Source organism: Vombatus ursinus, unplaced genomic scaffold (genome assembly GCF_900497805.2).
Source record: "Vombatus ursinus unplaced genomic scaffold, bare-nosed wombat genome assembly UNPS02014786.1, whole genome shotgun sequence".
Lineage (NCBI taxonomy): Eukaryota > Metazoa > Chordata > Mammalia > Diprotodontia > Vombatidae > Vombatus > Vombatus ursinus.
This window is the reverse complement of record NW_020954564.1, coordinates 43,048,987-43,193,165: the sequence shown is the minus strand read 5'-3', so window position 1 is coordinate 43,193,165 and position 144,179 is coordinate 43,048,987. Positions and strand designations below refer to the sequence as shown.

The 144,179-nt window shown below is 41.6% G+C and overlaps 1 protein-coding gene across 1 annotated transcript; it reads right to left on the bottom strand.

Moving 5' to 3' along the window:
* Positions 1 to 28,818: 28,818 nt before the first annotated feature.
* LOC114047246 (disabled homolog 2-interacting protein-like) lies at positions 28,819 to 92,868 on the bottom strand. Its single transcript, XM_027868028.1, has 5 exons — positions 92,506 to 92,868; positions 63,550 to 63,653; positions 29,418 to 29,536; positions 29,059 to 29,152; positions 28,819 to 28,896 (listed from the first exon to the last, which is right to left on the bottom strand). Exons 1-5 carry the CDS (start codon positions 92,780 to 92,782, stop codon positions 28,819 to 28,821), a joined length of 672 nt encoding a protein of 223 aa, XP_027723829.1. The 5' UTR covers positions 92,783 to 92,868.
* Positions 92,869 to 144,179: the final 51,311 nt, after the last annotated feature.

Here is a 144,179-nt window from a genome sequence, read left to right as displayed (position 1 = left end):
TGCCCCCACCCATCGGTCCCTCCGGGAACCTCAAAATAAAGCTCTTATCTAGCTCTCCACAGATGTGGGTAAAAGGGCCCAACTCCTGTGCAATCATTCAAGCCAATAATACCGTGATGCTTTATTTCATTCCACAGTCAAAAATGCAGAAAACACAAAGGATTCACAGGAATACACAACAATCAAAATATTCTCTCTTTTTCCAGCGAGCTGCTTCAGAGAACCTGACAGACCCCCATCCTTACTAATTCATGGATCTAGAATCTCCTCTGGAAGTCTGGAAATTGACGAGGATATGCTAGAGAGATAACTAGCAGATAACTTACATTCCAGTAAGTACCACTTTCCATCTCAGGGATCAACATAGACATTCTGAGTTACAGCATTACACTAATAGATTGGAATTAATTTTAACTCAGAGGCAACAGTTTTCCTACAAGATGTGTACCGATGGAAGAACTTACTGTAGTCTTAGAGGGCAAGGTTCAGGTTTTCCTTGAAATTGAAACTTAATCACTCTCAATGAAGTGTGAATCTTGGAAAAAGGAAATGACTTGTTCAAAGTAGGCAGCAGGCCCAACATTTGAACCTAGGTTCCCCCAACTCTAAATCAAGTGTTTTCATGTTCCAATAATACTACTTTTAGGATTATATAATTGGAGCTGGAAGGTCAGTCAATCATTCAGTCAAAGAGCATTTATTTATTAAGCACTTACTACGTGTCAGGCACTATGCTAAACACTGATGATACAAAGAAGGGCAAAAAAGAGGAGCCTCAAAAATCATCTAAACCCAACTCCTTCATTTTACAGATGAAGAAGCTGAAGCCCAAAGACATTGTGACTAGCCCAAGGTCACACAAATAACAATAACAACTTATATTGATGCTGTTTTAAGATTAAAATGCCCTTTCTAATAACAAAGTGTGAGGTAGGGGCCCATATCCTTTGATTCAAAGTCCAGGGCTCTTTTCACTCCACCTTACTAGGGCTCAACCACAAAACTAGGAGGTTCAAGGTGGAAAGACTCAAGTATATTCTGCCAATCCAACTCATAGCCAAGGCTTATCCTACAGAAATGTGGGATCGTCCAGTTTTACTTAGAATCGTTGACTATTAAGAGCGGTGAACAGCTCGGTGTCAAGAATTAGGAGAAATCTTAGACAAAATTTTGTCTAGCCCCTTAATTATACCAATGGGGAAACTAAGACCTAGACACTGTCTCTAGATCATACAGAGCCCAATATTATACATGGATTTACTGGCAGAGCTAGGACTAGAACACAGTTATCACTATTTCCACTCACTTCACTATTTTCTTCACAGTACCACATTCATCAGTCTGGAGGCAAGGGGAGTGTCTAGAACAATTCTGACAGGTAACATGTGGTTACCTGGTTTCCAGGTGCTCTAACATCCCTAGATTTAACGGGAAAAAAAAAAAGATGTCTCATCCTTCGCTTTTTCTTCCCTGACCTGAGAAACCTGTGCTTCCAGAGGCCACCAGAGGTTTTCTTGACTGACATGCCTCCTTCAGGGGCTTCATTCTCAGTCCCTATGAGCCCTGCACTGGGCCATTCAGCAAGCAGCCTGGTGGGCTCCGAAAATGATAGGCCCTCAAGGATTAATGACAGAGTATAAATCAATTCACTTCACGCCGGGAGAATGTGTTTGATCTGACTGAGTTTTTGCAAAGGGGAGTAATTAGTTGATCCGGCATTTTAATCATCAGAAAATTACCAAAGTCATTTTGCTTCTCAGAAGCACTGAAAACAGCAATAAAGGTGGCACTATTTTTTTTTCTCTTGTTACTGTTGGAGAGTTTTCAGTTCCAGGGAGCTCAGCATGAGTGTGGATCTCTATCATACCAGCTCCAGCTGGCTCATCTCTGGAGAAAAATGACTCTCCTACCCTCTCCTAGGATCACAGGGCTTTAAACTACTATAGAGCGTAAGAAAAATGTAGAGCTGAAAGGGCCTTCAGAACACATAATGTTAGAATGTAGCTATACAACGCGAGGACTGAAAGGAACCCCAGAACACAAAATGTTGGCACTCTAAGAGACCTTAGAAAACAAAATGTTGGAACTGAAAGGGATCTTGGATCAAAGACTATTAGAACTCAGAATGTTTGAACTGAGGCAGTCCTTGGAATATAGAATGTTAGAATGTAGAATATTAGAGCTGAAAGGGATCTTAAAACAATGAGTTTGAGACCAGGATGAGACCTGAGACTCATCTATTCTAACCATCTCCTTTTGCAAAGGAGAAAACTGGGGTATGAATATGGAAAAAGACTTGTCCAAGGTGTACTTTCAAACTATACCCTCCTTCCTAGATTCTCGCCTATGTAATTTTTTGCATTCATCAACTCTAAAAATTCCTGATAACCTAAGGCTCCCCTTCCAGAAAATCTGGACATGCCCAGGCCAGTTATGGGAGATGAAGTTTCTGAGTAGGTGGAAATAGGGAAAGTTTCTCAAAGTCCCTGATATGTGGGGCTTGTCTCCGAGGAAGAGTTCACGGAGGACCTACACTCAACCCACAAAAAGAATTCATTCATTCATTAATTCAACAAATATTTATTAAGGGACTACCATGTGCAAAGGAACTAGAGTGATATAAAGATGAATGAGTGAGTTGGTCTCGTTGGTTTGTAAGGTTCCTTCCATTTCTAATATCTTCTGTTCTAAGTTCCCTATCAGCCCTTACATTCTATGAGTCTAGAATGTACACAGCACCCTCAAGGATATCTATAGAAGAGAGATATTGTTTCCCAAATGTATTGGAACTCCCTTTTCGCCGGGTCCTAAACCCATCAATGGGAATAGTAGGCAATGTGGGCATTCACCTGTGGTGCTGACCAGAACTGGTGGCATCTCATGTCTTCTGCACCCTATCTGCTGTTATTCTAGCTAGTCAGATGCACTCCTAAATCTTGCAGTGAATCTTCCCCCACCCTCCACCCCCAAAGCACAATGAAAAGGTCAATTTTTTGTCTGAATTCCTTTCTTCCATTCCATCCTCAGGCAGAGCTGATCCAAAATGACATACATACCTCTCTATCTCAGCTGGCTCAGGGGCTTAGTAAGAAACCAGGCCAAGCTCTGCAGCTGGCTGACGGGGGGCTCTTGGTCACTGACTGGGAAACTGATGATTTCAAGTTTTGGAATGGTCCCAGGCAGGACTGGTCAAAGGCACAATCAGTGCTACTCCCTAAGATCTAATCACTTTTTAATGACCTTACTCAAGGCTTCTTCACCCCAATGATCTTACCCGCCTCTCTATTTTGTGTCTCACTCTTTCTTTTGTACATGGGGAAGATCACAGAATCAAGGGAATATTAAAGTCATGTAATCATAAAATTTTAGAATATTACCTCAGGCTAATAAAAAGATTTGAAAACTGTGAAATCCTAGAATGAGAAAAAAACAGAATACCATAACCAGAGAATCACAGTACCATAGAATCAGAGAACTCTATAATTAATAGAATCTTAGAATCATGAACTATAAAATCTTTGAATTTCAGAACTTTAGACTCATAGACTCTTAGACTAATAGAATCACAGGCTTTAAGAATCATAAAATCTCAAAATATTAGAGTCTTAGACTCATAGTATCATAGGATTTGGAATTGCAGGCTCGGACTCAAGGAACTGTCAAATCTTGAATTCATATTATATCACGATGCTTTAGAACTATAAAAATTTGAGTCAGTATCTTAGACTCACGGAGGAGATCTTGGAGGTTACCTAGCCCAAAGCCTCTCTGAAACATAAATTCCCTCTGATAAATACGCTCATACTAAAGTGGTGAGGACGGAATATGCTCCCTTCTGGGGTGTGTGACTCCTATGTTTTCAGAGTCTGGCTAGGGCACTGCTTAATCCAGGTGCTTTGGCAGTAGGCCAGTGTGGTGCAGATGATTAATCAGGGTAGACATTCAGGTGGCATTCACATCACTCTATTTGGATGGGTGCCCACTTGGCCTATGAGTAAGGTCATCCTTGGTCATTAGCCTGGGGAAGTGTTTACTGGGAGGCCCTGGAGTAGGCCAGAAGATCCACCTTAAAACTCTTAGTCCTGGTATTTCACACATTGAACCCTCTCTTTCTGAGGCAAAGGAAAGTCACTTGCCAACTATTTCCTCCAATCAATCTCACAATGCATTTGCTATTTTCCCCTCCATAATGACTCATTTAACAGCAACAGAGCAATTAGGCAGACCACGGAATATTGATTTTCTAAGTGAAAGAAATGTCGACAGAAACATCATTTTGTTTCCACTAAGACTCAAAAGCTAATAATGCTAGTAGCCTCCTGCCTTCCTGGGGTGGGATGGAGCCATCTGAGGGCTGGGCTGGGTACTGAGGTTGGACATTAGGTCACTTACACCAAACCTGAGACAAAAAAGTACTCTGTGACCCTGAAAAAAATATCTGTGTGTGTGTGCATGTGTGTGTGTGTGTGTGTGCACGCACGTTGGTATAAGCTACAATTGTGTTACATAAGCTACATATGTGTGTCCTTCAAACAGCTGCCAAAACAATCTTCCTAAGGCACAAATCTTGCTTAAAAACAAACAAACCCTAAAAATCATCAGTGGCTCCTTTTTTGTACACAGAGTAAACTACAAACTCCCCAGCCTGGCATTTAAGGTCTTCTACAATCTGAATCCAATATATCATTCAGATCTTATTTCATATTTCTCCCCTAAATATACTCTATAGTCCGGCCAAACTGGCTAATTATTGACTATCCACTGATCCTGACCTGTCCTCAAACAGTCCGTCTTCCAGTTCCTTCAGACCTGGAATGCACTGTCCTTTCCTCATCTCTGCTCCCTCTTCATCTCTGCAAATCAAAATCTTTCTCTTCCTCCAGGTCTCAGCTTAGGTGCTACCTACTTCATGAAGCTTTCCCTACTTTTCTAGGTGAAAATGCTCTCTCCCTTACTCAAATTTTCCTAGAGAATTTTATGTGGATCAGCTAGGCAGCTAAATGGTGTAGGAGATAGAGCACTGGACCTGTAGTCTGGAAGACCTATGTTCAAATCCATCCTCTAATACTTACTAGCTAGCTGTATGACCCTGGGCAAGTCAGTGAAATGCTGTCTGCTTCAGTTTCCTCATTTGTAAAATAAGGATAACAACAGTACCTACCTTCCAGGGTTGTGAGAATGAAATAATACTTGTAAAGTGCTTTGCAAACTTTAAAGCACTATATAAATGCTAATTATTATTATAGGTATTATCTTTCCTTTATTCTCTTCTGTAAGTCTTATACATACCTTATCTTTGTATATTTCATTTCTCTTCCACATACTGCATTCTCCTTGAGGGCAGGATGCTTTTCATCTTTATATCCCCAGTTCACAGATTAGTAGTAGGTCTTCCATAAACATTTACTGAATTTGTGCCTTTTTGTACCTGTATTATAAATCTTCCATATGCATGCAGCATATCTACATGTGGTCAAGGCTGGTGTGTGCTGTAACCTGTGTGTGTGAAGGGGCAGATGGGGTAATTTACGTGTAGGTAGTATCCATTAGCATGTGTCTGAGTTGTAAACTCTCTGTGTATATGTGGTATAACCTGTGTGCACAGAGGTATACACAAAAAGGCAGAAGCAATATTCCATGGAAACTCTACCTGCTTTATGGTTTGACACTTGTTACCCACTGAAGGAAAGAAATACTTAACTCATGTCCTGAGTTATTACCTTAGGATGGCAAAGACTGACAACATCTGGGGGTGGGTGCTGATCTCACATACTCTTGCCACAGCAAACTAATCTGCAGCTAAAAGATGGACCCTCTATAATAAACTGTTGGCCCCTCAGGTGTGAGGGAGCAGAGACTGTAACAGGATCAGAAGGCCTAGGTAACAACAGTTCTCCCTTTCCCATGGACTTGTTATGTAACTTTAAGCAAGTAAGTCACTTTCCCACTCTGGGCTTTAATTTCCTTATCTGTTAAATGGGAACAAAATCTCTATCCTCTATTCCTCACAGAGCTCCCTGAGATGGATTCTGTTCATTCTGAGCTATGAATGAACAGGTTTGACTAACAAAAAGTTTAAGAGGGATTATAAAGGCCCCAAAACAAAGACATCTGGTATTGTTACGACCTCATCTCAGCAGCATTCCAAACCCAGACCCTGTGGTAGGGAGATCATTAAACCAGTATGTGGCTGGCCTGAAGGACGTTCCAAAGTCTCTCCTTCCACTTATAGGGTGGTTTTGTATAAACTGATCAGCTTGGAGGGACCAACCCCAGGATACTTGTCCCTAACTGTCAGTCAATCAACACCTATTTTACCAGACATCCACAGAAGACTTAACTTTAGGAGAGAATTTGTGGGGGAATAAGAACCACAGATTCCTAGAACTGGAAGGGAAGATCTTACAACACAGGATACAAGGAAATAGAACAAGAACCCAGGCTCTCTGAAACCCAGGCCAAAGCACTAACTGGTGGTCTCCCTTAATGTGAATGAAGTGATCAGAGCCTGTTCCTTAGAACTGAGGTGGGCACAGGCCTGGGGGGGAACACTGAAAGAGGATAGCCCTGATATAGACCTAAATTTCTGCCCAAAGGAGAGAGCTACAGCTCCTTTCCAACAGCCTGGTTTCCTAACAGTGGTAGCAGCCTGGTCACAACCCCCCATCTCAGCCCCAAACTGGGCCCAGTCCTGGTTGGCCCCATTCCCAGCCAAGCTCCTCAACCTTTTTCTCTGAGGGCTTCTTGATCAGAAAAACCAGTAAGTCCAGGAAAGGGGAGAGATGGGAGAAAAGAGGGAGACAAAAAAATTCCCATGAAAGAACTCTTGACAGAGCACAGCTGTAATGGAGTAGCACTCAACTAGCTCCTAGCAAGGACAGAGCTTTATTAATTATTCAAGGGACATCGTGATTATGCAAATCGTCGGGTAACCATTGCTGGGCTGCTCTGCTCTCTTCTGCAGAGGAGTGGAGGGAGAGGAAGGAAGCAGAGAACCTACATATTGTGCCCAACAAGAAAAAAAGGTAAACCCAAGATGGATTTGAACACAGATAAGTCTCTCCAATGAATTCTTTCCAAGAAAGCCTAGCTTGCATTAGAAGGCTATGTGACACGTGCAGTGGAAAGATTGAATTTGTAATCAGAGGACAAGTGTCTGAATCTCAGATCTTTATTAGCTGTGTGACTTTGGGTAAGTCAAGCTCTCCCTCTCAGGACTTGTTTACCCCTCTGCAAAGTTAAGGGATTAGAATAAATGATCTCAAGCTGTTTTTGTTTTGTTTTGGTTTAAAGAATGAAAAAAAAAAAAGGAAATCATGCGATTACAACAAATCCCGCCCCCTTTCCTTCTGGTCTGATGGATGAACTTGACACACTTATTCTGCATTTGCCTGTTGCCAGCATCATTATATCTTGAGCTGTAGCCCTGGAGCAGCTGGCTTCAAGCTCTCTGCATATGCAGCCTGCAGCTACAACCCGTGGATTTCTCTGTGTGGGTATTCCAACAGGAAACTGGATAACTAGGTCTACATGTCAGCTTATGCATCTTCTTGTAGAATGCTGAACAGAACTTGAAAACACCAGCCGGTCTGGGCAGTTCTATTCTGATGCTCAGATGACTCCATTCCCTCCTTGCTCCTCTACCAAGTGGGACAGAAGGGAGAAGGATTAGCAGCAGGGTACAATGCTAAGAGCCCTGGGTTCTAGTCCTGGTTTTGACACATTAACTGTGCAATTACACAGAAGCCATTTCAGCTTCCTAATCTGTAAAATAGGGACAGAAAATAAAATATGTACCTCAGGATTGTGCTTACTAAAGTGCTTTGTAAACAGGGTGTGTATGTCTGTGTGTCTGCGTGTGTGTGTGTGTGTAAATATATATACACAAATGATTATGAAATATTTTTTAGTTAGCCTGAACCGAACCTGAAATTCGGCAGCTAGGTTGCTCTGGGCCTAGAGTCAGGAGCCGAGTTCAAATTTGACAGTAAATACTTACTAGCTGTGTGATCCTTGGTTAAGTCAATTAACCTCTGCTTGCCTTAATCTGCTGGAGAAGGAAACGGCAAACTATTCCAGTGTCTCTGTAAAGAAAACCTCATGGAGAGTACAGTCCAAGGGTCATGAAGAGTTGGACACAACCAAATGACTGAGCAACAACAAACCTGAAATTCCTCTTTTCCCTGATCACCTCCTCTATCTGGCCTGGCTCATCCACATGGAGAAAGTCAGTGTGGTCAAGGAGAAAAAATATTGGAAACCTGAGTTCAAATTCCAGCTGCACCACCTACTACCTTGATGACTTGGGCTAATTGTGGGCCTTGGTTTTTTTAGATATAAAATGGGAATAATAATGACTCCTATTTCCATAGCACTTGAGGGTTTACAAAGCACTTCCTTCAAACAACCCTGAGAGGTAGGTAAGTGCAAGGATTATCCCTACTTTACAGTTAAAGATAATATAATACTTGGCCCTAGGAACCTCTCATTATCGTGGTGAAGAAATCCTGGGTGCTAAAGAAATGGGAGTAGCTATCATTATCATTGTGATAATCAGAAGGAGGGAGAAATTGGTCAGGCAGAGGGTAGGCTCCTCAGTGTATGGGATAAGAGAAGGAAGATGTGGGTGGAGGTGGGTGAGGAATTGGAGACAGCCTTTGGTCAGGGTTCTTGCCAGTTGGGGCAGAGTGGATAAGCAGATTTATTATATGTCAGACAGGGTGGGCTTTCTGGTAGGGGGAGTGCCCAAAACAAACTTTTCCCATTCCCACTTACAGTTTTCCCAAGTTAGAGAATTGGGTATAAGCCTAGAGACCTAATGGTGGACTTTTGGTTTTGCTTAGGATGAGTAAAGCTGGTGGGGTCCAAGAAGTATAGGACCTAAATATAATATAATCCCAAAAAACAATGACCTACAAAAGAGGAAGATGCTCCTCTTCCCCCCCCCCCACTTTCAGAGCTTAAATACAGTACAAGTGATTCAGACAGAGGCCCCAAGGCCCAGCCGAAACCTCTAGGTTACTTAGTGAATTAGTATCTTCAGGACCTCTTTCCTTTCTTTCCTTTTCCTCCTTTCCCCCTTTTCCTTCTTCCTCTTCTTCGTTTCCTGTGGAATCATAGAACCTCAGAGTTTGAAGAGCCCTCGGAGGTCAATGAATCCTGAAAGAGTATCTGAATAGGAAATCTACTTCTCTTCCCCCTTTTCCTCCAATGTACATCAGGCCTCCATTTGAACAACTTCACTAAAGAAGAATTCAGTAGCTCCTAAGGTGGCCTATTTCACTTTGGGATCACTATAATAGCTTTGCCTGATACTGAGCCCCAATCTCCTTCTCTGTAATTTAGCCCCATTGCTCCTGGGACTGAGCAGAACAAGGATAATCTTCCTTCCACATGATGGCCCTTCAAAGGCAGCTATAATTTCCTCCATAAGTCTTCTCTTCTCCAGGCTAATCATAACCAGTTCCTTCAAATTGATCCTCCATTAGCCTGGTTTCCAGTCCCCTAACCATCCTGCCCTGGAATCACTCCAGGTCTGGTGAGGAAATTGAGGGGATTAAGGACAGCAAGTGGTTAATTTTGGGAATTGAGTGAACCACACTGACTCCCATCTTGTGACTCAATTCTGGAGTTAGCTCAGTTCCCTTTCTATTCAATTATGAGTCTACTCCAATTTCTGTCCTGTGAGAAAACTTTATTCAATTGTGGGAACTGGGAGAAAACCTTATTGCATTGTTTGAACCTAGCCCTGTATGGCTGGGAAGCTGGACCACCTCTACCTGCTGCTTAGAGACCCTTAACTAAGGAACTAGGTTATGCTGATCAGAAACCCAGTCAGACCCAAAGATTGAAGCAAAGAGTTTTCTCACAACTGTACATCTCAAGCAACCTATATGTCTTATCTGAAAACTCACCCCATAATGATCAATTATGATTTCCATGTTCCTTTGATTGTGTACAGATACTTCAGGGGAGGACACCTCTTTTTCTGATTTCAGGGAATTATACCTGTTCACTCTCCCTGTCCCAACCTGGAAAGTCCCTAATCTTTTTTTTTTCCTCCTAATCTTTCATACAATTAGAAATCAGACTACCTAATGTTGTATCGTTTCCTTTTAATTAATTGGCTTTGTTTGATTATTTTTAATGTATAAAAGTCAGTCTTCCCCTGTTTTCCGGGTCCAAAGCTGAGGAAGTCCACTGCTCCTGATTTGTTAGGCAATTGGCATGCTTGCTTACTAAATCAATATGCTGCTTGGAAACTCAAACCTTTGCTTCTCAGTCATTTCATCTTTCACTCGCTATCTTGGTGCAACCGAGGCAGACTATATACCATGTGAGACTGTATACCATTTCCTTATACTGGACAATACGTTCATATAAATTGTAACCTAAAACTTGCCTTTTTGGTTGCCATGCCAGGTTGCCAACTCATACTGAACTTGCAGTCCACTAAACTCCCCCAAATCTCCTTCAAAGGAACTATGATCCAGCCATGCTTTTCATTTTCTTCTTCTTTTACTTCCCTTGTTTCCACTTTTACTTCTCTTTCTTTCCCATATCCCTCCCTCCCTCCCTTCCTCCTTCCTTATTCCCTTCATCACTTTCTTAAGATGATCATATCATCCCCACACATATATCTCAAAAATCTTCATGGCTCCCTGTTACCTCCAGGATAAAATACAAAATCCCTAGTCTGACATTTAAAGTTCTTCACAACCTGGCTCCCACTTACCTTTCTAGTCTTAGTGCACATTACTTTCCTTTACCCACTCCCTGTTCAAGTCAAACTGTCTTGTAGTATAGTAGCTCCTCCATGCACGCTATTCCCTCTCCCGCTTCCTGGCCTTTGCACGTGATCCCCTACATCGGGAATACTCTCCCTCTTCACCTCCATCTCTTAGAACCCTGAGCTTCTTTCAAAAAGCAGCTCAAGTACCACCGCCTCTCATAAGGCCTTTCTCAATTTCCTCCTTATTGGTACTCTCTTCTTCTGTAAATTACTTTCTATATACTTTGAATTTACTTATTGGTGCCTATGTTGTATCCACAAGCAGACTGTAAACTCCCTGAGGGCACGGATCATTTTGTTTTTACCTTTGTAACCAGAGTAGCCCTATAGGGTCATGCACATTTGGTAGGCATTTAATATTTTTTCCCTCAATTTAATCATTAAGTTCCTTGAGGACAGGGAATGTGATGTTTTTCATCACCTATACACCCTGGGTACTTAAACAATGTTTGAGGAATTGAATTCATTTCCTACTTCCTTTTCTTGTCCATCCTTCCTTTTCATCTCTTTCTTTCCTCACTCCTTCCTTACTTTATTCTTTTTGACTTCCATAACCTTCTCCTTCTCTTCTCTACTACTTCATGAGAGAGTTCTTAAACACCTGCTGCCCACCAAGCCCTAGTGATGTGGGAGACAGAACAATGAATAAAGAAGGGACCTCTGCCTCCAGTGTTTTCCAGATTATTCTCCCACCTTCCTAAATAGTTTACCCATAGAGAATTCTCTGACTTCAATGAATCTTCCTACACAGGAAATCAAGGAATTACATTTCTCTTTTCCACACATGAATCCATCCATTTCCCAGAGGGAAACGGCAAGTAAGGAAGCATTTTAAGGGATACATTCAATTTCTTACTCACATTCCCAGAACCAGAGAGTAATGGAGCAAGAAAAAGACCTTAGAACACAAAATATTAGAAATCATCTAGTCCGATGCCTTCATTTTTACAGATGAGGCTCAGAGAGGGAAAATTACATGGTCAAGGTCATACAGCTTAGCAAGAACTAACACATATAAGTATCAGCTATTAAATAGTGAGTCATTGGTAGAACTCTGGGTCTCCTTAGTCCCAATTTAGTGGATCTGTTTTCCTATGGCACCATATTTGTAACCAATTGATTCCATAGCCACATAGTCTTTACTAAAATCTGCATTTAGCCCCTTTGTGAATGCAGGCAGGTGTAGGATACAGAGAAAAAGGTGTGCTAGAGTGGAAAGAACACTGGATTTGGAGTCAGAGAACCTGTTTTTAAAATCTGCTTACTACATATGTAACCACAGGCAAATCACTTGCCCTCTCTGGGCCTGTTTCCTAATCTGTAAAGTGGGAGGGTGGTAGGTAAGGGGTGCCCTGGATGGCCTCTAAGGGCCCTTTGAGCTCTAAATCCACAGTCCTATGAAAACCCAAACCATCAAATGCACAATCTCTTTCCTAGAGAATCCAAGAATCCCAATGATGGAGACACACTCAGTCAGCTTACCCAGGAGCTATGCTCTCTGGTGGCAACAGATTCAAGAAAGGCAAAAGTCTGGAGGGGAGAACACACACACACACACACACTTTACTCCCTCCTCCCCCTAGGGTTATCTGCCTAATTTGGCCAGGATGGCATTTCTCTGACAATATAAGGCATTGGGTATCTCTACCTTCCCTCGCTTGCTTATTGAAGCCATGATCCTGTACCCTCAGGTATGAGACAAAGCCAACCTGGCAGTGTTGACCAGTTCCAGCTGGACTGTGGTGCCTGGGCACAAACCAGGCTGGGCCCTTATTCTTACTGTTCTTCAGCACCCCACCTCCACCCCCTTTCTCTATTTACTTGCTTTCCTTCCTGATGTGCACAGCCAGGGACACCTCTGTGTCAACTCAAGCACAATAAAATTCCAAGGGAGGAGAGAGATGCTAATCCAAGTCAGTGCACTAATCTGAGTCAGGACAAGTGGTGTCACTCATTCTTTATGAGGCAATTGAGATGGAAAGGACTCTCAGAAGCAAATGCTAAGTAATTCTTTGGCTCCCTACTTTTTCCCTTTCAGAGTCCTTTACCCCACTCCCTGGGCACCTACGTCTTTATGTCTCTTCCTAGTATTGATGGATTAAAATTCATTTCAGCGTGGACAGCTTGAGCTCTGTGTACTACTTACTGTTCTGTCTGCTAAGACTCCTTTGAGCTTCAAGACTCTGTTCTATTTTCTAACCCCCTATGTATTTATGAAAGTGTTTGCAAGGCTGCCAATCCATACAGCCTGGTTGTTGGTCCTGGACTTTCAGACTGGGCAACACCAGGGTCACCCCATGGTTATTAAAACCATGGATTCTTCAGAAAAGGCCTCTCATTTCTAAGCCTTTTCCTCCTTCCCCTGCTCCATAGCCAACTGGTGCTCTCATTCTCTGCCTTTCCCCTTACCACCTACAAGCCTTTATTCACTCACAGATGTATGTGATAAATAGCAGCTTACATTATAATAATAACAAGAGTTCTCATTTATATGTGGTTTGTTTTTATATACTTTATCTCATCTGAAAGTCAAGACAACCTCAAGAGGCAGACAATACAGGTATTATTATACCTGTTTTACAGAAGACAAAACTAAGGCACAGAGAAGGAAAGTGATCTACCCAAGGTTACTAAGAAAATTAGTTGAAGAACCAGAACAAGACCAGTGAGCAGTGAGCTCCTAATACTTTCACTTAAACTCCTATAGGGATTTGCAATGTAACAAAGTCCAAAGACTTAACTGGGAGAATCAAGAACTATGGAACTTCATAGGCAGCTAGGTGAGGCAGTGGATAGAGTGCCAGTATTGGAGTCAGGAAGACCTGAGTTCAAATTGAGCCTCCAGACCCTAGGCAAGTTATTTACTCTGTTTGCCTTGGATTCCTCAACTGTAGGATGGGGATAATAATAGCAATTATTAAAAGTAAAGTAATTAAAGTGCTTAGCACAGTGCCTGGCCCTACGATCTTAATAAATGCTTATTTCCTTCCTCAAGATAGAAGGGGCCCATTGTCCCTTTTCTCAACCAAAAAAGAACTTAGGTCTTCAGAAATCACCTCTAACAGTCCTCACTGTCTTTGAGATGGGGAAACTGATTCTGGGTCTGTAAGAATCATAGGCCAGGTTTATAACAGTGTATTTTAGAAAATGGAATCCAATTGATGAAGCAAGCTCCCCATTTTCTCCCTCCCCCCACAGTTAGGATACAATAATTGTTAGAGCTCTCAAACATCCTTCAAATGCTAACAATCCATGGCTGTAATACAAGGCTATGATTACAAATGTCAAAAAGACAGAGCATGAAATTAACTTCCCCACACTTAGTGGGTACAGGGGGGGTGAAGCTCCGCACCATGCTGATCTGCTACCCTCCACCCACTGGTGGCCTTTGAGAAAAATGCTCCCTGCAACGGTGAGTACTAGGACTATTAGGGTGACAACCATATCTTTCCATGACACTCTACTCAGTAATTAAGCAGGCCCCCAAATACCAGCCTGGCCTGGCCTTGTCTAAGGGGAAAAAAAAAAAACAGGAAGGGGGCAGCCATGCTTAACAGGCTAATCAGATAACACAACAAGAGTCAACAATGCCATGATACTCAGAAGGAAAGGCTCATCTCTTCTCTGTCCAATTTGGAGGAGAAGGAGCAGGTAGCTCAGAGACTCCTTTGGACGTCAGTCCAATGCATTGTTCTCCTTCCAGTGCTTAAGTCAACTAATATTTTTCAAACACTTAAGATATGTAAGGCATTGATGACACAGATCCTTGTCTCATGAAGCTTATAATCTAATGGGACAAAGGATGAATACATAAATAACTACTGAACCAAAATTAGACCATAAGCTTGTTGAAGTGAGGGTAAGAGGGAGTGACAATTCTCACCTATGTATCTCTAACACTAAGCTCAGGCTGGCCCCTTTCAAACAGCAATTTAACAAACTTCTGTTAAAATGAAAGGAAACTATGATATAAGGATCAATGAGATAAGAGAAATCTGAGGAAGGAAAGACACCTTTCACTGGGAGGAGACAGGAGAGGTTTCATGGAGTACAAGAATCCAAGTTGGTCCTAGAAGGAAAGCAGGAAGGCACTCCAACAAAAAGAGATGAAGAAAAAGGAAGAGACAATTCTAGGTGTGGGGGTGGGTGGGTGGGGAGGGGTTGGGGCAGGATGAACAAAACACAGAGACAGAGGAAGAGAAGAAAGGAAGACAGAAAGCAATTCAGTTTCATCAGACCATGGAGTACATGAAGGAGAGTGATAATAAAAGATAGGACTCAACATGGAGGGCCTTGAATATCAGGGTCAGAAGTTTACGCATTACTCGACAGACAATGGGGAGCTACTAAAATTTTTTGAGTGGAGGAAGAATACCATACATTACACACACACATAATACAACCCAGCTATAGCTTGGAATCTGCTAGAAAATGCAGAGAATGAAGAGAGGTTGTATAGAGAGGGAAATAGGTTAAACTAAAAAAGAACACCCTGTATTTATATGGGTTATTGAAAATTTTAATTTTTTTCAATTTTTAAGAATTTATTTTTCCTCCATCCCACCTTCCCCTCTAAAAACACAAAGAAAAACAAAACAAAAAACCCCTTGTAACAAATGAGCATAGTCAAATCAAAACAAATTTCAATCACCGAAAATTTCCAAGGGCTTATATATCCATTATCCCCTTGAATCCTTGCAACACTTTTGTGAAGTGGATAGCACCAATATTACCACTCACATTTTATAGATTTGAAAACTGATATCCAGAGAAGAGGAATATTTTGTTCAAGGTAGTACAGCAACAGTGGCAGTGTTAAGATAGAAATCCAGGAAGGCTTGCCTGTTTTCCACCGTATCACATGATGCCTCCCCTTCTACCAGATGCGTGAGGAAAGAAGAAGATGGGCTACATTCCCATTTTAGAAATGAATCACTTAAGAGCACAGTACTTGGATTCAGAAGACCTGAGTCTGAATTCCAGCTCTCTTACTTACTATTTGTGTGACCCTGGCCAAGTCCCTTCCCCTCTGTTTCCTCACCCTTAAAATGAATTACCAAAGAAACCACTTGAGATAATGAAAAGCTTCAATAAGATAACAGGAGACAAAAGAAAATCATAAAATTCATCAGCATTTCTATTCAGCAAGAACAAAATCCAGGAGGAAGTGATAGAAAGAGAAGTATTATTCAAAATAACCATAAAATGCACAAAATATCTGGGAGTCAACTACCAAGACACACTCCAAATTTATACAAATAAAATTATAAACACTCTTAACAGAAATAAAGGTAGACTTAAATCATTAGGAGAATATTCATTGCTTGCAGTAGGCCCACACCAATATAATAAAAATCACAATACTATGTAAGTTAACATAGAGATTTAGTGATCTACTAATAAACCACCAGGGGTTACTTTATAAAGCTAGAAAAATAATAACAAAATTCATTTAGAGCCACAAAAGGTCTAGAATCCCAAGGAAAATAATTTTTATAAAGTAAGAGTGAAGAAAGAATAGCACGTCCAGACTTCAAACTATATTATTAAACAGGAATCATAAAAACTATTGGGAGGTGGTTAAAAAAAGAAAAGTAGATGCCTGGAACCAAAAAAAAAAAAAAAAAAAAAAAAAACCCCCCCCCAACAAAAAAAAAAAAAAAAAAAAAAACAACCCCCCCACCAACAACAAAGAAAAATCAACAACAATCTAACTCAATAACCCAGTCTTCAATAAACCCAACCACATAAACTATTTGGAGGACTATCTATTCAACGAGAACATCCGGGGGAAACGAGAAAGAAGTCTGATCGAAAAAAAAAAAGACAACCCCAAAACTGCTTTAGACCAGGAAATTATACCCTTAATTCAAAATGGCTATTCAATTAACATATACAAAGGTCATAACATGATAAAGTAAGAGGAACTAGAAGTCTCTTTCACAACTATGATGGAAAGAATAAGACAGAGGATATCACAAATGATTAAGCAGAAAATCTGGACAACAAAAAAATGAAAAGCTTTTTCAGGAACAAAATCAATGCAGCTAGGATAACAGGGGAAAATGTAGTTTGAGAGAAAGAAGAAAGACAATTTTATACTGCATATCTCTGTTAAAGGTATGCTGTCCAAGATATACCATCTAGGGATTCAACACAAATATTTAAGACCAAGAGCCATTTTCCAAAAGGTGAAGTGGTCAGAGTATATGAACAATTCACAAAAGAACTATGAACTATTATGATATGAATGATCGCTTTCCAAAGTTTCCTTCCAAAAAAAAAAGGCAACAAATTAAAACAACTTTTAGGTTTCATTTCATACTGAGCAAATTAGCAAAGATGACAAAAATTGGAAATAAATAGTCTCCATTGGATGAGCTATGGAAGGACAGGTGCACTGGATTTTTTCCATTTACAGAATTATTTTTTAAAAATTCTGAATTTTGCCAACATAAACAAGAACAGTTCTATATACAAAGGTATATATACAAAGTATATACAAAAGTCTATATATAAAGAACAAAAAAGGAGGATCTATGAAATCATGAATGCACAGCTTGCTTTAAAAAAAAGTATTTAATGAATTTAACATGTTACTTTCAAAGCTGTCCTGCTTGTGGATGTTACCTTTTGAACTTTCATCTGCTATCTTCTATGCAGTTTTTTTTCATTAATATCCTATTATCAGAACTGTGAATTAGTCCAACCATTCCAGAAAACTGTTTGGAAATATGTAGAAAAAAAAAATCATTAAAATGCCCAGTCTTTGGCCCAGGGATAGCACTGCTAGCTTTATATTTTTTATTTGTTTTTTTTTTTTTTTTTGGTGAGGCAATAGGGGTTAAGTGACTTGCCCAAGGTCACACAGCTAGTAAGTGTCAAGGGTTTGGTCTGAGGCTGGATTTGAACTCAGGTCCTCCTGACTTCAGGGTCGGTTCTCTATCCATTGCACCACCTAGCTGCCCCTGCTAGCTTTATATTTTGTGGATGTCAAATCCAGAAAGAAACCTCTCATAAATAACAAAATATTCTCAGGAACTCCTTTTGCAGTAGTCAAATGTGCTGTAAGAATCCATGAATGTGAAGAATTCAGGGCAACATGGGAAAACATAAATGATCAGATGAAGAAATGTGGTGGGTTCCCCCTCATTGAAAGTCTTCAAGGAAAGGCTGAACAACCACTTGTCAAGTATTCCATGGTGGGGATTCCTTCTGGGAATGAGTTAGATGGCTGCTAAATTCTGTGAATCTGTGAGAGTTATATTAGCAGAACCAAGAAAACAACATGTCCAATGACTACAACACTGTAAACAGAAAGACAGTAGAACAAAGCTGATTGTTGTACAGTTATAATAACCAAGATTGTCCCCAAGGAGCAATGAGAAAATATATCTCCTTTCTTTCATTGGAAAGTTAGGAAACTATGGATGCAAAATGTTGCATATGCCATCAAATGTGGTCAATATGAAAGTTGGTTTTGCTGAATTTTTTTCCTTTTCCTTTTCCTTTTTGTTTTTTTTTAATCTCTTTTTACAAGGGAAGGTTCACTGAGGGTAGTGGAAGGAGGAGGAAGACATTTAGAAATGAATGTGATGTAAAAACAAAAGGCACCAATAAAACTTTTAAAACAAAAACAAAATAAAGGGACGGGGTTCTACAGTCTCTAGGATTTCTCATAGCTCTAACTCTTGACAGCTCCCAGACCCACGATGATGGATGAGGGCAGTCCTTCCACATTCAACCTCAGGGCTGTGGTTGTGGCTAGGAGGATTATCCAGAACCTGTGACCCAGAGCAGGAACAGGAAGGAAACTCTGAACTAGGATGATGTCTTTGGACTGGAAAGAACAACTTTAATCTTTCTATTTTACATAGGAGGTGATTAGTCCTGCTATGTTGTGCCCTGTATGTGGAATACAGTGTTCAATTCTGGGTACCACAGTTCAGGAAGGATACGAATATACTAGAGAAGTCTGGAGTATGGTAAAGGCCCTTGAGTTCATGCCACAGATGGATGGGGTGAAGAAAAAGGAAATGTTTAGCTTGGAGAAGAAGAGACAGAGGGAATGTGACAGCTGGCTCCAAGTATTTGAAAAGCTGTCATGTGTAAGAGTAATTAGACTAGTTCCTGCTTGGCCTCAGAGAGAAGAACCAAGAACACAGAGTGCACATTATAAACAAGTAGATTTAAGCTTGATGGAAGAAAAAAAACTTCCTGTGAGTTAGAGCACAATACGTCCCTTCCGTTGAAGGTCAATTCCCTGTCAGGTGAGGTACTCAAGCATTGATTAGACGCTCATTTTATCAGGTATCTTGCAAGGAGATTCATGATCAGGTAGGGATTGAATTAGATGCTGAGATCCTTTACAGCCCAGAGATTCTCTGAGTCTACCACCTGAAACAGCATTGTGGGAATGGGCAAAGTTCAAAAATAATCCACTGGCAAAGAGCAAGCTTCATTTTCCCTCCTTCCCTCTTCAGGCTCCCCCTAATCTCTTCTCACTTTCCTCTGTGGCCTTCTAAACTAGCCATTAATTAGAGACTGGTAATTAACTTTCTGGTTCAAGTAATATTTTGCAAAGGAATTCCATTAAAGAGGTGATTTGCATATTCTCAGACAATGTTGCCTGGAAATAAATGCATGTCCTTTTGGAGAGCAGCGCTCCTAAGATTGTCCTTTAATCTTAGGGAGACATTATCGTTGAGTGCATGCCACAGAGAAAGGATAAGATACAGTCTAGTACCCAGCAAAATGAATCTTAGGAAGTTCCACTCAGGCTTCCTTTGTCCCTCTTCAAAAATGCTGGAATCCCCTCATCCCTGTCCAAGAATGTCAGGTTTCCTTCTTCCCTATACTAAACCCTCACTGGCTTACCACTCAAACCAACTGAGATTTGGCCACTTCTGTATTATAACAATAATAGTACCTCATGTGTTATAAATGCTTTACACTTTCCAAAGCAAAGTGGTACTGGTGTTATTTCCATTTTACAGATGAGAAAACTGGGGCTTGAAGAGGTTACGTGATATGTTCAAAGGCCATACAACACGTCACAGTGGTGGAACCAGAACTTGAACCCAGGCTTCTTGATTTCAAATTCAGTGTTCCTCTCACTGTATACTACACTGCCTTAAATAGGTTTAGAGGTCAGCAAAAGATGTCTAGCCTACTCTCTGTAACTAGTATTTAGGCCTGGCTTGACCTTATGGTCCCCTATATCTCCCAGCATCTCAAGACAATTCCCAGGTTCTTCTTCTTCTTCATAATAAAGACCATTCAAACTTGTCTAACAAATCCAGAGGTTGTAACTTCTTGCAGCCAGTAGTCTGCCACATTAGCAAGACTCCATGTATTTCTTCAGGTCAAATTAGATAGGCAGCCAGAGTGTGGTAGAAAGAGCCTTGGAATCAGGATACTTGGGTCTGAATCTTGACTTTCCCCACTTCTACTTGGTGTGACCTTTTAGTAAAACACTTTACCTCTTGGGGCTTGAGTTTCCTCATTTATAAAATAGATACAACAATACTTCCCACTATCTTAGAGTGTCATTGTGAGGAAAGCACTTTGAAAACTGGCAAGCGCTATAGAAATATGAGCTATCCACAGATCATAGGATTTAGAGCTAGAAGGGACCTTAGAGAGTATCTGATCCAACCCTCTCGTTTCAAGGAGAGGAAGTGACTTATCCAAAGTCACATGGGTATTAAGTAGGAAAGTTAAGATTCAAACCCAAGTTTTCTGACTCCAAAGTCAGTGCTCTGTACATATTACCTAGCTGCCTTTTTATCATCATCTTCTTCATCATTACTTTTTGATAAGACTATGATAATAACAATAAGTTACTGCTCGCCTTTAGAATACAAGGAAGTAGGTCCCCAAATGCCCTTCCAGTCTGCAATACTTCCTATGATCATATTTTCAAGTATATGGTTATAACCACATTCAATCCCTACCAATAGGAAAGGGAAGGACAATCAGGGGAGGAGGGCACTTGAAGTCTTTTTCCAAAAGGATGAACCACCTTGTATTTTATGTGTATGTATTAATGTAAGAAATCCCTCCCACCAACACACACACACACACATACACACATTCAGAGTTCCGTTGGAACTAGAATCCCATTCTAAGCTGGCCATATTCTCAGCAGACTGGCTAATTTCCATGATTACTAAAAATACTGCCCAGCTCAGATCGCTAGAAGATACACAAGGGAACCACAGATATAAAAGGAAAGAGATAAAAATAAAAAGGCAGAAAATAAATTGGTTCTTATAAATGTCCAGTGATCATTTTGTGGCTACCTCATCCCCTTCCTATCATCGAGAGGTGCTATACCTAACACTTCCTCCCAGAAGCCTTGAAGGTTTTATAGTCTTAGCCATACAACTTAGACAAGTCTTGAGAGTCAAACATGTCAAAAACTTCCAGAATTGCCTGTATCACCCTCCCCCCTCCCTTCCCCTCCATCTTTCCCCTACCACCACCCCATACTCCTGACATCCATTCCTGGTTCTACCATTTAACTTGCTGCATGACCTTAAGGGAGTCATCCCCTCTGTGTCTGTTTCCCCATATGCAAAATGGGAATAAAAATCCCTACTCCAGTGACCTTACAGGGTTGTTATGAGGACTACATGAGCAAATGTGCAATCCTGGGAAAAGCAGACAAGCATTATAAAAATACAAGGTGTTTTGTTCTTATTAAGTCTTCCAGGGCCGAATTTGGTTTCAGCTGGGCAGGGGGAGGGGGGGGCGAGGATGGAGGGAGCGATGAAGAGCCTTTCCTGCTAGTAATTAATCATGGCTGTATTTTTTCCAAGGCAGAGGCTCGTTTAACAAACATCCATATGTTTGAGGCTTCTCAGTGCCAGGGAAAAGCTGAACTGGGACATTATATGGGGAATGCCTATATAGGAACTTCCAAAAGCACGGAGAAGGGAACTCCTGGCAGAGGTGAAAGCAATTTCTTGATCTCTTACCCTACCCTCACCTCAGGAAACATGATAAACGTGCCAGTACTGTGGAAGAAAGGCAGGGGGGAGGGGGACGGTGTCTCAGGCAGATCTGTTCCTTACCTTTGTTTCAGGGTTAACAGTCTTTATGCTCTGGACGCTGCCTGAGGGAATAGGAGAGGGCTTCTGCTAGACCCAGCAGAGACCTCAGTTTTCCTTGCCCTCTGTTCTAGAAGGTTGGGTCCCCTTTTTTCCCCTGTTCTAGAATCCTGGGCCTCCTGGCTCCCCTTTCCTCTCTAGAATGTTGTGCTACACATTCCAGTCTTGCTTGTTGATAGAAGTCTGTTTTAAGTAAGAGGTAAGGGTTTAGTGGTAGGGTACCCTCAAGAAGGTTGCTTGTCATTGGCAAATGGAAAGAAGGGCCACTAGGCTAGCAAAGGATGTAGCTCAGGGAGCCTGCAGAGCAGTCAACCATGTCTAAATTGCATGATCATTCCCCTGGCTCTTGGCTTAAAATACCACTGACATCAATGCTTCCAGACAGACCCACATAATGGACAAGGATGTCATATGATAATTGGTGAGGAAAGAGATACAGGGCAGGGGCCAGATACTAACTACCTGTGTGACCTTGAACAAAACATATCCCCTTCCTCAGGCTTGGTTTTCTCATCTGCAAAATGAAGAGGCTGTAACACTAAATGAACCCTAGAGCTCTTTCCAGCTCTCACACTTTCTGTTCTAATGTCTCTTCCACCCCTAACACTGTATGTTCTAGTACTCTATATTCCAAAGTCTCTTCCAACTCTAAAATTCTGTTTTCTAAGGTCTTTTCTACCTTTTATTTCTCAGCCTCCAAAAGTGGTGGAGAAATATCAGAAACGAATGGAAATCATTCACAAGGTGTTAATTTCTTATTGGTTTAAATTAGATTAAGTCATTAACTATACCCAATGAAATATGATGGATAAGAGTTTAGCCATTTTATGAATTATTGAAGTTGGAAGGGACCTCAGAAATCATCTTGTCCAATTCCTTCTCATTTTAAGGTGAGGAAACTGATGGCCAGAGAGAAGAATGGATTTGTTCAAGTCCACACAGCTAGTAAGTGACAGTCAGGATTTTGAACCCAGGTCTTCTGACCTAAGTCCAGCTTTCTTTTCACTGCCTCATCTTGCCTTAATGTTCAGGATAAACTTGATCTTAGTATATAAGATTGTTTTAAAAATCATATTATTTCACACTATTAATAATAAGCATTTTTTAGAAATCATGCTAAATAAAATTTTACTTCAAATTTTGGATCAAAATTTTGTGTACAGTAAAACAGTCTGAGAGGAAGTGTTCTGCCCAGTGTCACACAGCTAATCAGTGAAGGTGAAATGGAAACCTGGGTCTTCTGATGTCCAGCCGAACAATAATAACCACAGTGCCACGGCATGCTTTGATAGGGTTTATGTGGTTTTACAAAGCAATTTCCTCACAACAGTCTTTTGAGAAGGGTAGTATAAGTATTCCTCTCACTATTTCCTAGAAGAAGAAATGAAGTCTCAAAGATCTCACGTGGCCTGTCCTAGGCCATAGCTAGTAAATGTCAGCACGTGGGACTCCAACTTCTGACTTAATTCAAGTGTTTTAGAGCAGAAATGTCAGACACAACAATCCACAACACTGAACCGGAACCAGATTAAAATGTAACTGGTAAATATTGACAAAATAAATATAAATACAATGTAATATAGATACATAAATATAGGGTTTCCTAAGTCAATATGCACCCCCCAGGAGCCTTATGGAGGTTCTATTTCTATTTCTATTTGAGTTTGACTCCACTGTTTTTGAGAACTAAGCAAAGTAAGTTAACAATGTTCTACGGCAACCCAAAAAGCTAGCAGGATCTTAAGCTGCATTGAGAGGCATGGCTAGGGATTTAGGAGGTATGATCTCACTGGACTCTGCATCGGTCAGAGCAGACTTGGACCACAGTGTTCATGTCTGGGTGCCTCATTTTAAGAAGGAAACTAGGAAGGATCTGGAAGAAAGAGACTAGGATAATGGAGAGTCTCAGGGATGGGCTGAAGGATCTGGGGGTGCATAATCTGGAAAAGAGATGACTCAGGATCTGGGGTGGGGGGAATATGATTTGTTGTTGTTATTTAGTCAATTAGTTGTGTCCAACTCATTGTGGCCCCATTTGGGGGTTTTCTTGGCAGAGATACTGAAGTGGTTTGCCATTTCCTTCTCCAGCTCATTTTTTTTGTTTTGTTCTGTTTTGTTTTTGCTTTTTTTGGTGAGGCAATCGGGGTTAAGTGACTTGCCCAGAGTCACACAGCTACTAAGTGTCAAGTGTCTGAGGCCACATTTGAACTCAGATCCTACTGACTTCAAGGCTGGAACTCTATACACTGTGCCATGTAGCTGCCTCTCTCCAGCTCATTTTTACAGATGAAGAAACTGAGACAAATAGGGCTAAGGGACTTGCCCAAGGTTACACAGCTAGTAAGTGTCTGAGGCTGAATTTGAACTCAGGACTTCCTGACTCCAAGCCTGATAATCTATCCACTGTGCCACTTAGCTGTCTCTTCAAATATTTTAAGTACTATAAGTGTGTGTGTGTGTGTTTGTTTATGGGATTATACTTATTCCGTTTTGATTGCAGAGGACAGAATGAGGAGTTACCCATGGTGGTTGGAATGAGGCACAAAAAAGCTTATAAGGAAAACCTTCATAATACTAGAAAAATACAAAAATGGAAGGGGATTTAGGGGGTTTCTTCCTACTAACAGTCTGAATAGCCACTTGTCTGTTTTTGAAGGGATTTTCGTTCAGGTATAGATTGGACTAAGTGACCTCTGAGGACCCTTCAACCTCAGTGTTTCAGCGAAGTACCAGACTCCTTCTACTCCATGGCCAGAGATAGCTCAGTGGTGCCATGTATAGAGGGCTGGGCCTGGAGTTAGAAAGAACTGAGTTCAAATCCAGCCTCAGACACTTACTAGCTGTGTGAACCTGGGCAAGTCGTTTAACCTGTTTGCCTTAGTTTGCTCAACTGTGAAAAGCATCTACTTTGCAAGGTTGTTGTGGGGATCAAATGAGATAATACTCGTAGAGCACTTAGCACAGCATTTGGCAAAAGCAAGCTCTATATAAATGCTTATTCCTTTTTCCTTCCTTTCCTCCCTTCCTCACTGTCCTGCCTCTGAAAAGGAATTGACTTCATTAATGACAGTGGATTGTAATAACCTCTCGGACTACCCCAAGAAATGAGACAAATACCCCCAAAGCTGGGCTCAAATGACCTGCTTTTCTTCCTCCCAGTCTTGGCCCACTGAGTGGGTCACACTTCACTTCTAAGGTCTGATCTCATTCACAGACCTTGGTTCCTAAGTCTAAGGCTGAAGTGTCCAGTGACCACCCAAATTTAACCTCGGAATGGAACAAAGCATTTGATAGCTGAAGATCCCTTAATAACCCTCCCCCCGCTTCTTGAGTGATTTGTCCAGTTCCCTCAAATAACAGCCATCTTCTCATTTTATAACACTTATTTAGGCTGGCCGAGTTGAGGGATGAGTGCACAAGACAGAGCCCTGAAAGCCTTCTATGTCACAAAAAGCTGGGGATTAATCTCTTCCTCATGGCTGGCCACCACTCCCAGCTCTTTGACCACAAACCCCTTTGACTCTTCTTTCCACAGTGGAAAGATGGAATGAGAGAATTGGGGAGCAGCAGTAGCTTCTCTATTTCAGGGCTGGGCTCCCTGCCTTCTTTGGTCCTAAGATGATAGAATTCAGAGCAAGATGCTACCTTAGATATCATCTGGACCAGCTCCCCTATTTTGAGTAAAAGTGACTTATGGTGTCATGTAAAGGATGACGAATTGAGAGTCAAAAGACCTAAGTTCTCAACCTGCCTCTGCCAGTAGCAAACTTTAAACAAGTCTCTTTAAATCAGAGGCACACAAATGACCCTCCCCTCAGGGGGTCCACCGTTAGATCTTGGGAGGGTCTGTAACCTTGGATGTGAAAAATGTGATATCTTTATTTTCACTAATCTCTGGATCCCTTAGTAATCCTATTATTAAAAACATTCTGAGAAAGGGTCCATAGGTTTTGCTAAACTGCCTAAAGGTCCCATTATATACAACAAAGGTTAAGAATCCTTGGACTAGATGTTTTCTAAAGTACCTTTCAACTCTGATGTTCCAGGCTTTATGGTTTAACATTCATTCTATAATTCTTACCCAGAGCCTGTCTATTCTTGGGGAATCTGAGCTTTCTTTCTATGCCAGAGAATGCCACAGAACCAGATTTTGTTGATATAAAATTAATAATCCGATGCTGCACCACTGCCAGTCTGACATCCTGTTAACACTGCTAATGTTTAGTATCATTTCTGGAAACTGGTCCATCGCCTGCCTGTAGGTAGATGGTCTGCTACCTCCTCACCCTCTTCAGTACCCTTAAGATTTGCTACTAAAGCACCCAGGAGAGGAAGTCATCCAGAAAGGTCATCTTCACCATCCCTCTGCCCATGACCCTATCCACATACAAGCCACGGCTGAGGTGTCTGTCCATTTTTCTGGGCTGCCTGATTCCTGCTGTCAGAAGGTAAACATTACATACACACTGCAAGCTCACAAATGTGGATCCACATACAGAGGCTGGGCCTCCATTTGTGCTTCCCCACTTCTTCACTATGCCATATGACAGACCCAGAGCCAAACAAGGCCTTATAGCCAGAGTACGTACATGAATACTTGCATGCGGGTGCAGAGACTCCTGATGCTCCAAGTATACTGATGAGTAAAGGAAAACGTGGAAATGGGCATGGTCCTCAGTCAGGGAGTCAGAGCAGCTGAAAATGTTGCCAGGCTATAACAAAGTCACCAAGTGCCTAAAACTGTCTGGTCTCTCTAGCCCAAAATATGGGGCTCTCTGGCACAGGGAGAGCCTGGGTCTTCATTGGAGGGTCCTCAGGTTAGAGAGGGCTTGGCTGTGGACTTGGAATAAATGGAAATGTATTTGGAGACAGCAGCTTCCAGGTTGAGAGAGAGAGGCTGAATGGGTTGGCAAGACTCCTCAGGGGAAGGCAGAATCACAGGAAGATTGGATGCAGCCCGAGAAAGCTCTTAGGTCACTTAAATGCCCATTCAATCTCTAGAGGAGCTGGTCTATAATATGGAACTTACACGCCTCGGCCTGCTGTGGGGGATTGGCTCGAGGAGTGAGAAATCTGACTCGTTCTGCCTATGTGCTTCCTGTTTCTGTGTTTGGGAGTTTATGTGGGTCTAAGACAAGGAAGCAGGGTTTGGGGAAGGGAAGCAGGTGGGAAGGAGGGTCAGTCTAGCTGAAAGGCTTTAGGAGACAAAATGCTCTGCCCCTTCACCTCTCAGAGAAGCAGCATCCTAACTGGGAACTGACATGAGCACTTCCAACAGAGCTTGAACAGTAAGGGGATGGCATTTGTCATAGCAAAAAAGGACCTTAGAGAGGCAGTGCCCACTGGGTCAACCAAACAGCATAAGAAGGCATGCCTTTACCTCGAAAGATCTGCTCTGAAACTCCCATTGTTACCTTGTTTTCTTTCCCTCCTAAGGCTGTCATGTCAGCCACCCAGCGCCGCCTCCCCCAACCTCCAACACATCCCCAACCATGCTCAGATCATCCATAGGAGAGATGAGGAAGGAGGGGGAAGGGAATGGCTTCCTTGACTGGTCTGTAGAGGTACTACCAACCCAGGAAGGGTTCTGGTTTAGGCAATTCTCCCATCTGCCTCCCATCATAAAAAGAAACACAACCAGCAAACTCAGAGGTAGAAAGGACCAGCCACATACCTTGAGCTGCCTTCTCTGCTCCATGGCAACTCAGCACCCCACATGGAGCAGATGTGACCCTAAGAACATAGGCATTTTTTCCCCTGCTGCTTCCTCCTCCCTCCCCCTCCCCCATCCAGTCCCAGATGGTGAGCCACTTCATCATTTTATGTCACTATTCTCCAAGTTTCCCTCAAGGACCTATATGGCAAACACCCTTAGGTTAGACACCAAATGTACTTCCAAAAGATTGGTCACTAGTGTGTGTAATGGAGGCAAGGAACTCAGAAGCATTCAAATACCACCCAACGAAGCAAACAGAAGTCCCTGCCCAAGATCCAGAGTAACACAGACAGCAGAGTGAATACTAGGATACTGACTCTGGATGTTCCTAAGAAGAGAATGCTTCTCCCTGGTGAAGCCACATTCTTCTGGGTCTACCAGTGTCCTTGTCTCCAATGTCCCTTTTTCTCTAGGGTCCCAGAAGTTTGTGGCACGTTCTCTCTATCCACTGAGGTTAAGGGAAGGTGAAGTCTCCTCCTTGAGCTGAAGCCCCCCTTCTTCCCCCCCCCACCCCCCCACACAAAAAAAACTCTACCACTCATTGTATGTGTATGTGTGGACTTCCAGTCTGAGCCTGATAATCCCAGCCTTTAAGGACTTGGATAGCCAGGGCTCTTAATGGCAGGGAGACAGTGAAACAACACCTCTCCACACCCACACCCCCACACACATTTACCACATTTTTTAAAAAAGCCATACAGGTCTTACCATCTACAATTCAGCCAACATCTATCTATCTGGATTTTCAAAGGACAAAATAATTAAAACAAGAGGTCTAATTCCTTTCAATCTTTGTTCTCTTCCACCACCCGGTCTTCCAGGTTCTCATCTACAACTCTTGCCCCTTCCCCCCTCATCTCTGTCCTATGCCCCCTTTGAACCAAACCTAAAACCCTCCTGTCACTCTAGTCTCTGCCCTCACACCTATCAGAGACATTCTAAATAGCAGAGAAGGGCTGGAGGTTGGGGTAGCAAAGGGTCAGCACAGGCTCCCTCACAACCTCTGGGTGGGGAGGGAGGCTGGTGCCAGAAAGGTACAAGAGAGGAAAATGAAAAAAGGGGTGTTAATTCTGTTTCCCACTCCAATCACTAAGCTTTCTCTGTGCTAGTCCTGCAAACCAAAGCCCAAAATCTCAACACTATATGGGGCTCAATAGTCCCTTGCTTTTTCCCCTATCCCCAATACCATTCAGGGGTCACACTTGTAAGTGGGAGGGGATAGGACAGATAGACAGCAGAGGTGCTGCCATCTTCCTCTCCGGATGGACCACGACCTAAAGAAAATAGAAGGGGAAGCAGGACTGAGAAGGGGAAGGGGAGACTGATCTTTGGACCCTCTTGGTCAAGCCTTCCATTATCAGCCCTTCTCTGTGCTACTTCTCCCCAAGCCTCAGCCAAAGTCCCCCTTCCTGTCTAATGTCCCCCAACACAAGTACCACTGGTGACAGTGCTAGACCAGCCATGGGGCAGGAGGTCAGCAGAAACTCCAGATGCCTCTTCCAAACCAGGCTGTGACTCCAGAAAGGTAGACTGAAGAAGAGGAACAAAGAAGATGGGACCAAACACACTCTCGCTGCCCAGGTCCCCTTCACCTAGACCCTCCATACCACCTTCTCTAAAACCAAACCAAAAGCCTTCCTTCCCCTTGACCTTCCCCTCCATTCCCCCAGAAATCAGTGTCAGACTGGAGGTGGGGGCCAGTGCCCATCCAATCACCTACCCCCCCACACACAGTGCCCCCTTCACCCCCTCCTCCCCCAGACACCGCCCCCGGCCACTGGCTGGGCTTACCTACCTCTCATTGTCCGCGCTCCGGAACCCAGGGAGGATGTGGCGGAAGCTGTTGTTGCGATCGAGCCTGGGCTGGCTCTTTGTCCGTTTGATGGAGCCTTTGAGCCGGCGGCTGAGGAAGCCCTGCGGGCAGGAGAGGAGGAGAGCAGGTTAGCCCCCAGCCCTCCCGGACAAGAAGGGCAGCCCCGGGGGAGGGGGCCCGGAGGGAGGGCACTCCCGGCTCCAAGGCTCCCTGGCTCCCGCCCAGCCCGGGCCAATGCGCATTGCTGTCAGCAAGGCTTGCTCTGGCTCTAGCTCCAGCTCCCGGCTCCAGCTCCCTCGGAGGGCTGTATCCAGCCCACATCTGCTCCAGCCGACGGCCAGCCGGGCGACGTAGACGGGAGACTCCCCTAAGCCTCTGTTGCCATAGCAACCACCAGCCTGAATAGCAGATTGCAACTAGGAGGGGAGGGGAGGGGGTGGTCTCTGGGTGGGGCAAGGGAGTCCGGTACCCCCTGCCTCTGCATCCCCAACTAGTGTCTACTTGTATGGGGTGTGTGTGTGTACACGTACAACGGGGCAATGGGGGGAGAAGGGCCACAAGAGTCTACAGCATAGGTGGGGACCACTGCAGCCCCCATTCCTTACTTCTGAAACATTTCATCAAATCTTACTGAAATGAGGTCATGGCCATTCAAGGGGGTTCAGTGCATAGGCTCCCTGCCTAATCAAAACTCAGAGGTGTTTTCTTTCTTTCCCCAAGAACTGGCAGATCCTCCGGCTATTTAGATGGAGGTTCTGTAGGGTAGGTGAGAACTCTAACAGCTAAAATCCTGGTTATGCAAACAAAGCAGAGGGTTAATTCTAATTTTGCCGCTAATTCACTATATGACCTTGGGCGAGTCATTGAGTCCCACAAGGTATCAGTTTTATCTGTCAAATGAGGGGGTTGAACTAACATTCTGTGTTCTTAAAGTCTCTTCATTCTGTGATTCCATGATTCCAAAAGGGCTATGAAATTTGAAAAGACAAAAATCAGGGGAGAGAGAGTGGAGAGGACAGCCGTCTTACAGTATCCATACTAGAATGGCAAAGTATGGCCAGGGTGAGCCTAAGAATACCACCTCCACTCTGTGCTTCAGCCTAGCTATAAATATTCCATTTTCTCCTCACAACAACCTTAGGAGGTAGGTGCTATTATTATCTGCATTTTATAGATGAGGAAACACACAGAAAGATTAAGTGATGTGCCCAGGATCACGTAGTTAAGAAGTGTCTGAGGCAGAATTTGAACTCAGGGCTTCCTGACTCTAAGTCTAGCACTTTATCCACTACATTTATAGCTAAGATGTTAATTGGTAACTATGGGGTCTGCCAGCTAAGGTTAAAAGTGAGACCCTTTTCCTTTCTACGTTCCTTTAAGACTTGAGAGTCTTCCCTTTGACGAATCAGGCCAAGTGCCACTTCCTATAGGAAGCCCTCATTGATCATTCTCCCCTCCTCTCCCAACCATGGAAGTGTTCTCTCCTTTCCCTGAACATCATCATCATCATCATCATCATCATTGTAATATGCTGCTGCTGATCACAACTAGCATTTATATAACATTTAAAAGTTTGTCAAGCATGTTACATTCTCTTTACATAACTAATTTTACCCTCACAGCAACCAGGTGGCAGCTACAATTATGATGAGGAAACCAAGGCAAACAAGGTTAAGTGATTGCCAAGGGTTACACAGTTAATAAATATCTGAGGCTAGATTTGAACTCAGGTTTTCCTGCCTCTAGGTCCAGAGCTCTATCCAGTGCACTTCCTAGATAGCTGCCATAATAGTTTGTACCTATCGTTCATAGATTGTCTTGTATCATCAGAGGATCATGGGACTTAAAGCTTAAGAGATCTCTAAAAAAAAAACTAGTCCAATCCTTTCCTATTTTTTTTTTTTTTTTGCTTTTTTGATGAGGCAATCATGGTTAAGTAACTTGCCCAGGGTCACAGAGGTGCCTGTCAAGTGTCTGAGGACAAATTTGAACTCAGGTCCTCCTGACTCCAAGGCCAGAGTTCGATCTACTGTGCCACCTAACTGCCCTAATCCCTTCCTTTTGTTAAGTGAGGAAGTTTATCCAGAACTGTTCAGTTATTTGTCTAAGGTGACACATAGCAGGGCTTTAAACCAGGGCCTTCTGCTTCCAAAATTCCAGGGCTTTCCACTATACTGTTCTTCCTCTATAGTTTTCTCTATTTGTGTTTTATTTCCCCAACACAATTGTGAACCCAATGAGAACAGGGACTGTGGTAGTCATGCTGTATCCCCTACCACACCTAGTGAAGTAAATGTTTGTTAAATGATCACCTGTCCCAAATGAAAGTCTTAGGTTTGGGGCGGGGATGCTGCAAAGACAGCTGTCTACTCAGTCAAACCTGGGTCATCTCCCATCAGTTTCCCAGGGAAGTCCCCCTGAACCTGATGGATCTGCTCTGAGCTGCCAATGTTTCACTGGGCTGACACATAAATTTTCAATTATCAAGGGATACCTGACCAAGATGGTGGTGAGGAGCCAAGCAGAGATGGAGACAAACTCCAAGACTGCTCCAAATATTAGTTGTTATCTGTGCCCTATATTACATGGATATCATACTACCCTACAAGCCAGGGAGAAAATGGCACCACTCCAATAGGCTATTTGCTTATTCTGAAGAGTTAATATTCTACATAATCTGAACATTAAATTTCCTCTATACGAGTAACGCAATAAGAAAAATGAGGCCTATGATGATCCTTGTGATGGCCTCTGCTGCTAAATTGCTAACAGAACTCAGGCAGACACAAGGCATAGCAGATTTTAGGCAAAGATAACCATGGTTATAGGGGCAGCTGCATGGCTCAGTGGATAGAGCACTGGGCCTAGAGTCAGGATGACCTGAGTTCAAATCCAGACTCTGACACTTACTATGTGACTCTGGGCAAGTCACTTAACTCTTTTTCCCTAGGAGGCAGTCAAGTGGCTCAATGGATAAAGTTCTGAGCCTGGAGTCAGGAAGACTCATCTTCCTGAATTTAAATCTAGCCTCAGACACTTAACTAGCTATGTGGCCCTGTTTGCCTTAGTTTCTTCATCTGTAAAATGAGCTGGAGAAGGAAATGGCAAACTACTCTATATTTTTGCCAAGAAAACCCCAAATGGGGTCATGAAGAGTCAGACACAACTAAACAACAACAACTATATATATATATATCATCTCCCTTCTCATTTTATAGGTTAGGAAAATTAGATCTGCAAGGGATGAGCGACTTGTACTACTTATCCAAGATCACACAGCTAGTGAATGGCAAAGCCAGAACTAGAATTCAGGTCTTCTGACTCCCAGGCCAGTGGTCTTTTCTGGAGTGTTTTGGTCAAACTTATTTATTAATTCTAATACAGACAGAAGAGTCAGATGTCTTTATGCCATATTTACAGGATATCATATATATCCCTAATGCCCATTTTCCTTTCCTCCTACCTCCTTCAATTCAGATTCTCTCAGGAAAGACAAGGGCTGGCAGAGAGGTTGGGTACTGGAGAAGATGGGAGGGCAGCAGGTCACAGAAAGTGGAGGGCGGGGTGACAAGAGGTTCCCTGATCCATCTGGAAATGTGGTTCATATAACCCCTGCCCCAATGGGAGCACAGGCCAAAAGAGCAGCTACAGCTGTCTTGGGAATCTGCTCCATGGAATGAAGCCAAATTCCATCCCCAGGTTTCCCAGCCCTGGCTCAGTATACCATGATCTGCTCTTTGGCCAATGAATAAGTACCCAAGATAGAGGACATCCAGTCAGCCTGGGTTAGAACTCTGGGGGTCCAAAAGCCTCTTTATCAGGTAAAGAAGCAGTGGGTGCAGGGGGGTAGTAGAAAGAACACTGAATTTGAGTCAGGAGACCTAGCTAGGAAACTTAACTATGTGACCTTAGGCAAGTCATTTCCCCCTTTTTGCCCTTCATTTTCTTTATCTGTAAAACATGCGGGGTAGGCCTGGATGATCTTTACAATCTGTTTCAGCTTTGAATCCTTAGATGCTACTCCCCATCCTGAGAGGAAATGCAACCAGTGTTCTCAAAGGTATTCCACAAACACAAGGCAAACCCTAATAGTCCAGAAAATGGAAGGGTTGAATTTTCATGAGGGACCTGATCATAATGAACTTAATCATCTTTATTTTTTTGTTAATTTATTTTGATTTATCAACACTTCCATAAGCTTTTGAATTTAAAATTTTTCTCCTCCTCCTTCCCCCCCCACCCCAAGATGGCACACAATTTGATATAGGCTATACATATACATTCCTATTAAATATATTTTCACATTAGTGATGTTGTAAGGTTTAGAACCAATAGGAGGGATCACAAGAAAGAGGAAACAAAACAAAACAGAAGGAAAAAAATGGCAAATTGTATGCTTCAATCTGCATTCAAACTCCACAGTTCTTTCTTTGGATGTGGATAGCATTTTCCATCATGAGACTTTTGGAGATGTCTTAGATCCTTGCAATGCTGAGAAGAGCTAAGTCTACCAAAGTTAGTCATCTCACAGCATGGTTGTTACTGTGTACAACATTCTCCTGGTTCTGATCACTTCACTCAGCATCAGTCCATACAAGTCTTTCCAGGTTTTTCTGAAACTTAATTATCTTTAGTTAGGCACTTTTACAAAGTGGGTCTTGAGCACAGGGTCTCCCTTTAAGAAATTCCACTAGACATAAATCCATACTTAACCACATGACAGAAGAGACCCATATATAGTTCTGTTAAATCAGGAGTTCTTACCACGTTTTGTGTGACAACGACCTCTTTGGCAGTCCAACAAAACCTACAGTCCCTTTTGCAGAATACTCTAGGTTTATAAAGGAAACCAATTATATTGAAATATAGTTATCAAAGTATTAAAAGAGAATAAGCTTATGTATGGTGGGTTAAGACCCTCTGCTTTAAACAGTAAGCACTAGAGGGCAATGACCAACAAGTCAATGTTTAGGAGTTAAGTGCTATTCAAAGATTTACATGTATAAACTAGAGAGCCTTCCTACTACCCCCTTGTTCTCCTGTGTGGAATGTTTCACTCCCTCCTCTCTGCATATCTGTAAATACATGTAAAATACATTTAATACATTTTAACAATATATTAAATATATAATATGTAGGTTAGTGAAAAGAATGATATGTAGTTATAAATATGATACATTTAATATATACTACATTTCAGCATATGATTAATACATGTTAATGAAAAGAAATATATAGTATATAATAATTTAATATATGTATTATATACTTAATGTATATAATATACACATATATTTCATATCCAAGTGTAGCATCCCTGAAATCTTTCCATGGATCCCTTGGTGGTAAGGCATGTCTATTGACCCCAGGTTAAGAACCCCTCTATTGAAATATAAAATGTTAGAGGTGGAAAGGACCTAAAAACATTGAACATCAAGGCTGGAAGCAAGCTTTTAACAGAGACTGTTCTCTTCACTTCTGCCTCTTAGAATCCCCAGTTCCCTTCAAAGCTCATCTCAATTGTCTCCTCTACAAGGATCCTTTCTTGATTTTCCCAGTTGTTTTTTCCCTAATTAAAAAAAGAATGACCACATATTGACTTTGTATAAAAATGCTGATTTATTAGACTGTACTTGAAGCCTTTCAAGTCTAGTAGGACTGGCTGCCATTGTCTTTGAAATTCTAGGGTCACATCCCCAGCTACAGAGGCAAATATTTACTGTTTCACCAAAACTACTGGGAAAACTGGAAAGCAGTCTGGCAGAAACCAAGTTTAGACTAACACCTTACACCATTTAATAAGATTAATTCTAAATGGATATACAACAAATATAAAAGGTCACATAAAAAAAATAGAGGAAAGAAGAAGTTTCCTTTCAGATCTATGTATAGAAATTATGACCAAGCAAAAGTCAAAGAGGACTACAGAAGATAAAATGGGCAATTTTGACTACAGAAAATTTTAAAGGTTTTGCACAAATGTTATCAAGGTAGTCCAAATTAGAAGGGAAACAATAAAGTGAGAAATTATAGGAAGTTTCTCCCATAATGGACTCGTTTCTAAGCTATATAAAGAATTAATTCAAATCCGTAAGAATAAAAGTCATTCTCCAATTGATACATTTGTTCAAATGATAGGAACAGGAAGTTTTCAAACGACAAAATTCAAGATATCAATAGCTATATGAAAAAAAATGCTCCAAATAACTAATAATTAGAGAAATACAATTTAAAGCAAACCTGAAGTTGTTTATTCCACCCATCTGGTTGGCAAAGATGATCAAAAAAGTATAATGACAAATACTGAAGGAGCTGTGGGAAAATAGGCATTTTAAGGAACTGTTGGTAATGAGCTATGAACTGGTACAGCTATTCTGGAAATCCATTTGGAACAATATCCAAAAACTAAACTATGTATACCCTTTGAACTAGTGATAATATTTCTAGACCTACTCCCAGAGAGATGAAAGAAACAGAAAAAGCACCCACAGATACAAAAAATATTTATAGCAGCCCTTTTTGTAGTGGCAAAGAATTGGAGACTAAGGAGGTGTTCTTCAACTGCAAAAGTGCTAAACAAATTATAGCATTGACTTTAATGTAATGTTATTGTGCTGTAAGAAATGATGAAAAGGATGGTTTCAAGAAACCTGGGAAGACTTGTATGAACTGATACAGACTGAAATAAGCAAAACCAGGAGAATAATTGATATAACAAGACTTAAGAACTCTGTTCAATGCAGTGACTAACCATGATTCTAGAAGACTGATGAGGAAGCATGCTACCCACCTCCTGCCAGAGAAGTGATGGATATAAAATGCAAAAGGAGACATACATTTTTGGATGGCCAATGCAAGAATGTTTTGCCTAACTGTGCATTATTTGTGACATAGGTTTTGTTTTCCTTTTTTTTACATCAGAGATGGGGGAAAGGGAGGAAATAAATGCTTAATTTAAAAAAAAATGAAAAATAAATGGAAAAAAAAACCATAATCCAGGATAACCTCCATACCACAATGAGGCAGCACAGTAGGATTTTAACATAATACAAATATCAATGATTATCATTATCATTAAGAGATACATTCTATTTAATTTCATTCCATCTCCTGATTCAATGTTTCTGGCTCTCAAAATTGAACTTCCTTCTATGGTCTGGGTGGTTACCATGACAAATAGAACTGAATGACAATATTATAGCTGTCCTACAGGTATTGCTATCTAGAACATGATATATTTAATCAAGCACACAAACTGATGCAACATATGATTATGTGTTGAATTAAGTGATTCAAACAATATGTGACATAAGAGCAAACTCAAAGGAAGGAGAGTTCAGTGTGAACTTGTGTAGTTGGGAAAGACTTCCTGGAGGATGTCAGTTTTAAGATGGTTCTTGAAGCATAAGTAAGACTGAGGAGAAGGAGAGGCAAGAAGTAGACAGACTGACTTGATTACCATGTGCCATGGGAGTAGTGACAGAGATGGTAGCCAGAGAAAAGAAACATCAGCATCATCAAAGATGATCACAGATCATCCTGCAATGGAGCATTTCAAAGCTGAATAATGAGGGTGTAGGGCACAGGTAGCACACCAGAGTGAAGGGTCTAGGGTTAAGATCACAATAAAACATTGCTTTCCTTCTATTTCCCATTGTTTTTACAGTTCTTGTTGCCAGAAGGAACCAGCACAGCTCTCATTACCAGCTTGGTGGGAAGAAATGAGACTTTTGAGGATTGTGAATACTTACTTGGCAGAGCTAATGAGTTGTAGGGACTTTGGGGGGAAGTAGAAACAGACCCTCCAGGGGGCACTAGTTGTCATGGGTATACCCAGGGACTCCCCATCAAAAGCAAGGAAGATATCTGGAGAAGCTATGGCCCTGAGCCAGTCAGACAAGAGCCCATTTCTCCCAGGGCTCAAAACAAACAGTTTCCCTGGAATTGCTGCCCTGGATTGTCATAGGAGGGTGAGACTAGAGATGTTGGCAATGCCAAAAATGTCCTCCGTCCTCATGGAATTCTTTTTAAGAAACACATTCTAAAAAAATCTCACAATATAAACAACAAATGTGTGTGGGCCCTGCTATAATTTAAAAAAAAAAATCCACATAGACTACAAGTAACTGAACTCAGGATCACATAGGGTTACAGTTAGAAGGGAGTGTGGAAATTGTCACATTACTCCATTCTTAGAAGTCTTTGCCTTACAAACAGGCAAGTACTTATCATAGGAATCATGGTATAATGGATGATTCAGAGTCAGGAAAATTTGGGTTCCAATCCCAGCTGTGACATATCCTAGCTGTGTAACCATAGGTAAATCACTCAGCCTCTCTAAGACCTGGTTTCCTTATCTCTAAAATGAGGTCAATGCCTGTAATGTCTACTTCACAGGGTTGTTGTGAGACTCAAGTGACATCATGTATGTAGAGTGCTTTGTAAACCTTAATGAGCTCAATAAATGCCAGTTGTTACTGTTACCATCTAGTCTAACCAATCCATTTTACAAGACTGAAACTGAAGCCAAGTGGCATAAATGGCTTGCCCAGTGACGGAGTTGATAGTGGAGCCAGAATTCAAACCCACATCTCCTGACTCTCATTCCATTGCCTTTTAAAACATGGGTTCATTTTTTTTTTTGTGGGGTGGGGCAGGGAATAAAGAATGAATTTTCAGATCTAGTGGCAGAATGAAAACACAACAGGCAGTAGGTTTTGAAGATCATGTCTTTTAGTTGGGACTTGGCCAAAAATTCTCCAAAACTGGACAAAATAAAAAAGAGGAAAAGATCGCACATCTTTTGCATTCATAGGGATCATTTTGCATATTTTGCAGAAACAAGGTACGTAGAAACACCAGTAATGAATGTATGACAGGGCCTTCAATAGTAACAGAAGGGGCAGACTGACCCTGGTAGAAGTAGGAAGTGAATGGTTGGGTTGGGGTGGCAGGGAGCTCCTGCTCCTTACTTTCACCTTTCCCCATTTGATGCCAGAATCTCAGGGCAAAGACTGAGACAGATCCTTGTTTCACAATGTTTCTCACTGAAATAACCTCTGAGATCGTTTCATCCAAACCCCCCAATTTACAGATGAGAAAAATTAGCCCCAGAGAGCAGAAAAACCTGGATCCAGGTCACACAACTACTAGTTATAAATAGATATAGGACTAGCACCAGCACTAGGTCCTGGCTCCAAGTCTAGGTCTCTTTCTCTTATATTAAATTATCAGCATAGCTAAAACTGGTTATCCCAGTAGGAAGTCACTGGAGGGCTTTAAGAGAAAGCTGGATTACTATTTATTGGGAATTCTGCAGAGGGGTTTCCTGTTCTGATATGGCTTAGACAGGATGTCCTTTGGAGGTTCATTTCAGCCCTCAGATATCAACTTCTTGCTGTTCCTCCACTAAGATGCTCCATCTCAACATTTGGGACGTTTCCACTGGTTATCCTGCACACATAGAATGTGCTCTCCTCTTTTCCTCTTCTCTGTCTCCTGGCTGCTCTGGCTTCCTTCAAGTCCCAGCAAAAATATCACCCTCTACGAGAAGCCTTTCCACATCCCCCTCAATTCCAGTGCCTTCCCTCTGGTGATTATTTCCAATTTATCCTATATTTAGCTTGTTTGTACACAGTTGTTTGTATGTGTCTCCCCTGCCATTAGACAGTCAGCTCCTTGAGGGCAGGAGCTATCTTTTGCCTTTCTTTGGGTCCCCAGCACCTAGCAACATGCCTAAGACATAATAGGCAACTTAACAAATGTTTATTAACTATCTATGTACATATTAAAACACAAACACATAAGGTTTTCCAAACTAAGGCCATACACACATATAAATAAATACACATGAGGCTTCACCTCTGACTGGGCTTTCTTCTATACAGCTTAGTAATGGGGGCTAGGTAGTGAGTACCAGTCTATGTTGATCTAGCCTAAAATTACCCCCTTTTGACTGCCAAACCACTTCAAAGATTCAATTGCAGACCACCGAGGCTCCCAGACTCTTTTTAAAAAATGGATTGTATTGTAGCAACATCTGCCTCAGATTTCACTGAATATGTTTGAGCTCTTAAAGAAAGAACCCCACCCATTCACTGCCAACAAGTACTGCCAACAAGTGTGTGCAGAATTTTCCTGTTGTTTTGCTGTTAAGATGGGTAGCAGTTTACAGAGATGAATGTGCTAGGTTCTTTCACACCCTGAGATCTTGTCTTCACAGCTTTAAAAGAAAGACTTCCTGGTCTCGAGCAGACCAGATTGCAGGCTGCTTCCTCGTTTCTTCCAAGCCCCAACTAGTATGCACTTTATGTATAAGAGGACAAGAAAGCCACTAAATTTGCCCTTTAAGAGGTGTAGCTCTACCCCACTTAAAAAAAACAAACTCCTCTATCAGTCTATCACTTTGTTTGAAATTCCACTATTAGAGATTCACTCCTTTGAACATGTGGGCTTTTTGTTATCTAAAAATGCTTTATTAAAAAGCAAATACCCCATAATTGGGGTATGCCAGGATCTATAAATACTTTGGTGGGAATGATCTGGCAGCCTGCTGAGAATAGGCCCAAGTGTGATCAAAGGGGTCATCTACCTAATCCAATCCATTTATTTTAAAGAAAAGGAAACAGAAACCTAGAGAGGAGTCATACCAACTATAAATAGCAGAGATAACATCTAAAGCCAGGTCTTCTGGCTCTAGATACATGATGAAATGGGAGGCTTGTCCTGATCCTGCCTCTGCTCAGAGTCTATAAAGGTCTAGGTAGGAGGTGGCCATATGGAGTGATTGATACTCCTCCAATGCTGAATGGGAGTAAACAGAGGTAGAAAAGCCCAGACCACTGGGTTGACCATGTAGCCAAAGAAACTAATAAGCTACCAGTATTGCACCAGACTCACCCACGGCAACCAGGGGTTACAAAGTGGGCCAGTGTAAGAATCTGTAAATCCTCAAAGAATAAAAAAGTGAAAATCATGGACTCCTAGAGCTAGAATGAACCTTTATTTCATTTCAGTCCTGTCCAACTCTTTGTAATCCTATTTGAGGTTTTCTTGGCAAAGATCCTGGAGTGGTTTGCCATTTCCTTCTCCAGTTCATTTTACAGGTGAGGAAACTGAGGCAAACAGGGTTAAGTGACTTGCTTAGAGTCACACAGCTAGTAAGTGTCTGAAGCTGGGTTTGAAATCAGGTCTTCCTGACTCCAGGCCTGGCACTGCACCCTCTAGTTGCCCAGAATTAGCCTTAGAACACAGAATAGTTACCAATGAACTCTTAATTGCCAAATCTGATGACCTTTTTCTTAAACATCACCCTTCTTGACTTCTTTGCAGCCCTTGGCACTGTCATTCTTCTGTGATCATATCCTTCTCCTTGATACTTTCTTCTCTGTAGGTTTTTAAGGCATCACTCTCTCCTGGTTCTCTTCTGACCTATCCGACTATCCCTCAGTCTCCTTTGCTGGATCTTTATCCACTAACTTTGGGTATCCCCCAGGTTGCTGTCCTGGGCCCTTTTCTCTTCTCTCTCTATACTATTTTGCTTTGTGATCTTATTAGCTCTAAAGGATTCAATTACCATCTCTACGTAGATGTATTTGTCAGATCTATTTGTCCACCCTTAACCTCTCCGCTGAACTCCAGTTGTGAATTTCCAGCTGCCTATTAGACATCTTGAACTGGATATACCATAGACATCTTAAATTCAACTTGTCCAAAACTGAACTTATTGTCTTTACCCACTCCCAACCCTTCCTTCTTCCTAAACTTCCTATTATATTTTCACAGTCACCAGGCTCACATCCTCACTCTCTCTCTAACCCCCTCATATAGAATCAGTCCCCAAGTTCTACCATTTCTACCTTCATAACGTCTCCTGTCAATGCCCCATTCTCTCCTCTGGCACTGCCACCACCCTGGTGAAGGCCCCCATCACTTTATGCCTAGACTATTGAAGTAGTTTTCTGGATGGTCTCCATGGCTCAAGTATCTTCCCACTCCAGCCCATCCTCCTCTCGGCTGTCAAATTGATCTTCCTAAAGCCCTGGTCTAACTCTGTCATCGCCTTATTCAATAAACTCCAGTGGCTTCCTATCACCTCCAGGATCAAACATAAAATCTTCTATTAGGCTTTTAAAACCCTTCATAACCTGGTTCCCTCCTACCTTTTTATACTTTATTCTTCCCCTCCCCCTCCTCATCTTCACCTCTTGGCTTTTCTGGCTTCCTTCAAGTGTTAGCTAAAGTCTCACCTTCCACAAGAAATTTTTCATGGTTGTCCTTAATCTCAGTGCCTTCCTTCCATGTTGTCTCCTTCATTAGACTCTGAGTTACTTGAGAGCAGGAACTGTTTGTTTTTTCATTTGTTTTTGTTTTTTTGCCTTTCTTTGCATTCCCAGTGCCCGGTACATGGTAGGTACTTAGTAAATGCTTGTTGACTGACTTGACTTGTGAATGGTAGAATGTAATGTTAGAGCTGGAAAGCAAGCATCTTATAGATTATCTAGTTCAACCTCATTTTGCAGATGAGGAAACTTAGACCCAAAAATATTAAGTCACTTGCCCAACGTCATACATAGCTAGTTAATGAAGGAGCCAGGACTTGAATTCAAATGTTCTGATTTCTAATCCAGTATTCTTTGAGTTTTCTGTTTGTTTTTTTCCCTCTTCGAAACACTGGGAAGCCATGATGACTCTTTGGAAACTATGCTTGATTTCTACCACCCACCAGATTTGGTCTGCTCCAACTCTAAAGGATATGGATCACATTACTGTCACCTGACACTTCAGACTAAGAGCCTTCAAGACAAGGAGCAAGCAACCTGCTTTCAGTCTCATTTGCAAATCGAGTGGGACAGACTAAGTGCAGGGTCAAAGGCACTCAACAAATTTTGTTGAATTATTCAGGAGGTAATTTTCACTAAGAAGGAAGGAGCATCAATGTAGTGGTTTTCAACCTTTTCAAATATGAGGACCCATTTTTTTTAGGTAAAAAAATGCACAAACCCTTGCCTTAAACAGTAGTTAAGGCCCACAGTTTGGGAATAATTACACTAAAGGAATAGAGACAACAGAGCATTAAAAACTGAAAGCTAGCACTCCTGGTTTCTTCTGAGAATCTGGGCTCTAACCCTGGTTCTGCTACAATTTTGCTATAGGACTTCAGGAAAGTGACCTTCTCCCTCTGGGGCTCATTTTCTATCTTTGTGAGATGAGGTTGGATTGGATGATTACTAACTTCCTTTCTGGCTCTAAGTTATGACAAAATAGAAAGAATATGGATATGGAACTGGAAAACCTGGATTCAAATCCTGGCTTTGCCAACTGCTACCCTCTGATTTGGGGGAAGCCTCAATTTTCTCATCTCACAAGAATATTAGACTAGTTGACCTCTAAAGCCCCTTTAATCTCTAAATTCCACGATCCTATTAAAAAAAAAAAGTAACACACTTCTGCTTCCTTACCAAACTGGATTAAGACACATATTACCACATCACACTCTGAATGATTTGGGTTGTCTGAGGGGAAGGTAGCTCACCTGGATAAGGTATATTTTATCTGGAAGGGATGTCAGAAGACCATGGAGATCAATGGTACACCACCAGGAGCCTAATAACCTGCTCTTCCTTCCCCCCCCCCCACACCTTTCCAGTCTTGTTATACCTCGTTACACCTTAGAACCTTAGATTTAGTGCTTGATGGGATTAAGCTAGTCATTAAGTTTAACTGTCATCTCATTCAACCTCCTCTTTTTATAGATGAAAAAGCTGAGGTACAGAGAGGGTAAGAGATTTGTCCAGAGTTAAGACGGCTAGTGTCTTAGGAAAGATTGAACTCAAGTTTTCTGGACTCCAAGAACTTCATTCTAACCACTATGCCATACTGCTGCTACTAGTCAGAGCAATTTGACTTGTTTTAGGAAAATCACTTTGGCAGCAATGTGAAGGATGGACTGAAGCAGGGGGAAGGGAAAGATGAGTCAGGGAAAACAACTGAAAATGATAGTTTTATAAGAATTTACTGGGGAAACGGGTTTCTGTCCCAAACCTTTGAGGCTATCAGGAAGGGCATCCTTGCCTTCCCTCAAATCGACCCTCCATGTTATGTCATCAGACTCAGATTCTTGACAGGAAGATAAAGATCATTAAAAAATGCATAATTATGCTGCTGTCCTTGGAGTTAAGAGGTGGAAGAGATCTTAAAAGTTATCTAGTCCCAACTGCTTCATTTTATAGATAAGGAAACTGAGGTCCAGAGAGCTCCAGGTCAAACAACTGCCAGAATTTGAACCTTATTCTTCCACTTCACATTCAGTGATGTGTCAGCTGTACCACACTCCTTGGGCTCTGTCTCTCATTGGGAATTAATATGCTTCCCCTGTTAGAATTTTCCTCTCCCTCCCCCTTTCATCAAGGAGGATTGAGATGTTTATGGCGCTAAGAGTTTGGAGTATGAGGCTTTCAATAAATCTCCTAAGTTTCACATTTCCCATCCCTGGTTCTCCGTATGTAGAGGAGATTTATTTGACAACAGAGAGCAATGGATTGCAATCAGACAAATGTTTTTGAAAGCTTAGATAGAGAGGGAATGAGTGCCTTTGAGATTAAATGAGATAATCCCAAGTTGACAGAAAATTATTCACAGCCCCCCATAAATTTAAACTTCAACAACACTTTCTTTAGCATAATAATGACTTAAGGCCCAATATTGGCTGGGAATTACCACATCAAGTACAATTTACCAAGGGGTGTTGGGATAGGTTTGCTGCTGTCTGGGTCTTTTTAACCAGTGATTCTTACCTGAGGACTGGCCCTCAGAAATCAAGCTCTACGACCTCAGCATGGTGAAAGGACTAGCTCAGAGCAGGCTCTGCCTAAGTTAGGCAGCTAGCTGGTACGTTCTAAGATATGCTGTCCTGGGATGAAGGACCATAAGGGCAGGGTCTTCTCCCTACATCCATCTCTGTCATGTGACATAGTTAGCAGCAAAAGCATTAGACTTGGAACCAGAAAGCTAGTTTGAACTCCATGCCTGAAACTTGTTAGCCAGGGAACCTGAGGCAAGACACTTTTCTTCGTCAAACCTCAGTTCCCTAATTTGTAAAATGAGTCATCATGTTCATGGGACCCACAGAAGGGTCTCCCCTTTATACCCCAGTTCTACTTCACAGAATTAGACGATCTTTAATGTTGCTTCAGGCTTGCAAAGCCCATGTTCTAATATTCTATTCTAAGATCATATCAAGTAGGGGGTAAGCTATTTGAGGGCAGGGGCCATTTTGTTTCTCACTTTATATTCTCAGCATCAACAAAATGCCTTACACATGGTAGGCAATAAATGTTGAATTAAACTGAATTCTAGCTCTAACCCTCTATGATTCCCTCAGGCCTGAGTTCCATTCTCCCTGGGGAAGGCAGACCAGTCCTGAATTTTCTTATGGGTAAGGGGCTTCCCAACCTTGATGGGCAAGTCTAGACTAAATTTTCTTAGGGATTTTCAACACAGAATAATGAATGAAGGCAGGAATATGTAATTAATTGGTCTCCAGGCTCGCTTTTCCCTTAGGTAGCCCCTTTCTGCGTTATCCTACAGTGCCCCCTCCTGGTCAGGGCGAGGCTTTTAATACCAATGCAAATATTTACCCCCATCCATATCACTTAAGAGAGTAAAATAATTATGAATTACTAGAATAGCAACCATTGCTAAAGCTCTTTATAATTTACAAAGAACTCTCCCCATAATTAACCCATGAGGTGGATGATCAATCCCCAAATAAGGAAACCGAGGCTTAGAGAAACAAAAGTAACTTGTCTAAGATCACATGGCCAATAAATGGCAGAATTAGAATCTGAACCCAGGTCTTCTTACTCCAGTCTTATGATCCTTTCATTAAAGGAAGATGATACTCAGCATATCCAGAGGAGGGAGGACAGGATGATGAAGTCTTTGGACACCCCGTGATACTGGAATGGGCTGACAGAGCAGGAAAAAGTTCAAGCTGGAGGGGGCATGACCCTTGTCTTTTGAAATGGTGGTCCTGTGAAAGTCATATTCTATGGGTCTCTAGCCAACACAACCAGGACCAGTGCTTTGCACACCAAGCTTGCTTATTTAATGTTTGTTTGACTCGTAGAATGTCAGAGCTAGAATGAATCTTAAGATAGTAGTTGGTCCAATACCTTCATTTTACAGATGAGGCAAAGAAGGGAAGAGATTAATTCAAGGTCATACAGTCAGAATAGCCAATGAGATGGAAGTATGGGTTGGGGATTTTATAAGGAATTAGATTTCAATGCAACAAAAGGAAGAACTATCAATCTGAGCTAACAGTGGAATGAACTGCCTAATTAGTGGTAGTGAGGTTTCTGACAATGAAGATGTTAGAGCAGAGGCAAGACAACTACTTTCTGAGGATACTGTAAAAAAGATTCCTACACTTAATGGGAGATTGGATTAGATGACCTTTGAAGTCCTTCCAATGCTGTGATTCTGTGTTTATTTGTGAAGGTAAAACAATGGTTTTCTGGCCTTATCACCAGTCACGTGAGGCAGACACGAAGGAGAGCTGCAGTGTTGCCTGAAAAGGGATGTGTTTATCAAGTGGTTGAGGTAGGCCTGTTTTGTCAGAACTTCTCCATACCTGCTTCTAAACCTCCTGGTTAATAAAGCTTTGGTTTAAAGGAGTTTGAACAACTCTCAGAATGGCACCTCCTAATGCCCTCTCCCAGGGTTTGGTGACAAGGAAACGAAAGCCTACTGACTGCACAGTATACCCTTGGCATAGTGGGGAGGGGAAGGGAGATGGACAGATGTAGAATTATCTTTTAACTGCATTCATACAGATGTGCACAGCATGGGGTGGGAAGAGGGCAGGGGGAGTATTTGCTGACTTTACTCCTAAAGATGGTAATTCCCCTCTTCAGCAGGAGTGGAGAGGGGAGAGAAGGCAGATGGACTGGTGTGGTATTGTCTTCTGACTTTTATACAGATGTGCACAGTGGAATTGGGGGGAAGGGGAATCAGGAGTATCTGCTGACTGCACTCTTAAAGGTATACACCTGTGTGTGTGTGTGTGTGTGTGTGTGTGTGTATACATACACATACATAAACACATATACATCTGTCCAGAGGGGGACAGATATAGTATTATACTTTGAATTCAGTCAAACAGATGTGAACCTCTTCACAGAAGGAGAACAGGAGAATATCTGCTGACTCTACTCATATATAAGTATATCTTTGTATAGCTGTGGAAAGGAGAGGGTCAGTAAGAGGATGGTGAAAAAGAGTAGTATCTACTTAATGCACTCAGACAATAGTACCTATCTTGGTAGGGAGGTGGGGTAGTTAGGTTTGAGGTTATATTCTGACTTCATTCATAGTGACGTACAACTCTGCAATGATGGGGGGAAGTGTAGGAGAGAAGCAAGAAGATGCTGGTTTTACTCATACAGATATTTACTTCTGCATAATAGAGGCAGGGAAGAGTATCTCTGACTGCATTCATGCATATGTACACTACTACATGGGTGGCAGCAAGAGACAGGCAGATGTTGGATTATCTGTGTGATAGATAAAAGGAAGATTGATCTTGGTTCTAGAATTTACTAGACATGTGGACTTCTCTCTAAGCTTCAGTTTCCTCATCTATAAAACTGTGATGTTAATACTTTTGGAGGATATTCAGAGTTGCTATGAGAATTGTAAGGAAAGTGCTTTATAAATTAAAACAAGATATGGAATATCATTATTCTGCCTGTATTCACACACGTACCTTTGTATATGAAAGTAGGGAATGAGAAGGGGAAGGAAGGAAAGCTACATAGCTAAATCCATACAAGTCATACTCCCCACCCCACCCCCCATCCCCCCCAACCCCTGCCATCTGAGGAGTACATGGGGTCCAATGGGAGCAAGTTCACTATGTGGACAGAGAAACATCTAAGAGAGCAGGAAGAGGAATTGATGGGGCCATAACACTGCAGTGAAACCTATCCACTTTTTATACTCTTTAGACACTGATATACACCTGAAGACAGATGGTAAATGACTTTTGAGAAAAATCCTAGTGTTAAAGGTGAGACAGGGAAGCCAGTGGAGCTGGGCATGAAGGAAGGAAGCACAGCACTATGGAAAGAACTGGCCTTAAGAGTCAGGGGACATGGATTTGAGTCTTAGTTCTGAAATTTAAACTAGCTTTGGAACCAAAGAACAAGTTACTTACTTTTTTTGAGACTCAGTTTCCTTATTTGCAGAAAAAGAGTTAGAGTAAGAGAGAAGTTCTTAACTTTTTCTTTTTTGTATCATGGATCCCTTTTCACAATATTTTTAAATGAATAAAATTCATAGGATTACAAAGAAAATCAATATAGTTGTCAAAAATTTTTTTTAAAAGTTCATGAATCCCAGGTTAAGAACTCCTAGAATAGATGATTCCTAACATCCCTCATTATTATCTTCTACTTTTGGACCCCTGTGGAATCTCCACCATCTGAGAGAAGACCTTCCTACTCAACAATATCCATTCCAGTTGACTAAAATCCCTTTCAACTCTAACATTCAATGTTCTTTCATTCTACACTATCTAGATTCCATATAAGTCTAATAATTTATACTCCATATTTGGTTCTTTGGCTAACAAAAGAGAATATAGTATGAACCCTGTATATCTCACACAGATGTTGTAAGGATCAATGAGAAAATGAATGTGGAAAGTGCTTTGTAACCACAGAGTGCTAAATAAGTCTTATCTACTACTACTATTACCATGGGCAGCTGAGGGGCACAGTGGCTAGAGTACCAGGATTGGAGTCAGAAAGATTCATCTTCCTGAGTTCAAATACAACCTCAGACACTTACTAGCTGTGCGACCTTGGGCAAGTCACTTACCCTTATTTGCCTCAGTTTCCTCATCTGTAAAATGAGCTAGAGGAAGAAATGGCAAATCACTCCAGTATCTCTGCCAAGATAATCCCAAATGGAGTCATGAAGAATCAGACATGACTAAAATGACTGAACAACAACAACAACAAGAAGTACTACTACTACTACTACTACTACTACTACTACTACTACTACTACCACCATTATTTTTGGAAAGGAATGAAGGAATCTCCATAGGGACACCACAAATATATATCTCTATCTATACATACATACAGATAGATATCTATACATATATAGATACATGGATATATTTCCTCAGTCCTAGGTGATTGGGGTCCAAATCCTTGGTTGTGGTTCCAAATGGGCAAAGCTGTGAATCAGAGAAATTTGGCTACAGTAACTCGTAACTCCTTAGTCCCTTCCAGTCTCCCCAAGAGTGCTGGTCTTCTGTCCTGAGTCTTCTCCCATGTGTAAAGGGACCTGATAGGTTCATTCACACTTAGATGTATATGCATGTGTTGGGAAGGAGAAGCACTAAAACTGGTCATCTTGCAAGAGTGAGGAACCTAATAAGAGCAATGCTTGACCCAAAAGAATGGCTTGCTAACAACAGGATTTTAGCTAGCCCTGGGAAAGATACTATTGGATAAGGAACATTCTGTCAAATTGGGCAGGAGGATTTAGGATTCTAGAGTTATTAGTTTGGTGCCCTAGGTTCTAATTCAAGCTGGGTTATAATACAATGGGCAAATCACTTCCCCCTGATATCTGCAACATGGTATTTCAGATATAGAAAAGAGATGAAAGAATTCATACGCTCATGATATCTAAAAGTCAGAAGGAACCTCAGAACTCACTGGTCCAACCCATTCTGGATCATTCAGATACCCTTTGAAGACTTGCAGGGAAGGCGTGGTCTCACTACGTCTCAATGCAGCTCACTGCCCTTTTGGACAATGTATCACTAAGATGTATCATTTGGTATTATTGGAATGTTCCTTTCAATACTGAACAGAGATCTAATCTTTGTTATTTCTCCCCAGTTCAGGCCACAGAGAGTACATTTGCTCCCTCTTCCACATTACAGCCCTTCATGTACCTGAAGATAACAGTCATGACTGACTCCCTTCTCCAGTCTTTTTTTCGCCAGGCTCACCATCCCCAGTTCCTTCAACCAATCCTCATTTAGCATGGTCTCCAATTCCTTCCTCATCCTGGTCATTCTCTTTTGGATGTGCTATAACTGGTCAGTGTCCTTAATAAAAATATGACACCCTGGGGCAGCTAGGTGGCACAGTGGATAGAGCACTGGCCCTGAAGTCAGGAGGATCTGAGTTCAAATCTGGCCTCAGACCAAACACTTGACACTTACTAGCTGTGTGACCCTGGGCAAGTCATTTAACTCCAATTGCCAAAAAAAAAAAAAAATATGACACCCATAAATAGATGTTATTGCAGGTCCTGTGAGACTATCACCACCCCTTCTTTTCATTTTTTGGACTTTAGACTTTCATTAATGCAGCATAAGATTGAATGGAAGAGCAGAATGGTGTACACCATAGAGATCTGGCCTAAGTCAGGGGACCCAAGTTAAACTTCTTCCTCTGACAAACTGGTAATTTGACGCTGGGTAAATTGTTTAACCTCTTGATTCCCAGGCAACTCTCTAAGGCTGCATTCCCTACACCAATGAAATTACACATCCGAGAGGAGAGAGAGAGGTAGATTGCATTAGCTTTTGGGGGGGGGGAATGCAAATGTGTTTATTTGGAGTTTATATCCAAATGCCCAAATGACTTCCCTAATTCCTAGGTAAAGAGTCTTTAGAACTTGTTTAAATTCAGAGGTTGGGGAATGAGGAGGAGGAATAAAAACAGAAGAAGAGATGGTAAATTTCTCTCTAATCCTACGACTGTTGGCCCTTGGATGCCTAGAATAAATCCCCTGAGGCTTCAGGTACAGAACTAGGCTGGGGCCTGGCATACCCACTTGGAGAAAACCGGATCCCAGGTGGCCAACAGCCCTAAGTGGCCCAGAGAAGCATCATCAAGAAGCCCTCCGCATAAAAGTCCAACCAACAGAGCTTGATCTTTGCATTATTCCACCACTTTATATTGGTAGCATTTTAGGGTTTATGAAGTCCTTCCCCTTCTATTAGCTCCCTGATTCTCTCAATACTTCTATGAGGGATGCTGGACAGGAAAAAGGAAGAACACAGAATATAGCTGCCCTTGGTTCAAGTTATTTGGCTCAGAAAAAAAAAAAAACTACATCCCTGAATACTGAAGGAGCTGGCAGATGTGATTGCTGAGCCACTGTCATTGATCCTTGAAAGATCATGGACAGTGGGAAAGCTACCACAGAACTGAAAAAGGGCAAATGTCCCAATTTTTTTTTTAATAAAGAGAAGAGAATAGAGCTAACAAACTATAGGTCAATAAGCTTGGCCCTGGAATTCCTAGCAAAATTCTAGAACATTACTAAAGCCACCTGGCTTTAAATTACCAAACCACTCGATATAATGGACAGAGTCAGAAAGTCATAGGTTTGAATCCCACTTCCAGTACTTATTAGCTAGCGGTGAACAAGGTCATATCACCTAATATCTCTGAGCCTTGATTTCCTCACGTATAAAGATGGGATAAAAATAGCTAGGGTACATACCTCATGAGGGTGTCAAATGAGATAATTTATATAAAGTACTTTGAAAACTCTAAAGCATTGTATAAATGTCAGTTGTTATTATCATCATCATTGTCTAGAAAAGGAAAAGGGGATGAGCCAGCATGGTTTCATCAAGAACAGGTCATGTCAGACTAACCTTATTTCCTTCTTTGACAGGGTTACTAAATTGAAGAGGAATGGTGTGGATTTAGTTTACCTACATTTTGAGTAAAGCATTTCATAAAGTCTCTTGACTTTTTCTGGTGGAAAAAAAGGGAGAGATATACTCTAAATAATAATACAATTAGATGGATTTGAAGGAGTTGAAGAGATGTGGGTAAGATAATGGAACAATTAGGTAGATTAGAAACTTGTTGAATGGCCAGACTCAACGTCATTAATGGTTCAATGTCAACTTGAAAGGAGGTCTACAGTGTAGTGTCCCAGGGATTGAATTCATCATCGTGTACTGTTTAACATTTTTATTAATGACTTAGATAAAGGCACAAGTGGTATGCTTATCAAATTTTCAGAAGACACAAAGATGAAAGGGATAGCTAATATACTGGATGACAGTCAGAGTTCAAAAAATTCTTGACAAAATAGAACATGGAACTGAATCAAATAAGAATAAATGTAACATGAGCAAATATAAAGTCTTACATTTTGTTTTACAAAACAATTTCATGAGTACAAGACGAAGATGCTAGAAATGTAAGCAAGGCCAGAAAGCAGTTCATCTGAAAAATAACGAAGGTTCCCTCTTAACCTCTCTGCAGCCTTTGCCACTGTTAATTATCCACTTCTTTTTGATACTCTCTTCTTTCTAGGTCTTTCCTGATTCTCCTCCTACCTGTCTGGCCATTCCTTCTCAGTCTCCTTTGTTGGATTTTCATCCAGGTCATACCCACTCACCAAGGATGTCCCCCAGGGCTCTGTCCTGGGCCCTCTTCTTTTCTCCCTCTATACTATTTCACTTAATGATTTAGTCCACTCCAGTGGATTTAGTTAGCATCTTTATGCTAGTGATTCTCGAATCTACTTATCTAGGCCTAATCTCTCTCCTATCTCTCTATCTATCTATCTATCCATCTATCTATCTCCTAACCTATCCTATCTCTTCTAACCATCTATCTATCTCCGCCTGTCTACTGGACATCTCAAACGGGATGTCACATAGTTATCTTAAACTCAATATGTCTAAAATTGAAGTCATTATCTTTCCCCCTAAACCCTCCCCTCATTTAACCTTCTCTAATATTGTTGAGGGAACCACCATACTCCCAGTCACCCAGGCTCACAGCCTATGCTATTAAATTCAACTCCTCACTCTCTCTCACTGCCCCCCTTTCCAATGTGTTGTCAAGGCCTGTCAATTGCTCCTTCATAATGTTTCTCACATATACCCCATTCTCTTCTCTCAGACTGCTGTCACCCTAATGCAGACCATCATCTCATTCACAGACTACTGCAATAGCCTCCTGGTCAGTCCGCCTGCTACAAGTCTCTCCTCACTCCCATCCATCCTCCATTCAGCTGTCAAAATGATCTTACAGTACAAGTCTGATCATGTCACCCCCTACTCAATAAACTGTAATGGCTCTCTATTACTTCCAGGATCAAATACAAAATCCTCTGTTTGGCATTCAAAGCCCTTTATGACCTTCCCCTTTCTCTCCTTCCCCAATTCCATTTTTTGTAAAACATACTCATCTTTATCTACTCTGCAATCCAAGCACACTGGTCTCCTTGTTGTTCTACCCACAAGATCCTCAGACTCCAGGTATTTTCACTGGCTATACCCCATGTATGGAATGCTCTCCCTCCTCATTTCTGCCTCTGAGTTTCTTTGGTTTCCTTCAAATCCCAGCTAAAAAGCCACCTTGTACAGGAAGGCTTTCCTGATCCCCCTTAATATTTTACCACTGTTGATTATCTCCAGTTTATCACATACACATATACACACACACACACACACACACACATGCATGCACGCGCATGTGTGTATAGTGTATATATGCATGTTTGAATGTATGCATATTTGTATACGTATATATATATGTATATATGTAATATGTGTGTATCTATATTTATATCTTGTTTATACATAGTTGTTTGCATGTTGACTCCTCTATTAAACTGTGAGCTTCTTGAGAGCAGGGACTGTCTTTTGCCTTTCTTTCTATCCCCAGCACTTAGCACAGTGCCTGGTACACAGAAGGTACTTAATTAATATTTATTGACTAAATGACTTCTAACTCCGAGATTCTCTGATTTTGATTTACTTTCCCACTTTATAGATGAGGAAACTGAGACATGGAGATGTTAAGTCAGTCACTGGCAGTCTATAAACACCAGAGACCATGTGTTCTTAAACTTTGTAACTTTCCTCAGACCAAGATCAACATTCTGTATACAGCAGGTGCTTAATAAATGTTAGAAAATTTAACTGAAGAGTCACAGATTATTAAGAGGTGGAAAGAACTTCAGAAAACAATGTTTCACGTAAGAGCTAGAAGAATCTTTATAGATCATATAGTACAGCCTTATCACATTAGGGATCACTCAAAGTTACACTAGAAATCATTGGCAAAACCAGAACCAAATCACCTCTGCCTTCCGAACAGCAGACCACGGGAAATAAAAAGTAAGTCAGAAAAAAATGTTGAGTCCCTACTATCTGTCTGTGCTAGCCATGCCAGCTTCATATAAGACCAGCACATAATCAATGTCACCGTCCCTCCATCGTCCTCTCCACCATCACCTTCTCTTCCAGCTGTCAAAAACAGTCATGCTTCAGCCATGAGTTGCCACTTGACTCCTCAGATAAATTCTTCCTGGAATTTACATGTAATTTCTTACTACCACTTACAATCCCTTTCTAGATTGGACTGTGGCTGACAGTTTAATGATCATGGCTTGCTGTTTATCTATCATCTGTGATAATGCTCTTATTCTCCTTAAAATCCATTCTCAGGAAAAGCAATGCTTTCTTAGAGGCAGGCAGAGACCCAAATGATAGTAATTTTCCTCTTGGGTCTGAACGGTTTAGTAAACAATTACTTTTCAATTAAAGGCAGGGTGTTTGGTGGGAAGGAGAGTGAGTATCCGGTGCCTTCTCACTCAACCCTAATGGTAAAGAGGAATGTTCACCAAAGAAATCAAGGCCATTAGAGTGCAATTTTCATGGCTGAGTTCATAAGCAAAGGCATTTCAAGCTACCTGCAACATTCTGAGTATCGTACTAGCAGTAAAAAAAATCAGGAAATTCTTTTACATACAATCCCCAATCTTTTCTCCTCTAACCTTCTTGCACAGTCTGGGTTGTCCTGGGCATCTGTGGTATGGGATCATGAAAGACTTCCCCAACAGTTTGTGGGTTGGAGACTATCCCCCCACCTTCAGCTAAAGACAAAAGCTATCTATGTCTTCTATATGAATGAATAGAGACATTAAAGACTAGCAGAGCTGGAAGGACCCCAAAATACAGAATGCTTGAATGTGAAACAAAATTTTAAAGCTAGAAGGAGACAGAGATCATCTAGTCCAACTCCTACATAGTATAGGTAGGAAACTGAGGCCCACAGAGACAAAATGATAGAGCCAAAGTCATTCAGCTACTTGGAAGCAGAGGCAGAACCATAACCCTGGTGTCCAGATTCTAGTCCAGTATTCTCTTCATCTCTTCCTTTCTTTTTGCTACCTCTTTTGCAACTGCTGACTTGTTCTTGACCACAGATAAGACTATCTGAGACAGAACAATAAGTGAAAGAAAAATGACAGGAAAGTATGGCAAAGGAAAAGCACCATTAGCTGAATCAAGTCAGTCACCGACTAAATTCTGTTCATGGGATCAAGAGTTTGGAGCCGGAAAGAATCACAGGACATAAGATGACATCAGAGCCGGAAAAAACTTTGGAACAGCACATTGAATCTCTAAGGTCTGTTCCAGTCACAATGGTCCAAGTGATCTGGAAACCGATCCAAACAGAGGAAACAACTTACCCAAAGTCACACAGATAAACACAAATAGCAGAGCCAGAATTCAAAACCAGGCCTTTTTATTCCAACTGAATGCTCTATTCATTGTATTTTACAACCTCTCAAGGCAAGATTCATAGAATTACAGGACATTAGTGAAACATTCTGCTATAATAATTAGCTCATTTTAAGTCTTGAGGTGATAACATGGCCCCTAAGAACACTTAGTTCCCTTCTTTGGGGCTTTGGGGAGTTTGTTTTAGATGAAAACTTCTGAATTCAGCCACAATTGCTAGGAATCTCTAGTTGGAAAAAATGTCTAACCCTTAGGCAAAGGTTGGGCTCTCTGCTGAACCTTACACTTATTTCTATCATTTTGTAGTCAGGACAAAATTCAATTTACTAGAAAACAAACAACCTCCTTCAGACTGAGTCTTCCTCTCTTAGTTGCCTATAGAGCCAATGACTTTCCTCAGTATCTCTCTTCACTGCCCCGGCTCAGTCCTCCCTTAGCTCCACATTTGCTTTAACCTTTAGAATCCATATATTCAAAATCTCTTCTCCTCCCTCCCCTCATTTCTGAGATAGCTCCTCCCTTGGATACAATTGCTTAGGGTAGGACCCAGCCTCTTGCACAATGGCTTCATTCGATTTGAGGAAGTAGATAGGTCCTGTTCACACGTGCTTCTGACTATTAGATTCAATCAAAAAGTGTTCTTCCTAGTTAGACACCAGAGGTTAACGGGAGGTTTCAACACCATCCTTATATTAGCAGTGTCTCTCTTATGAACTTCAGTCTCCTCACCTGTGAGGTGAGAGGATTAAACTATATGATCTCTAAGAGTCTGTGATCACTGAATTCTAAAAGGACACAATGCCTTAACTCAAAGGGGTGGCAGCCTTGAGATAATATAGAAGATGGACAGGTAGAGGAGGGAAATTATTGGACGGGTTACCTGCCGTGGAGCCCACACAAGGCTCTTCTGTATGCATAGTAGTTGCTAGGCTCCAGTTCTATTATATCAAGCCGATCTAGGTGACTGCTGCATCCAGCTGCCTTCTCGGCACCAGTCGCTTGGAAAGCACTGGCCAATAGATGGCAGTACCCTAATGAGATGGGAATGGAATCATAAGAGTTTTGCCCGGGGTCTGAAACCACCTTACAAATTCCCTCGGAGCCTCAGAGAGACATTGCTGGCGATAGGATATTCCAGTGTAACATGTCCAATGGAACTTTCTAATTTTAAAGTCTTTTTCTCCTCCTGTTTATATTTTTACTTTTTCTAGGGCTGAGTCCAGAAATTGCTGTTCTCTCTATTGAGGGACAGGGAGGAGGGAGAAGAAAAGCATGGAATAATGGGAAGAATCTGAGAGATCCTAGTTTGAGACCTTTCTTTCTCCAGTCCTTCTTAACTCTTCTATAAAACAAGGAGGTTGGATCAGTTAGTTGTTCTCTAGAAGCCTTTCTGATTCTAACAGAATATAGAACATAAAATACAGAATGTTCTAAAGTTCATTTCTGCTCAAATATTTTATGTTGTAAGGTCCCTTCCTGCTGTAACATTCTAAGGTCCCTTCCTAGCTCTAATAATCTATGTTCTTGTGTATCTTACAGCTTTAACATTTTCTGTTCAAAAGTCCCTTTTAGTTCTGACACATTTAACTCTATGACACTCATACTGGGTGACATACTGAGGGAAAAAAAAGAAAACTTTCTAGCCCAGGCTCAACAAATGGTCCAGGAAAATTAAATTTTTTCAAAAGCTCAGGCAGAAAGAGGAAGAAATTCAGAATCTCTCTCCTTGTCAATTTCTCCTTTGCTTCCCATCCTAGGCATTGGACAAACCAAGTCTGAGTCCCAAAGACAAGTCAGTTCTATGCAGAGTACATTTAGTGCCTAGCACATAGAAAACACTTGATAAATGCTTACTGATGGACTAACTTCAACAGCTTATATTATGTACCTACTGTGTGCAAACACTAACTAGGTGCTAGAGATACAAGGACAAAAACAAAGCAATTTCTGCCTTCAAAAGGAACTTGTATCTACCAAGAGAATTTAATACATAAACAAGGAAATAAAGAGTATATACAAAGTAATTACAAGAGGAAGAAAGTACTAAAAACTCCAGGAATTAGGAAAGACTTAATGTATGAGGAGGTGCCACTTTACCTGAGTTTTGAAGGATCCAAGGGACCCTATAATGCAGGGAAGGAATGTATTCTAGGCATGGGGAGGGGGTCAGTTTTGCAAAAGCACGGAGAATCCATGAGAGATGGAGAGTCAAGTAAAGGGAACAGATAACAGCTGTCCTTTTTGACTGGGATGGAGGATACAAAAAGAAGAAGAATATGAAATAATACCTGAAAAATAGGTGGGATCCAAATGTTGGGTGGGGGTGGGGGGATGGGAGACTTTAAATTCCAGGCTAAGAATTTTTTTTAAATGTTATCCTAGAGGCAATAAGGAAACATTGAAGATTTCTGAGTACTGGGAAGTTTATAGTCCAGGTAAAATCATGAGACTGCCTCAGAGTCTCAGGTTCCTTATGTGTCAAATGGGGATAATTATCCTTCCCCTGACCTTTTCACAGGATGTGCTTTAAAAAAAAATCAGTGAGCTAGTGGATGCCAAAATGCTTTCTAAAGTATTAAAGTCTAACTCCACATAAGGGATTGCTACTAATTACTATTAGTCCAATTATAAGATTAAGCAGCATAGAAAGCAGTTTCTGCCATGGAATCCTAATTCCTAAAACAAGATTTATCAATACTACTCATATCTTACCTTTCTGACACTATGTCTGCTCCTCTATAGAGCAAAAAATAGCCCTGAGACCTAATTTTAGACAGCCCTTCAAATATGATTCTCTAGCTTTAAACTTTCTGTGAAGGAATCAGGTTGGATCAATGAGCTGTCTAATTTCAAAGCTTCTCAATCACTTCTGCCTCCCAGACCTCCCCTCTGCAGCTCCTTCCCCACCACCTGCCCCCCAAACCCACTAGGCTCAACTTGTCTGAAAACCAGCTAAAAAAAGGGTAAAGACGGTGAAAGGAAAGGGGGCAGGTGGCAACAGCCTGTCTCCATATCTCACACTCTGCTACTATAGGCCAATTTAGAATCACAGAATATTACAGCCAAGGGGAACATCAGAACATAAAATTTTAGTGCATAGAATATAGAATGTTCAGAGCTAGAAGGAACCTTAGACTAGAGAATGTTAGAATAAGTGATCTTTAAATATACAAAGTGGCTCCCTACTGTTTGCCTGACATTCAAGGAGTTACCCTACCTTTCATATGGTACCTTAAGTCATTTTCATAGAGAAACATCAAACTGAACTATTCTCTGTCCCTCCCTTGACAGGTACACTGCATTCTTCCACTTTTGTATCTTTACTTCTCCTGTTTCCTATGCATGCCCTTCCCTTCTTTACTTGGTGAATTCCTACCCAGTCTTAAAAGCCTAACTCAAATGCTATCTCCATCCCTGGCTGGCTTCCCCTACAAAACCCAGGAATGACCTCCTGAACTTCTCCATTAAACCTTACCTAACACTTTATTCTGCATCTCTTTAACGGTTTTATCTTACATTGTATATTCTAATTATCTGTGTTTGTGCCTTAAATTTCCTACTAAACTATAAGCTTCAAGAGGGCAGGAATATGTCTTACCTCAACTTTGTATCTCTCCCCCATACTCACCCATGCTTAAGCCCAAGAGTGTTTAATGTTTGAAAGGAGTAAAGATAGAATAGACATGAAAACAAAGAACATTAGACCACAGATTCAGAAAGTCAGAACTGGAAAGAACCATATATCACAGAATAGTAGAGAGAGAAAAGAAATTTATACACACACACACACACACATATACTTATATACAGAGAGAGAGAGACAGACAGACAGACAGACAGAGACAAGAGACAGAGAGAGAGAGAGCTGAAAGGCCACCTTTAGAGAATATCTGATCTGCTTTGCTCAGATTCCAGGCAAAGAAATGGAAGTCTAGAAAAGTAAAATAAACTTCTTGAGATCACAGAGTTATTGCTAGAGCTGAGATCAGAACCTTGGATTCCTGATTGTCAGAGTAGTGATGTCACCAATTCCTCCCTAACATCTGAACCAATAAAAGAAGTTAAGGATGACAGTACACTAACCAACCAGGTTGCCCCTAGGATACCAGAGATGCTCATCTATGGGTCACCAGATCCTAAGGACTGGGTAAACCATGAAACAGAACATTATAACCATGTCATTAGCTAGAGGACTAGGTCAAAATCATCATTCTGTTCAATTCAATAAGCATTTATTAAGTGCTTATCATGTGTAAGGCATTGTGCAAAGAAATGGAAATGGGAGACAGAATAAGAGATACAGGGAAAAGGAAGTTGATCAGTTTGGCTGGAATATAGAATGCATGAAGAAAAATCATATAAAACCAGTCTGGAAATGACAAGTTGGAGCTAGCTTGTGAAGGGCTCAGTGCCACTTCCAAGACACTGGTGTCATTGCTCACACATTACAAAGACAGTCAAAAGCTCCAGGAAGGCTTCACAATGGAAATTCTTGACAGCAGCCTACCTGACCCCAACAAGTTCCTTCTCCCAAAATGGATATCCTACCCTACTTTGACCATGATAGGCATGTTCCTTGCTAAAGACCTGCAGGTTCTCCTGTGAAAAATCAGAGGACAGAATAGTATGTTTAGAGATGGACAGGACTTCCTCTTAGTTCAGTCCTGGCCTTATGACCTTGGACCTTCAGGTACAGGAGTCTCCCATTCTAAAGAAAATAGATTAACCAATAACACCCTATACTTGCAAAGTGCTTCAGATACCCTAACTGATTTGATCATCATCCTGTTACTACCAAAACTTAGGGTGTAGTAGAGAGAGTGCTGGATTTATTCAGGAAGACCTAGATTCAAATCCTGCCTTGGCTATTTATTAGTTGTGAGACCCTAAACATAATCACTTAAACCAACTCTCAATTTCTCCACATATAAAAGTTGGGATAATAGCATCTGTTGTTGTTGAGTCATTTTCAGTCGTGTCCAACTCTTTGTGACCCCATTTGGGGTTTTCTTGGCAAAGATACTGGAGTGGTTTGTCATTTCCTTCTCCAGCTCATTTTACAGATGAGGAAACTGAGGCAAAGAGAGTTAAGTGACTTGCTCAAGATCACACTATTAGTAAATGTCTGAGGTCAGATTTTAACTCAGAAAGAGGAATCTTCCTGACTCCAGGCCCAGCACTGTATCCATTATGCCACCTACCTATCCTATAATAGCATCTACCTCACAGGATTATACTGATGAACAAGAGAGATAAGGCATATAAAGCACTTTATAAACCTTGAGTGCTATACAGGGTGTCCCAAAAATCTTAGAGCAGTTTTAAGCTTTAATTAGTACAGTTTTCAGTTTAGTTCAATATTAAGCTATTAAAGCTTAATATAGGTTATTTAAAATAACAAAGCTTAAAGCTACAATAAGACTTTTGGGACAGCCTGTATAAATGTGAGGCATCATCATTATCATCATCACCACCACCACCACCACCATTTCTAGTAGTAAAAACATATTCCTTCTTGCTCCTCATATTCCTTCTTGCCCAAGAATAAAAAAGGTGGTGCTGGCTATATTTTTCCTGTTCAATGGGAACATCTTTTCCTGCTAGGATGGAGGCAGCAATAAAAGTCTCTTATACGAACAAAAATAAAATTCTCTGGGGCTGAGTAGACAGAAGAGGGAGAGAATACCTCATAGTATGGGCCCAAAGACAAAATGAACCTCATTCCAATCATAATGATAACCGATTACATTTGGTACAGTTTACAAAGCTCTCTCCCACTCATCATTTCACTTGAGATTCACAAAGTCCAATGCAACATGGGTAGTGAAAATATTATTTCCTCTTTTTCTTCTTTCTCATTTAACCATTCTAGCTAGCTTCAGTTTCCTCATCTGCAAAATGGGTTTAATATTAGCATGTTTCTGACAGGTTTGTTATAAAGATCAAATGAGATAATATATGTAAATCACTTTGTCAATTTTAAAGTGCTATATAAATCCTAGCAATTACTAATGATTATTCACATACCTCCCTACCCTCCTTCTTCCAACAACTTTGCAGAAATGGGAGGTCCACTGCTGGGTAATGATACATAGATTTTCAGACTTTCTTTGATACATTGATCAGTTTTGCTAATAGCTTTTTGTTCCCCTTTTTTTTTCTTTTAAGAAAATTATTTGTTATATGGACTAGCTTTCTGGCAAGGGTGAGTAAGAGGAAAACAATGGAAATGTATGTTATGTGAAAACAAAACATATTAATAAAATTTTATTTTTAAAAGATAGTCTTAGAGGCCTCTCTGCCTCATACTCTAAAACCTTCAATTAACATCTAAGTCTTTGGAGAGCAGCAAATGCAATATTCACATTTCACAGATGGGGAAACAAAGTCCCAAAGAAAGCAAATTACTCAAATTTTTTTTTCTTTAAGAAAACTACAGTAGTTTGCTTCTCTGCAACTAAATCTGAATGGAACAAAGCCAGATCATTACAGACTCTGGATCATGTTACTTCTGTCCTCCAGCAAAGAAGCACCCTTCCCCAATCCCCCTAAAACCTCTTACTTCTCTCCTCCCCTACTCAACACTGGGTAGGGAGGAGGGAGTGGAATATCACAGTGCAGAAGAGACAAGATTATTGACCAAGGGTGAATTGGTACAAATTGGGCCTGTGGGATGGCTTTCACAGAGCTTTGGTGAAAGGTAGCTGGCCTGGGAATTCCAGGTTGCTCTAGGAACTCTGTGTATAGGTAGCAGAATTCTGGAAGGATTAAAGACAATATCTTCCCACTGGCCACAAACAAATGAACATTTCCTTGCTTATCAGTAAGTCGTTTGGGGACAGAATTTCTAGGCCTATTGCCATCCCATTGCCCAGCCTGTTGAGCTGGTATTACCAGTTAGTTTGATGAGGCTAAGAAATCTCATCAACTCAGGGTATGCCTTACCATGGTAACTTTACAGAGAAGTATTATGGGATAGGAGAAAGGGTACAAGACTCAGACTCAGGAGACCTGGGTTTGAATCCCATTTCTGTTGCTTTAGTATCTGTGTGATCCTTGGCAAATCACTTAACTGCTCGGGGCCTCAGTTTCTGGCTCTGTAAGGTTGCCATGATTTTGTGGCCCTGAGATGATCTTTCAAAGCACTTTCATAAGCCACACAAAAGCCTTGTGTAGTAAGAAGGGGAGGGATGATTGTGCGCTGGAAGGTCCTAAATCACAGTGGTGAAACTCAAACCCAGGTCTTCTGACTCCAAGTCCAGTGCTCTTTTTGAAAGAGAGTGAGATCAGGAAATGAGGGAGTAAAAGGAAAAATACTATGCTGTTAGTTGGGATGCTGGGGGCCATGATCCACCATTGACTTTTGTTGGGTGACTTTGAAGAAGACACAAAATTGGTTTCTTCACTGGTAAAATTAGGATAGTAATTCTTGCCCTCCCTATCTCGCTGGGTTGATATGAGGATGAAGTGAGATGACAGATGGGAAAGCCAGAACTACCATACAAATGCAAGGTGGGAGAGTCATACTGTGTCAGTGCTAGAAATGCCAAACAGAGAAATTATCTCAGACTTGTAGCTAAGGATGTCTCCCTTCCCAGCCTCCTTGAGGGAAAATCCATGTCTCCCTTAGGTTTAGTCCCAAGGTCCAGACTTCAAAACTTTTGTTCCTGGTAGATTTTGGCTCTGTTTTTGTCCTTGAAGGGCACATCGGGATGTGGTGAAAGGGCTCTATTTTTTTTTTTGAATGGAGGTGAATCAAGATCCCTGCGTCCCCCAAAGTTCCTTCTTGAGAACTCTCTGCCAATGACAAAAGCCAAATAGAGAAGACTAAGGAAGAGGCAGTTATAACCACAGAACATAATTACTGAAAAAGATCTTGGAACATAGAATACTAGGCAGACTATGAAAGCCCAGAGCATAAAATGCTAGAACAGACTATGCCAGAGCTGTAAGGGACCTTAAGAGAACATCAAATTCAACACCTTCACTTAGCAGAGGAGGGGGTCCCCTCTGCTCTTTCTGGCTACATCTTTTCATAGAACAAATCTTCCCATAGTGAGCCCATTTCTTTAACTGTAAACACCAGATCCAGAGTGAGTGATACTGCATATTGCTTTTCACAAATGAGCTTCAGGGGTTCAACTAGCCTAGAATATATAAACATTTGAAAATCCAACCTGTTCACTTTTCTTTCCTTGCCATCTTTGGAGTACAGATCAGGATAGACCCCCCAGAGTCTATTGGGTCTGGAGACCAGGCTATGGGGCTCAGTGTCCAGGGAGTAGCCCCTATTGTCCCCAGCTCTGACAGCAGGCCCATTGCCTGCTGAGAGTTTTTTTTTTTCCTCTTTTTTTTTTTTCCTCTTTACTTCACTGCCAGTAGGACTTGGGGCTCTGCTCTGGGGAAACAATTGAATGGATACCTAGATGAAGAGAGGCCAGAAAAATTCCCTGTTATGTAAACTTCCACAAAGAGGTCCTGCAGGGACTGCAGTCACACAAAGATAGTTACCGTTACTCGGAACGGTGTCGTAGCTGAAGGCTCCATGCTGGGGCTCCTATCCGAGAGGTTGCTGGGCATGGTGCGCCGCTGCCCCGACCTTTCTTGGGGCGACTCTGAAAACAGAAAGTGAAAAATTAAGTGTAAACACAATGTAAAGAAGGCAACTTGATATAATGGAAAAGAACACTGAATGGACAAAGGGTCAGAGGACCTGGATTGGAATCCTAGCTTTGCCTCTTATACACCTGTGTAACCTCAAACTTCATGAGCCTAATTTCTCATCTATAAAATGGGGATGATAATCTCCTGGGGGCAAGTAGCTTTCCTCTGCGAGCCTGTTTCCCCTTCTCCCCTTACTAGCTGTGTGATTCTGGGCAAGTTACTTAGCATTTCTCAGGCTCAGTTGCCTCATCTGTAAAACAGGGATGAAAATAGCACCTACCTCACAGGGTTGTGTGAGGATCAAATGAGGTAAGATGAAAGTCTTTTGCAAACCTTAAAGCACTATATCATTGTTAGCTATTATCTCTGAATCTGACTCGATGGGATGGCCAGAAGCAGCATGGAGTAGGGGAAAGTGCATAGAACTAAAAGTTCAGATGTCCACCACTAAACCTGAGCAAGTGGCTTCCTCTCAACAGGCTTCAATTTCCTTTTCTGTAAAATAATGATAATAACATTAGCACCACTTACCTCATAGGGCTGTCATGAGGAATAGATGAGTTAACATACCTAGGAGCACTCTGGAAGGCACCATCATAATCAAAAACCAACTCACATTTATAGAATCCTTTAAGGCTTACCAAACACTTTCCCCACAATGATCCTGTGACCTCCATGATACAAGTTAGATTCCACTTGCTCAGACCATTGAATTTAAGACTTTAAAGAAGGTGTCTTAAAGGACACTTAGTCCATATAGTTTTACATATGCAGGCTCCTGGAGGTGAATCACCTTGTTCAGGAACACCCAGGGAATAAATGACAGGAGCAATATTTGAATCCAAGTGTTTTAACTCTAAATCTGGTGCACCTTCCACTACATCATCCTGTATAATTATCTTTATTTTACAGATGAGGAAACTGAGCTTCAGAAATTTCCCATGACTTGCCCAAGGTCACACAACAGAGCAAGGATTTGAATTCAGTTCCTCTAGACCATTCCCTGTACTTCTGTCTTGCACTACATAATTTTTTCTCATACCTAGCTTGTAATTTCATCAAAATGGGGAACTCTAGGTGAGGAACTCCTTCTGGCAATGCAGATTGGACACTTTTCTAAGACTTAGAGTCTGAAGAGAGCTACCTGGGACAATGAGAGGTCAAATGACTTGTCCCGGTGACCCAGCCAGAATGTGGCAGAGGTAAGGTTCGAACTCAGGGGTTTCTGACTCCAAAGCCTGTCCTCCACCCACTTCTTCCCACTGTAGAAATATAAGTGATCTTCATAGCACTAAAGACTTTAAGCCTGACTGGAAGAAAAAGACAAAGGAGACTATTTCCTCCACCCAGACAGAAACACACAAAAACACACACAAGTATATCCAATCACCACATTACTCTGACAGAAGCTTTTTCAAGAGCCTGAGACAGGTTTATTTTGGGAGCTTTCCACACTTCTCGGTCTAATCTCCTGGAACCTGCCTGATGTGGGACTCTAATGACTGCAAAACAGCTGAGCCTGAGGTTCCAGTTCATAACAGTAACCCACATTTCTCTCTTGCTTTGCAGTTTACAAGGCACCTTCCTCTCAACTACCCTGTAAAAGATAGGAAGTATAATCATCATTATACCCATGTTAATGGATGAGGAAACTGAGTCCAGGTTGATTCACAGTCTGGTCTTCTTTGACCAGAATTTGCCCCATTTTTCCACATTCCTTTCCAGATCTCATCAATGATTCCTGAAGTTGAAGACTGAAAAGATTAATAATTACATGAACTTTCATTGATACAACATTTTAAGAATTATGAAGCACTTTCTAGGCAACAATCCTATGATGTAGGTAGTACTGGTATTACTCCCATTTTACAAGTAAGGAAACTGAGGTTAAGAAACACAAAATAGCATTTTCAAAATCACACACTAAATTGATAGTACAGTATCAGAACCACAATTCAAACCCAGGGCTCTCCTGGTTCCAGGTCTAGTACTCTTATCATGATGCCTGTGGTTGTAACAGATGTTTTAAGGAGGTAAAAGCCACTGTCAGCAAAGATTTCTTTCCAGGGGATAAACAGGATGAATGAATGAACTGAGTTGTGGCAGGAGGGAATTACCTGAGGCCCAGCCCTGTGGGCTGTGGGGAACAGATGGCACTTCATGGCAAGGCTAACAAGTCCCAGGTCACCTGTGTGGTCAAACCACCAAATGCCCCTGTCTCTAAAAAACTCACCCACAGTTCTAGTGTGCCCTGAAACCGAGTGAGGTCAATCACAAGTGGCAACAATTGTTACTGAGGGCCAGGAGGCCATAAGTGATAAAACCATTGGACCTGGAATCAGAGAACCTAGTTCCAAATTTTGTCTCAAATACTTATTAACTATGTGAATGTGAGCAGGTTACTTAACCTAAGAGGCTTTTGTTTTCCCATTCATAAAAAAAAAAAAGACAATACCTTCAGGACCTACTTCATAAGCTAAAATAAGGTAATCTATATAAAGTGCTTGACCTTGGGCAAGTGATTTTACTTCTGCATATCTCAGTCTCCTCATTTGTATAACTGAGGGCTGGGAAGAGTTGGGCTAGATAATCTCTGAGGTCCTATTCAGCTCTAAAGACTATAATACAGTAATATCTCACCTATGTCAACTTGAGGCTGTTGGGGTGCCATGAGAGAGTCAGAGTTTGGATTTCCAGGTACTACTCTTCTCCTATCCCATAACCTTTTCCTCAGTCTGTACAAAATGACCCTCCCACCCCAACCATTCCCCAATTGCAGCTATAGTGATACCTCTTAGGGTATTCTAGAGGGTAGACCCATTATTCCAGATATGAGGTATGTGTTTTCCTACATGACAAACCTTAAGACCTTTCCCCTTGGCCTTTTTGGTGCCACTTGTAATGCAGGTTTAACCAAGGACATCAACTTGTCCTGCATCGTCCATCTTTCTCCCTTAGCATTCAATTCAAATCAATTTAATAAACCATTTACTAAATCCAAAAATCCAAGATATACGCGCCCTCTGATATACTCTTCCAGTGTCTCAGTGTGGCTTGGAGGTAACGCTGGGTTCTTTCAGACTATGCCAGTCTAGTACAAAGACCTACTTTGGAAGCAGGTCCTTCCAAGCTATAAGGGCTTCATATATAGTCCTAGCAATGGGCAGGGTTTGCTTGTCAAATGAAGACCAGCCTAAGTGATCTTAAGCCTGCTTCCACAGGGTTCATGAACTCTTGGGGTCACAGTAAGTCATGAAGACCATCCACAAAGACACAAAGCGACTATAATCTACACTAGTGGGGAGAAGACCCACAATGAAATTAACCACCATCACAGGTCCTTATTACCCCTATAAAAGACTAATTGATCTTCCTTCCTCAAGTCTGTCTCCTCCACATGACTGCCAAAAGAATATTTCTGATGTACAGATCTGACCATGTCAACTCCTCCCCTCCATATTACCACCCCACCTCCCATCACTCAAAAAACTCCAGTGACTCCCTATTGTCTGAAGGATCAAATACAAACTCTTCTGTTTAGCATTTAAAGGGTTTCACAATCTGGTTCCAACCTGGATCCAGGCTTATTACAAATTCCTGACTAGAGCTAGCTGTCTTTCACAGAGCATTGAAACATTCAGATCGGATCAGATCTGGTCAGTCAGCCAGTCAACAAGCTTACTATAGACCAGGCACTTTGCTAAGCACTCAGGATATAAAAAAATGCAAAAACAGCCCCTGTCCTGATATATACTGAGGTTATATCTGAGAGGAAGATACTGCAGCTGAGGGAATGAACAGGTTTCCTACACAAAGTGGGACTGGAGCTGAGGCTTGAAACAAGCCAGGGAATCTAAGGTGGAGATAAAGAAGGACAATACTTCAGACACGGGAAACAGTTGTAAAGGCATGGAGATGAGAGATGAGAATATTGTGCTTGAGGAACAGCAAGCAGGGCAGTGTAGGTAGCTCATTGTGTGCAGGGAGGGGAATAAAAGGTAAGCATACTAGAAAGGTAGGAAGGAGTCAGGTGATAAATAAGTTTAAATGCCAAGCAGAGGAGTTTCTATTTGATCCTCCCTCCCATGGAGCTTCTGCCTGGTAAAAATCCCCAGAATGTGATTAATCACTTAGAAGAGCCACAAACTTTCCAGATCTCTGAATGATGACATGGATGACCTAGAAACAAGCGAAGCCCCTGTCTTGACAAGAGGATTAAGAGAATCTTCCCAGATAAATCCGAGTCGTGGTAGTCACATCATCCCTATGATCCAATATGTCCAGATTAGCCCAGATAGGGCAGAGAGACAACAGTTTCAAATCAATGCCTACTGGCTTTCCCTTGGCAAAACACCAACTCTCACCCTATAAGCTGGGAAACTTGGATCATTCCAAGGATCCAGGTTCATATTGGTGTCTGCCCTCCTTCTAACAATGCCCACTATAATCACAAAATCTCAGAACAGACCTGGAAAGTCATTTAGTCCAATCCATACTTCAATCAATCAATCAAGCATTTAGTAAACAATTACTACATGGCAGGCACTATGACAAGCACTGGAGAAACAAAGAAAAACAAAAACACAAACATCATTCTTGCCTCAAGAAGTTTACATACTAATGGGGGAGAAACAATGTAAATTCAAAGATACATATAAGACATATGCTAAGCAGAAGGAAAGTGACTTAGAGCGGAAGGTAGGCTCAAGTGACTGGGGAGATGCCAAAAAGGGGTACTTGAGCTGAGACTTGGAGGAAGTCTGATATCAAGAGGCAGAGGTGAGGAGGGAGTGCATTCCAGGCACAGAGGACCACTCCTGCTAAGGCAAGGAACCAGGAGACAGGAATGTCATGTGAGGAAAAAGCAGGCCATTGTGGGCTGGATCATACTGCATGTTCAGGGCCCTATAGGCTAAGTAGACTACAAGTGCAGAAAGGCTCCAGGTTGTAAACAGCTTTTAAACACACTCAAAAAAGGGATTTTATATGTGATATTGGAAGTACTCAGGTGCTACAGGAATTTATGGTGTTGAGAGAGGGGGGTAAAGATATGGTCTACACATTAGGAAAATCATTGTGGCATCTGTGTGGAGGATAGATTGGAGTAGGAAGAGATTTGAGGCAGCAGGACCAATGAGAAGTTATTTCGACAGTCCAAGTGAGAGGTGATAAGGCCTGAACTAGGAGGTAGCTGTGTGAATAGAAGGAAGGAGATCCATACATATACATATATACATATATATGTATGTATGTATGTATGTATACATATACATATTCATGCATACATATATACATATACACGCACACACACATATGAGAGATATTTTGATGGCCCAAATGACAAGATTTGGCAATGGATTGGAATGTGGCATGGGTTCAAGTGAGGAGATGAAAATGATACCAAGCTTTTATGCCTGGTAGACTAGAACAGTACCCTCAGCAGGATGAGGGAAGTTCAGAAGAGGGGAGGATCTAAAGGGAAGGATAATGAATCTGTTTTGGATGTGTTGAGGTTGAGATGCCTATGGGACATCCAGTTTGAAATGTCCAATAGGCAGTTAATGATGTGGGACTGGAGCTCAGTAGAGAGACTATGATTGGATAAATAGATCTGAGAATGAATTATCGAATAGAAATGATAACTGAATCAGTGGGAATTGAAAGAGGTACTAAAGGAGATAGTATAAGAATAGTTTTTACAATTTTAAATACAATAAAACTTTATTTAAAAATGTAAAAACCATGCTTAGCTCTCAGGCTGTACAAAAATAAGCTGTGGTGTTCCAATCCCTAGTATAGAAAGAAAGGAGAAAAGGGCTCAGGACCCACAGTTTAGGGGTGTGTCAAAAATGAAGATCCAGTTCAGGGAACCACTGGGTATGCAACAGAATCAATGGGCAGTCATCCAACCTCTACTTGAAGAACTATGGTAAGGAGGAGCCCATTACTTCCCAAGACAGCCCAGTCTGCTTTTGGATAGTTCTGTTCATTAGGAAGCCATTCCTTACAATCAATAAATCAATCAACAAGCATTAAGGGCCTGCCACTCTGCAATGCAAAACTTCCAGCCACTGCTCCTAGTTCTGTTCCTTGGGACCAAGCAGAACAGTTATAATCCCTCTTCCATGACAGCCATTCAAATACCTGAATTTTTCTAAACCTCACCCTGCACAATTCTCCTCTATGTGTATGCACCTGACAGGCTGGAAGCCTTCTTTCTGACTTGTTTAATAGCTCAAGTTTACCAATGTACCTCTGAAATTGACCACTGGATGTTTCTTTTTCCTCATTCCATGACCAATCTATGTCCTTCTGCAATGATATATGTCCCCAAATAATACCTTTTATACCATTTCCATGTATGTCACCATTGTTACATACATGCATATATATGTACAGTATAGTATCTATATATGTATAAATGTGTACATATTGTATATGTATGTACATTTAGAGGAGGTATGTGTATATGTGTGAACACACACAAAGACAGACAGATAGACAGACAGATAGATAGATAGATAGATAGATACATACATACATACATACATACATACATACATACATAACTTTTCCATGGCTGGAAACATTTCAAAAAGTCACCTTGAACAAGTTACCGTACTAAGCTCCTTAAAGACAAGGACTGTATGATTATTTATCTATCTACCAATTTCAGCACAAGATCTCACATACAGTAGGCATTTTACAAACCTTTGAACTGAATGGACAATTCTAGGATATCTTTTCAAAACTTCTCCATCTCCTATCCCTTCTCCATTTTTCTGTACCTCTTTCCTTTGAGGGTCTAGAGTCTTCCTATCAAGGAGGAAAGAGTCTGACAAATTCTTTCAAATGGAAATAGTGGTTTCTCTTTGAGGTTCATAAAGGTCAAAGTAATGTACCCAATGTCACATGGTAACCACAGCAGAGGCAAGACTAGGAAAAGGAAAATGTTCAACCCAAAGGAATGGAAAGCCAATGAAACAGTAGTAAGACCACTAAAATAAGAGTCAGAAAACATGGATATAAAACCTGGCTTTACAAATAACTAGTAGTGTGATCTTGAGAAAAGTGACTTTCCCTCTCTGGGCCTCAGTGTCTCCATCTATAAATTGAAGGCATTAGAATAGATGATATCTCAGAATTATCATTTTAGTTGTTCTAGCAGTACCAAACTAAAGAAGACAATTCTGGGCTTAATTACTGTGTGGTTCAGTAACAGAAGAAAATTTGGTTGCCTAACAAAAAGTAGCAGACATTGTCTTAGCTCGTCATCTATTTAGACTGCTTAATGTGGATGATTCAATGTGGCCTAACCTCACTCCCAGATAAATAACCGGCCCAACAATACTGTCTTTGTAGTGGCTACAAAGTCTCTCCTGAGTTCTTTCATTTATGGGTAAGAACTTTACTAGGATGGAGAAATCCAAAAGAACATCTGAGAAGAAGCTGCTTTCACCAGCTCCTCCCTCAATAGGGCAGTTTACAAACTCGTCCCCCACCCCCTCCCTGTGAGGGGGTGAAATAAGGAGGCCTTCATGGCTGTGTGTTTGCTTCATGAAGTCCCAGATCTGAAGCTGGGTGGAGCTTTAAAGGTTATCTAGTTAGGTGCCCTCATTTTACAGATGCTGACACCAAGGCAGCTGATGTGAATTCCCCAAGGTCACATGGGTAATAAGAGGCCGAGCTGGAATTCTAACCCAGGTCTGTAGATGCCAAAACCAGTACTCTTTCTGCACCATACCTCTACACAGTTGAAATATCACCTTATCTTGCCTCAGCCCAGAATTTACAGGAGTGGCTCTGTGCACGGAAGAAATAATTTTCCTCGTCTCCCTAGTGAGCAATGAATTTTCACCTTAGACCTCACGTAGCCCTTTATTTTCCACCTCTCTGATGCACAAGGGACTTAGAATGTAATATTATCTGTTATGTTTATCTGTGTTTGTGTCTTACCCCCCTACTAAACTATAAACTCCTCAAAGGCAGAGGAGGCTGTGTCATTCCTAAATCTTGAATGCTCCTCCAACACTCAGCACAGGCTGCATACAATAAGCACTTAATATTCATTTGTGAACGAATGAAGGAATGAATGGCAAGCACAGTTGCCTGCTATAATTCTGGGACAGATTAAGCTCTTGTTTGGGGGATTTCATTGAAACAGATGTTGCATTCCTTCATGAAAAGAAAGCTGCATGGTCTCTGCCAGACAGCTCTGCTTCTACTGCTATGTGGGGCAGACCCACTGCTCAGATTCAGAGCTTGCTAAGGGTCACATGGCTTTAGAAACCTTTTAAAGACTTAAACATACTTAAGCAGGAATCAGCATTCTGATTCCTGAACCACCTGGACATCCACCCAGTGTTTACAAAGCAACAAAGCCCATATATCCTTGGGACTCCATGTAATAATAATACTTCAAAAGGTCTGCGATCTCATTGATGTGCCTTCTCCACCAATCAAATCAGAAGGAAACTCCTCCATTACCTAATACCTGGTCTTCCTGAGTTGTCATGGCCAAAAAGATTTATCACCTAGTTGCCAATGGTGATGAGCCTCAATACAATAACTGGGTTCTTTGACAACAGATACACATGGTCCTTCCTATCCGGAGCTCGACTTCAAGGCACTAAAGCATGGTAGGACCAGCAAGGACTCACGCTTCGCTAGTGTGACCTTCAAAGAGTCACTTCCAAGATGCCACATGATAATGGAAGGATGACTTTGATGGAAGGAATAATGTAATTGTAATGAGGGTAACTAGGTGGTGTAGTAGATAGAGTGCCCAGTCCTGGAGTTAGGAAGACTCATCTTCCTGAATTCAAATCCAGCCTCAGACATTTCCTAGCTACGTGATCCTGGGCAAGTCACTTAATCCTGTTTGCTTCAGTTTCCTCATCTGTAAATTGAGCTGGAGAAGAAAATGGCAAACCACTCTAGTATCTTTGCCAAGAAAACCCCAAATGGGGTCATGGAGAGTCACACAGGACTGAAAAAACAAATGAACATTCACATCAACAATGTACTATCACCTCACATTTTCACAGTCATTTATAGTTTTGAATTCTCACCTTTATTACTCCATCTATTATTGCAACTGATATAGTGGAAATAGCATAGGCCTTGACCTGGGTCCAAATGCCGACTCTGCTAATTACTTCACGTGTGACCCTTGGGAAAGTCTTTTAACCTCTCTAGATTTTAACTTCCTCATCTGTCAAATCAAAGGATTGAACTGAATCATCTCTAGGGTACCTTCAAGCTCTGAATCCTATGGTGCTATAATCAGGTCTTCCCAATATCCCTATATCTGGAACAACTGCCTTCCTCCTACCTACCCCCACAACTCCCATGGCTTAGGAGTGTAAATAGCAATTGTTTTCTGTTCTGGCCAGAAACTTTGAGGGTCTTCCCTTCCCAGAATGATATTTTTTGCAATGGTAAATTAGGTCATCTTTGTCTCGATTCTTAACTAGCCCTTAGTCACTGAATAGGTCTTGCTAAGACAAACTGAGCCAGGGAAAGACTTTAATTTAGAAAGGCAAAGGTCATTGGGACCAACACCGGTCCTCTTGACTTTTGTCTTGTCACTGGACTCTGGAGGATCGAGTAAGGCTGAAGACTTTGCAGAGCTCTGCCTCACTTAAATCCAATTCACAAGCCAGTCAAGAGATCATCTGTGATGTCACTGGTCCTCTTCAAAAATGAAGGACCATCACCACCAACAAGAACAATAACAACTCCCACCTCTCCCTAGTCTCCTTCCTACCCTTTGAAGCTCAGCTTAAATGGTCCCTTCTTCAAAAAGAACCCCCTCATGCTGTTCCAGATGAAAGTGATCATTCCTTCATCTGCTCTCAAAGCCTTTGCTACCTCTCATGCATTTTTCCTCATCTAATTCATGCTATTTATAGAAGTGCCTTATCTCTCTCTCTCTCTCTCTCTCAGACTGCAATGTCCACATCACAGGGAACTTCTTTCTATCCTCCCTAGTTTCTAACAGAACTCCAGATATTGGGTCTTTTCTAGCCCACTGGGCACTAGTTAAAAAAAATCAAGGAATATCAGGATCCTAGAATTACAGGAGTTTAGAGCCATAAGGAATCTTAGAAGTGATTTTGCCCAAACTACTAACTTTACAGATGAATAAACTGAGGAGCGTCTTGCCCATTGAGCTAGTGGAAGAGGCATGTAGCATAGTGGAAGGAGCACTGGATTTGGAATACCCAGAATATCCCCAAAGTACCTGGGTTTAAATTCCAAATCTGCCTACTTATTACTTCTAGTCTTGGGGCCTGTTTTCAGTACTATTTCATCCATACACCGTGCTTCTACATTCCTTAGCCATTTGCATGTCTTCCAAGATACCCCCATCATAGGGAGAACTTCTCCCCATGTGCCACCAATTTCCTTCCCCACCTCACACCCCACCTTGCTCTGGCTGGCCACAGGTACCTTTCCTTCCATAGTATTATAGGATTTGGAGCTGGAATTGGGGGCCCTACACATGATATAATATAATCCTCTTGTTTTAAAGATAAATAAACTGAGGCCCAAAGAGGGAGATGACCTGCCCAAGACCACAGAACAAGGAGGATCTTCATTTGACCATTGGGCAAATTGAAGCCCAAGAGGATTAGAATCAGTCTCTCAGTTTCTCACCTAGTTTGTAGCAGGGACAGAGTTAGAAACCAGCACACAGCAGTCCCTTCATGCTTGTTGAAAGGAAAGAACCAATGAATAAATGAGTTCATCAAGACCCTTGAGAGACAGGGTAAGGATTGCTAACTCTGTTTGATGGATGAGAAAAATGAGGCAGTGCATAGCTGTATTCATCCGTCTTGGGTGTATCTTGTAACATGTTGCAATTGATGGTCACTGATGGGCCAGGGTCCAACATGAGCCCAGGAGACTAGCTAATGTTCCATGTACAGTGAAATGCCAGCAGCACCTGTTTGAGGCTTATTTGCTTTTTGGACTGTCTTCTTCAACTGACTTGGGACATTAACCTCTTTGCAAAAGGACTCTCTGCTCTTTGGGATTGTGCTGAACTTCAGCCAGCACATCTGGCTAATGCTGGATACAGGCCTATTGGGAAATGTTGGCCATACCATAATAGGAACTGGGTATGCTTGGTATGGGTGGATAAATAGTCTGCCCTGATCACCCCAGCATGCCCTCATCTCTCTTTTGTCTCCCTTCTCTTATAGAATTTCTAGCCTATCTATACAATTTAATGAGTAATTGTTCTCTGATTCATAGAATGCCAAGATAAAAAGAACCTTAGAGACCATCCAGTACGCCTTCTCATTTTACAGATAAGGAAAATTGAGGCCCAAAGAGAAATGACTTACCCAAGGTTACACAACCAATTATTGGTGGAACTAGCTGTAAGTTAAAAGAAAGAAGAAATACATTTCAACCTTCATCTGCCCAGAGACAGCCCCACCAAAAATAAATAAATAAAATAAAATAAACTCAGTTTCATGTAAATGCTGCTAGCTTCATTGCCATGGATACCCCCAATCATGAAGAATGACTGTTACCAGTTCCCATGGCAACCTGGAGGCCTCAGAAACATCCTGTAATTCCAGGCCAGACAACACATTTCAGTTCATGGGCACTGCGCACAGCTGAGGGTCTGAGAATAAGGGGAAAGACTGCCCTTCTCTTCCTCCAAGCAGAAGTGCACCCTTAGGGTGCTGGCAGGAGAGGACAGCATAAGGACCACATGAGACAGAGGCTGGAGCCTAAGATGTCCAGAGGCTGAGGAATGTAGACAATGTTCAGCTGATTACAACCCATTTGATCACCAGGAATCAGGGCAAAGTGAGGAAAGCAGGGTTGAACCACTGACTCACAGTGTACCTTTGTAAATCCACATAACTTTTCAGTATCACTGATCACAGAGAGTTAAGGAAGATGACCTGTAAGTCAGGAAGACCGACTTCAACTTCCAAATGAGCTGCTAACTTGTTATATGACCGTGGCAAAAGCATTCCCCCTCTCTGGATTGCAATTTCCTCCTCTTGTCAAATGAAGGGATTAAGTTAGATGGTCGTTTCCAACTTTAAGAGTCTACATTAGAGGTATCTCAGGGACCTAACCTGACCCTGTGCAACTCAACACTTTTATCAGTGATTTTGATGAGCTTTAGAAGGCATGCTTGTTAAATCTGAAGGTGACTCCAAGGGATTGCTAACCCACTAGATGATAGTCAAGATTCTAAAAGATCTTAATAGACTACAGCCCTTAACTAGGCAGCTTGGTAGCACAATGAATAGTGTGACAGCTTGGAGTCAGGAAGACCTGAGTTCAAATCTCTCCTCAGACTTTTACTAGCTGTGTGACCCCAAGCAAGTCATTTAACTTCCCTCAGCCTCAGTTTCCTCATCTATAAAATGGGGATAATAATAGCACCTACTTCATTTCATTGTTGTAAAGATCAAATGATATAATATTTCTAAAGCATTTAGCACGGTACCTGACATGTAGAAGGAGTTATATAAATGTTTATCTCCTCCTTTCTTTCCTTAGCCAACTAGAATTAGATGAAATATAATGAGGATATCAACAACAGCCATAATAATAGCGAGCACTGATAGAGCACTTTTAGGTTTGCAAAGTGCTGTACAAATATTATCTCACAACCCTCCAAAGTAGGTGTCATTATTATTCCCATTTTACAGACAAGGAAATTAAAGTTAAGAGAAGTTCAGTGACTTGCCCAGAATTGCCCAGACAATTCACAAACGTCTAAGGCAATATTTGAACTTAGGTCCTCCTGACTCTAAATCCAGCAATTTCTACCCACTGCACCACCTATTGGTGTGGGTTCAATGTAAAGTTTAGTAACAGCACCTATCTCATAGGGTTGTTGTGAGGTTCAAATGAGATAAAATTTGTAAATCACTTCACACAGTTGTTGTAGGTACTATAGAAATGCTTATTCCATTCAATTCCATTCAATACCAGGAGGGTGACAGGATTGGAGAATATGCTATATGAGGGGGCAACTAGGTGGTGCAGTGGATAGAGCACTGGCCCTGAAATCAGGAGGAACTGAGTTCAAATCTGGCCTCAGACCAAACACTTGACACTTGCTAGCTGTGTGACCCTGGGCAAGTCACTTAACACCAATTGCCCGTTAAAAAAAGAAAGAAAGAATATGCTATATGAGGATCAGCTCGGAGTAACTGGGCACGTTCCAATTATGAGATTCTATCATTTTCCAAGATTATCTGGTTCTAAGAGGAACACAGAATGAACTACTCCTCCAGTAATCCTCTCAGTCCACATTTGCAGAGACCTTCTAGGAGAGGCTGAGTTGGGTAACTTTATCTCATCTTTTATTCCCTGGGGATTCCCCAGTGCCTTCTTGGTTGGAGCTAATGAGGTCTTAGGAAAACAATACTGAGTCACAGTCAGAGAATGGAATCCATTCCAGCTAGGAACTTAGCTCCTCCCTTCTCTCCCACCTGTATCCTAGTTCCCAGAATACTGGGTATGGAGCCAGGAAGATAAGGAGGGGAAGGACTCCTAAAAACTGGTATTATCATTTCTAGCCTATCCTGTTAGAATCAAGATAACACCCAGTGATTAGCCCCCTCACAGTTGGTGATGAATAGATAATAATAATAATTAATATTTAGTATAATAATAACTTACATTTGTATAGTATTTCTAAGTTTGCAAAGCACCCTCATAGGTATTCTCTCATTTGATTTTGTGGCACAGAGAGGTTGTGACTTGCCTAAAATCACACAGTGAGCTGGGGACAGAGTTAGAACCCAACTCTGGGCTCCTTTATCAAGGACTTTTGGCCTGGGCCACCAACTCCTGAGTTCTGACTCTTTTTGTGGCTATAGAATAGAATTGTAGACTTCTGATTTGAAAGGGACCACAGGGATCAACTTATCAGACTTTATTCATCTTATAGATAAGTAAACTGAGGCTCGAGATGTAAAGAGACCAGCCCAACTAACTTGCTCTAGGACCTTAGGAAAGGCATTCTGGGCTAGTTTTTTCTTCTGTTAAATGAATAGATTAGGGTAGATGGACCCTTCCCCATCCAACTTTAACAATCTTCATTCTATGTGCCTCAGGGATCTAATTTCAGCCCTGTGCAACCATGGACATCACACTGATTTCTCTTTCTGGAGGGTGAGAGAAAATCTCTCTCACACCCATTCCCTCTGCTCCCTTCTTAGTCATGAAAACCCCCATTCCCAATGTCTTCCTCCCAGATTCCTTCTCCCTGCCTGTGGCTCCCAGACCTCTCACCCTGAGCTCCTCAATTCAGCCTTTTCAATTTCGAAGGCATGTGTCAGCACATCAAATCCAAGGTCTGAGGAGAAGAAGAAAGTCAACCCCAGAGCCAACACTGAGGCTGTTGGGAAGAGAAGGGGAAGGGAAAAGCAAAGGCAAACAGGGCTTCTTTCAGAAAACACAAGCCAAAAAACTGATTCTCAGGCAGCCAGAGGCTGTCAAAGTCAACAGAGGAGACTTGGGAGACGTTGGGACAAAGACTGTCGCTCCAAGTAAAAAACTACTGCATGAAAAGTAGCAGAGTGAGGTGGATAGGTTACTACTCCCAGAATCTGGAGACCTGGATTCAAATCCTGGCCCTGTCATTTACTAGGCTATGTGACCTTCAGCAAGTCCTTTGACCTCCACAGGCTTGTTTCTTTTCTGCAAAATGGGGAAGATAACATTTGCAATATCTACCTCAGAAGGGAGGAATCAGTCGGTAAATTGTAAAGTACTGAATAAATAGGGTCATTTATTAATATGGTTATAATTTCACTAACATTTATAATCTCAATTTCAAAAGGTCTAATTGACATAATTGGCATAATCTGTAGGGTTTTCTTCTCTACACACACATGTGGTTCATCTGCTCTACAGAGCCAAGAGTACATTTTCCAAGCATTGAAAAAAATTTTATGTGTGTATATGCACATATTATATGCACATATATATATCACACACACACATACATGCATGTATATTTTTTCTCTCCTCTCTCTGTCTCTGTCTTTCGCCTCTCTGTCTCTCCTCTCCTCTCTTTACCCTTCCTCTTTAACCATCCTTTTATCCCTCTGTCCTTCCCTTCTCCCTTCCCCCACATCTGTCTGTCTGTTTCTGTCTGTCTGTCTCTCTCTCTGGAGCTATTGAGATTTCCCTCACTTCCATATTTATGCAATCAAATTAGAGGAAATAATGCCACCAAGGTCTGCTTCAAAACTCATGGCCATATGGGCTGATTTTGGACAGATAATTAAATATTGAACAAATGTTGCAGGGCCTCCTCTGGAGTGCAGTGTCTAAAAATAACTGCTCTGCCCTGGCATAGCTCTGGAGTACTAGCACCATGCTCCCTCAATCCCTTCCTTGGATATTCCCTCCCGGCAGCTACAGCTGATTCCATTTCAGTGCTAACATTGTTGGGGGGGAGGGGGAAGTAGGAGAGGAGTTAAGAGGAAGGACTCCATGGGACCCTCCCTAAAGGAAAACAAAACCCCAATTCCCCGTGTGCACACCTAATGTTCTTGACCAGGAAAGGCTCTCCCTTTCCTGATATGTAAAGCAGCCACCCCTAGAAGGATAAAGGAGAAATAGGCTTTAGTGAATGTTTTTTGTGTTTTTTTTGTGAATTTTTTTTAAATCCCTTCATGTTTGAGATATGTTTATGTGGTTTTATGTGTGTGTGTGTGTCTGTATTTTAAATTATACTAAGGCTTAAAGGGGACAGCTAGGTGATGCACTGGATAGAATGCTGGGCCTGAAGTCAGGAAGACTCATCTTCGTGAGTTCAAATCTGGGTTCAGATACTTACTAGCTGTGTGACCCTAGGCAAGTCACTTTACCTTGTTTACCTCGGTTTCCTTTTCTGCAAAATGAACTGGAGAAGGAAATGGCAAACCATTCTAGTACCTCCACCAAGAAAACCCCAAATGGGGTCACAGAGAGAGACATAGATAGAGAGTCATCATGACTGAAACGACTCAACAACCAAAACAAAAGGCTTAACAGCTCACATGAGACTTACCATGGAGTCTGGCTCATGGCAAATCTTGTAGTTTGCCCATCACTGATTATTTGTGTAATGGAGTAATGGCAGGAGCCCCTGGATCTTCTGGACTGGAGTCTACAGCAAGGGCCACACCATGGAGTATGTGCCAATTCATCCCTAGGATCCATCCCTTAGTGACAAGGACCATGAGGTCCAAGCAGGAGCAGGGAGCCCACAAGAAGGGGATAGGGCAGGCATCACCCTCTATCCATGGGGACAGAGCTCCCTCATGCCCCCTCGTCCCCAACAACCCCAGTCTAGCAGATCAGAGGAACAATCCCCTCATTACCCTCTACTACATTTAAAAAGAACATAGACTAAGACTCAGGAGGACCAGATTTTATTCCTGGTTTGGCCACTAGCTAGCTGCATCAAGCATCTTCCTAAGCCTCAGTTTTCTCTTTTGTAAACTGGGCTAGATTCTAGATCCAGACATTATACCTCCATGTATTACCTGGGTCATTCCTCTCTTCCACCAAACACACATACCTCAGGCAATTAATATATTCCTATCCCTATTTTCCCATACTAAAGTCCCCCTCCAACCCTCATTTTGGCACAAGGGCAACCCTGGGTTTTTGTCAGCTTCATGGACAGAACAGAAGCTCCCAAGGGCCCTCCATCTATTCAGCAGGAAGGACTTCAGATAGGAGCCCAACAACACACTGTCAATTGCCTGAGGACCAACCAAGTTATGTTCAGAAAGGCCCCTCATCAGGTTGGCCATAAAGTGATGAATTTTTCAGTCACAGTAAATTACAAAGACTATGTAACAGGGGTCACAACATGCGGAAGAGTAAGGAATGCCCACTCTGAGGCAGCACTGAGCAATGAAGTATTGAAGTGTTTCCATTTGTGGAAGGGAGGAAACTCATGCCCAGAGTAATTAACTTGGTACCCAAGGCCACACAACTAATAAGGAAACCATTTATTAAGTGCTTATTACAAGCCAGACACTGTGCTAAGCACTGGGAGACAAAGAAAGGCAAAAGACAGCCCCTACTGTCAGGGGGCTTACATTATAAGGTAGATAGGTAGCACAGCGGTTAGAGTGCTAAACTTGAAGTCAGGAAGACAAGAGTTCAAATCCTGACTCAGATGCTTACCAGCTGTGTGACCCTGAAGAAGTCATTTAACCTCTCCCAGCCTCAGTGTCTTCATCTATAAATTGGGGATAATAACAGCTGCTCTGTCCTAGGAGTTGTGAAGATAAAATGAGACATTTGTAAAGCACTTTGCAAACCTTAAAGCAACCAAATAAATTGCTAGCTATCTAATAGGGGAGGCTATGAAATAAAATATACAAAAAAAAGATATACACAGGATGAATTGGACATAATCAATAGAGGGAAGGGAATAGCATTAAAGGGGTTCAGGAAAGGCTTTCTATAGAAGGTGGGATTTTAGCTGAGACTTGAAGGAAGCCAGGAGGCAGAGATGAAGAAGAAGAACATTCCAGGCATAGGGACAGCCAGAGAAAATGCCCTGAGCTGAGAGACGGAGTGTTTTGCTCATGGAACAGCAAAGATGCCAGTGTCATTGGATTGCAGAGTATGTGGTAGGGAGTAAGGGAATTAAAACCCAGGTCTGCAGTCCAAGACAAGCACTCTATACTTCCAGTGCAATCCTCCCTGCTGCTTGCCCCCTCTCCCCCACTTCCCCAGAGTGTAGAGAAAATTCAGAGCTCCTACAATTTTATGAATTCTGAGATGAAAATGATTTGGCTTTGTGTGGATAACAGAATATAATAAAAAATTATACACTCTCATCTTTATTTTCTGGTGCTGCCTCCACTTTGGGAGTAAGACATAGGACCCGACTACAGCTAATTGGCATGGTGAAAGAATGAAGCTGACAGCATAAGTCAACAGGGCTGAGCCTGGGGGGCAGGCATCTTAGGATCAGAGGATTTAGAGCTGAAAAGGACTTTAGAGATAATTTACTTCAACTCCTTCACTTGACAGAGGAACTAAGGGAGACCCAGAGAGGTGAAGCCACTTGCCCAAGGGCATACAGCTGTTAAGTGGCAGAGCCTTCTAAATTTCTCCTTGCCAGACTCAATGCCCACTCTGGGCAGTGACATGTAGAGCTTATTGGAAACTGAGGGAATTTCAAGGATTAGTGTTATCTCTAGCACATGACTGGGTCGGGGTGGGGAGGGTGGGAAGGTAGGGGTGGGTGACAGTCAGGAGACAAGTCCAAGGAAGTCATCCCACCCCATTCCCTTCCCTCTATGGTCTATCCTTTGGCAATGTTGCTCCCTCACTCTCAATCCTAACAATATCTCTGGTACTTTGCCAACGAAGAAGGGAAAATGTCCCTTTCAGTTGGCACACAAGTTCTCCCAAAACAACATACAACAGCTGGTTAAAGCTTAGACTCTAACAGGCTCTATTTCTGTTTGTATTTCTGTCTCTTTACTCTGTTTCCGAGCCCCAGACTAGGACCCTTCTTCTAATCCCAACCACTGACTGAGTAGTCAGTCAATAAACATTTATTGAGTATCTATTATGTGCCAGGCACTGTGCTAAATGCTGGAGATACAAAAGGCAAAAGACAGTCCCTGACTCTGAGGAGTTCACAATCTAATGAGAGACCCCATGAAAACAACTACGTACAAACAAGGCATATATAGGAAAATAGGAAATAATAAACAGAGGGAAGGCACTAAATTAAGAGATCAGGAAAGGCTTCCTGTAGAAGGTAGAATGTTAGCTGAGACTTGAAGGAAGCCAGAGAAGCCAGGGTAGAGAAGAGGATGGAAAGCATTACAGACATGGGGAAATGTCTGGAGATGGGAAATGGAGTGTCTTGTAGAAGGAACAAAAAGAGGCCAGTGGCCTTGAATCAAAGAGTATGTGGAAGGATCTAAGATGTTAAGAGTACTGAAAAGATGGGGGCGGAGGGCCAGACAGGTTATGAAGGGCTTTGAATGCCAAACAAAGGGTTTATATATTTGACCCCAGAGGTGATGGGGAGCAACTGGAGTTTATTGAGTAGGGGATGAATGGTCAGAGCTGTGCTTTAGGAAGATCACTGACAGCTGAGGGAAGGATGGACTGGAGTAGAGAGAGACTTGTAACAGGGAGACCAACTAGCAGGCTATTGCAATATTCCAGGCATAACACAGCCTGCACCATGGTGGTGGTGATGGTGGTGGTGGTGTCAGAGGAGAGAAGGGAGCATGTGGGAGAGATGTTATAAAGGTAAAATCAACAAGCCTTGGAAACAGACTGGATATGGGGGATGAGAGACAATGAGGAGGTAAGGCTAATACCTAGGCTGTAAGCCTGGGGGCCTGGGAGGGGGGTGGTGTCATCCACAGTAATAAGGAATTTAGGAAGGGGGGAGTTTTGGAAAAAAGAAAATAAATTCAGTTTTGCAATGTTGAATTTAAGATATCTATATCCAGTATGAAATGTCCAATCGATAGAGATGTGAGAGTAGAGGTCAACAGAGAATCATGAGAGCTGGAGTAGATGTGAGAAGTGTAGAGATGATAATCAATAAGCGAAATGGTATAGAAGGAGAAAGGAAGAGGGCCCAGGACAGAGCTTTGGGGGATACTCGAGAGTTACTGAAGGTGAGATGGAAGGAGATCCAGCAACGGAGACTGAGAAGGAGTGGTCAGATAGGTAGGAAGAGAGCCAGGCTTAGAGTAGTGTCATGAAAACCTAGAAAGAAGAGAATATCAGGGAGAAATGAGTAATCAACAGCATCAAAGGCTGCGACGGGTTCAAAAGGGATGAGGATTGAGAAAAAGCCACTGGATTTGGAAATTAAAAGATAGCTGTGCAAAGAGTTTCAGCTGAAGGATAAAGTCAGACACCAGACGATACGGAATGAAGAAGAAAGTGAGAGGAAAGGAAGTGTAAGCACCATTCTTAGACTGCCTTCTCAAGGAGTTTAGCTATAAAAAGCAGAAGAGATATGGGATGACAGTGGGAGTGGATGAATCAAGCAAGGGTGTTCTGAGGATGGGGAAGCACATTCACACACTCGAAGGCAGTAGGAAAGCTGCTGGTATACAGAAATTGAAGATGAATGAGAAAGTGGGCTTGCCAGAGGGGTCAATCTGTGGGAGAAGATGGGATGAATGGGCTTTCCTGTGCACGGACATGGGTCAGCCTTGGCAACAAAAAGGGCCGCATCTTCATATGAGAGAGGTGAAGGAGGAGATAGTGGCAGAAGGCATCTGAGCAATATGAGATAAAGAGAAGGTGACAAGAGGGAGCTCTCAATAAATACCTTCAGTTTTTCTCAGTAAAATCCGAGGCAAGGTTCTCAGCTGATAGATTGGAGGCAAGGAGAGCCTCGAGAAATTGAAGGACAGGTGAACAGGTTTGGAGAATCTGCTGTGATGAGTGGAACAGTGACTTAATTATGGAGGTGCAGATTGAATACCTCTTAACTTGGGCTGCCACCTAATGAAACCCAGTGACTACTCACCAAGTACCTACCTCTCCCAACTAACTCACAGATTTGAGCTACTGGTCATAAGGAAGACAGGCAGGGCAAGAGTACAGACGGCCTAGTTTAGTCTGTACCCACTGCTGAAGACTGAGACTTCAATATGTGAAGTCACACACAAGGTCACCCAGTGAGAGCGATGGGCAGAGGCAGGTGTAGCACTGAGGTCCCTTGACTTCCAGTCCAGTACTTCTACTAGAAAAGCTCTTTTCTTTTTGGACAAGACTGTGATGTCATGATGTAAGGAGTTCCTAGTGAGGAAACCCCCAGTAAACTCTCCACAATATACAGTCTCTGAGTGCGGAGTAAGGGGCACTTCAGAAGTCAGGACTTGCCCAGGTCTTCCCAATTTCAAGGCCAGCTCAGTATTTACTACACCACCAATACTCTTGTCAGGCTTCTCTTCTCACTTGCTCTACTTCGATCTCATTGCAGAGCTCAGCTCCTGCATGGCCCCCTCTTCAGGGTACTCATCCTGCCTTTCACTCCCCACTCCAGGTGCTGGGGTAAAAAGAGTCAGCTGTTCTCTATTTACTGGCATCATCTACTTTCTAAAACAGTGGTGTCAAACTCAAATAGAGAAGGGGGCCACTAAGCCATAAATAAGGTTCCCTGCTAGATCCCTGAAGGATACTGACTCAGAAAACCACATATTAACGTTATCTAATTTCTATTATATCTTTATTTAGTTTGTTATCCATTTCCCAATTACATTTTTATCTGGTTCAGGCTTCACTCAGCCATGGCTGGGTTTGACACCTCTGTTGTAAAGCATTTTTACGATGACTTGATATTTAATAATAATAGCTATAAGAATAATAGCTAACATTTATACTTTTAGTGCTTTTTGGGGGGGGGGGGGAGCAGAATTAAGTGACTTGCCCAAGGTCACAAAGTTAGTAAATGTTTGAGGACAGATTTGAACTCAGGTCCTCCTGACTCCAGGGCTGGTGCTCTATCCACTGTGCCACTTAGCTGCCCCCTTTTAAAGTACTTTCTTTACAAATATTATTTCATTTTATCCTCACAACAAAACCCTGACTCCAGGCCCAGTGTTCAGTTCACTGTGAAGAACCCCTGGGAAGTGGGAGGAAGATAAATAAAGAGGCAAGGTGCCGGCTGCCTACGTTTTAATTCTGCCTCTCCTACTCACTACCTGTGTGACCATGAGACAAATCACCTCCCTTTTTTTTTTAGCCTCATTTATTCACTTGTCAAATGACAGAAATGATCTTTATGGGTGGCAAAGTAAAAAGATAATCGAATTTGAAGTCAGAGGACCTGAGTTCAACTCCTGCTTCTGATATTTACTATCTGCGTGACCTTGGACAAGTCACTTAGCTTCTCCAGCCCACAATTTATTCATCCTTAAAAAGTGGAGATTGAACTAGGTGGTCTCTAAGGTCCTTTCCAGTTTTAAGTGTATGAGACTAAGAGCTCTTCCTCTTCTAAGTCCTATGATCCTGACTTTGCAGATGGACAAACTGAGGTCCAGAGTGGGAAAATGACTCACCCTCCAGTCTAGCCTGCCTTGTTTCCTTTTCTGGGCAATACTCAGAAGAGTCACACAACTTCATAGCTATAGGAGACAGAGGCCATCTGGCCCAATCCATGATGAAGAAGGATCTCTTCTACAACAGATCTGGCAAGTGGTTAACCAGTTTTTGCTTAAAAGGCACATTTGACAGAGACCTCACTACCTAACAATGTGGGGTACTTCTTATTTTTAGAAAGCTTTTCCTTACATCAAGTCTTGAGGTGGAGCAGAACAAGTTTCTTCCCTCTTCCACAAGACAGCCCTTCAGATGCTTAAAAATAACTGTTAGATTACCTCAAAAATTCTCTTCTCCGAGCTAAACATCCCCAGGCAGCTGGCTAAGTGGTGAAACAGAGCACTAGACCTAGAATCAGGGAGACTTGAGTTTGAATCCAGCCTCAGACACTTACTAGCTGCATAACCCTGGGCAAGTCTACCTCAGTTTCCTCAAATGTAAAATGGGGATATTAATAAATAGCTCCTACTCACAAGACTGTTGTCAGGATCAAATGAGATATTACATGTAAAACACTTAGTACGATACCTGGAACACAGTAGACATTTCATATTCCCTCCAGTTCCCTCAATTCATTTTCAGATGACTTGCAATTGGGGCTCTTTGGCATTCTGGTTGCCCTCCTCAGATCACTCTCTAATATCAATGTCCTCACAAAAATATGACACCCAGGATTAGACAGACTATTACAGGTGGGTTCTGACTAGGACTGAGTCCAGCAGGACTTTCGTTTCTCAAGTCCTCACTTTCTGCCTCTCTTAATGTAGACAAAGAATGCATTTGCTTGTTTGCTATATCATATTATTGACTCACATTAGGCTAATAAAAACTGTAATTCGATGAAATGCTTCATTCTTGGCTTGTTCTCAGTTTACCTGACTCTTGACCTTGGTTCAGATGCATGATTTTCCCTTGACCAAGGTACTGTATCAACTTTATATAACTTCTCTATATTCTCAGTGAGTCCAGCACCATTAATAACAATGGCAGATCCCATTTCTATGGTAATTTTACAAAGTGTTTTCCTTACAACTGTATGAGGTTGGTTGTATGAGGGTTATACTATCATTCTGTAGAAGAGCAATCTGGGGCTAGGAAAAATCATGCTCAAGGTTCCATAACTAATAAGTAACAGTCCCCATTTCCATCTCTATGAAATTCAAGGCTGAATTTCAAGGGTTCAAGATGTTCTCTAAAGCTCCTTCCAGCTCTGAGTCAATTAATAATGGAGCCAGAATTTGGACCCAGGTCTCCTCACCCCAAATCCAGTGCTCTTTCTCCTGGAGCGTGCTGTTTCTCTAAGCCCTGGATGCCTCCCCATCCAAATTAAATGTAACCTGAGTAAGGTCCACAGGTGTTGGCTCCTTGCCCAACTTCTGGAACCGGGGGAGGCAAAGGCAGCAAGGGGCCCTTGGCACAGAAGATCTTAAAAAACAAACAAACAAAAAACCCGTGGAATGGAACAACCTTCCCGGAGAGGAGAAGACAATATTCCTGGATAGATTTGTCACTGTGTGAAACAAGAGGTCCAGATTCAAATAAAAAAACCAGGAAAATCTTGATGGGACAGGTTTCTGTTTGGCAGGATATGAGTCAAAACAGGCCAGCAGGAGGGAGGTGATCCACTGAAGTAGGAACTGAGAGTGTTGAGACTGGGCTCTGCTTCTTGGCCTCTGGTTCTTAGTTGGGGGCGGGGGAAGAGGTGAGAAAGATAGCAGCTTCAGCCAGATTCCATACAGGCTGCTCGGATACACCTCCTCCCTTCCTTGACTTCAGACAAACTGGTCTAGTCATTGTTCCCAGAACACATCAGACACATTCCCGTCTCCATGTCTTTTCTCCAGCCACTTCCCTTGTCTGAAATGCCTTCCTCCTTCTAAGTGTTACTTTTCATTCAATGATAATAACAATAATTAGCTTTTATAAGGTACTTTGCAGAGAGCTTTACATATGTTATCTCATTTGATGCTTGGAACAATCCTGTTGGGGGGTAGGTGCTATTATTATCCTCATTTTACAGATGAGGAAACTAAGGAAGGGAGAGGTTAAGTGACTTGTCAAACATCATAGAGCAAGTAAGAGTGAAAGAGTATTTAAACTCAGGTCTTCCTGATTCTGAGTCCGGCATTCTACCTACTATGCCACCTAGCTGTCTAGCCACAATTTAACTCAAGCCTTACCCTCCTGCTCTTCCACTAAGTGGAGATCTGTCCTCCTGACTGTCCCTCACACAATCCCCTCTTCCACCTTAAGATTCCCAAAACACTTAATGAATGTGCCACTCATAGGCCCTCTTCACACTATCTCACATTGTGTTTATTAGTTCTTCTCTTCGTGTGTATGTGTCCTGTCCCCCCAAGCAATCTGTGAGCTCTTGGTGGTCTGGGAACAAGCCTGTGTATCCTGTCTTCCTGTACATCATGAGTGCTCAGTAAACATGGAGTGGTGATGACAAATGGTAGGACTGATGAATTTCTACTACCCTGTCCATGAGAACTGGACCCCATTTACCCTTTGGCTGGTGTTATCATTTTACCCTATACACTGTCCTCACTTCTGATCCCGACATTTTGAGGTTCTTTCTCTCCCTCTTCCCCCATTCCTTTTTGTCCTAATCCACCTGGTTTGAAAGACCAAGATTCTCTTAGTTAAAGTGGTTGAGGACTGAAGTCTCAACTCAAAACCAAGATCCTGTGGGGTTGAGAGACTGGGGAGAAAACAGGAGGAAATGAGAAGGCTTAGATATCCTACACTGATTAAAGGAAAAGCCACCAACCTTCTGAATGTAAACTACAATCCTTTATTTCTCAAGATACATCCCCAGCAAGGCTTTGACCAACTGATCTCAGCCACAGGGTAGGGGAAGAGTGTCTCTGAAATCATGAGTCAATTTTCCTATCCTTCTGCCTCTAGGAAGAACCTTCTAGCCAATCTTTTTATACTCATTTTATAGAGGGAAACTTGGGCCCAGAAAAAGAAAATGACTTGCCCAAGGTCACACAACCAGTATCAGAACTGGGGTTCACTGAGATGACACTGAAATCACTGTATGAAAATATAGTGACAGCTACTACAGACCCAGTCCCCCCCCCTTGAGACCCCTCTTTTTCTGCCCACTGTGCTTACCTTGCCAGGCACACCTTTCTAAGCAGCTCCACCCACTCCTCACCCTTGCCTTAACTCACCATACCATCTTCACCAAAAACAGCTAAGCTGGAAGGTAGGAACCCTGGAGAGATGAATGGACATAAAGGCAGGCATTGGGAGGGGACATCAGCCAGCAAGAAAGGACATGGTATGGCTTTTCATTCTATGGTCAGTTACCCTGGTATAGGCTAGTGAGGCCCTTATAACCATTCCTAGGCCTTCTTGTTTCTGATAGCAGCTATCATTTCCATAATGTTTTAATGCTTACAAAACACTTTCTTCACAAGTTTTACTATCCCCATTTTACAGATGAGGAAACCAAGATTTCGTAGAATTTAAGTAACCTTTGGGATCTGATGATTTTAGAGCTAAGTGGAACCTTAAAGAATATCTGGAAGGGAAGAATTCATGACCAAACAAGAGATAGAGAGCATTAAGAGATATAAAATGGATAATTTTGATTATATTAAAGTTAAAAGTTTTTGCACAAATAAAACCAATGCAACCAAGATTAGAAAGAAAGCAAAAAATCAGGAAACAATTTTTACAGCAAGCATCTCTGATAAAGAACTCATTTCTCAAATATATAGGGAACTGTGTCAAATTTACAAGAATACCAGTCATTCCCCAATTGATAAATAGTCAAAGGATATGAACAGGCAGTTTTCAGACAAAGAAATCAATGCTATCTATAGTCATATAAAAAAAATGTTCTAGGGGCAGCTGGGTATCACAGTGGATAGAGCACTGGCCCTGGAGTCAAGAGGACTTGAGTTCAAATCTGGTCTCAAACCAGACACTTGATACTTACTAGCTGTGTGACCCTGGGCAAGTCACTTAACCCCAATTGTCTCATATAAAAAAAAATGTTCTAAATCACTATTGATTAGAGAAATTCACATTAAAACAACTCTGAGGTACCAACTAACACCTGTCAGGTTGACTAATATGACAGAAAAGGAAAATGATAAATGTTAGAGGGTATGCAGGAAAATTGGGACACTAATGCACTGCTGATGGAGTTGTGAACTGATCCAACCATTCTGGAAAGTAATTTGGAACTACACCCAAAGAGCTATAAAACTGTGCTATAAAACCTTTGATCCAGTAATACCACTTCTAGGTCTGTATCCCAAAGAGATTAAAAAAGAAAAAGTCAAAAAGGCCTCAAAACTCAAGAGTTTGATTTCCTTACTCAGAGGAGCTAGCAAAGCCTTCTCTTGTGAAAGAATAAGAGTGCATCTCCAAAGTTTGATCTCAAGATTTTCCACGAATCCCTTACCAAAAAATATCTCTCCACTAGACTTGCCAGGGAGTCATCAGCCCTCCAACCTGGTCTAAAATTCATGAATATGTAGAATGTTTGTGAAACATAGAATGTTAGAACATAGAATGTCAGGCTATAGCAATAGCTCCCATTTACATGACTCTCACTAAAGTACATAAAACACTTTAGTCACAACACCTAGTGAGGGAAGTGATGGCAGGTATGATCATTCCCATGGGGCCCATAAAGAAACTGTAGCTCCAAGGACTTGAATGTCTTGATCAGAGTCACAAAGCTAGTAATATGAGAGCCAGGTCTCCTGACTCCATGACTTTATTGCGCCCTGTTGCCTCTATAACATGGAACATTAGAACACAGAATGTCAAAGCTAGAATAGACCTTCGAGATCACCTAAGACAACCAGAAAGGGGAAGAAACTTGCCCTCGGTCACATAGCCAGGCCAACACCAGAACTCCAGTATATTGATTCCCAGGCCAGCACTCTTTCCAGGGTACCCATTGTTATTCCCAGAGCTAATCCTAAAGCACAAACAATTTGAACCTTGTTCCCCATTCCAGGACCTCCTCCCCACCCCTCCACCCCCGCCTAAACACACACACACACACAACCTTTCTTCTTAGTTGGTCTCTCTGGCCCTTCTAGGTTATCTCCCTCCTCACTTAAGCCCCAGGAAAGGGAGGATCAACAACCCCCCCCACTCCCAGATAAATGTCTGAATCACACATGTGTTGAAGGAAAGGATCTTGTTACTGGAAAAAAGAAAGCTTGGTTCCCCCTCCTTTTTCCACTCCATCACCAGCTGTCCTCTAGCGTGAGAAAAAAAGTTTTCTCTTTTTAAGGATGCATGATAACCAGGAAGAAAAGATTCCCAAACTCCCAATTTTAGCAGCTCTGACTCAGAATTGAGAGGGGAGGAATAAAACAGAGGTACCTTGCCATCATTAATTCCCTTAAAGCCCTACCAGCCCCCTCCCCAAGGGCAGGGATGATTTGATGCCTCCCTGCAGCAGGGCCCTCCAGAAGTCAACATCTCTCTCTCTCTCTCTCTCTCTCTCTCTCTCTCTCTCTCTCTCTCTCTCTCACACACACACACACACACACACACACACACACACACACACACACACACACACGGTTAGGAATTAGGAATGACCTTATAATAGAGAATGTTAGAAAAGAAGATGTTAGGGCTAGAAATGACCTTTGTGGCCATCTACTCCAACTTTTTCATTCCTCAGATAAGAAACAGAAGTCAAATGGTGCTGTCAAGGTCCACCGAAAAGTGAATGGTAGAATCAGACTTTGATTCCCAGGTCAGCACTCTCTTTAGTTCACCTTACGTAGGCATTGCAGGTAGAATGTCACTAACAAGTATGCCTCTCTCCCCAAGGAAATGAGTCATCCAGGTTTTCCCTTGGTTACCCACTCCATGGTACTAAGGGGTAAAAGGTGATAGGAGTAAAGAAAAGAAAAATAAAAAACGGTAATCAAAACTGTGGGATCCCAGTAGCAAGAGGTGGTGAGATGACTCACCCTAAATTAGCTGTTCATCAACCACCCTGCCTTCTTTTCTGTTTCATAACACAGACCACTAAACTGAGGCCAAGAGAGGTTTTTAGCAATTTTGCCTCAGAGGTCACCAAGCAGCCAAGAATTCCAGATGTTGGGGTCCCCCTCCAGCCAGCTCTGAGTACCAGGAGTCCTAGAATTATAGAACTTTGGAGGTAGAAGAGATCATGCCCTATCCACTCATTTTTATAGCTGAGTAAACTGAGACTCAGAGTGGTTTTAAGTGATTTTCCCAAGTTTGTTCAATGAGTTGATTGCAGGTGCAATGTGGGCACAGTAAAAAGAACACTGGATTTGAAGTCAAAGCTCCTAATTTTAAAACCCAGCCCAGTTATTTATTATGGTATGCCTTTGGACAAGTCCCTTTAACTCTTCTTTGTCCATAAAAGAAAGGTGTTGGAGTGAATGTAACCTCAGGTCTCTTCTAATTCTAATTTTATGATTTGAACCCAGGTCTCCTGACTCTCAGCCCAGTGTTCTTCGAACTGTAATGTGTTGCAAACCCCCCCCCATCCTCACCAGACAGAGACCCATTGTGTTAGTCTGTTTTGAAGCAGCTGCTGATCAGATTCTGGGAAGCAGAGGGGGTCATTACAGGCAAAATGAAGACTGAGCCCTCCCCAAGAAGCGGGGTATGCTGAGGAGGGAGGGAGGTTTGTAGGATAGGGATGGCAAAGAAGCCAAGCTCCAGTTCTATTACCCCGGCTAGCTGGCCTGTTTCGGCTCCTGGACCGGCTCCTCTGTCTCTGCAGACGCGATCGCCTCAGCAGCCGGTAGTAGTAGGATGGTCTCCCAGCACTTTTCCTGCCGCCCGCCGACATACTGTTCCCCCTCCTAGAGAGCCCAGAGCTGCTGGCCCTGCTCCACAGCTGACCCCCAAGGGGGTAGGGGGACCCAGGCCAGCTCTTCAGGAGCCAGGGGCCAGAGGATGAGGAGGACAGAACCCTGAGCCCTGGGCACACGTCCAAGTCAGGCATCAAGGGCAACCTGAGAACCACACAGAGCTCTCGTTCTGCATCTCAGCCTCTCTGAGGTAGAGCTCCTGGACCTCCTGCTTGCTCAACTTAACTGCCCTGTTAAACTGTGGAAACAAATTCTTCCTCCAACGATAAGCCTGTTGGAGTTGTAAAGAGGAAGGCAGAGTTGGCATTGGCTCCCAGTTGAATGAGAAGGGGGGAGTAGGTAGCCGGAAAGTCAGTTCGGAAGAAATCCCGGACTGGATTATTGTGTTGGTTGAAACAATGAGTTTGGCCAAATGGGGCTCCCTTTGGAGTGATGCCCACAAGGGGAGGGGGAGGGGGAAGGGGGAGTTTTATGCCAGGGAGATGCTTGTTATGGTGTAGGAAGATTATTGGAAAACAGTTATCATCCTTCCCCTTCTCATCTTCCCTCCCCAAGAAAGATCCCTTCCAACTCCAAAATCCCCTAAGATTCTATAAACGTATGAATGGCACTCAGAAAAGAAGCATGATCTGTTAAAAAGAACAGTGCATTTGGGGTCAGATGGCCTAAGTCCGAATACTTGCTGTTCCTTACTAGCTGTGTGACTTTGGATAAGTCATCGCCTCTTATGAGGTCTCAGTTTCTTCACCTGTAAAAAGAGGGAAGTAGGAATAGCTGATATCTAGGGTCACTTTAGATCATCTGAGTCAAGAGTGGTACCCCATTTGATAGCCTCCAAATCCACCTGTTTAAAACCTGTCTCAAACTATCTGATAGTATGTAGCATAATGCTAACAAGAAGGCAGGATAGTGAGAGTGAACTGATTTTGGAAGGTCTATCCCCTCTCTGAGCAGGGGTTCTTAATTTGGAGTCAGTGAACTTTAAAAAAAAATTGATAACTGTAATTCAATATAATTGTTTTCCTTGTAATACTATGTGTTTTATGCATTTAACAATATTTTGAGATGGGATCCTTAGATTTCCCTAGACTGTCTGAGGGTCCCATGACACAGAATGATTTTTCTAGAGGGAGGCCAGGTAATCATCAATAACCAGGGTCCAAAGGCCGAGGATCAAACCCTGAGAAAGTTTGTCACATACACACTCCCACACATACACATACATATAAACCTTCAGAGTAGGAAAAACACTAGGTTTGAAGTCAGAGATTTGAGTTCAAACCTCGACTCCATTGCTTACTAGGTATGTGACCTTGGGCAAGTCACTGCCACTCTCCAGGTTTCACTTTCCTCCTCTGTGAAGCGAAGCAGTTGGACTAAATGATTGAAGGTCCCCTCCACTCTAAATCCTGTGATACTCTACACATGCATGAATACAGGTAGGTCTGAGGTCTTGAGGGAACCATGAAATGGGAAAATTTTCATTAGAAGTTGAGTGAACAAAGTGTCAGATAACACCAACCCCCACCCTCACACCCCAGGGACCTTTTTGTCCTACCTGTTCAGAGTGAGTAATGGCACACCCCACAGGGCAGGAAGTGGATCCAGAAATAAGGAAGCAAACATCCCAGCAAAGAAGGAAAGAGAGGATGGGGGCCACAGGCAAGCCGGATGGGACTTATTTTTCATCTTGGGATTTAGAGCATTCTCAACCTGCCTTAGCTATCATTCAGACTGATGGGTGGTAGACTAGGTGCCACTACAGATACCACACACACTCAGGTGAAGCGGTCTAAGAGCTAGAGGGGACCTGGGACGGGGAATGTTGGAGGCATAAGGAATCCTAGAACAAAGAATGCTAGAACATACACTGTCAGGGAGCCCTGGTAGAAGCCATCTAGTCCAGCTGTTTCACTGTAGAGAGGAAGAAACTGAGGTTCAGAAAGGTGGCAAATTCCTCATATATCAAGTAGAGATAACATTTGTACCAGGGGAATGGAAGAAGATAAACATTTATTAGGCACTTACAATGTACTGAGCCCTTTACAAATATCATTTCATTTGATCCCCTAACAAGACTATGAGATAGGTGCTATTATTATTCCCACTTTACAGTTGAGGAAACTGATGCAGACAGAGCTTAAGTGACCTGCCCAAAGTCACACAGCTAGTAAATGTTTGAAGCTGGATTTGAACTTAGGTCTTTCTGACTCCAGGTCCAGTGCTCTATCCACTCTGCAACCTAGCTGCCTCTACCTACCACCTATTTCTCAGGATAATTAAGGAAAAGCATTTTGTAAACCTTAAAGCAGTACAGAAATATAAGATTTTGTTATCACTGCTGTCCAAGGTCATAGAGGTGGCCAATGACAAAGCTGAGATTCAAACAGTTCTTCGGATCACCCTTTCAATTAGACTTAAGATATTCTAGTGCAGGAGTATTTAGGCTACAGCTCACTTCCATGGTAGAGCTGACACTAGAGAGGAAGTACAAGAAGAACAAAATCTTCTTGGTCTTTTGGAGGAAAGAGGGGACAGGAAGCTAGCCTCTAGATCTTCCAACAGTCCCAGAGGCTCAGAAAAGGGCACCTGCTCAGAGAAAGGATAAGATATATAGAGAAGTATATTGCTTCCACTCCAGGTAGACTAATCTATTTGTAAAATTAGGACCCATATGAGAAAATTACAGAGAGGTAGATTTCAGCTCAATAAGACAAAGAACTTCTTAACAAGTAATGCTTTCCTGCCACAGAATGGGTTGCTTTAAGGGTAATGAACTAACCATCAGTATCAGTATTCAAACACAGGCTAGATGACCACCTGTCAGACACACTGTAGAGAATACTCATGCTTAAAGTAAAGAGTTAGACTAGATCAGTGGTGTCAAATTCAAATACAAATGGGAGAAATGGCAACTAAAGATACATGACAATCTCTGCAGGCTGCACATTGACTTAGAAAACCATACGCCAACACGATCTGTGTTTTATTGTACTTTTATTTATTTTGTTATATATTTTCTAATCACATTTTAATCTGGTTCTGGCACTGGGGGCACCTCTGAACTAGATGGTCTCTGAGGTCCTTTCCAAGTTCAAAACTTCTTGATGGCAGGATAATGTGGCTGTTGGTGTTATATACTCAGCACCGGAACAGTGCTGGTCTATAGGAGGTACTTGGCAAAAGCTTGCTGGACTGTACTTAAGATTCTGATGGTTATTCCAATAGACAATAATAAAACAACATAGCAAAAGAAAAAAAAGGAAAGGGGGGGTCTTTAAAAGAATCTAAAGTAGAACAATTTATCACCCCGTTCATGCCTATATAATTCACATTTTTTGAAAAAAAAATACTACCTATCCTCAAATTTCTGACATGATAGTTGTTTTTATTCCAATATAATATTCTCAAGTTAATAAGCAGGATAACTGAAACCTGAACCCAGTTCTCTTAACTTAATCTTGATCTTGTTTGCACTGTACTTTTCTGGTTATAATGGAAAAACTCCTTCTCTGTCACCTTCAGTGGCCAAGCAGCCTTTGAGTTCTGCTCATTGTTCCTTTGAAAATTACTAAAATCCATGCCTTTTATTCCACTCCCATGGTTGCTATTGTCATCCCTTTACTCCTGGACTATTACAGTATTCTCTCACTGCCCTCCTAACCCAAGGATTTTCCCACTCCAATCCATCCTTGAGAAGATGGCAGGGTATTATTCTAAAAGTAGTGTTTTCATATTATTCCTGAGTAAAAAGAGTGACAACAGGAGGAGTGCTATTTCTAGGATACTTTAAGGTTTACCAAATATGTTATTCACTACAATCCTATGAAGTAAGCAACACAAGTATTGTTGTTGTTCTGTCATTTCAGTCACGTCAAACTCTTTACGACCCCATTTGGGGTTTTCTTGGTAAAGATGCTGGAGTGGTTTGCCGTTTCCTTCTGTAGATCCTTTTATACATAAGTAAACTGAGGTAAACAGGGCGAAGTGACTTGTCCAGGGTCACACAGCTACTAAGTATCTGATGCCAGATTTGAACTCAGGAAGATGAGTCTTCCTGACTTCAGGTCCAGTACTCTATCCACTGAGCTGTCTAGCTGTCCACAAGTATTATTATCCTCATTTTAAAGATAAAGAAACTGAAGCTCAAAGAGGCTACACCTTGACTAGGCTCACCCTCAACCCTGAGCATTCTAAGGTTGGTGATCTTTCCTCACTTGTCCTCACTTTAATGACACTTCATTGCCTGACAAATAAAGGTCAAATTCCTTAGCCCTCCACAACTTGACCTTTTCCAACCTTGTTGTCCTCTATTCCCTTTCACACACTGTACCTGCTGGTCAAACTAAGCAACACATGCCATGCTCATTCTCATCATCTCATTCTCATCATACCTATTTGCTACTCACGTTCCTGAGGATTCTCTTCCCTGTGTCTTCCCATATTCTACCCATCCTTTAAGGCCATGCTCTAGTCACACATATCCTTTTATGAAGTCTGCTCTTACTACCCCAAGATCACAGTGAGCGTTCTCCCCTCGGGTTTCGTACACTTCTCACCTGTGCTCCTCATCGGGCATTCAGCATACTTTCTGGATAGGGTTGGCTATCTGAGTTACATATAAAGCCATTCTCACCTGATAGTCTCTGATCTCCTTCAGAGCAGGGAATCTTCTTTTGTATTTCTCTGCCTCCCACCCCACCCAGCATAGAACTGGGAACACTGGATTATGAAATCAAAAGATTATGAGACAGAAAAGACTCTAGAAAATTTTCTAGTCAAAATTCTTCATTTTTACATATGAGGAAAGTGAGGGTCAAAGCTGAAGTGATTTATTCAAGATCCCACAGCTATTAAGTTACAGAGCTGGGATTCAAAACTAGGTGTCCTGATTATAAATCCAGTCCAATATACCAGCTGCCTTTCTTTACAAGTACTCAGTTGATGTTTATTGAATTGAATGGAACTAAAATTTCTCTTGCCACATAAGAACTTCATCCTGGCTTCTGAGTAACCTGGAAGGAGGGTTTCCGGGGGAGTTTCCACTGGGCCCTGACACTGAGAGCTCATGAGGTGGCCTTCAGTCTGGCCAGGCCTGAGAATACTCCAGATTCCAGACCCTGGGCAATATTCCAGGCCAGGTTTTACAGTCCCTTCTCCTGCCTGTCAGTGAGAAGAGGGGCAGGACATGACAAGGTCAGGTCAGGCTGAGGAGATCACAGTTGGATGGCAGACAACTCTCCCTGTACCCTGACTCCTCTATATTCATCCCTTTTCCCACTTCCCAGGTAGAGAGGGCAACATCCCTAAGTCCTAGAATCCCCAAACAAAAAATGATCACACATTTAGAGTTGAAACAAAGCTAAGAGCTTATATAGTCCAACTCCCTCATTTTATGGATGAGGAAGCTGCAGACACCCTAAAGGAGAACACTGAAACCCTAACAGGGAATCGGCTTGAAAGCTATCCAAAATAGTCCACTTTGTTGGGCTTCTTCCCTCCATGTCTTCTGAGGGCCATCAGGCAGTAAGGCAAGAGGGGCACTGAAAAGAGCTTTTAGCATCCTCTCTACTCATCCATAGAGAACTGCATAATTACCACTTTGTTCCTTGGGGTTTTACATTGTCCTCTCCTTGAAAACTCATCATTCTCCTTCTCTTCTAGGAGGGGTCATAAGTTCATAGGATATAGGGCTGGAATCCCCTTCATTTAGCAGATGAGGAAACCGGCACAGAGAGATTATGTGACTTACCCAAAGTTACATAGCTAAGAAGTAGCCAATCTAGGACTCAGAAACCCTTCTATTAGCACTGCAAGAAACTTTAGATCCCATCAAGTCCAACCCTCCCATTTTACAAGTGAGGAAACTTGGGACCAGGAAAAGTAGAGTGACTTCCTCGTGATCACAGAGGTAATAAGTAGCAGAGATAGAATTCTAGCCTGGATCACTTGATACCGTATTCAACAGTCTTTCCACACATCACTCTGCCTTTCTTTGAGGAAAAAGAAAACACTATACAAATGTGCCCTGCCTTTCCCGTTGTGTCCAATGACTGGACCAGCCAGTTGCTCTGGATTTATCAGAAACAATCTGCATGCCCTCAAAACCCAATTATTTCCATGTGAATTATCCACAGCCCATTTCGAACACCAGGTCCATCTCTTCCTCCTCTCCCAGACAGGAAGAATAGCCAGAATGAAGCAGGGTAGAAAGAGAGGGAGGAAAGGGGGCCCAATGCCCCAGAGCAAAAGGTAATTGGGAAGAATAGAGAAGAAATATCTCAGAACTGTTTTTCCTGAGGGAGAGAACAGCTCTAGTGTAATTCTCCTGTTCTCCCTGAGGGGGCTGGGTTTGGGACAAGGGAGACCCTGGTACCGAATCATATAGTAAAAGGGGCACTATGAAAGGGGGAGCCCCCTTCCAGGAGAGAAGCAGAAGTTCTCTGAAAAGACACAGGTTTTCCCTCTTCTCCTTCCTGAAGAATTAGAAAAGCAAACATCTGGCAATAATTCAGTAAAAAGGAACCAGCCCTTTCTTCCCCACCCAACCCCCCTCTCCCTATTCTGCTCCCTGCCTCCCCAAGCCTTAGCTCTTTTATGTCCCCAACAGCTTCACAGTTTTCACACAACACAGACCATACAGCTAGCAGGGACCTTAGAAGTCATTTGATAGAGAAGTTGAGTGACTTGTCCCAAATCATATAGCAAGTTATTCAAAAGAGCCAAAGTCCATGGACCTGCCCAACATAATAGGTGTCTGGAAAAGTTTGAACATCACAAGGTTCCTGATGATGAGGAGAAGCCCCAAGCCAGGCAGATGAAGGGGAAACAACTACACAGATCCTCTGTCCCCGTCTAAACAAAAGAGGCCAAAGCAGACCAGCAGGGAGGTTCAGGTTACTGTTGGGGGCCCAGAGAGACAGCTAGTCTGGGTCTGCAAGGCACACTGAACAGCTTCCTGAATCTTGGAATGAGGAGGGGCCCTGGCCCAGACTCTGCTGCCCCAGGACATTGATGGGGGATGGGAATGAGGATAGGTAACAGGGAATGTGAAGGTTGGGGGAGTCTGAGCCAGCACTATTTCTGGCTCCAGACTACCAAAGTAACATTACCTTTCATATTAGAGGTAAAAGACATGATTTCCCCAATAGAAAACTTCTGACTATATTTCTCCTTTAATACCTCCTTACTTCAAAGATCTGTAATTTCATTGGCTACTCCTTCCACTAATGCATGCCCTCTGTACCTTAAGTAAGGTGTCTTCATGAGTTTCTACAACAAAAAATAATTCATCCTGCAATGGACAACCAAATGATGATGCTGTCTCTCCAAACTTTGCTAGACTAGTGCTAGGATAATAATACACACTCCACTGCTAGGCCCAGATGAAAATAGACCTGCCAGAGCCTGCACTGTGCTAGTAGAAGACAACCTGACGATCACATGCACACTACAAGGAGGCATCCGAAGAGGACTTCCCTAAAATAATTTAACATCATTTCAATTCCACAAACATTTCTGAGTACCAGTTATGTGCAGGGTCCTAGAGTGACTTGCCACCAGGACCAAGAGGAATATGACTCAGTTTCCTGCCTCTTGTAACTTTTCATGGAAGATGGGAGGCAACTTGGTGTGGCAGAAGCAGCATCTCATTTGGAAGTCTGGTGATTTCTATCCCTATCCTGGCCCCGAGGCTTCAATGCAGTTTGGTTCAACAAGCACTGAAGGATCTACAACGTGCCAGGCACTGTGGGAGGTACTAGGGATTCAAAAACAGACAGCCCCTCCCTTTGAGGATTTACATTTCACTCAGGAAATAATGATGATAATGAATGATGATTAATGATGATGGCTAGCATTAAAATAGTACCTTAAAGTTTGCCAAGTCCCTTACACCTGTTAACTCATTTGGTCTTCACAACAACCCTCTTGAGGTAGGTACTTTATTACTCCATTTTACAGATGAGGAAATTGAAGCTCACAGAGGTTATATGATTTGCCCAAGGATAGGAGGAAGGGAACAAACACTTATCAAGTGCCTACCTTGTGCTAGGCACTGTACTAAGTACTTTACAATATTATTTCATTTGATCCTCACAACTACCCTGTGAGGTAAGTGCTATTATTATCCTCATTTTGCAATAGAAGAAACTGAAGCAGATTAAGGTTAAATGTCTTGCCTAGAGTCACACAGACAGAGTCTGAGGTCATATTTGAACTCGGGTCTTTCTGACTTGAAGTCCCATATGCTAAACTGTGCATACATCACCTAGCAACCTTCTAACACAGATGCAGATAAGTATGAGGTATATATAAAATAAATACTAAGGGTTTTGGTGGGTTTTTTTTCTTTTTGTTTTTGGTGGAGGTAGTACTATAGTATGAATGGTAGAACTGACCAAGATTTGACAACTGATTGGATACAGGGAATAAATGGAGAGTGAAGAAACAAGAATGATTCTTATATTGCAAACTTGGGCAACTGGAAGAATGGAGGAGACCTTGACAGATATAGTGATGTCAAGAACCAGGATTTGAATTCAGGTGTTTGTACCCTAAGAGTAGTGGGCTTCCCATCATATCATCAATCTGAAGGACTGATTATCTGATAGTCTCCTGCCCTTCATTATCAAATGAAATAATATTTGCAAAGCACTTGGCATGGTGCTTGGCACATGGCAGGCACATAATAAATGATTGTTCCCTTCCTCTCATTGACCAATAGGATTTAAGGCTCTAGTACCTCTGACTTTGTGCTGCTAAATGTAGCCTAGTCGAAGAATGCTGTCTTGAAAGCCAGATGCCAGTTGTTCTTATCCAAGATAAAAGATGTGTTTTCTAGGCATGGCAAAAGGGAAGGGAAAGCTATGAGTAAGGGAAAAGCCTTAGTGGATATAATGTGATGGGCTGGGAACAGGTGGGCAGAGCAGCTTATATGCATGATCTAAGTAACTAGGAGGCAAGAGAGGGACGCAGAAAGAGGAAAAAGAGAGCTCTAAACATAATCTTCACCAGCTTCTCAAATTTCATATAATTCTAGAGCAGAGAAGGATCTTAAAGGTTATCAAGTCTACTGTAATAAATTTATCCTTTCTACAATGTCCCCCAGCAAGAGGTCATTTAGACCCTTTTTGAATACTTCCAGTAAAAAGGAAAATCATCAATGAGACAGCCTGTTCCACTGATGAACATCTAGTATCATTGGTTATTTTCTTATTTAGCTGAAATCTGCCTTCTGGTCACTTTCCCCATCTTAGCCCCAGCTTCTATCTGGAATTAAAGGCTGGACCAAATCATATTGCCACAGTTGAAGAATTAGTTAGAACTGATCTCTGTGGCAAGAGCCCAGCACTGGGCATAATGCCCAAAGATGGCCAAGATAGTAGATCCTGGACTTGTTTAAATGATGATGGAAAAAATACTAAAGGGGATATCACCTTCCCCAGTAACAAGGGGACTAGCCAGGCCTCAGTAATCGGCTTGGAGAAGTGCACAGAACAGATAATCTCATAGAAAAGATTGTTCCTTCCTTGGAAATAAGGAAGGAGACAAAAGAAATTAATTAGGCCTTTAAAGTGACAGCTTCACAGCCCCTTTCCTTAACCGCTTCAGTCCAACCTTCCTCTTTGGGTAGTGACTTTTCTCCCACTTTCTCCCTCACTCACTAAAAAAGAAATTAACCTCCACCACCTCTTCAGCCTGGTTGTAGCCAATTAAGTGCCTAATCCACATAACAGAAAATCATATATGAATTTACTAAGATATCTGAGGCAATCCCATATAGCCAACAGTTGCCCTTGCTGGCCCCTGCACAAGACACCACATCTCCCAACTCTGGGCATTCTTACTATTTCCCATGCCTAGAATGGTCTCCCTTCTCATCTCTACCTCCAGCCTTCCCAGGCTCCCTTCAAGTTCCAGTTAAAATCCTACCTTTTACAAGAAACCTTTCCTGATCCCCCTTTAATGCTAGTTCCTTGAATATATTCCTTGAATATCCCCAATTTATCCTGCATATATTTTGTTTGTAAACTATTGTTTTAATCCTGTCTCTCCCCTTAAACCATGTGGTTGTTGAGAAAAGAGATTATCTTTCATCTTTCTTTGTAACCCCAGCTCCTTAGCACAGTGCCTGACACGTAGTAGGCACTTAATGAATGCTTACTAACTGACTTAGTGGCAGCACAATCTATTGCAAAAAGCAGGAGTTAGCACTACCTCTACTACTATTTTGAGTCCTAAGGGCAACCTCTTTAGGCCACAAGCCCCTAAATGGAAAAGAGGGGCTCATTAACTAAGAGATCCCTTCCAACTCTGAGATCTATGATTATATATGTACCTTGCCTTCTCCCCAGCAACCCAAGGCAGCATACAGGCAAGCCTATGGCCTTGGCCAGGACTATTCCCTAAGGCCTTAACACCTGTTTCTGTCTCCTCCTGCCCCTAACCATAAGGTGCACGTCCCAGCCAACACAGTGGAGCTTGACCTCAAGACTGCTGGCTCTTGCCTTGTTTCTTTCTCCAGTATCAACAAACCAGAAGCATTCCTTCCAAAATACCCATCTTCCCTCTCAGCCTCCATTACCCCGCTTCCAAAAGCGGGGCATTGCATAGGGTTCAGTTACAAAGCTTGGTTGTGCATCCTCAGTCCCCTCTCTTTCCAGGCTTCTATTTTGAACCACCCCTCCCCCTGCGTCATTTGGTTTTTTTTTTTGTAATCTTGAGGCCAAATGTAGTCAACTGTGACAGACATTTATCCTTGTCCATCTCAACAGGATCCTGTAAGAAAGATGTAGCTATAGATGGTTATGAACCTAAATAGCTGGACAGAAGGGTCTCTGAGTAAAACTTTAAAACTCTGAATTCCAATATACAGAGATATTAGAGATTAGTGTGCACCTCCCTACTTTATGCAATGATCACACACAGATGCTGTTTGAACACTTCCGGGGGATAGGGTACTCACTCTCTCTCAAGGCAGCCCATTCTACTATTGGTCAGGTCAAATTGTTACAAAGTTTTTTCTTACACAGAGCTGAATTCCCATACTCTGTAACTCCTACTCATTGGTCCTAGGTCTGCCCTCAGAACCAAGCAGGATAAGTCTGATCTTTCTTTGCCCATGGGAAACCTTTAATTACTTGAAGACAGTGATTGTGTCCCCAATCAATAGCCTTTTATTCAGGCTAAAGAGCCCTGGTTCTTTCAACTGATCCCGCATATGATCATGTCCTTGGTTGGACAGAGCAAGACTCTGTTAATTTCTCCTGGTTCCCGCAAATATTGCCACTGATCTATCTACCCAAAGCAAGGAAATTCAAACTGAGGGCCAAAGAGAATATAGTAGACACTGCCTGGCAGCAAGGTGAGAAGTATATTCTGGGGGCCAGAGAAGTCCAAGTTCTTGGATATTAATAGCAGAAATAGAAGTCAGACAAAGGTCTAGACAAGTTCTTACTCACCTCAATATGAGTCAATGGTGCTATATTGAGAGATACATAGTATCTAAAACGATGGTAGCTACAGTGTCATGTGGCCCTGCCCTAATCACACCACATGGAGTATTGTGTTTAGGACTGGATTCCACATTTTAGGAAGCATGTTGATATATTGGATTGTATCCAAAGAAAGGCAGCCAGAATGTTAAAGGGCCTTGAGACCATACCACATGAGGATTAATTGAAGGAACTTGGATGTCTAGGCTGCAGAAGAGAAAACTGATGGGGATCTAAGAGCTACCTTCAATATCTGAAGGGTTGACATGGGGAAGAAAAACTAGATCTGTTCTGCTTGGACTCAAAGGGCAGAACTAGGAGCAGTGGGTGGGAGGTATAGAGAAGTAGATGCCAGTCCAATGTAAAATGCAATTTCCTGACAATGAGAGCTATTAAAAAGTAGAACGGGCTGCCTCGAAAACCAATGAATCCCCCATGGCTAAGGATATTCCAGAGAAACGTGGAAGAAGGGGGGAACTTCGACTCAGATAGGAATTGAACTAAAGATCACAAAGTCCAGTTCGCCACCTCATGCAAGACTCTTCTGTGCAGCACCCCACATAAGTGGGCATCCAGCCTGGGTATGAACACTTATGGCAAAGAGGTGCTCATTAACTAAGAGATCTCTTCCAACTCCTGAGATCTATAATTATAAATGTACCTTGCATTCTTCCTAGCAACTCAAGGCAGCATCCAGGGAAGCCTGTGGGCTCGGTCAGGACTGTCCCCTAAGGTTTTAGCACCTGTTTCTGTACTTCTTCCCCTGCCCCCATCTGCATGTCCCAGCCAACACAGTGGAGCTTGACCTCAAGACTGCTGGCTTTTGCCTTGTTTCTTTCTCCAAAACAACAAGCCAGAAGCATTCCATCCATAATGCCCATCTTCCCTCTCAGCCTTTGTTACCCAGTTTCCAAAAGTACGGCATTGCATATGATTCAATTACAAAGTTTGGTTGTGTATCCCCAGTTCCCTCTCTTTCCAGGCTTCTTCCTTGAACTACCCTTCCCTCTTCATCTTTTTTTTTTTAATCTTGAGGCCAAATGTAGTCATCTGTGAACAATTATGGGCTGGCACCAGTCAGGCTATGGAGAGAAAGGAAATGCTTGTTTCTTGCTGAAATGCACTGCTTTACAAACTGGGGAGATGGGTAACAACTCCTCCAGGACTCTGCCATAACTTCTTAATGCCAGCTAGGTCTAGGCCTAGCTTGAGAAAGTCCCTTACCTCGCCAGGCCTTATCAATTGCCTTATCTGTAAAACAAGGAGTTTGGGCTTGATGACTACTAGGGTTCCTTCTCATTTTAACATTCTATGTTCTAAAGTTCCTTCTAGTTCTTAGTTTTTACATCTGGCAAGGTCCACGAATTCTATGACAGATCAATCAACAAACATCTATCATGCACCTGTGTTAGCTAGTCTTGTGCTAGCCATTGGAAAAAGATACAAAGAAATATGAATTTACAATGTATTTAGGGAGAAAAAGATACACAGGAAGACGTAATAGTTAACAGTACATGTTTGTATGATGCATTTCCAATGGGAAGTATAGAAAGTATTTGGTAGCAAAAACTGCAAAGTGGCTATCCATCAGCTGAGAAATGTCTGAACAAACTGTGACATATGTATGTACTGTTATATTACTACACTACATAAAATGATAAACGTGAAGAATTCAGAGAAACTAGGGAAGACTTGTGTAAAGTGATGCAGAGTGAAGTAAACAGCAACAGAAAAACAATATACACAAATACTACAAGGAACATAATTGGGAAAAAAAAAAACACTCAAATGAAATTGAACACTCTAACTAAAATGACTAATCACAGCCCCAGGGAAGAGATAAGGAAATATACTTCCCTCCTTTCCAAGGAGAGGGGAGAACTATGGGTGTAACTATGTTATATAAACAGAACCTCCAGGGTACCAATTGGTTTTGCTTAATTTATTTTCTTTGTTATAAGGGATGACTTACTGGGTATATTTGAAAATGAATGGATTGTAAAAACAAAGGGCATCAATAAAATATTCATTAAAAAAAAGACAGTATTTTGTGTGAAACATAGGGAGAGCTGGAGTGGTATGGAACTGGAGTTGGGTCTGGAAAGATAGACTTAGAGGAGGGGGAAAAACATTTTAAGTGCGAGGATGGTGTGAACAAAGGCAGGAAGGTAGGAATTAATCTAGGATATTTGGGAAACAATGAATCATAATAGTGGCTCATTTCTACAGTGCTTTATAGCTTTAAAAAGCACTTTTCTCACAGTAATTCCATAACAAAGATATTTCAAACATTACCATCTCTATTTTACAGATGAAGATACTAAGGCTCAGAGAAGTCAGTGAATAACCAATTTGGCAGAAATTATGTTAGAAAGACAGGAATATATGATTTAAAGCTGGAAGGAGCCTAAGTGAGCACCTATTTCAAACCCCTCATTTTATTATTTGGGGGATGAGGTATTGAGAGAATGAAGCCTAGAAAAATGGAATACCTTGCTCAGGCCCCATAGCTAGTATACAGCACTGCTGGGATTCTAACTCAGTAGAAATTTCAAATACAATATGGTGTTCTTCTATGGTAGGGCTAGAAGAGGAAAGGTTTTGAAATGCCACACTAAGGCTAGAGAGAATCAAGGTTGAAATTCAGCTATTGGGCTAAACTATAATTTGCTCTTCTGTGATGGGAGAAAACTATAATTAAGAATGAGCAGAACCCAAGTTGGATAATAGGTATTAGAGAGAACAAGGGTGAGGAAGCTGGTAACAAAGAAGCCCAGAAGTGGGGTACTGAGAAACAGAATTGGTGAGTGCTTTCCAATTCCTCCTTGAGCAGCCTAGATTATCCCCCAGAATCTCCTAGATGGAAGGACTGTTCCTTTACAGAGGCTTAGCCCCTATTAAGATGAGGAAAACAGGGCAGCATCAATTACATGGAACTAAAAAGGACATTAACCTTTTAAGCATTTTGTAGACCCTGCTCACCTCCACCTTCATTGGGTACGTAGGGAAGCTGAGCACAGAACTCTCAGAATGACTAAGAGGAAGGCAAGTCAACACCAAATTAATAGTAGCTTGCTGCCAGGGAATAGTGGGATCTCAAGAAAATAAATAAAAGGTGATCATCACCTTTCAGAAGCATCGAGGCATCAACCTCACTCCACCCCTTACTCTTTCCACTGAGTAGGATGATAAAGCTGCCTTGATCCAGAGTTGGGTCTATTTAAGTGATGTTATGGGCTTTTCCCTTAGTCATTCACATGAAGATCTCCAGAAACCACCGAAGAAGCAGCCAGGAGAAGATAAAACTACATAAGGGAGTATAATCATTAAATTTCTGTATTTGAAGGTGTGCCCCAGGAAAGAGGATCAAACTTACTCAAGGTATAGTAAGAACAGCCCTGGATTCACAATCAATAGACCTGGGTTCAAATTCTACTTAGCTCCCTGTGTGATCTCCAGAGCAGATCATTTGACTTCCCTTGGCCTCAATTTCCTAATCTGTAAAATGAGAGAGCTGTACTAGATAACATCTAAGGGCGTCCCTTTCATCTCTAAATCTGCCATTCCATAATCATCTGTGCAAAGATCAACTTAAGTTGGGAGAAGGAGCTACAGGGAGGCAGAGTCAGCTCTGTGTAAAGAAAAACCTTGTAAAAGTGATGCCCTGCAATGAGAAACTCTTTAGGGAGATAGTAAATTCCCTGTCATTGGGAATCCTAAGTACCCAGGGTAAGAGGAAGAGATCTAAGAGCCAAGTCAAATAACCTTGGAGTCTCCAGATTGAAGGAAAAGAAAGTGGTTTTTGACTGGATCTGGGGGCCAGAGAGACTGTGATAAACTCCCATATAATAGTATTAAAACTGGATTCAGAAAGCTCTGGATTAACCATCTTTGTACTGCACTTGCCCTATTCCAAATAAAAGCAAGAACAATATTTAGAGTATTAGGGTAACAAATCTAGACTCCCCAGGGGGCATACCAATCCCTGGACACTTTCTACACAGCGGGTGGGAGAAGAAGGGATGTTATTGATTTGCCCTTCTGAAGTCACAGCAGCACAACCTTTCTCATAGCATTACAGCTCAATTTTTGAGCCTTAGCAGAGACAGACAAGGTGGGGATATGGGGGCAGGGAGTCTTCATTTATGACCCCTACCAGAACTCTCTCCATTAGTTAGAAATAAAAAAAAAAATCAAATATCAGAGCTGAAAAGGGCTTTAGAACAGAAACTGTTTGAACACAAAACATAGAATATTAGAGTTGGGAGGAATCTGAGAAATCATCTAGTCCAATGTGGGAAACTCAGGGCTGGTTAGCTTCAGTGACTTATTAATATTAGGGCTGGCATCTGAACTCTGTAATTCAAACTCCAAGTCCAACCACAACACTTTTAACTATACCTGAATGATTTGCTGATTTGCTATTTAAAAAAAAGAGAGAAGGAAATAAGCATTTATATAGCACCTACTATGTGCCAGACATTGTGCTAAGTGCTTTTACAAATATCTCATTTGAAATAAACTGAATAGTTAACACCTAGCTCAAAAAACACCCCATACTCCACACCCCACATATACCTCAGAGAGTGGGAACAATAGATAATTTCTCTCAGGCCCATGTTCTCTCCTCTTCCCCTCCCCCACTACTCCTGGGTTTCATCTGGAAAAGTCACACAGCAATAGGAAGGGCTTGAGTGGGCCACATTCCTCAGCCTGTTGAAACAGGAAACAGCCAAAGCTCTTAGCTCAAAACTGAAGAAAAACAAACAGAGAGGGTCTCCTGGCCTGCCCATTGCCCCTCCGGCTGGGCCCCACGTGGCCCTGCTTCTGTGACTGACCTCAAGGCTTCTACTGGGGTTTGGCAGGCAGGGAGATTAATGATTCACACATTGCCCAGGCTGGAGAATCTGTGGCCTGGAATAGGGCCACAGCTAAACCTGAAGCGAAAAGACGGCTGGGGAGAGCAAGGGGGAGGTGGAGGCTGCAGAGATGTTCAACATCGGTTGATTGAGGCCTTGGTCACACTCAAGGTCTAGATCATAGGATCATAGATTGTTAAAGTCAGAGGAAACCTCAAAAATTACACAGTTCAACTTCTCCACTCTTGTTTTACATAAGGAATTGGACAGCCAAAGAGAGGATTTGACTTTCCAGTGTCATACACAGAGTTAATGACAGAGCTATACAGTAAAAGCAATCACAGAAGGAAAGAATATTGCATTTTATTCATTGCTATTATATGCCAGGACTGTGCCTAACACTAAGGACATAAATACAAGTGGAAAGACAGTCCCTGTTCTCAAGGAACTTATATTCTAATAGAAGTAGAGAACATGTAACAAGGAACTGAAAAGCATGGGGGGAGGAATGGGGGAGAGGGGGAGACATGAAAGTGCCCTGCACTGGAAGACATGATTATAAGCCAGAATGGCTGAACCACCAGGGCCTTTCCCCAAAATGGAGACTCTAGGAGGATCTCACTAAACAATACTTTCCTGTAATTTTTCTCCATTAATGCCAATTCTCCCCTTTGGGGACAAAAGGACAAGTTTAATCCTTCTTCTTCATGACAATTCTTTAGACATCTGTGGACAGCTAGTCCTTGAGGGAACTGCAACCTAAAAATCTGAAAAATCGTTTAATTCCAAAATATTCTAATTTTGGGAACACTGAGGATAATTAGGGTCATAGGATAAATAGAGCAAATCCCTAGGGTATGACTAACCCAAAGGGACTACTAATAAGACAAAACAAGCAGAAATTCTGGAAAACAGACATCTTGTTAGGGCTGTCTACCTCACGCCCCAAGCTCCCTGACCTTTCCACACACACATATGGACACACATTCTCATAGTAACTAAAGGCCCTACCAATATCCCTTAAAACCCATCCCAGCAGATGCCTTGGGTGCAAAAGAATGAGCATGGAACTGAGAATAAAGGGACCTGGCTACTCACCCAGGCTTTGCCACTAAAACAGCAGGGAGATCCCATGGAGCCCTGTGTAACTGTGTAGCCCTGGGCTGGTCACTTCACCTTTCTGGGCCTCCATCTCCTCAATTGTAAAATGAGGGGCTTAGACTAGACAATTTCTAAGTTTCCTTCCAGCTCTAACACTCCATGAATACTCCTCTGATGTGCTAAGTTGGTCCCACTTGCAATCAGCTTCATTGTATTTTGCTCCCAATCTTAGAGGATTCCCCTCAGAGGGAATGTGGCTAAGGACTTGTTCTGGGCTTCTCGTCTCCTTTCTGCACCCAGACAACATGGCCCTGGGTCCTCAAACCCCAATGCCTATTATACCTCACATTCACCCAGGGAAGTCTCCAGGCCCCTCACACTCCCTAGGGATTTCCCCTTGTCCCACATACTTCACCCTCCCTTCAAAGACTACCCTGAACCCATACCCAGCCTCTACAGGGACAACCCTAGGCGCCAAACCTCCTGGGCATTGCCACCTCTGATTTAAAACCTCCTCTGAAAAATGAACAAAAGCATGGAGATGCTGCCGATGCATGGAAGCAGCAGGTGTTTCCCCAGTGGGCTAAAGGCTGCTAAGAATAGTCTTAGGCCCCACAGTCAATGACATGGTATGTATAGATCTGACCAGAATCTTTAGAAATGGAGAGGAGCTAAGGAAGACAATTGATATCTTGGATGGCATTCCTTTCTCCAGACTTGGTGTGAGGAATAGAGCAAGGAAGGGGTGCACACTGGTTAAAGTGGCTGAATTTTTCAGCTTTGGGCCAAGCCCTACTAAGAATCTATTTCTCTCTTCCTTCCTCTCCTCACCAAGAATTTGACCCCGGAAAGTCTTCCTTTCATTCAGCTACCACAAATGCCATAGCAATAACCACCGAGAATGTCTAAATGGCAAAATGCTTTCACATCCATTTGAGTTAGAGAAGAGCAGGGTTTATTAGCCCCATTTTACAAGTGAGGAAATTGAAGCACAGAGAATCATGAGCTGTTAAGAGCTGAAAGGGGCTACAGAATTTTAAAACACAAAATGTTAGAACTGGAAGACATTAGAAAGGATATTAGAGCTGGAAGGAACCTTGAAGATCATATAGCCTGCCCCCCCCATCCTACATTTCCATAGAGAAGGAAGCTGAAGCCTGGAGACTGAGAGACTTGTCCAAAGCCACACATTTTTTCCCTGAGAGCACTCTATTTCAGGTCCCTTGACTTCTAAATCAGTGTTCTTTCTACTGCCCCACAGGTACACGTAAGTACAATTAGCTCCAATAGTGTTCATGATTTTGAAAACATACATGGGAAAGGGAAGACGTCAACATAGCCCAGTTAATCACACACACACACACACACACAGAGCAGCAGCAGCAGCAGGGTGCCAGGATACTTAGATTCTATTTTTTCTGGGCTAGTGCTTTGCCTCACAGCCCTCAACAGTCTATGCCTCAGTTTCTTCAGCCCATACAACACATCCATAGAAAGGAAGGATACTCCAGAGGGAGGGAAGAGCTGTTAACCAGGGTGATAAGTGTCTTGTTGTCAAAGGTATCACTAGAACCCAAGTTAAAATTGGTACAGCTGACCACTTATGCTACCCACCCACAATCTCTAAATCCCCAAACTATAGGCACCAGAGAGCTACATTGGGGAGATGGGGTTGGGATCACAGGGGACAAGGACTATAGAGAAGTTATTCCCTCTAGTTCATCCTAATGAGATATGCCTCCAATCAGCCCCTAAGAGGGAGCAGGGGGTCTCTGTCAGGAAATGTAGTATGGTTGGAAGACCTACAACCTATGTGATTGTAGTCAAGAGACCCGACCGGCTCTGATACTTGTGATAGAGGCAAGTTGTTTCCTTTCTCTGAGCCTCAGTTTCCTCATTTTTATAATGGGTACAATGATACACTGCATTAATTTTAGAATGTTGTGAGGAAAGTGTTATGTAAACTCTGAACTCTATAGAAATTGAAGCTGTTACTGTTCTCTTTCTTGTCAAAGTCACTGGGTATTCATTACAAGTTCATTTTATATGTGGCTAAGGACTTGTTCTGGGCTTCTCGTCTCCTTTCTGCACCCAGACAACATGGCCCTGGGTCCTCAAACCCCAATGCCTATTATACCTCACATTCACCTAGGGAAGTCTCCAGGCCCCTCACACTCCCTAGGGATTTCCCCTTGTCCCACATACTTCACACTCCCTTCAAAGACTACCCTGAACCCATACCCAGCCTCTACAGGGACAACCCTAGGCGCCAAACCTCCTGGGCATTGTCAAGGAATCCACAGGCCCCTGGACCCCCATCATCCTAGGAACCAAGTCAAACTCCTCACCACTTTCTTGAGGTAGTTCAGGACCTGTACCTCTTCAGGATGGCTCCAATCCCTATATAACTTTAGGATGACTCTGGGTGCTTTAGGAAGAAACAGCATGTTCTTCATTAACATACATAGTGCCATAGACAAGATGAGAAATCGTTGGCCTTCCAAAGAGATGAAAAACCCAAGTTCTTCAGCAGCCAAGAGGCAAAAAAAAATTAAATAAATAAATAAATAACCCACTAAAAGCAACACCAAAAAACCTGCCAGGGTGGGGACAAAGTTTACAAGACTAGACTGTTCTCCCAGTCACCAGCCTATAGGCAAAACATCTTTGTGCTATAGCTGTTTAAGGGCCAGGCAGCTGCTGCCCCCTCCTGGGAATCTCCAGTCAGACACACTGACTTGATTCTGGGAATCTGTCATAGCAAATTCTTTCCCTGACTGGAGAAGCCATTCCCCACCATCTCTTGGTAGCAAGGCGCTGCACAGGTTAAAAACTCATGAGAAATTCTTTTCAATGATTGCAGAAATGGTTTTCACTATTTTTCTTTAACTGCCATCCTTCATTGCCATCATCATCCTTCACATCTATAAGTCAATAAACATTTATGAAGCCCCTACTATGCACCAGGCACTGTGCTAACTAAGCATCGGGGGATACAAAGAAAAGTAAATGACAGTCTCTGCTCTTGAAGAGTTCACAACCTAATGGAGGAGACTAATTATGTACCAACTTGCTACACACAGGATAAATAGGAAACAATCAACTGAGTGAAGGCACCCCAAAAGACTTCTTGTAGAAGGTGGGATTTTATGTGGGATTTGAAGAAAGCCAAGGAAGCAGAGATGAGGAGGGAAAACATTCCAGGCATGCAGAGGGTACAGAGAGAGGGCATCCAGAGAAAATGCCTGGAGTCAGGAGATGACAGTGTCTTGTGCCACTACAATACATGGTGCTGCTGGGGGAGGGGGTTTAAAGTGTGAGATGACTGGGGAGGTGGAGGGAGGGCCTTTACCATCAAACAGAGGATTTTCTATTTTTTCTGTAGGTGAGAGGGAGCCACTTTAGATTACTGAGTAGCTATTTATGTTTGCCCAAAACACGACTCCTTCCATTAGTGATCTTCATAAGCATGTTAGAGCTTAGAGTACAGAATCACAGTCTCAGAGTTGGAAGGGACTTCAATGGCTATACAGTCAAACCCATACCTGGTTAGAAAACATCATCTATGACACAGGATCATAGATTTAGAGCTGCAAAGGATATGGGAGATCATCCAATCCAACTTTCTTATTTTACCAAGGACTAAACAGAGTGGTTAAATGATGTGCCCAAAGGCATGGTGACAAGTAGGGATTCAAAACCAAGTCATAAGATTCCCAAACCCAGCACTCCTTCCCTTGTGCCATGCTACCCTGTAACGAGTAGTCATCAAGCTTTCACATGATGAACTATACTGAGGAAGAGTCCACTGCCTCCTAACCCATTTAGGATAGCTCTCTTTAGAATCAAATGAAATAATATTTTTTAAAGTGCTTTGCATAATGCCTGGCACGTAGTAAGTGCTTTATAACTGCTTGTTATTTTCCTTTCCCTCTCCGCTCTGTTTATTTGCTACTTTTCCTTACCTCAAGTCAAATTTGCCTCCCAGCAACTTCCATCCATTAATTGCTCCTAGTTCTGCCCTTGGAAGCCAAACTGAGCAAATGTAGTCTCTCCTTTCACATGGGTGCCTATCAGATACTTGAAGCATCCCATACAACCATCTCTGTCCCATGTCTTCTCTTCTGTAAGATAAATATCTCCAGTTCTTTCAACTTATCCTTGAATTTCATGATCTCTAGGATCCTCACCATCCTGGTCACCCTCTAGACACTCACTAGGTTATCAACATCCTTCCTAAAATGTGGTGTCCAGAAATGAACATAGGATCACAGAGGCATAGCTAGAAGTAGCCTTAGAGGTTATCTAGTCCAACCAACTCATTTTTATAGATGAGGAAACTGAGACCCAGAGAGGTTAAGTCACTTGCCCAAGGTCACACAGATAGAATGGCTGTAATACTCCAAATGTGGTCCGATTAGACCACAGCTCAACAAGATTAATGTCTTCCTCATTCTAGATCCTTCACTTCTCTTAATGTAGCCTAAGATTGCATTAGCAATTTTTTTGTCTGCCATATCATACTATTTTTGGATATTATGCCTGCGGTCCATTAAAACCACCATATCTTTTTCAGATATGCTGCTATGTAGCCACACCTCCCATCTTGGACTTGTAGAGTTGATTTTTTAACCGAGTTGGAGGAATTTATATTTCTCCTTATTAAATTTCATATTAGATTTGGCCCAATACAGCCTATCAAGATCTTTTGGCATTCTAATTTGCCCTTGCCAACATTGTCTCATCTACAGATCTGATAAGCAGACCATCTCAGACCCTGGCATAAAACATCAAAACGGAAAGGGACCTTGGAACAGAGAACAGAGAATGTTAAAACTGGAAGAAGATCAGCCTGACTGAATTAGAAGGGATGTTTTGGGGAGTGATACTAGAGAAAGTTGCATAGGTAGATTTAGACCAAATTGTCAAACATTAGGAAAGCTGACAATAGAGATCTATGAACTTCAGGAAATATGTGTCAGTCTTAGAGAAGAGGAAAGTAAAAGACAACCAGACAGAACTTGGCTGAGGGGCCTAGTGTATAGTGATCTCATAGTTAAGACAATAGGGAGTCCTGAAGCTGTGAGCTCCAAGAAGAAGGTGGACAGTGGGAGTAATCTGAAAACAGAGAGATCTGAGGGTTGAGTGAAGGTGGGGCACCTCAGAGATTCTGCAATACAGCAGAGTTATTCAGATGAGCTCCACTCCACCCTACTTGCCAATCTTATCTCCCACAATTCACACCCTCTACTCCAGCCTGACCAGCTGGTCCTATGTGTCCCACACATGCCAAATTCATTCCTGCCCCTGCATCTTTGTCTATGTTATTCTCCTCACCTGTAAAGTCTTCTGCCAGCCCTACCCACTAAGAAGCAGGGTCACATAGTTAAAGAATATTGAACTTGGAGTACGACCTGGGTTTGAGCCCTGGATTCTGCGTCTTTCTAGCCCCTGTGACTTTGGGCAAATCATTTATCCTCTCTGGGCCTCAATTTCCTCATCAAATGAAGTATGGCTTGCCCTATCTACTTCATACGGTCACTGCGAGAATGAAATGAGATAACAGATTTGCAGATACTCTTATTTTTAACTATGAAATTATGATTTTTAGGTATTTACACAACTGCTCCAAAGCTCCCAATGAAAGTCTTCCTCTCCTCTCCATCCCTACCCCTACCCATGAATAAGTAATAGCCTAGAAGTTTTTTTCTTGCAGGTTTCAATGCTTTTCATCCCATGATGTATAGTCCATCAAATAAATTTTCCCATTATATTTCAAACACAGTGTGCTGCCTTTCTGCCTTTTAATAATATATTTGTTCCATTGTTCCTCTTCCTCAGAGAAATCTTAAGCTTCCCTTCAATATAGAGCCTGCAAGAGACCAAGTGGACTGCCAAATATTCATTTAAAAAACAACAAAAAAACAGAAGATGATGCAGGTTGAAACTCTCCCTACTTTGCCCCAAGGTGGCTCCAGACTCACTTTATTCTCACTTCCTCTCCTTTTTGGACAGGGAACAGCTGGGATTAGGTTGAATTGGCCAGTCACAGAATATTAGGTGCTAAACAGGACTCTAGGCCTTATCTAGCCCAACCCCCTCTTTTGACAAGAGACGGTGACAAGGCTCATAGATATTAAATAACTTGCTCAAGGTCACACAGGTAGTAAGTGAAAAAGAGAAGGGGATTCAAACTCGGTTCTTCTTATTCCCAGTCCCAAGCTTTTACCACTATATAACACTGTTATTAATTATTAATCTAACCCTTTCACTTTAAAGAGTTAGAAATGAAGGCCCCCAAAGAGAAAGTGACTTGTTCAAGGTCCCAAAGCATATAAGTAGTAGAATAGGGACTCAAGAATAGGTTTTCTAAATCTGTTACACTTCTTTATGGATCAATATGCATTTATCAAATGCCTATTATATGGCCAAGAATTCTGCTAGACACTGAGGGTACAAGGACAAATGGACCCAGCCCTCAAGGGGTTTACATTCTATCAAGGAAAAAAAAAGACATGTATAAGTAAGTGCAAAATACATTCAAAGTAAATCTAAAACAAGGGGAGGAACAGAATGGTAGCAGTAGGGGTCGAAAGGAAAGGCTCTTGCTGAGCTTTAAAGCAAACTAGGGATTCTCAGAGGGAGAAGTGAGGAAGAAGCACATTCCAGGTATGAAGGACAACCTATGCCCAAGCACAAAAACAAGAAGTGGAATGCAATGTACAAGGAAATACAATGTACAAGCAAATAGCCCGATTTGGTTTGGCTGTAATGTAGAGTATATGTAGTGGAATGAGGTGTAGTTAAGACTAGAAAGGTGGACAGGAGTCAGATTATGAAGACCTTTACACGCCAAACAAATTTGAATTTTTACCTCTGGGTACCAGAGAAACCCTGGCATTTTTAAGGGGGTGGTGGTGATAGATTCAGACCTCTGATTTAGGAATATCCATTCGGCAACTGTATGGAAAATAGATTAGAAGGGTGAAGATGGAAGAAGGGAGACCAATTAGGAGGACAGTGCTATAATCTAGGCAAGAGGTGATGAATTACTATAGTGGCCCTGTGGGTGAGAGAAGGGGATATATATGAGATGTTGTGGAGAGAGAATCAATAAGACCTGGCAACTGATTTGATATGGAAAGGAGGGAAAGCAAAGAGTCAAGGAGAACTTATCAATCTGGGTGACTGAAAGAATGATGGTGCCCTTGACAGAAAAAGAGATTTTAGGAAGGACCTGGGGAGGGGTATGATAATGAGTTCTAGTTTGGACATGCTGAAGTTTGATACAATTGTAGAACTGGCTCCCAGTATTTGAGCTGAGCTTTATCACAAGGCTGGGCCAACCAAAACACTATTCCACATGATAATGCAAAGGTTTTACGATAGCAACTATGCTTCCCATCCTCATTTTCTCTTCTCCAGGTCAAACATCCCCATTTTCTTTAGGTCAATCTTCATATGGCATGGTATCTAGTCCCATCCTCATCATGGTTTCATTTTCTCTGGACTACGCTCCAGTTTGTCCATGTCTTTCTTAAGTATTAACTTTTCTTAAGTATTAACTTCAGGTGTCATATGACTAGGGTAGAGGATAGTAGGTCTATCATTTCCCTCATTCTAGACATTAATACTTTCTTAATGCATCCCAAATTCACTCTTTTTAAAAAAATATTGGGGGGGGCAATCAGGGTTAAGTGACTCACCCAGGGTCACACAGCTAGTAAATGTCTGAAGTCGGATTTGAACTCAGGTCTTCCTGACTCCATCCACTCTATCCATTATGCTTTATCTACTGCACCACCTTGCTGCCACCCCCAAATTCACTATTCTTGCAAACCCAAGCTCATGAAGAGAAATATAATTCAAAAATTCATCCTATGACTGATAGATCCATGGCATTATATTCAAGGAGACTCAGTATATTATGGTGGAAGAACAGAAGGACAAAAAATCAAAGGACCTGAGTTCTAGTACTGGCTTTACCACTGATACTGCGTGACCCCAGGCGGACTGTTTCCCTTCTCTGGGGATCAATCTTCTTATCTATAAAGTAGAAATAACACACCTACATTGCATTACCTCTACCCAGAACACTTGTGAAGATCAAATGAACTGATGAGCTTTGGATATTATGAAGTCTTATGCACACATGTCATAAAACAGGTCTGACCATGTCACTTCCCTCCTCAAGAAACATCAGTAGCTCCCTAAACTCTTTAGAATACAATACAGAATCCTTTGTTTAGGTATTTGAAGCCTTTCACAATCTTGCTCCAAATGATCTTTCCAGAGTACAGATTACTCTCCCTCACCCACTGCGTTCCAGCCAAATTGACCTACTTGCTGATTCTCCATAGACAACATTCCACCTCCCACTTCTGTGGTTCTGCACATGCTGGTGTCCGTGCTTGAAATGCTTTCCCTGCTCACCTCTTCTTGTTGGAATGCCTAGCTCCATCCCAGCTCAGTTCTGGTGCCACTTCCTACCCAGAGCCTTTACTGAGCTTCCTTCCCCCTTTGCTAGGGCTTCCTCTCTCCACTCCTTCCCTCCCTGCCACAAGTACTTCATATATCCTTTGTATAGAGTTTGCATTTACTTGTCTGAGTACGTGTGTTCTCCCCCACACCCTCACCCCCCCCCCCGTGTTTTATTCAGTTGTTGTTCAATAGTTTCTCTGTCACATACAACTCTACGACAACATTTGGGTTTGGTTTTTGTTTTTTGGAATTTTTTTTTTGTAGCAAAGATACAGGAATTGTTTGCTATTTCCTTCTCCAGCTCATTTTACAAATGAGGAAACTGAGGCAAATAAGGTTAAATGACTTGCCCAGGGTCACATAGCTAGTAAGTGTCTGGGCCAGATTTGAGCTCAAGAACTTGAGTCTTCCTTACTCCAAGTATGGCACTCTATCCACCTTGCTGCCCCTCTCCTATGGGTAGATAGAATTCTCTTGAGGGCAGTGACTTTCATTTCTGTTTTTGTTTTCCTGGCACAATGCCTGCCACTTGGTAGAGCTTAATAAATACTTGCTGAGTTCAACTTAATGAATTAGGTTAATAGTTATAGTACTGGGAGAAGGCTGGTGCCTACCCTCTGAAGGTTCCCAGTCTATAGCTATGCTACTGCTCCAAGGATAGCACATAAAGTATCAGAATTTGAAGAGGACATTAGAATCTAAAGAAGAAATCAATCAATAAACATTTCTTAGGCACCTATTATGTGCCAGGCACTGTTCTAAGGACTGGGGATAGAAAAAGAGGCAAAAGATAGTCTCTGCCTTCAAGGAGCTTACAATCTAGTAGTTCAATTCTAAAATTCGACTGTATTCTGTTCAGCACTGAGTGAGCCAGGGAGCCTAAATTTCTGGTGGGCGGGAGGTAAGAGTCAGTTCTAGAAGCTGGGTTATGGAGGTTCATACAGACTATGGAAAAATTTCTCCAGCCCTTCGTGCCCTTGACTCTATTCACCTCTACCAGGCACACAGCCATGGTGCCAGTGATGGATGCTCTACTGTGCAGACAAAATATGGCACTAGATTTAGAGTCACAGAACCTGGGTTCAACACCTGGTTGTACTATTTACCACCTGTGAGACCCAGGTCATTTCCTCTACTTAAGCCTCAGTTTTTACCTCTGTAAGGTATGTGTATTGTGGGGGTGAGGGGTGGGGGTCGAACTGGATTATCTCCAAAGTTCCTTCCATCTCTAAATCCTTTGAGGATCTCCAAGCACCAGAGTAGTTGGAGTAAGAACGTTTTGTCCTATTACTATGAAGAAGGAAAGAAGAAGGCTGGGGTTACAGGGTGCTGTGGCTCCTTGCCAAGCCTCACTACTCTTGAGCCACTTGGGCCTGGGGTTTCCTCCATCCATGGAAAGTTTCTGCTTATACTTTGCAGTTTCCATAGCAACCACATTTCATCCTTTGTATGAATTTTAACTGTTCCCCCTCCCCCAAGTCACTTTGCTTTCTTAACAAATTCTCTCTTTCTCCTTTTAAAGGAAAAAAACACAGACGAGAAGGGGGCATGAATAACAGTGGCCAGAATTTGAAGCAGTGAATGCAAAGACAAGCTTCTTCCAAGGGCTCCCCAGGCTACTGTAAGGACAAGAAGGGCTAATACAATTAATGGACTCAAAGTCCCAGAGATCCTACTTACAATAGTGGAGAGAGCAATGAAAAACCCAAGTTAGGATCCCAGCTCTACCATCTGGTAACTGTGTGGCCTTGGGCAAGTAAATGCTATCATGGCACTGCCCTGCTCAAAATCCTTCTGGGGCTCTCTAGTAACTGAACAATAAATTTCTAAGCTACATACTCTTACATACTATCTTTTTAGCTAGGTAGCATAGAGAATAGAACACTGAGCCTGGAATCAGGAAGACCTGAGTTCAAATCCAGCCTCAGATATTTACTAGCTATGTGACATTGGGCAAGTCACTTGACCCCTGTTTTCTGCCTCAGTTTTCTCAACTGTAACATGGGAATAATAATATCACCTACCTCATAGGATTGTTGTGAGGATCAAATGAGATATTTATAAAGTGCTGAGTACAGTATCTAGCACACAATAGGTAATAAATGCTTATTCCCTCCATCTCTCCCTCTCCCTAGCCTCATTAATCACTATTTTACATGAATTTCCTCTGCCTAGACTAATCTCTTTGTCCCCTAGAAGCATTTTGCTCCTCCCTCAGTCTCCACTCTTCCTGTCAGCCAAACAAAATCTTTTTCCTCTTTCAAGTCCAATCTCAAGTCCTAGGTCCACAAGGAAACCATCTCTGACCACTCCAAACCTTTTATTCCTTTGAATTCATCTAGCAATCACTTGCTCTCTCTTCACTTGGTTCCTATCATACACTGCCCTCTATTGTTAGTTTTCATTTCACCAGATTATGTCTTATCTCTGTGAGGAATCCCAAACCAGACATAGCTAGTTCAACAACAATTTATTAACTAAGTACCTACTACATACAAAGCTCACTGGGTTAGGAGAAGCACAGCTTAGGTCAGATGTGATTCCTGTATTCATCGTGTTTACAGTCTAGCAGAGATATAAAACATCAACAAATATACCAAGGATGATACAAAATAATTGATGAAAAATGTATTAGAGAATTACAGAACAAAATGTTATATGGGATCCAGAGGTAGAAGAAAATCGGCTTTGAGGGGAGGGAAGAACCAAAAGAGGACTGCCTAAAGGCAGTGACCACCATCTGAGTTGGGCTTTGAAGGCTATGCAGGAATGAAGAAGAAGAAGAAGAAGGAAAAGGAGAGGGAGAAGAAGAAGGAGAAGAAGGAGGAGAAGAAGAAGAAGATGAAGAAGAAGAAGAAGAGTGGGGAGGAGGGAAGTCATTTCTAGCAAAGGAATAGTGTGAGCAAAAGCAGGCAGGGATGTAGCAAACTGCAGGGTTGGGTAGTTTGTGGAAGACCTTAAATGTCAGGCAAAGGAGTCTAAACTTTACTATGTAGCTAATGGTTAGTTGTTGTCCTTTGTTGTCGAAAAAGACCAAAATGACATCACTATGTTGGGGTCAAGGTATAGCCTATCTGACTGTGGCTGATCAGACCAATCTGAGTTTGGAAAGTTCCACCACAGGCCAGTCACAAATAGTCCATTTGAACATCTGGAATGGAGATGTCTCTAAATTTGTGTATCTCACATTTCCTTTGAGCTTCTGCTTTGCTCGTAGAACACAGTGTCTTCTTTGACTCGGGCATGCCATGCTGGACAGTTCTGTGCCAGTGTCTTCCATGTCTCATAATTGATTCCAAAGTTCTTCAGAGAGACCTTGAGAGTGTCACTGTATCACTTCTTCTGACCTCCATGTGAGTGCTTGCCTCACATGTGTAGATAATAGGGAACCACTAAAGATTCTTGAGTGGAGAAACAATTTGACCAGATCTACTGGAAGAAGAATAAAGTGGAATGTAGCCCAGGTAATGGGATCCAGTTTCAAAATCTTTAAATATCTGACTCACTGCCTCAATGCAGCTGCCAATGTCTGCTCACTGCTCCAACTACCCATCTTTTCTTTCCTTATTCTTTTGCTGCTTAGCCAGAAGGCCATATACACCATTTCTAAGGGTCTCTTTCCAAGTTTAAGAGTATGGTATATAAATAATACAACCACACAATAATAAGTAATCAAAAGTACAGAAAAGAAATCTACCTCACCACATAGCATAATTGGAAAGAGTGCCACATTTGGTGTCAAAAGGCTTGCATCTAACATCAGCTCTTCTCCTTACTAGCTGGCTTTCTTGTGAGTCCCAATTTCTTCATCTGTAAAATGAGGTGGCTGAGTGAAATAATCTCTCAGGTTCCTAACAAATTCTAAATCCCATAATGCTATGAGAAAAACCAAACTGTCCAAAAATGGAAATATATGAGCAGTGGCTAGACAAGTGCTTGTCAAAGAGACTTTAGAAGGGATTCCTGCTCTTGGAAGAAAGGTAGGTTAGATGTAATGTCACAGAAAGAGTCCTGGACCAGGAACCTGAAGACTGGGTCAAGCCACAGTTCTGCCATTTATTCACTTGAGCTACCTTGGGTAGGTTACTTTCTTTCTCTAAGCCTAATATGTCCCATCTATGAAATGAAGGGGTAGAAGAGATGGGTCTTCCTAACCCTAAATCCTATGATTCCCCACTAAATTGGGTGGCAATCACTTACTAAATCTATCCTATGCTAACTTGCTCCCTGAGGCCCATATTTTAGCCACCTCCAAATAGCTTCATTGTAATTCACCAGCCTGGAGCTATCCAGAATAGCCTCTGTCCTCTGTAGGTTCAAATATATGGGCAGGTTCCATATCTGCTACTACTGTGAACTTGGATTTGTCATTTAACCTTTCCAGGCTCCAGTTTCTTCAACTAGAAAGTGAGGAGGTTGGACTAGACCAGGGATTCTTAAACTTTTTTTGTATCTTGGACCTCTTTGGCAGTCTCAAAATCCTATAGATAACCCTTCTTGGAATAACATTTTTATTAAAACTATATAATTGAAGAAATGTTAAATTTCAGTTAGAAGTTAGTGAAAATAAAAAATGCAATTTCTTTCCCATCCAAGTTCATCGACCCCTGAAATCTGTCCACGGACGCCAGAGGATCTTTAAAGTCCTTTCCAACTCTAAAGACGATGATCCAATAAAAACATCCTAACCCAGATCAAACATTCTAAACAAGCCTCCTATTCACTTAAAAAAAAAATCCATGAAACCAATTAGAAAGCTACTTTTGGCTTCCTATTTACATATTACTAAAAATAATTAATTTGTTGCCTATCCTTGCTCCCAACGTAGAGAAATGAAAGAAACAGTGAAGTTATACATTTTTGCTATCACCTCCCCTCCCCTAAAAATTCATCATCCTGGGAGTTCACAAAGACAGGTCTCATTCATTACAGTCCCCATTTAGTAGCTGGATCACTTTGGGCAGACAAATCACTTCCCCTCTCTGTGTCTCAGTTTTCTCATCTGTAAAATGAGGACGCTGAACATAGACGGTCTCCAAGGCTCCTGTGAGGTGTATTATTAGGTGTTCTTTGTTCTAAGGGCCCTCTAATTTACCCTGTAGGGTAAATTTACCTCATTTGTATACAGTTTGCATGTTGTCTCTCCTCTACTCTGTGAGGTCCTTGAGAGCAAGGACTGTTTTTCTCTTTGCCTTTCTTTGTATCCCCAGAGCCCAGCACAGTGTCTTGCACATAGTAGGTGCTTAATAAATGCTTGTTGACTTAACTTGACTCTTTGGCTTCAATTTCCTCAACTGCAAGATGATGAAATCAGACTTGATGACTTTAAGGTCCCTTCCAGATCGACACGTATTATCCTATCACATAATATTGTAGGGCACATTACAGTGATCTCAGAATCTGAAGGGGCTTCAGAGACCACTCAAGCCAACTCCTTGAAGCCAACATCCAGACTCTATTCTTTAAAAATAAAAAGGATATCTTACTAAAACTTTCTGCCAATGCCCATCAGGATTCTACACGTGGTAGGTACTATTTTATATTTGGTGTATTTTGTATGTTTTAGGTTCTCACATCCTATGTTTTAAGAGCTGTTCTGTCTCTAATGTTCTAAGTAAAAAGGATCACAGGATTTAGAATTGGAAAAGAAATCAGAGGTCATCAGGGCCAAATCCTTCACCTTACAATTGAGAAAAGTGAAATTCGAAGAAGTGGCATGTCCACGGTCATCCAGCTAATCATTTGAAATTTCAATCCAGATCATCTGATTCCAAACTCAACTATCTTTCTTTATAGAACCCTTTTTATCTAAGCTTTGACATTCTGTATTCCATGGTGTCTTTAAGCTCTAATATTCTTTATTCAAAAGCCATCACTTACAGCCTTAACATTTTATTTTTACAGCTCCAGGGCAGCTAGGTGGCCTAGTGGATAGAGTGCCAGGCCTGGAGTCAGGAAGACTCATCTCCTTGACTTCAAATCTGGTTTCAGACACTTACTAGCTGGGTGACCCTGGGCAAGTCACTTAAACCCTGTTTGCCTCAGTTTCCCATCTGTAAAAATGATCTGCAGAAGGAAATGGCAAACCAGTCCAGTATCTTTGCCAAGAAAACCCTAAATGGGGTCATAAAGAGTCAGACACAACTGAAACAATTTGACAACAACAATAAAACCTTACAGCTCTAAAAAGAAATCCTGTGACTCCGTGATCAGCTTGGCACTTTCTTTACTGATCACTCCTTTCCTATTTTCCATCAAGCAAAGGCAGCCTGGGTATAGTTGAATCACAAAACTTGGAACAACCAATTGGGGTCATTAAGTCTTCAGAGAGCATAAATACAACTTTTGTTCTTCAAGATCTTGAGGGAAAGAGCTTCTACCTGATCCCTTGGCAGCCCATTCCAGTTATCACCTCCACAGGCCCCCATTGTCAGGAAGTTCTTCTTCAAATCTAACCTACATCTCTATTGCTGAAATGCATACCTACTTCTGTGTGGAAGAACAACGGTAAAATTCATTGCTAAGCATTCAATTGTTATGAGAAGGAGGACGGGGGAATGATAGGAAAAAAAACATTTCTCAAAGCCCTAAGGACACAATCTTTGTAAACATGGCCAGTTTGTAAGTGAGGGGATTAGAAAGATCAGGAAAGTATTTTCTGTTGGCCTTGCTTGTTCTCCTGACCCAATTCAGAAAATGTTATTGTGTTCATGTCAATCATTTTCAATGAGGTCTCCATCCCCATAGCTTTCATGAATTTCCTAGCAGCTTAATAGTGAACAATCTTAAAATGATTTATTAAAAAGATTAAAAACAACAAAAATGTTTCTCCATGTTCCATAACACATAGTAAATTTATTCTGCCAAGTTAGTGAGACCCTAGTGCCTCTATCTTGACCCACTACTCCTTGTATCATCATCAATGACAACACTAGAATCCTGGAGCCCTCGCTGCTGAACAACAGAGTGATATGAAAAAGTAAGGAAGCTAGTAAACCACGGACAACACTTAATCCAGTAAGGTTAAGTAACCTTCCCAACTTTCTCAGGGTTAAACTGATTTTTCATCCTAATCAAACCTTATTAAAGTAAAAAGTAAGAAAAAAGAGTCAGCATAACATAATAAGGGGTTTGGGGGTCAGTGAATCTGGGTTCAAATTCCACCTCTGCTACTTACTAGCCATGCAAACTTGAGCATGGTGAAACCATGCGTCACCTCTGTGGTGCTGTTTCCTCATCTGTAAAATAAAAGTTCTGAACTAGGTGACTTCTAAGGTCCTTTTCCATTCAAATATTTATAAAGCACCTCCTATACAAGGAATACTGTGCCAGCCCTGAGAGAGAAAGATTTAGAAATTACATGGTGCTTGCCATCATGGGGAAGCAAAATGGTATGGCAGAAAGATTGCTAGACTTGAAAATCACAATGAAGCTCCTTCAAGGCAGGGATTGTTTCATTTTTGACTTTGTATCCCTAGAGCTTAACCCAGTGCCTGGCACACAGTAGGTGCTAAATAAATATTTGTTGATTTATTGACCTGGGTTCAAATCCCAGTTGACACTAGCTACCTGACCCTGGGTAACCTCTCTGGGCCTCAGTTTCCTCATTTACAAAATGAAGGGGTTGGACTTAATGAGGTCTCTTCCAGCTTCAAATTTGTGATTTTGTGAGTCTCTGAGTCACTAGAAAGTAACCTCTCTGAGCAGTTGCAATTTATGCTAGTAGAAGATAGAGCCACACTGATCAATGGATGTGTTTGAATTATTTAAGTACAACTCCTTACATATAACACTTTACAGACTTCAAGTCTGACCCCTTCTCTTTACAGATGAGTTTATTGGCAATTCCTACATGACAGAGGTTACACTACATGTCTTCTAAGGTCTCTTCCATCTCCAATATTTTGTGATAAAACTGAAGCCCAAAGATCTAAACTGATTGATCCATTCATACACATACATCTAGTTAGTCAAGGAGCAGGAGCTTGAACCCAATTCTGATTCTACACCCATTATACCAGGTTGATTCTCTCTTAGAATACTATTGTCTAATAATGCACGTTACTCCTCCTAGAATCATAGGATCTAAATTTGGAAAGGACCTTAGATATCATCTATTCTTTATAGATGAGGAAACATGTTCAGAGAGATAACTTGCCCAAGGCCAAATAACTAGTCAGTGGCAGAGACAGAATCTGAAGCAGGACCTCTGTCATGATATAGCAATCCCTAACTCAATTAACACAACTCTTTAAGCATCACCTTTAAAGATCAATTAAGCTTATGGAGTTTTAGGCTCCTTGGGAGATTAGTGGGAGAAGAGATTTGGAGGCAACTGATACTTTAGATATTCCTGGGATTGTATTCAGCAGGCAGCAGTCTACAGAGAAAGCTAACTCTGTACATGCCTAGTCTGTTCTGTTCTGAGTTCTGAGTGACAGGGGAGTAGAGGGAGATGGTGCTTAAGAGTCCTTCAAGTTCTCCTCACCCTCCTCACCCTTTTACCTCCCACCACCAGATGTGCGTAGTTCAGAGAGGCTACCCCATGTAGATAGCCAAGGCTAGAGGAACCATCAAGCCTTAAATTTAGAAGATGGAATTTGCTCCTTTCTTTTTACATTAAGTCCAACCCTTATATGAATAGGACAATATTCCACAGCATCCCTAAGTAGTCATCTAGACTCTATTTGAAGACATTTGGTGATGGGAAACTCACTACCTCTCAAGGCCATTCATTTCAGCGTTAGACAACTGCAAGGAGAGCCAAAATCTAACTCTGCAACTTCTTCCCATCTCTGGGCCACTCAGGAAGAACAGAAAGAGTTTAATTACTCTTCTACATATGAGCCCTTCAAACACTCGAAGAAGTGACCCCATTCCTCCACCCTGCTCCCGAGTCTTTTTTTCTCTAGGTTAAGCATCTCCAATTTCTCCAAATGATTCTTGTGTGGCATGGTATCCATTCCTCCCACCATCTTGGCTGCCCATTATCCAGACCACCCCTGCCCTTCCAGGCTCCAGTTTGTAGGTGTGGCACTCAAAACTGAACACAATATTCAAGGTGTTTTGTGTTTTGTTTAGGGCAGACAGCAGCAGAACTATCACATGCCCCATTCTACACAAAGCCCTGTAAATGGAATGTGGTATGGAAAAAGCTCTCTTTCTTCATAGGATATAAAGTGGAAAGAATCTTAGCTATCATCTTTTCTAACCTCCATTAAATTTTTTTGAACTTTTTTTAATCTTTTGTCTTTATATCACTTTCCTTTCCAAATGTATCACTCCCCTACACAGCAAACTATCCCTTATAAAAAAGAATTAAAAATGAAAATGGGAGGGAGGAATTTAGCAAAGTTAATCAATATATTAACAAAGTCTGCCAGTACATGCAATGTTCCACACCCTTAATCCCCCACCTTTCTAATGAAATGAGAAAGACACTTTTTTTTTTCCCTATCTCTTTTTTGGGGCCAACCTTGGTCATTATAATTACACAGAATTCAGTTTTGCTAATTGTTCTTTCCATTTCCATTACTGTGTTCATTATGTATATACTGTTTTCCTGGTTCTGTTTAATTTACCCTGAAACAGTTTATACACATTTCCCCATGCTTCTCTGGATTGTTCATATTCATCTTTTCGGACAGCACAACAATATTCCATTATGTTCATGTACCACAATTCATTAAGTAGTTTCCCAATCAATGACCATCTACTTTGTTTCCAGTGCAGCTATAAGAAGTTTCTCTGATGAAGATCTCATTTCTAAGATATATAGAGAACTGAGTACAATTTACATGAAAAGAGCCATTCCCCAATTGATAAATGACCAAAGGATGTAAAATTGGCAGTTTTCAGAGGAAGAAATCCAAGCTATCGGTAACTATATGAAAAAAATGCTCTAAATCACTATTATTAGTGATTTAAATTTTAATTAGAGTATTTTAATGAAATGATTTAAATTTAAATTAGAGAAATGCTAATTAAAACAAATCTGAGGTACCACCTCATACCTATCAGATTGGCTAAGATGACAAAAATGGAAAATGACAAATTCTGAAGGGAATGTGGGAAAACAGGTGCATTAATGCACTGATGGTAGAGATATGAACTAGTCCAATTATACTGGAAAGCAATTTGGAACAATGCCCCCAAAACTATTAAACTGTGTAGACCCTTTGACCTAGTAATACTATTAGGTCTATACTCCAAAGAGATCAAAGAAAGAGGGAAATGACTCATATGTACAAAAATATTTATAGCATCTCATTTTGTGGTGGCAAAGAATTGGAAACTGAGAGGATGCCCATCAACTGGGGAATGGTTGAACAAGTTATGGTATATGAACATGAGGGAATACTACTATGCTATAAGAATTGATGATGGGGATGATATTTAAAAAAAAACAAGCCTAGAAAGACTTGTATGAACTGGTGCAAAGTGTAGTCAGTAGAACCAGAACAATTTATACGATTAGAGCAAAATTATAAAGACAATCAACTTTGAAAAACTTAGTAACTCTGATCAACATAATGACCAGCCATAATTCCAAAGAACATTTAATAAAATATGCCATCTCCCTAAAGAGTTGATGTACTCAGCATGCAGACTAAACCATATGTTCTTCGCCGTCTTTTTCCTTATTTTTTGGGAAGGACATGGCTAATGTGGGAATTTATTTTGCATGATTACACATATTTGAAATGACTTTTTTTTTCTTGCCTTCTCAAAGGGTGGGGAAGATATCAAAACTGAAAATAAAATAAAATTTAATTCTAAAAAGTACGGATATGAATACATAGGTGTCTTTTATCTCTATGGCCTAGAAATGGTATTTCTGAGTCAAAGAGTATAGACATTTTTAGTCATCTTCTTAACATAATTCCAAATCACTTTTAAGAATGGTTGGGCCGTCAACAATGTATTGACGTGCCTGTCTTTCCATAATCTCTCTAAATTTTACTGTTCCCAACTTTTTTATCTTTGCCATCTTGGGGGCCCAATCTTTATTTTACAAATGAGAAAACTGAGGCCAAGAGAGGGGGAAGTAAAGTGACTCATCCATGGTCACACAAGTAAGTAGCAGAGCCAAGATTCAAATACAGGTGTTCTGTCTCTAAATTCAGGGCTCTTTTCCATACATAAGAATCCTCCAGAACCAAGATTTGTGTGGGAAGGGAGTGAGAGTGAGCTTTTGAGACAAAGGTAGGAATGACTGGAGCTTGGCTTCTCCCCCAGAAGCACCAAATGCAAGGCTTTGGTACATTATTGGCTGTCTCCCAATGAACTTGTTTTATTCCCTGCATAAGCTATGCTGACAGGTGATAAATTGCAAAAGTAATGTTACAGCAGGATTTAACTGTCTGCTGAGTCACACTTTACTGCTCCAGCATTGTGCAAAACAGCCCCAGCTTTCATTACTAATCAAAGCTGCCATTAATTACCCAGAAATAAAGGACGTTTTGAAAATGTTCCCCAAACGACACCGGCCGATTGTCTCAGGGTTGGTTTTTGAATGCAGCTCTTGAAGCTGGGCCTGTCAGACAGGGTCAGCTGTACAAACTCAGATCTCAGCTGCAGTAATGTTCATGCAGAAAGTCCTCCCAACAGCACATCTGGCTCATAAAATCATAGAGCTGCAAGGGATCTTAGAACACAGTACAGAGGATGTACAAACTAAAAGGAATGTTAGATATTATCTAGATCAAATCCTTTACTTTAAAAAGAAGAAACTGAGGATCAGAGAGAAGAAGTAAATCAGCTCAACAAATATTTATTAAGCACCTACTGTGTGTAACACACTGTACTGGGGATATAATGACAAGCCTAAAAAACAGTTTTTGGAAATACTGAGTTTGCAATATCACTGGAACTTCCCGGTGGAGATATCCCGTTCACAGTTATCGAAGTGAGACTGGATTTCAGAAAAGACTGACTGAGCCAGTACTAGAACCCAGGTTCCCTGGCTATGAGTCAAGTGTTCTTTCTACTACAAAGTGCCAGCTCCCTCGGTCCTCCTCTGTCACCCTCCCTCAAAAAGATTGCCACCTCGCTCCCTTAATAACTCTTGGCCTTGGGCCAATAAGTTTCTATTTTGACACTGATCTCAAACTGCCATTCCTTCCCATCTCTTTTTCCCAAGGGAGTCACTAACCTCGGAGGTAGGAAAAGACAACATCTGCACTGATGGCCCTTAGCCAAGGAGTCAGGAAGAGGGAAACCACACCTTAAAGGGAGCCTCGGCTAGGCTAATCTCTCCATAGGGGTCTGGGACAGGGAAGGAGGAGAAGGGTGGAATGGGAGTGGGCAGTGGGTGAAAGCCATAAGCATAAGATCTATTCTCATGACTCATAAGAAATCTTGGTGCGTGGAATCTACAGAGTTGCAAGTGCCCTTAGAGATTGTCTTGTCCAATACTGTGGAAAGTACGTAGAACTTGGAATCTGGAGGCATGAGTTTAAGTCACTTGACTTCTGGGACCTCAATTTACTCATCCATTAAAATAAGGGAGTTGAAATAGTTCTCAAAGGTCCCTTCCAGCTCTAAACCCTATGAGGAGAAAAATGAGGCTCAGCAAAGGGGAGCAGCTTGCTGAAGGTCATACAGGTATTAAATAACAGAGATGGGATTCAAACCAACACCTCTGACTCCAAATTCTTTTTTCAATTATATCGTAGGCACCTTTCCCGAATAAAAACCTCAGTCACCCTCATAAGTAGTCAACTATCAAGTTCTGTTGATTTTTTCTTTGAAATGTCTTTTGTATCTAGAACAATAGCATTTGGATCTAGAAGCAACACTAGAAATCATCTAGAACACCCGTTTAATTTTGAGAGATGAAAACTGAGGATTGACAGGTGTGGAAACTGAGGTGATATTGAGTAACTTGCATAAGGTTACACAGAGCCAGGATCCAAACCCAAGTGTTCCAACTCCAGATCTAGTGGTTCTTTCTATCTCACCAGGCTGCCTTCTCTATTCTGCCTTCTCCATTCCTGCTCCCCACCATTCTAATCCTGGATCTAATTACCTCACTTCTGGACTTTTGCAAGAGCCTCTAGTCTCTCTCCTGCTCCACATATCATCAGATTAAAATCCTGAAAGTATAACTCTGATCATATCACTCTACTGAACAAGAGCCTCTGATGGCTCCCTAAAGTCTGCTGAATAAAATTCGAAGTCCTTAGCCTGGCCTTTTAAAGGCACTCCATGAGCTCACCAGGTAGGTATTTAATCTTACCCTCCATTATAAAACCTTCGCTCTACACAGATCAGTCACCTCCCTCTTCCATAAATTTACCAGGCTCATTCCATGCCAGTACCTTTACTCAGGATACATGCCCTTCCTTCTTCCTCCTATCCAACCCATTCTAGTGTAGCTAGAAAGAGCACTTGGACTAGGGATCAGTACCATCCTACAAGCTGCATAACTTTACCCAAGTATCACTACCATGCTGAGCCTCAGTTTCCACACCTGTAAAACATGAACAGTAATTCTTTAACTACTTCACAAGGTAGTTTTGAGGAAAGCATTTTGTAGATATAAAAGTGCCATACTCAAAACAACTATTCATCTTCAAGGCCCAACTCCAAACACCGCCATTCTCTAGGAAGCCTTACCTAACTACTCCAGCCCACAATGAAATATCCTTCCCCAGAACTACTATAGCACTTACTGTCTGTACCTCCCATTGCATATTGAGTATACATGACCTTAAACTATTATTCATCTGCTCTGAGAGAGCCTCATCTTCCCAAATCACCTATTAGCTCCTTGAAAGCAGAGACCCAGGATCTTCCCTTCTTTTTCTATATTTCCTACAGTACTAAGCATCAATGAGACAGAAACAGAGCAAGTCCTCATTCTATGAGTGGAGTAACAGCCTACAGTAAGAAACAAAGAACTCTTGAAGTGGTGAATGATCAAGGTATTAGACCTAAGATCCAATGAGCCCATTGCTGAATGGGTTCAAACCCCAAATCTAGCAGAAACACTTTAGGGAGTGTAGTAAAGTACACTTTACTACAGTGTAGTAAAATAAGAACTGGGCTGGATATCTAGAGACACAGGTTTGATTGAGTCTTGACTGTTACTAAGTTGAAGGGAGACCTAGGCAAGCCATTTTCCTCTTTTAGCCTCAGTTTCCACATTTGTCAAACAAAGGGAGAGGTGCTAGATTAGATCTTTTCCAACTCTCATATTTCATATTCTAAGGCCCCTGCCAGCTCTCATATTCTATGACTCTATTCTCAGACAATGATTCAAGTGAGAGAACAATTGAGTGCATATCCATGTGGTACTACTGCCTAAGAGTACAATGGAAATTCAGAGAAGTGAGATGTGAAGATCAGCAGCCCATCCAGCCCCCTAGAAGATGGAATAAGAGAAAATGAGATTCACAGGCATCAAGAGAGCCTTAGCAGCAACGCAAGCAAGAACTTCTCAGCAGAATACGCTCATACTCTCTGGACTAAACTCTTGGAAGAGAAAGAAGCTTGGGCCAGATATATTTTAGGTCGTAAAATGTCTGGATATGTAAGGAGATGGAAACAAGGACCACTGAAAGGGTCAGATGTGAGAATCTGGATCATTCTTGCTGTGATGCTACTTTCTACTTTGATGACCATTACTAAATCACAATCTCTCTGGGCTTGAGTTTCCTATTCAGTGAAAAAGGGATAAGAACATTTGCACTATCTACTTCACAGGATTATTGTTAAGCCCCAATAAGATAATGTAAACAAAATGCTTTATAAAGCCTAAAGTATTGCATCAACATGAACTAATAAACAATAAAACATACCAAAACACCCTCAGTCTTGGAATAATGTTTTTGGAATGGCTGTTCCCAGGCCCTCGAAGGTTCTTTATAGAGCTCATTCCTGTGTTTCTGCTGCACTCCAGCTCACCTGGTCAGGCTAAGGGAAAAGGCAGGTGGTGGGTCACCTTTCCAGCATACATGCCTTGGGGCAGCTCATTCTCAAAGTGAAGTAGTCTTTTCATGGGTCCAGGTACAGAGCAGGATGAGACTTGTGGGGCATCACACAGTCACCTGACAGGATGCCTCCAATTAGGTCTCCAATTACATTTCCAAAGGATCATCTTCTCATTCAAGCCCGGGGGCTTGGGAGTGTTGGTGCTGAGGGAAGGAGGTGGAGGAAACTAATGGAGAGGGAGAAACATTGGCTCACAACAGAGACTGAAGGAGTTCCAGCCAGGCCTCTCTTAGCAATCTCAAGTAAGATCCCACCACCCTCGAATGGAAAGAAAAATGGATTAGGAGGAGGGGGAACTGTTTTCAAATCCCACCTCTGTCAATTACTACTTTCTAGCCTTAGGCAAGTCACAACCTCTTTGGGCCCCAGTAGCTCATCAGTGAAAAGAGGGGATTAGACTAGATTGCCTTTGTAGTCTCTTCCAGCTCCAAACATCTGATCCTATCCATATATAACTTTCCAGAGTTGCTTTTATTCACGTAGGAAGAGTCTGCCAAAGTGCTATAATTTAAAGAGTATGAAAAGGCCCCGTCACTGTACACCTCCAACTATAAGGGAGAGACATCATGGAATAGTGGGGAAAGGACTCAGGAGATATGTATTCCATTTCTAGCTTTCCCATGGTGAGAAAGTCACTTTCTCCTTCTTTGTCCCAGCTTCCTCATTTGTAAAAAGGAGGCAATAATACTTTTACTATCTGCTTAAGAAGACTATTTGGAAAACATACCAAGACATACAGCAGCAAATCAATGTAAGCTCGCTCTATTATTAGGGAAAGTTGCTAGCCTTGGAGTGCGGATCCTATAGTGACCTGGCAGTTACTAGCTATTTGACGATAGGCAAATAAATCACTTTAGACTCTCTTAAATTGAATTTCCTCATTTCCAAAAAAAAATGGGGACAATGACAACTACCCTACTTAACTCAAAGGGTGTAGTAAAGATCAAATGAGATAACAGAGTTGAAAATACTTTGAAATGTAATTATTAAGCCTACTCGCTCTCTTCCACCCACATGTATATAAGTGGCTTTAGAGCTGGAAGTGACATAAGAGAGTACTCAGTTCAATCTCATTTTACAGATGAGGAAACTAAAGTGATTTGCCCAGAACAAGAACTCCAGTGCTCTGTCTCCAAATCATATTAAAAAACTAGATCCAGCTTTCTCCTACTTCACCATTTCTGCCTCCCAACAATATCAAAGAGGGATAGTCTAACCTAAGATAAGACTTTATGTATTCTGCTCCCTATGGCTGCTCTCCCTAACTCTTCAGCCTTTTAGACTTTGGACCCTACCTGCAGAGATCTAACATGGCCTACCGGAGAGGTAGCATGGCGTTGCGGAGAGTTTGTCTCGAGTCAGGAAAACCTAGGTTTGAGTCCTGCTTCTGACAATAGACATATGATCCTGGGCAAGTCATTCAACTTCTCAGTGTCCCAGTTAGCTCTCTAAGATTTTAAATTTCGCTGAGGTTCTACTTCACAACTGTCAGATTGACAAAAAATGACAAAAGAGGAAAACGACAAATGTTGGAGGAACTATGGGAAAATAGGCACATTAATGCACTGTTGGTAGAGCAGTGAACTGATATAATCATTCCAGAAAACTGTTTAGAGCTATATCCAAAAAGTCATTAAAATGTACATACCCCTTTTAACCTAGAGAAACCACTACCAGGCATATTCCTCAAGAGACCAAAGAAATTGGAAAAGAATCATATGTACAAAGAAATTTATAACAGTTTTCTGTTGCAGCAAAACCAAAAGCAAAACTGGAAAACAGGGGGTTCCCACCTATTGGAAAGTAGCTAAACAAAGTATAGTTTGTGAATGTAATAGAATATTATTGTGCCGTAAGTATTGATGAAAAGGACCATTTCTAAACACACTAAAAAGGCCTATCTGAACTGATGCAGAGTGAAGTGAGCAAAACCAGAACAATTTATACAATGTCAATTACGAAGAAAAACAACTTTGAAAGACTTAAGAATTTTGATCAATACAATGATCAACTATGATACCAGAAGACTAAAGATAAAGCACCAACCTCCTGTCATAGAGGTGATGGACTCAAAATGCAAAATGAGACATACAATTTTGGACATGGACAGGGAATTTGCTCTGCTTAACTATACATATTTGTTATAAATCTTTATTTTTTCTTTTTCTTTATTGTTCAGTAGGGGAATAGAGAAACGAGAAGAGAAAATAAATGCTTATAAGTTGAAAAAATACTGAAATTAAATTTAAAAAAATTTAAGACTGTAAGTTGAAGAAAAGGTGCTGACCTACATGGAAAAAGAAATCACTGATAACACGGGTTCAATCCAAGGGCCCAAAATGGCTTTCTGATCCTTCCCTACTTTAACTGACATCACTAACTCCCAACTTCTTATCCCATAAGACATATGGTACCTACCAGAACTTTTTTTTGGCTGCTCCTGGGCTTTTACCTATTGATGGCTAGACATTAAAATCTAGAGGCAGGATGGTTCAGTGGATATAGCAGTGGACTTAAGAGTTAGGGAGAACTGCATGTGAATCCCAATTCTGATGCTTATTATCTATGTGACTATGGCCAACTCATAAACTTTCTGAGGCTCAATTTTCTCATGGATAAAATAGGAGAAATAATACCTATAGTACATATCTCATAGGGCTGTTCTAAGGTTCAAAGAAGATAACGTTGATTGTTGTAGTAGGTGACCTCTAAGACCTTCCAGCATTAGATCTACGATCCTTTGCTTTGTTTTGAAGAAAATAAGCACTTTGAGAACTTTAAAACATTATACAAATAGAAGTTATCATTATCATCATCACCACCAACATCATCATCAAGATGTCTGCCAGACACCTATGTAAATGGAATGCCAGTAAGGGACTCCCCTGGCAAGTCTGTCTGAAGCTAAAAATTTGAATTTGGAGTATCTTTGGTGCTCTGATATCATGGCTGGATATTTAATTGATTAGAGTACTTAAGTCAAAGTTGTTTTTCTTTGTAATTGACATTTTATAAATTGTTGTGATTCTGAGAATTTCAATCTACATCAGTTCAGATAGGCCTTTTTGGTCTTCTCAGAAATGGTCCTTTTCATCAACTCTTATGGTAGAGTAATATTCCACATATTCATACACCATTCGGAATGTAATTTGGGTCCCATCTCTACCACCTACTACCACTGTGATTTCATATCTTTAGACTTTAGTTATTTCTTCTAAAAAGCAGAGGTACAATGAATTTTAAAGTCCCTTCCAGCTCTAAAATTCAATAACTCTGATTCCTGAATTTAAAAGTGCCATCTTCTTCCCAAGGGAAAAATCCCCATTGCCACAATCATCGTGCTAATGGGTGCTGAGCTACCCTGAGCTAGGATCATTTTAAATGTTAAAAAAAAAAAAATAGTGCTGGAGTCAGGAATGCTGTTGAAAAACAGCACCTGTGGCAATTGGAATGGTATCCAATGCCCCCAAATTATCTAATCTCATAGAAGGTGATGAGGTGGAGGAATCTTTGTTCTGATCTCTAGCAATTTATTGGGCATTTGTTCCCTTTCAAAATCCAGTGTCTATATCGGGGAGGGGATGTCATACCCAAACAACACCACCAGGCTTTATTTGTTTTAGGAAAGAAACCACCTACTAGGGAGAAAATAAAGACAGCTGCTAGGGTAGCAACAAGAACAAAAGAAAGCAGGGGCCCTTAAAAGCTGAGATCCACAAATCTCCAGGAAGTCCATAGATAGATTTCAGTGGGTTCTTGAACTTGGATTTTTTAAGAAATGCATCTTTATTTTTACTAACTTCTAACTGAAATCTCTATTTCCTCAATTACTTAAAAAACATTTTGAAAAGGGAACCATAGATTTCACAAATCTTTCGTGCCAAAGGGGTCCATGACACACACAAAAGGTTAACAATTCCTGGTTTAAGGAGTAAACTAAAGCCAAAAGTTTATTAAAAAAAAAGGTAAATTATTGAACTAGATTATCAAACCAATGGTATAATAATAAAAAAAGCAATAGATTTGGAGGCAGAGGACTTGGGTTAAAATTTCAGCTCCGCTACTTACTATGTGTGATCTAAAGGAAATCACTTCTCCTCTCTCAGCCTCAGTTTTCTCAACTGTAAAATAGGGGTAGAGAAAATAGACTACGTGATCTCAAAAGTCCCTTTCAGACCTAAATTTTATGATTCTATCAATCATCCCTATGCTTAGAATTTTGTTGGGCCAGCTTTGGGTAAAGCTGAGATTACAACAAGGCCTTTCAATTCAACTAATCTTTAAGTGCCTACTATGTGCAATACACTGCTGATGCAAAGACCAAAATGAAACAGTGTCTATTCTCAAGGAGCTGATTTCTGTTGGAAAGTTAAGATGTGTAGACAGACAAGTAAATAGAAAGTAATATAAAGGGGTGGCAAATAGTGACAATGGCGGGGGGGGGGGGGGGGGAGATGGGGGAGATGGGGATTAGAAAAACTTCTAGAGAAAGTGACACCTAAACTGAGCCTTGGAGGAAAATAAGGATCCTGAGAGGCAGAGTTGTTCCATCTCAGAACAGCTAGCATTTTAAGAGGACCCTAGAAAGAGATTACATATCCCCCTCCATTCCAGAAATTCTTAATGGTAGAATTCCAGAAGTCACAGGCCAAGTAATTATAGATTTTGAGTAGGAAAGGGCATTACAGGCCATCAAGCCAACCTTCCCTATTTTACAGATGAGGAAACTGAGGCACAGAGCAGTTAAGTAACTTGACCTTGGTCACACAGCTAGTGTCTAAGGCAAAATGTGAACCAAAGTCCTCCTGACTCCAAGTCCAGTGCCTTAAACACTATACCATGTTTTCAATGGAAAAAAAAATATTTTGGAGGCTGGAGGTTCTTCCTGGAAGAGTGATTTCTACAAAACATGATTTAAGACTGGCCTAGAGTGTTACCTAAAACGTTGACTTATCACCAAATCTACCTACTTTTGCAGTATACCTTCAAGTTCTGGGTCTTGGGACAGCCTGCCCTCAAGGGAAATGTTCTGAGCTCAAGTAAGAAGTTGTCATAGTAAAGCAATTCAGATGTCTTCAGGGTTGAGCAAAGTAAATATTTTATACCCACACCTAGTAATAAGCAGCATTCTTATGCCCCTTTCACATTTTTCAATTTTCACACTCAACTAAGCCTGTCTAACCCTCAGGGAGGGTTTGAAAGACTTGAATTGACTTTCAGGCAAGGCCTCTAGCACATAACTGTAGAACTCTGGGCAAATAAGTCACTTAACCTCTCTCAGTCCCCTCTTCCCCATCATGTGCTCCAAGATTATAAATTGTGTTAAAGAGGGAGTTCCCTGTATCAGTGGAACAACAGGTCCTGACAAATCAACAGAAGTCTTCAGTTAATATCACGCATTTGCACTGAGATTCTACTACAGAACCAAAAAAATGAGAGCTGGAAGGAATCTCACAACACTGACTTCTAGAAGACGAAGGGACTTGTCAGGTCTAAACAATGCCTCTCACTTTAAACCTTTCAAAGTGTTTTCTCCCCAACCATCTGATTATAAGATCACAGATAATTATAAAAGGTTACCCATACTTATACATAATTTAGAATTCTCTTCCCACCACTGAAAAGCCACCAAAATTTCCAAAATATTATGTTGTCTGAGTGGTAGCTAGGTAGCACACTAGATAGAGCACTGGACCTGTAGTCAGAAGACCTGAGCTCGAATCTAACCTCGGACACTAGCTATATGGCCTTAGGAAAATCACTTAACTGCTGCCTGTCTCAGTTTCCTCATCTGTAAAATGTAGATATAATAGCACCTAATTTTCAGGGTTTTTGTGAGAATAAAAAAATAATACTAGTAATGAGTTTTGCAAACTTTCAGGTGCTTTATAAGTACTAGCTGCTATTATTGTTATTGTCATTATTATTATTATTATTATTAGTTTCATATAAACGCACAACACTCACATAGTCATCTTCCTTTCTCCTATTTCTCCTATTCACTCTTCTCACCAGTTGTGTGGTGTTGTTTTTTCCCCCTCTGATTCCTCTATACGTAAATACGTAAATACATCCCTACTGCCTAGAGATGGGGATTCGATTAAATGATTTTTAATTTCTCTTCTAGCTCTAAACCCTATGAAGGCCAAGGAGATGTGCCATACCCATACCATCCTTTGTATGTGTAAAAGAATGCAATAAAGGCATGCTCATCTTTTCTGGGGAGCTAAGTCCCCATCTTGGGTCAGACTACTCCATTGGTCTTTGGCAGGCTCAGGGCACTTCTGAAACAGTCAAGGAAGAGGTAGCTTGGTAAGGCTGACAGAAAGGAGAGGGTCCAGTAACAGACTTGCCTATGGGGCAAAGGAGTAGTATCTAGCACCTCTTTACCAGGACCCTGGGACCTTATGAGTATACCTAGAGATTCACAGATACAAAATCCTAAAATGTAAGAGCAAGAAAGGATCATTGAAACCATTGGAGGCTTAGAGAGAAGTGTTTTGTTTGAACTAACACAGCAAGTTAGAAGATCCTGAGCTACAGCCCAGAACAATGTGCTTTCCATGACATCATACCATCTCTATCACCTCCCTACCTCTTGAAACATACATGTACAATGTGAAGGGGGAGGAAATAATCAAAGCCCCAAAGGGTAATAAAATGGAAAGAACACTGAATTTGGTAGCAGAGTACCTGGATTCAAATCCCAGGTCTGCTACATATGTGATCATGGGCAAGTCACAACCCCTCTGGACGTTAGTTCCCCATTTGTAAAATGAGCGAAGGGTTGGACTAGATGATACTACAATGCCAAATGGAAGAAAACCACTACCAGCACCAAACGAACTGGTTGCAAAAGACCACCCAAATGCATTTTCACTGCAGAAAAAGGCCACCTCTAACCCAGCCGCCTCTCCAGAGACAACAGTTGCTCTGAATTATCAAAATAAATTACACTGAGAAAGAACTCAGGCAGACAGGGACTATAATAAAGACTCAAGATAATTCCCACCACTAGGTAATAGCTCCTTAGAGAATTTGGAAGATGACAGGAATTTTCTGAAAAAGAAAATGCCATTTCCCTAGATTCATGAAGTGAGAAGAAAAAGGAACATTAATGAAGTCTTCATTTTCTTCATCTTCCTTCTCATCCCATCCCTAGCCCTTTAATACTATTCCTAAAGAAAAAAAGCAGGGTCCGTCTCTCTTACATCTAGACTCAGGCAAGTGGCAACCACCTCAAGGCCCAACCTCTTGATATTTCCTAGGAAGGGAACCCACTCCTGAGAACAGGGCTTTAACTTCAAAAAGAAATATGTGCAAGATGAAAAGAGTTCTTACCATTACAGTCGGTAAATTATTGGTAGGAAAGGGCATTACAGGCCATCAAGCCAACCTTCCCTATTTTACAGATGAGGAAACTGAGGCACAGAGCAGTTAAGTAACTTGACCTTGGTCACACAGCTAGTGTCTAAGGCAAAATGTGAACCAAAGTCCTCCTGACTCCAAGTCCAGTGCCTTAAACACTATACCATGTTTTCAATGGAAAAAAAAATATCTTGGAGGCTGGAGGTTCTTCCTGGAAGAGTGATACCTAATTATGCCCTGTTTAGAATCTAGACCTTTGGCAAACACCATTGGCAAGCATATCTCTCCTTGTTTATGTCCTGCCTTATATTCATTATCAGAATCAAAGTTATGAGATGGGAGACACCTTGACGGATGAGAACCTTCATGGAAACATTTTGCTCACTGAATCAAAAAACAATTTTTATAATCAAAAACACAAAGAGGAATTGAACAAGTATTTTATTAAGTACCTACTACATGTCAGACACTGTGCTAAACACAAATATTATCTAGTTTGATAAGTATAGTCTACATTTTTTTTTTGTAATTGAGTGATGGTAAAGATAAATAAAGAATATTATAAAGATAAATAAAGAGAATATTATTTGGAAAAGCTGGCCTGTCCCCTAATGTCTTCATTGACGATGCCCTGGATGTATAATATTTGGATTACATTCCTAAGAATGTTATATAGATGGCAAAGTCGGCATATAGGTTGGCAGTTTTTGGATTTCTCTATGTTGCCTCTTTTCATTCTCAATAAGGTCTGAGATATTTTTCATTCTCACACCTTTTGTATCTTGTTATCCCCTTTAGATACCACAGTAACGGATCCCTTAAAATCTTTATGTGGAAAAAACATGAGATAACTAGCACAAGTCCATGTGCTTCATTACTAGTCTCCTCATGATACCAGAAGAAAGCCCTAAAGCTCACAGAGGCTAACCTATGGCAGGGCATGTACAAGAGTAGAACAGTATCCTTAGAGACAGATGGGTCACCATATGAGCAGAATCTTAACTCATAAAGTGTTAGACAGGAACTTAGAGATCATTGAGTTCCATTCCTTCAGTTTTCAGACAGGAAAACTGACATACAGAGAGGTTAAAATAACTTAACCATTATCACTCTGTGGAAGAACTGGGAGGAGAATCTGAGTCTCCTAACCCCGATTCTAGTGCTCTTTTCATTATACCATGGGTTAGTTCAGTCATTTTTTAGTCATATCCAATTCCTCATGTTCGTACTTGGGATTTTCTTGGCAAGGATACTAGAGTGGTTTGCCATTTCCTTCTCCAGTTCATTTTACAGATGAGGAAACTAAGGCATACAAGGTTAAGTGACATGCTCAGGGTTACACGACTACTAAGTGTTTGAGGCCAGATTTGAAGTTAGGACGATGAATCTTCCTGACTCCAGGCCTGGTGTTCTATCTACTGAGCCATCTAGCTGCCCATTATTTTCTTCAGTTTACCCAAAATCCCAGTGAAATAGCCAGGTATGAAACTCACTAGATAAGGAAATAAGGAAAATAGGAAATAAGCATTTATTAAGCACCTACCATGGGCCAGACACTGTGCTAAGCACTTCATAAATATCATCTCATTTGATCCTCACAACAACCCTGGGAGGTGGGTGCTATTATTAGCCTCATTTTATAGTTGAGGAAACTGAGGCAGATAGAGGTAAGTGACTTGCCCAGGGTTACACAGCTAGTAAATATCTGAGGTTGGATTTGAACTCAGGTCTTCCTGACTCCAGGCCCAGCATTCTATCCACTGCACTATCAAGTCGCATCAGATAAGTAACCTGAAGAGACAAGTTACAAATTCTGTGAGGTCAACGGACCATGTCTTATTTATATCTGTATCTCTCCCATTGCCTAGCACCATGTCCTATGCATAATAACTACTTAATAAATGTACATTCAGATGACTTTGAGGAAAGGGAACTGACTTGGAACAAGATCATTTCAGTGCAATTTGACATTTATTAAGTATCTACTATGTGGAGGAGAAAGGGAATACACGTATATCGGTAAATAAACCCAAGGTGATTTCTTGAGAAGGAAGAGGACAACAACAATTAGGGAGATAAGCAAAGGCTTCGAAAAGAAAGTGGCACCTGCTATGAGCCTTGACGAAGTTAGGGAGTCTGAGAATTCTTTCTAGAAGTTTGGTTGTGAAAGGGAAAAGATAGGAACACAGCTTGAAAGGATTGTTGTTGCAGTGGTGATGGTGATGGTGATGGTGGTGGTTAAAGATGGGGAAGACAGACATTTCTGTAGGGAACAGGAAAGTAGCCAATGGATAGAGAGAATTTGAAGATCAAAGAACAAGGGAATGATCAAAGGGTCAAGCTCCCAGAGCAGAAGAGAGGAGAGAGGATCAAAAGCCTAAGTAGGAGGACTGGCCTCAGCAAGGAGAATGACTACCTTTCTATTAGAGATAGAAGTAAAACAAAAAAAAAATGAGGTAACTCACATGGAAATATGTCTTACATGACTATACATGTATAACCTATATCAAATTGCTTGACATCTCAATGAGTTGGGGAGGGGAGGAAGGGAGAGAGAGAGAAATTGGAACTCAAAATTAAAAAAAAATGTTAAAATTGTTCTTACATGTAATTGGGGAAAAATATTAAATAAAAAACACGAGCCCAGGAAACAGATGCCATCATAGGGCTAGTAGCCACAACTCAACGTGGCTCCTTTTTGCCTCTCTAGTAAAATACAATTTTCTTTGTTTAACATTTAAAGCCAAAGAACAACCTGATTCCAAGCTGCCTCACTATGTATTATTTCCCTTCATACACTCCATAATCTAGTCACACTGGCCACCTTGCTATTCTTCACACAACACTATCTCCCATCTCCATGTTATTGTACAGACAGTTCCCCATGTCTGAAAAGCCATTCCCTCCTTATTTTCACCTCTTAGAACCTCTAGTTTCCTTCAAAGCTAAGCTCAAGTGCCACCTTCTACTTGAAGACTTTCATGATTTCCCAGCATTTAGTGCCTCTCCCCTTCCCTACCAATTCTCTAGTATTTCTTGTGTTTATACAGATAATATCATATATGGATGTTTTCTCCCCGATAGAATATAAGCTCCTTGAGAGCAGAAGACTACTTCATTTTTGTTTGTTTCCTCAGAATATAGCACAGTGCCTCACAACACAGTCAGTGCTTCATACCTGATTGACCGATAAGCATTTAGTAGTCAAATGAAGAGAGAATTAATTATTC

Excerpts from the sequence above, each read along its gene's own strand:
- LOC114047246 (XM_027868028.1), bottom strand. The coding sequence starts at position 92,782 with ATGCCTGACTTGGACGTGTGCCCAGGGCTCAGGGTTCTGTCCTCCTCA. Across the intron at positions 63,654-92,505 it reads AAACAGGCCAGCTAGCCGGG|AGTCGCCCCAAGAAAGGTCG; the intron begins GTAATAGAACTG and ends TTCTGTTTTCAG. Across the intron at positions 29,153-29,417 it reads CGGAGCGCGGACAATGAGAG|TCTACCTTTCTGGAGTCACA; the intron begins GTAGGTAAGCCC and ends CCTCTTCTTCAG.